Source organism: Thamnophis sirtalis, unplaced genomic scaffold (genome assembly GCF_051295495.1).
Source record: "Thamnophis sirtalis isolate CommonGarterSnake01/CBP01778 unplaced genomic scaffold, rThaSir2_p1.2 scaffold_2, whole genome shotgun sequence".
Taxonomy (NCBI): Eukaryota; Metazoa; Chordata; class Lepidosauria; order Squamata; family Natricidae; genus Thamnophis; species Thamnophis sirtalis.
The window spans coordinates 74,761,784-74,905,962 of record NW_028261382.1 but is presented as its reverse complement, the minus strand read 5'-3'; the positions used below and the strand labels follow the sequence as shown (position 1 = coordinate 74,905,962).

At 42.6% G+C, this 144,179-nt stretch overlaps 3 protein-coding genes across 3 annotated transcripts; all 3 read right to left on the bottom strand.

The window, feature by feature from the left end:
* Nucleotides 1-24,395: 24,395 nt before the first annotated feature.
* IDO2 (indoleamine 2,3-dioxygenase 2) lies at nucleotides 24,396-54,587 on the bottom strand. Its single transcript, XM_087706122.1, has 10 exons — nucleotides 54,426-54,587; nucleotides 52,133-52,228; nucleotides 43,723-43,842; nucleotides 41,275-41,393; nucleotides 39,932-39,946; nucleotides 38,382-38,481; nucleotides 36,786-36,903; nucleotides 32,622-32,673; nucleotides 26,903-27,051; nucleotides 24,396-24,828 (listed from the first exon to the last, which is right to left on the bottom strand). Exons 1-10 carry the CDS (start codon nucleotides 54,522-54,524, stop codon nucleotides 24,482-24,484), a joined length of 1,215 nt encoding a protein of 404 aa, XP_087562248.1. The 5' UTR covers nucleotides 54,525-54,587; the 3' UTR covers nucleotides 24,396-24,481.
* A 3,837-nt stretch (nucleotides 54,588-58,424) lies between these two features.
* On the bottom strand, nucleotides 58,425-104,835 carry LOC148048938 (disintegrin and metalloproteinase domain-containing protein 2-like). Its single transcript, XM_087703501.1, has 21 exons — nucleotides 104,772-104,835; nucleotides 101,603-101,670; nucleotides 100,241-100,302; nucleotides 99,980-100,058; nucleotides 98,581-98,657; nucleotides 97,242-97,419; nucleotides 95,591-95,647; nucleotides 94,207-94,278; nucleotides 92,899-93,065; nucleotides 91,943-92,024; nucleotides 89,777-89,913; nucleotides 83,849-84,029; nucleotides 75,016-75,111; nucleotides 73,678-73,876; nucleotides 72,469-72,574; nucleotides 67,122-67,305; nucleotides 66,115-66,195; nucleotides 64,860-64,971; nucleotides 63,196-63,379; nucleotides 61,712-61,750; nucleotides 58,425-58,565 (listed from the first exon to the last, which is right to left on the bottom strand). The coding sequence occupies exons 1-21, from the start codon at nucleotides 104,833-104,835 to the stop codon at nucleotides 58,559-58,561; spliced, it is 2,232 nt and encodes a 743-aa protein (XP_087559627.1). The 3' UTR covers nucleotides 58,425-58,558.
* A 2,212-nt stretch (nucleotides 104,836-107,047) lies between these two features.
* LOC148048937 (disintegrin and metalloproteinase domain-containing protein 32-like) lies at nucleotides 107,048-139,253 on the bottom strand. The gene is made up of 20 exons (XM_087703500.1): nucleotides 138,924-139,253; nucleotides 137,023-137,084; nucleotides 135,406-135,484; nucleotides 134,241-134,317; nucleotides 132,603-132,792; nucleotides 131,135-131,200; nucleotides 130,162-130,233; nucleotides 128,465-128,631; nucleotides 127,397-127,478; nucleotides 125,946-126,082; nucleotides 123,406-123,604; nucleotides 121,828-121,917; nucleotides 119,701-119,899; nucleotides 118,183-118,288; nucleotides 115,943-116,126; nucleotides 112,248-112,328; nucleotides 111,099-111,216; nucleotides 110,505-110,664; nucleotides 108,328-108,372; nucleotides 107,048-107,172 (listed from the first exon to the last, which is right to left on the bottom strand). The coding sequence occupies exons 1-20, from the start codon at nucleotides 139,251-139,253 to the stop codon at nucleotides 107,163-107,165; spliced, it is 2,454 nt and encodes an 817-aa protein (XP_087559626.1). The 3' UTR covers nucleotides 107,048-107,162.
* Nucleotides 139,254-144,179: the final 4,926 nt, after the last annotated feature.

Here is a 144,179-nt window from a genome sequence, read left to right as displayed (position 1 = left end):
GAAGATGAATGGTGGGAGGATTTTTCACAATGTCTTCTAGGGAAAAGCCGAATTTGACATCAGTTGGGGGTGGGGGTGTTTATATAATAAAAAGAAGGGAGATCTCTGAAGAAATCTTACATTCTTGTTCTTCTAAGATGTGTTACCCATAGCCCGGGGTGAAGTTCAACAGGTTCTGACAGGTTCTGGAGAACTAGTAGTGGAATTTTTGAGTAGTTCGGAGAACCGGCAAATGCTACCTCTGGAAATAGGTACCACTTGAGAAAGAAAAAAATGATTAGTAAATATTTTGATGGTTATATAATTGATATCATAATGGAAGATAGTATATGTTCCAATAAAGGTTTATACTTTCACATATATGTTTATGATGTTTATATTTTAATACTTTGGACACCTAGAAAACTCATTGTTCAAAATAGAAATGGAAATGGAATTTGTGATATAAAACAATAAAAATATTATAGAAAGAAAGAAAGAAAGAAAGAAAGAAAGAAAGAAAGAAAGAAAGAAAGAAAGAAAGAAAGAAAGAAACCCTGAGAACTATAGATGGGAATTAGAATTAGAATTGACGGTTGTATTGTGGGGGGTAGATGCATGTGCATGGATGCGGTAGCTCAATGGCTAAGGCGCTGATCTTGTCGATCAAAAAGGTCGGCAGTTCAGCAGTTTGAATCCCTAGTGCCACGTAACAGAGTGAGCTCCTGTTACTTGTCCCAGCTTCTGCCACCTAGCAGTTTGAAAGCATGTAAAAATGCAAGTAGAAAAATAGGAGCCACCTTTGATGGGAAGGTAACCGCGTTCCATGCACCTTCGGCATTTAGTCATTCCAGCCACATGACCACGGAGACGACTTCGGACAGCGCCAGCTCTTCGGCTTTGAAACAGAGATGAGTAGCGCCCCCTAGAGTTGGGAATGACTAGCACATATGTGCAAGGGGAACCTTTACCTTTATCTTAGATGCATGTACATACAATATCTAGGAGTTGGCACATAAATGGGTCTCTAAACCATTCTCCCCAAACTCTTATTGTACTCTCCTTGTAACTCTGGGAAGAGCCTACTCAGCAATGTAGCTGAATAAGTTTTGATTTGTTTGGTCTGGTCTGCCTAGGAGGAAATGAAATGCCAATCTTTTTTATACCTCATTGGATAAGGGAAGAGATGACCCAGTGAGAGACAAGAGGGTGGGGAAGACAATGTTGGCAGATGTCTAGACAGGCAGGAAGGAGGACTCAAGCAGGAAATTATTGAATTGTTGTGCAGCCAAAAGACACACAGGACTGACTCCCTCTGTCTCTAAGCTCCATAGACCATGATCTATCTATTTCCAAGGAAAAACAGGCATTCTGGAGAAATTCCTCTTTATACGCAAAATACAATGAAATAGTTTGAACTCTACACATGAAGATCTTCTTGTTTTCACCTGACAGGCAATGACAAACTATTGTCACACCATGGCAATGATAGCTCTACTCACTGTCACATTGCACACATATATGGAGCTTCTGTCAAGAAAGTAAGGTCATGTTTTCATGCAGGGGAAGGAAAGGAAAGGAGGGAAGGGAAAGGAAATGAGAAAGAGGAAAGGGGAAAGGGGAAAGGGGAAAGGGGAAAGGAAAAGAAAGGAAAGGAGGGGAAGGAAAGGAGGGGAAAGGGGAAGGAATGAAAGAGGAAAGGAAAGGGGATAGGAAGGGAAGGAAGGGAAAGGGGAGGGGAACGAAATAGCGAAGGAAAGGGGAAGGGAAGGGAATGAAAATGTTCTCCTGTTTTTAAAAGCCCACCTGAGAGGGAAATTTGATTAGTTGCTCAGGATTTTATTTTTACTGGCTCTGTTTGGGCTCATTATCTAGATTGACAGGTCAGATTTGACTGACAGACCAGATTTAAGCTTTCCTTCAACCACTTCATGACTAAACCCCATTCACTCTACATACAAATCTTCTTTCAACATTCTCCACTAAGTCTATGGCCAGAGAAACAGGGTAGGTGACTATCTCACATTTATCCTCCCAGCTAATTCTCAGGAGTAGGACTCCCCCTTAACTGGTAAAAGTAGCACTGTGACTGGAAAAATCTGTGGAAAACTTCTCATCTAAATTCTCCTCTTGGGATTGTATGGAGGAAAGGAAGGCAAAAAATAGCTGGAATTAAGGAAAAATTTCCTGACAGGAAGAACCATCAATCAGTGGAGTGACTTTTCCCCAGAAGTTGTGGGTGCTCCATTACTGGAAGTTTTTAAGAAGAGATTGAATAACCATTTGTCTGATATAGTATGGGGTCTCCTGCTTGAGCAGGGGGTTGGTCGAGAAGATCTCCAAGGTCCCTTCGAACTCTGTTATACTATTCTGTACTCTAACAGACAGTTCAGGAGATGCTTAAACAGCAAATACATGAATACATGAAATAGATACGAATAAAAAGGGAATATTAGGATGGGGACGGTAGGCACGCTGGTGTGCTTATGATGCCCCTTACAGACCCCTTAGGAATGGGGTGAAGTCAACAGTAGACAGTCTAAGGTTAAAGTTTTGGGTGTTTGGGGCAATGTTCCCTCTAATTTTTTTTCAGTGTGTGCGGAAAAGTATAGTGTTTGAGCAGCACATTTTCATGCCTGAGCACCTGAATTTTTTTCACAGATGTTTCACAGAGCAATTGATTTATAGGATCCGAATTGGAATGGAGAAAAATGGATTTGTGCGTGCGTGCATGTGTGTGTGTGTGTGTGTGTGTGTGTGTGTTTGATTGAGAGAGGGATCCGGTAAGGGAACTGCACCTATTTAGAAAAGGTAAATTATTGCAAACATGATCAGTCAAAGATAAGTATGGGGACAGATTGGGTGGTAGAAAGAAAGTGATAAAAGAATGGGAGAGAGGAAGAGAGGAAGAAAAAAGAGGAAAGAGACAGAAAGAGACAGAGAAGGAGAGAGAAAGTGACAGAAGAGTGGGAAAGAAGGAGAGAGAAAGAAAGAAAAAGATAAAGAGGGTGAGAGAGACAGAAAGAGACAAAGAGGAGAGAGAAGGGAGAAGGAGAGAGAAAGTGATAGAAGAATGGAAAAGAAGGAGAGAGAAAGAGAAGAGAGACAAAGAGAAAGAGGATGAGAGAGACAGAGAGAGAAGAGAGGAAGTGGAAAGAGTAAGAGAGAACATCACATTTCAATCCTGAGGTGCAAATATTCTCTTTTATTGGTAATTTTATTTGTCCATTTACTATCCAATACTCTCGTTTCTCTTTAAGTTCATGAAGAATTCCCTTCTTTTTATTGAATTTATCACAATATCTTGAGAACAACTTTTTCAGCATAGCTTTACAGCTATTTAAAATATATAGTAATTTAGGTCAGGTTTTCAGAACATTAGTCTATTTATAAGTCACTAAGTGCAAAGAAACAGAATTCAGAAAGTTGGCTTCCCTTTTTGTAATGGCCTATTGTCTGCTTAATTTTCTACTTGCATTTTTGATAACTGATATTCACTCTTGACCCAAGAAGCCCATTGTAGAAAGAAACCCACCCTGTGAACTTTGTTGGGTTTCTATGGAATGAAGTTTGATCTTTTTCTCAACCATACAGTAGCATATTCTTTCTAAGGAGGATATAATCAAGATAGTCCATAACTGCCTACCAATCTAACAGTATGGCGATTGACAATCTCTTTATATTTCAACTCTAACTCTTTCAGTCTTAAAGGTTTGGTGAGGAGAAATCCAAAAATTCTTTTAAAGAGGAAAAAAATGCTTGCACAATTGCATCCATGGAGACATGTATATACACACAAGACAGAGAGAAACAAACTTAACAAAGTGATAAGTTTGCCCATCAACTAACTAACTCTCTCTCTCTCTCAATGAGAGAGAGAGAGAGAGAGAGAGAGAGAGAGAGAGAGAGAGAGAGAGAGAGAGAGAGAGAGAGAGAGAGAGAATCCCTCCTTCCTTCAGCCCAACACTCTCGCTGGCATCCCAGCCAGATGAGAGGGACTGCAGAGGCTTTCCCCAAGTCTAGGGCAGCGAGTCATTTGATGGGAAACTTGCCTCTTGGAAGGAATGATCCGGCTTGGCTCCCACTTTCGATCTGCTGCCCAATGACCAAACGGAGAAGTGAAGAGGCAGGAGAGACAAGGCAGGAGAGACGAAGCGGGAGCCAAGCCGGGTCCTTCCTTCCAAGAGGCAACTTTCCCATTGAATGACTTGCTGCCCTAGACTCGAGGAGACCCTCTGCAGTCCCTCTCATCTGGCGGGATGCCAGCGAGAGTGTTGGGCTGAAGGAAGGAGGGATACATACACTCACCCTCTCCCTCTCCCCCCACTCTCTTGTAAATGGCAAATCCGAGCAGCCGCTGCTGGGAGCCCGTCCCATGCCTTCTCCCAACCTCCACACCCCTTCTCTCAGCTACTTTCTGCCTTGTGGACCTAGAACTGATTCCTGTCTCCAGGCTGGCTCTCCTCTCCTATTATCGTGGAAGGTGTCTCAGAAAAACCACTGCGTGGCAGTTGGAAACTGCTGTGCGGTGTTTTATTGTCACGTGCGCGGCTGCACACCCGCGCAGCTTAGAGGGAACATTGGTTTGGGGAAGAAACCACAGAGTCAGGTAGTGCATTCCAGGCATTGACCACTCTGTTGCTGAAGTCGTATTTTCTGCAATCAAATTTGTAGCGGTTTACCTTAAGTTTGTATCTATTGTGTGCTCATGTGTTGTTGTGGTTGAAGCTGAAGTAGTCATTGACAGGTAGGACATTGTAGCAGATACTTTTATGCCGTATGCTTAGGTTGGATCAAAGATGGCAAAGTTCTAATTTGCCTAAGCCCAAAATTTCAAGTCTGGTGGCATAAGGGATTCTGTTGCAAGCAGAGGAGTGGAGGACTCTTCTCGTGAAATATCTCTGGACTCGCTTGATTGTATTAATATCTGATATGCAGTGTGAGTTCCAGACAGATGAACTGTATTCAAGAATTGGTCTAGCAAAAGCTTTGGCCAAGTAAAGTATTCAATTAAAAAAAATATCATAGGGAAGTCTCCATGACTCCACCCAGTGCTGAGACTAGCTGGGGGAGAGATTCCCAGTTGGTTGAATGTCCCATGCCTTCAGTCCATGACAGAACTGAAGAACTGAGGAAGCTTCTTGGATGAGAAGTGAAATGTCTTCAAAGAAAAACCACGTACAGTTGCCTTCCCTTGTTGGTTGGTTGGTTGGTTGGTTGATTGGTTATTAGTTGTATTTCCTGCTGTTGTTTCATCATATCAGAATCTGGAACAAGGAGAAGGTCCTAATTTTTGTCGTTATTCAAATAAGGATTGGCTTGCAAATCATTTTTTTTAACTGCTGTTTTCCTTAATGCCCTTTAATAGATTCCATTCAACCATTCAATCGATGTTGAAATGCTTCCAGCATTCATATGAAGCTGTGATTTGAAGAAGCAATTGGCCCACAAAATTATAGGTTGCAGGCAATAAGAATAAACCCATGGCATCTATTTACCAGGACTCATTTATCTTACATTCGTCATTTTAAAGACAGCTATTTCAAAATTGGGGTAGAATGGGCTAGAATAGAATAAAACTTTATTGTCACTTTAAATGCACACTAATCAGCGTACATTAGAATGAAATTTCATTGCATTCAGCTCTCAAAAGATAACCATGATGCATATACCCACATACACACACAAATATGACACAGAGAAACATCACAATCTAATTTGAATGGATACATATACAACGGTGGTGGGATTCAAAACATTTTACTACTGGTTCGGTGGGCATGGCTTGGTGGGCATGGCAGGAGAAGGATACTGCAAAATCTCCATTCCCTCCCCACTCCAGAGGAAGGATTCTGTAAAATCTCCATTCCCTCCCCACTCCAGAGGAAGGATACTGCAAAATCTCCATTCCCTCCCCACTCCAGGGGAAGGATACTGTAAAATCTCCATTCCCTACCCACTTCAGGGGAAGGATACTGTAAAATCTCCATTCCCTACCCACTTCAGGAGAAAGATACAGCAAAATCTCCATTCCCTACCCACTCCAGGGGAAGGTTACTGCAAAATCCCCATTCCCTCCTCACTCCAGGGGAAGGTTACTGCAAAATCCCCCTTTCCTCCCGATCAGCTGGGATTCAGGAGACAGGGTTAGACTAGAAGACCTTCCAGACCTGTGAATCTATGGGTCAAAACTGAAACAAGCTTAAGCTTCCCATGACTATTGTTGCTTTTCAACTTGCCGAAGAACTAGAGGGAGGGAAGGTTGAGATGGAATGCAAAGGCTACAATCTTCAACCGTGAGAGTCAAGGACACTTCTGCAGGTGTCTGCCAAAATGTGGACTTGTATCAAAACAAAAAGCTGGATCCTAATTGGTCAATGTGACCCGTTCCATGCAGTGATCGGATTCTTTTTTTTACTACTGGTCCTGTGAGCATTGCTTGGTGGGCACGGCAGGGGAAGGATAGTGTAAAATCTCCATTCCCTCTGAATTCCAGGGGAAGGTTACTGCAAAATCCCCATTCCCTCCTGATCAGCTGGGACTCAGGAGGCAGAGAATAGATGGGGGCAGGGCCAGTCAGAGTGGTATTTGCTGATTCTCTGAATTACTCAAATTTTCACTACTGATTCTCCAGAATTGGTCAGAACCTGCTGAAAACCACCTCTGATATACAAGGTGAGGGGAAAAGAATCCTGTGAATTTACAAAATGGATGGCATAAGGAACAAAGCTGTTACATTATATAGTAGTCCTACTATAACTACTTCAAAACTTCCTCCCAGAGGGGAGCAACAGAAACAAGCCATAAAGTGGGTGTGTGGGGTCTCTAACAATGCTTCGTTCTAAGCACATAGCACTTCTAGGCAGTATCCTGAATGATAGGAAGCAAACTTCCTATAGTCTTCTCCACTCTCCTCACCACTCTCTGTGGGGACTTTCTATCTGAGGCGCTGCTGCTACCAAAGCAAAAAGGGATGCAGCTTGTTAAAACGCTCTCAACCGTGTCTCTGTAAAAAGTGTCCAGGACAGAAGGAGAAAAATATGCTCTCCTCATCCCACACAGGGAATTCAAATGCTGGTTTGCATGCTTCACTAAAGATGACATGCAAAGAAACCAAGTCCAATTGTTTAGCTACCTGCATCCCCAGGTGTACACAATGAAGTGGTAAGCGAAGGACTTGTAACACTGAAAGGAACGAATTAATTTAGTGCCCATTGCAATGTAAATTTATTTAATTTCATTTTTTTAAAAAAATCAATGCACGCTCTTAAAGCTCGCTATCATTCAGAACTTGCCATTCTATGAATATTGCAATACCTTCTGTCAACACGGGGAGGGGGGGGGGGGGTTGCAGGAGAAAACATGAAGCTGCCTTAAATTTGGAATAGAGTTGCAAAATTGGTATTGATGTGCCAATTTTCGAAGAAAAACATTGCCTACCTTTGAGGAAATGAGCCCTAAATCCTAACCAATCATAGGGCAAGCTTTAAAAAAGAAGCGACATTAAATGAATCGCAAAACAGACAAAGATGGAAAACCAGAGATACTGGGAAGACCTTAGGAAGAAGCCGAGTTTTCTATTGTCTTTAATAAAATGGGGGGATTTTATGCTTGAAAAGCAACCAAGTGTCAGGATCCAAAAAAAAACCCCAAACCCACGTTGTGATAGCAATAGCAATAGCAATAGCAGTAATAGCAGTAGACTTATATACCGCTTCATAGGCCTTTCAGGCCTCTCTAAGCGGTTTACAGAGAGTCAGCATATTGCCCCCAACAATCTGGGTCCTCATTTTACCCACCTCGGAAGGATGGAAGGCTGAGTCAACCCTGAGCCGGTGAGATTTGAACCGCTGAACTGCTGATCTAGCAGTAGCAGTAGCCTGCAGGCAGTAGCAGTAGCCTGCAGTGCTGCATTTAACCACTGCGCCACCTTGGCTCTTGATCAGGGGTGGGCTTCAAAAATTGCAGCAATGGCTTCACTGCCCGGTTGCTGTGTTGGCGTGGCCATGGTGGGAGTGGCCTAGTCGGCCTCCTGCACCTCGGGCTTCCGGTAAGATGAAAACTCCTCCCCAGGCTCTGGAGGCCCTCTGGAGGCCTTCCTGAGCTTCCGGTAGGGCCATTTTTTTTTGCCCTCCCTGAGCCTCTGTGCATGCCTTGCATTTATCTGCATCCAAAACGGGCCACATCGAGACTCCTGGAAGGGGAGGGGAGGGGAAGGGTGGGCAGGGCCACCCAGAAGTGGGATTTGGGGGTTCTCCAAACTGCACAGAATCTTAGCTAGGGGTTCTCCTTAACCAGGGGTGAAATGCTACTGGTTCACATGAACCAGTAGTAAAAAATGCTACCGTCCGCAGAACTGGCATTAAAAAATACTAAAAAAAAAAAAAAATTTAAAAATATTCCAATGATCACAGCCACACAGCCAAAACAAGGGGGTGGGGGTTTGTTTTTGCTCCTAGAAGGCTTCCCTGAGACCTGCTAGGTCAAAAACGCGGGTGAGGAGTGCTGAAAGAGAAAGAGGGAAAGACAGAGAGAGCATGAAAGAAGGGAGAAAGAAAGAAAGAAAGAAAGAAAGAAAGAAAGAAAGAAAGAAAGAAAGAAAGAAAGAAAGAAAGAAAGAAAGAAAGAAAGGGAGGGAAAAAGGGGAGGAAAGAAGGACTACAAACCTGGCACTAGACAAAGCTTCGGAGGATAATCCATGGCTGGAAGGCACCTGGAGGTCTTCTAGTCCAACCCTGCTCCAGCAGGACATTGTTAAAGTGAGTTTCTGTCTTTTGATTCCCCAGTTACATTACTACATAGTCACATGACACCCACCAAGCCACGCCCACCAAGCCACGCCCACAGAACCAGTAGTAAAAAAAATTAGATTTCACCACTGTCCCGAACCCCTGCAAACCCCCAGCAGCCCACCCTTAGCTTGTGATTCTTCCAAGAAAATTTCTTTAATGTTCCACACCTATAGACAGAATGTTGCCAGACCGAAGTAGAATTACTTGCATGAAGCCTATACACTGGGAACTATTGGGAAGGGGCTGTCTTCACCCTCTTTCTCTCACACAAAACGATGTGAACTGAGTGGCCTCTTATTCCTGTGAAACGCACTCCTCCCCCCACTACTGGGAATTTAATACAATACAATAATACAATAGCAGAGTTGGAAGGGACCTTGGAGGTCTTCTATTCCAACCCACTGCTCAGGCAGGAAACCCTATAACATTTCAGACAAATGGCTATCCAACATCTTCCTAAAGACTTCCCATGTTGGGGCATTCACAACTTCTGGAGGCAACTTCTGTTCCACTGATTAATTGTTCTAACTGTCAGGAAATTTCTCCTCAGTTCTACGTTGCTTCTCTCCTTCATTAGTTTCCACCCATTGCTTCTTGGCCTACACTCAGGTGCTTTGGAGAATAGTTTGACTCCCTCTTCTTTGTGGCAGGCCCCGAGATATTGGAACACTGCTATCATGTCTCCCCATGTCCTTCTTTCTATTAAACTAGACAATCCCAGTTTCTGAAACCGTTCTTCATATGTTTTAGCCTCCAGTCCCCTAATCATCTTTGTTGCTCTTCTCTAGAGTCTCCACATATTTTCTATATCGTGGCGACCAAAACTGAATGTAGGATTCCAAGTGTGGCCTTACCAAGGCCTTATAAAGTGGTATTAACACTTCATGTGATCTTGATTCTATCCCTCTGTTGATGCAGCCTAGAACTGTGTTGGCTTTTTTGGCAGCTGCTGCACACGGCTAGCTCCTATTTAAATGGTTGTCCACTAGGACTCCAAGATCCCTCTCACAGCTACCTAGACTACATTCTATCATACCAAGGCAATACTTATATAACCTATGCACCAAAACAGAAAGCCATTTTCCCTGTGTCAAAACCAATAAAGAGCTGCTAAATAAGCACTTCTGGGTGGATTCCTCCAAGTGGCAGGGCTCAATTCCGGTCCTGAAGCCCTTGCTGAGTCTCACAGAAACTGACTCCATCCACTGAATAGTGCTTTTCTATTTTCTCTCCGAGTTTGAACCAGTTTTGGTCACCAGACTATAAAAAAGATGTTGAGACTCTAGAAAAAGTGCAGAGGAGAGCAACGAGGATGACTAGGGGACTGTAGAGTAGAGTAGAGTAAAACATACAAAGAACGGTTGCAGGAACTGGGCATAGTCTAGAGAAGAGAAAGATCAGGTGAGACAGGAGAGCAGTCTTCCAATATTTGAGGGGTTGCCACAGAGAGGAGGAGGTCCAGCTATTTTCCAAAACAGCAGAAGACCAGACAAGGAATAATGGATGGAAACTGACCAAGGAGAGATTCAACCTAGAAATAAGGAGGAACTTTCTGGCAGTGAGAACAATTAACCCACGGAACAGAAGTTGCCTTCAGAAGTTGTGGGTGATCCATCAGTGGAGGCTTTTAAGAGGAGATTGGACAGCCATTTGTCTGAAATGGTGTCGGGTCTCCTGTTTGAGCAGGGGTTTGAACTAGAAAACTTCTTCTAGTCCAAAGGGGACTAGAGATTAAATATATATGAAGAACAGTTACAGGAACTGGGCATGGCTAGTCTAGTGAAGAGAAGGACCAAGGGAGACAATGTAGCAGCATTCCAATATTTGAGGGGCTGCCACAGAGAGGAGGGGATCAAGCTACTTTCCAAAGGACCCAAAGGCCAGACAAGGAACAATGGATGTAAACCAATCAAGGGGAGATTCAACCTGGAAATAAGGAGGAACTTTCTGACAGTGAGAACAATCAACCCATAGAACAGAAGTTGTGGGAGCTTCATCACTTGAGACTTTCAAGAGGAGGTTGGACTGCCATTTGTCAGAAATGGTGTTGGGCAGGGGTGTCCAAACTTGGGAACTCTAAGACTTGTGGACTTCAACTTCCATAATTCCCCAGCCAGCCAAGTTCCCAAGTTTGAACACCCCTGGTGTAGAGTCTCCTGCTTGGGCAGGGGGTTGGACTAGATGACCTACAAGGTCCCTTCCAACTCTGTTCATCTCCTCTGAAAAGACTATCATAAGCCCTTCTTCTGCTCTTTTCTCTTTTTAAAAAATTCCTAAAGCGCAATTAAGGTGAAAAGCTAGCCAAGAAGGAACGCACAAGAGTTGTTCAGCATGGCCTTAGTTGGAAACATGGACAGACGGTTACATCATCTGAAGTTGCTTCAGTGGCACCCAAATTAAGCTGCTCCTTAATACTAGTTTTCAACTCCCAGTACCAGACAGGTATGCCGGTTTAATGGTAGGCTCCATCCGAGGCTAAAAACCACAGCTGTGAACAGCTGCCACATCCGCCTTCTGCAAGTTTTATAATACCAGGTTCCTTTTGAAAAGCAAACAGACCACAGGTTACTCAGCCATCTTCCCACACAACCCTCCTCCTTCCAACGTGCTTTCAACTTCCATCACCACCCTGAATGAAAGATCTGGCGATGATGTCATAATTGTAACATTGCCCTGCAAATGAGGGATTTGGGGGAAGGGGCGGGCTGGTCCATTCCCAAAGGTGCTGTTGGTTTTTTGTTTTTTTTAAGGAATGGGTGCTACAAGGTGAGAACCGGAAGCGGAGAAAAGCTTTACTAAGATGAAAGACTGCAGACAGAAAAGGGGGAAATTACATCAAGGTGCAGACAGAGCCAAATTTCTGCTTTACCAGCCTTTCTGGTATCCTGTTTAAATGTATAATTTCTACTCTTGTCATTTCCCAGCCCAAGATGAATTCTGGGAGCTGTCTAGGAATATGGTGGTGCTGAATTACACCCTCTGCAGGATAAGACAATCTGTTGTGGCTGGCCATAAAAGCTGGCAGCAGATTCGGACAGTGAGGAGGTTGGAGAGGAACCTGGGCCAGTCCTGGAGTCTGGGGAAGGCTCTGATGAGGGCTCTGTGTCGGAGCCAGAGCCATATGCCAGTTATCAGCTGCCTTCAAAGTCAGACATCAGTGAGGCAGACGAACAGCTGGAGCCTGTTCCCTGCGTGCACATGTACAGAGTTGCCAGATGAAGGGAACAGCTAAAGAACAGTGGTCAACTTGGGAGTAAGGCCACAGGTGGACAATGAATGGTCCCTCCCAGAGGAAATAAAAGAGGAGCGAAAGGGGAGTGGAGTTTGCAGGAGACAATTTGTTCGCTTCATTGGTTCATGACTCTCCAAGACTCCTTGCCAAGTTTTCCAGATATGGGCCTGTCAGCTGTCCAAGCCAGAGAAGGTCTGTGACTGTAAATCCTCCCTTGAAAGACTTTGCTGGATGTGAATGAGCAGAATTCACAGTCAAGTAATAAAAGGGTTTTTTGTTGGGACCAGGAGTTTGCTTCAGGCTCTCGGGAAGCCTCAGTCGGAAGACAATCCTCCCATTTTCCAGTCCAGGCACTGAAATATCTTTGAGCCGGCCCAAACTAAACAATGCTCTTTTGTACATTGTGATGAAATGCAGGAAGGGAGGAACCTGAGATTCCGATCCCTCTTTTCTTAGGGCAAGTCTACCTTCTGCACACATGTCCCAAACTTCAGAAACAGCTGAGAAGCAATCTGGCTTGTCTTCACTTCTGCTAATTTCAAAGGTTGAAAACAAAGGTCAAATAAAATCACTGTTTCTCTCACTCGAGCTCCCGCAAAGGTAAATCACCTCTTCCCTCTGATATTTCCCTCTGCAAAAAAAGGGAGGGAGAGAAAGAGAAGGAATTTGTCAGGAAAGGCGCACTTGTGTGATCCCAGGGAAGAGACTGAACAGCCATTTGTCTGAGATGGTAGAAGGACTCCTGCCTTGAACAGGGGGCTGGACTAGAAGACCTCCAAGGTCCCTTCCAGCCACAGGATTCTATGATTTTATGAGCCGTGGTGGCGCAGTGGTTAGAATGCAGTACTGCAGGCTATTTCTGCTGACTGCTGAGAAAGCACATGCGCAGCGAACCAGTACTAACCGGGGCTAACCGGTTCAGGAACCCAACCCTGGACTGCAGGATTTGGGTTTGGATAGCCTTAAAAAAAGAAGAATTAGGGGCGACATGATAGCAGTATTCTAGTATTTGAGGGGCTGCCACAAAGAAGAGGGGGTCAAATTATTCTCCAAAGAGCCAGAGGGCAGGACAAGAAACAATGGATGGAAACTAAGCAAGGAGAAAAGCAACCTGGAATTAAGAAGAAACTTCCTAACAGTGAGGACAATTAACCAGTGGAACAGCCTGTCACCAGAAATTGTGGGCGCTCCAACACTGAAGGTTTTTAAGAAGAGTCTAGACAGTCACTTATATGAAATAATATAGGTTCGCCTGCTTGAGCAGGAGGCTGGACTAGAAGAGGTTGGGGAGGAAGATGGGCCAGTCCTGGAGTCTGGAGAAGGCTGTGACAAGGGCTCTGTGTTGGAGGCAGAGAGGGGGCCAGGGCCGTCCGACAATTATCAGCTGCCTTCAGAGTTGGAGATCAGTGGGGCAGAGGAACAGCTGGAGCCTGTCCCCAGTGTGTGCATGCACAGAGCTGTCAGGAGAAGGAAACAGCTAAGAAACAAGGGCCGACTTGGGAATAAAGCAGGTGTGAAATCCAGCAGGTTCTGACAGGTTCTGGAGAACCGGTAGCAGAAATTTTGAGGAGTTGGGAGAACCTGCAAATATCACCTCTGGCTGGCTCCAGAGTGAGGTGGAAATGGAGATTTTGCACTATCCTTCCCCTGCCACGCCCAGCAAGCCACACCCACATAAAAAAATTGAATTTCACCACTGGAGTAAAGGCACAGCTGGGTAGTGAATGGACCCATCCAAAGGGAAAGCAGAAGAGCGAAAGGGGAATGGAGTTTGCAGGAGACAATTACTTCGCTTAATTAGTGTGAAGATTTGTTTGTGACTCTCAGATTTCTTGCCAATTATTTTCTTGTACAGTGTGGCAAAGATATCGGCCTGGCAGCTCTCCAAGCCTGATAAGATCTGTGGTTGTAAATCCACCCTTGAAAGACTGTTTGCTGGGACTTTGCTGGATGTGAATGAGAGGAATTCACATTAGCTTCCTAAAAAGGAATTTTGTCGGGACAAGGAGTCTGCTTCGTGATTTTGTGAAGCCTAGTTCTGGACCGCCGCCTGTTTCCCTATGCATGAATGCCAATGGCGCAGATTGGGCTAGCCTGCCTGCAGCTGACACCAAAGTCAATTCATCCCACTCAGACACGCAGGGATTAACTTGGACAGGTTTGAACCGACGTAGAAATTGACAGTAATAAAAATAAAGTGAACAAGGAATCTCTCATTAAAAATGAGGGGCAGAAAAGGATTGTGATTTATGAGGTTTGGGGAAAGACTGTCACTTGTCACGGGCCAGTGCTACTCTGGTAATTTTGAGAAGTAAATACAGATCTACTTCGATGCCACTGTAAAAAATAACTATAATAATAATAATCTTTTGCTATCACTCTGCAGCCATTTTAGTAACTTTAATCTCTTTTAAGGTCAAGCAAGCAGCTTTTTCAAAAAACACTCAGGGTTTTTTCCCCCACTGAGTCAGTCGTTCAGCTGCCCAAAGAAGTTTATCCATTTGTCATCTGCTTTTGTTGTTTTTGTTGTTGTTAAAAATCTTGTAGTGGGGTTGTAGATACTCTGTCCCAACTAAATTCTTACGAAGTTAAGAAAACTGATAGCCTTCTGCTGCCACCTGATGGATTAATGTACAAAACACAACCGACAGATTGTTGCATTCTATAAAAGGAAACTCCGCATTCAGATAAATAAGCTGGTCTCGCGTATATGTTCCCAATAAATTATGCAGCATTTGATAACCAAGTGCTATCGTAGTATCTTACCAAGTGGTCGTCTTGCGTGAACCCATGTGGTGTAGTGATGGGTCAGGCCATCTATTAGAACCAAGGTTGCAAAGGTGCTTTTTTTTCAGAGACACACTTTCTGGTTTTTCTTTTTCTTTGAAGACGTTTCATTTCTTTGAACAGATTTCTGAAGAAGTTTCTTGGATGAGAAGCAAAAGATCTTCCAAAGAAAAAACAAAAAAGTCCAGTTGCCTCCTGAAAAAAGCACCTTTGGGACAACCATGACCTGGAGGACTGAGGATCTCTACCAGAGGTGGGTTCCTACCAGTTCGCACCTATTCGGTAGAACCGGTTCATCAAATCTACCGAACCGGTTAGAAGAGGTTCCACCAGTGGACCCGGAAAGCAGGCCACACCTACAGAAGAGGTTCCAAAAATTTTTGAAACCCATCACTGGTCCTTGGATATGATTATTCTACACTATCATGCTCATATTTATAAAACTCAATGCCTCTGTGAAAGGTAAGGATGACTACTGTGTTTGTGGTGCAATCAGAACATTGCGTGTGTTGAAGTTGTTTTAACGCAAACCAAAGATGCCTTTTAAAAAACAAGTTTGCATCCTATTCTTATGCATGCCAGTGCTGTGTGTGAGGTAATTTAAGGTGGTTCTGACAAGTGTCATCGGCATCTTCATATCCGGTCACATGGGCGGCAAGCCATTCTCATCAGGTCACATGGGTGGCAAGCCACTCCCACAAAGGAGGCCACACCCACAGAGTAGGTTCGAACGATTTTTGAAACCCACCACTGATCTCTACAGACCTTTAGCTACACAATTTGGGATGAACACCCTTTGAATGATGTGGGAGTAGAAATGGATTTCCAGAGGGGGAAAATTGCAGACTGCAGGAACCATTCGCACCACTCGGGTGACCCTGAGGACACAAATAAATCTCCAAGTGCTTCAATGACCCTCTAAAAGGATACAAATGACCAGCTGTCTGCAAGGAATATAAATCCTTCCATTCCCCACCATCCAATCAGAGCTGAAGAAGCTTCTTGGAGGAGAAGCGAAACTTCTTCAAAGAATAACCAGAAAGTCCAGTTGCCCCTTGAAAAACCACCTTTGGGACAACCATGACCTGGAGAACTGAGAATCTCCATAGACTTTATAACCAAGGAAGTTCAGATTCAACCTCAACCCTCAATTATGGGTGACTCTGGGCCAGACGCTTCCCTGTACAGCCCAAGTTACTTCACAGGAATAATAGGCGTGGTGGCCCAGTGGCTTAATGATGCTGGAGTTGGCCTCAGCTCCAGTGTTCACACTGTGTTGCACGGTGGGCTCCTGTCACTCACCTCAGCTTCTGTTCATCTATCAGTTCAAAAGCATATTCTATGCAAGTAGATAACCTCTTCATTGTCGGCTGAGGTTTGACTGGAAAAGAGTTGAACTCCCTATTAAATAGGAGAGACACAGAGAGACACATAGAGAAAGACAGAGAGAGACAGAGAGAGACAGAGAGAGACAGAGACAGAGAAAAAGAGAGACAGAGAGAGACAGAGAGAGACAAAGACACGGAGATAGAGACAGAGACACAGAGAGAGAGAGACAGAAAAAGAGAGAGACAGAAAGACTGAGACAGAGAAAGAGAAAGAGAGAGACAGAGAGAGAGAGAGACAAAGAGAGAGAGACAGAAAAAGAGAGACAGAGAGAAAGACAGAGAAAGAGAAAGAGAGAGACAGAGACAGAGAGAGAGACAGAGAGAGACAAAAACACACAGAGAGAGAGAGAGAGACACACACAGAGAAAGACAGAGACAGAGAGGCAGAGAGAGACAGAGAGAGAGACAGAGAGAGACAAAAACACAGAGATAGAGAGAGAGAGACAGACACACAGAGAAAGACAGAGACAGAGAGGCAGAGAGAGACAGAGAGAGAGACAGAGAGACAAAAACACAGAGATAGAGAGAGAGAGACAGACAGAGACACACAGAGAAAGACTGAGACAGAGACAGAGAGGCAGAGAGAGACAGAGAGAGAGACAGAGAGAGAGACAGAGAGAGACAAAAACACAGAGATAGAGAGAGAGAGACAGACAGACAGACACACACAGAGAAAGACAGAGACAGAGAGGCAGAGAGAGACACAGAGAGAGACAGAGAGAGACAAAAACACAGAGATAGAGAGAGAGAGACAGACAGAGACACACAGAGAAAGACTGAGACAGAGACAGAGAGGCAGAGAGAGACAGAGAGAGAGACAGAGAGAGACAAAAACACAGAGATAGAGAGAGACAGACAGACAGAGACACACAGAGAAAGACTGAGACAGAGACAGAGAGGCAGAGAGAGACAGAGAGAGACAGAGAGAGAGAAAGACACAGAGACAGAGAGAGAGAAAGAGAGAGAGGGAGATGTTAACTGTTGTATTCTCGTAAGGTGAAATAAGATATATTATTTCATCTTCTGAGAACAGAACAATTAACATCAATTAAGCCAAGCCAACCTTTTTATTTTATAGAACTATAGGAATTCATCAGGCAGGAAGTTTAATATTTGAAGATAGCAAAATGTCAGCAGGATAATTAGGAGTTGAATTTTCAACATGAAAACAGTCATAAGCTTTAAATTCTCATGTACTAGGAAAAAAGGATGAACTTAACAGATGGGGACGCAGTAAATGTTCAGGGAAAGGGACAGCAATAAATTTAAATATATGTTACATCAATTTAACATAAGACAAACATTACTGCAATACATTCCCGCACCAGGGATAGAATTAAAAAATCTTATTCAACAACAACAAAAAAATCTTTCTTTATGGTTTTGAAAAGCATTTTTTGAGCCCATTCTTTAACATAAATTACAGATGGGATCATAAAGGAAGGAGATGTGCAGATAATTGAAAATTATTTCATTTTCTTAAAATGTCATTAGAAGTCTCTTTTTGAGTGGAAAGAAAATTGAACAGAAAAATTGTGGTTCTCTGTGCTGAACTGGAAAAGTCCTCAAGGGGGAGTCAAATAAAGACAAGGTGGCCGCCATAATCATAAGGGAGGCATGTAAACAAAGAGATGATGGTTTAGTCACACAATTGTCAGTTTTGTGAGGTGGTCCAGACAGGAAGCACCCTAAGAACACTAGCTCTATTTTTATTCTTAGGTTACATGTCAGCTTACAAATGATAGTTTACAATCTTACATCAGCTGGCATCTTTAAATGGAAGGAGTGTCAGGTAATGAGGATTTAATAGCTGCCAGCTGATGTAAGCTTGTAAACTGTAATTTGTAAGCTGATGCACTAGTGTGCATCAGGGATGGCTAACCTTTTTGTCACCACCTGCCAAAAGGGCACATGCGTGCCCACATCCATAATGAAATGTGTGCCCCTGCCACTGTGCAGGTGTGCATGACTCTCCGTGCTCCCCCACCCACCGCACATGCGCATATCAACACACACACACGTCCCTTGTTTTGTGTCTAGCAAGCCTCCCTGCAGCCTCCTGCGACCAAAAAGCACCCCCCCATGTTCCCCCATCCCCTGCATATGCATAGATGACCCCCCACCTCCACCCCCCATGCATGCACACAGATCTCCCGCATGCACCCTGGACCACGCATAGACAGCAGAGACCCAAAAATCAGTCGGCTAGCAGGAGGCGTGCGCACATGCGCAGAGAGCTGAGCTGAGGTGAGAGCTCACATGCCCGCAGAGAGGTCTCTGCGCGCAACCTGTGGCATGCGTGCCATAGGTTCTCCATCATGGCCCTAGACCAGCGGTTGGCAAAATTAAACACTCAAAGAGCCATTTGGACCCATTCCCCACAGAAAGGAAAACACCAGGAGCCACAAAGGGCCTAACTGGAAGCCCCCTGTTCAATTCTGGAGCTGACCAGAAGTTCAGTTCCCCCACCAGCACGGCGTACTTTTTCCTCTACCTGTCATAACCAAAAGCCCTATCAATTGTGGAGACAACTGGAAAACCCTCCCCTTGCCATTGAGTCTTCTCTTGGCGCACTGTGCTTCTCTCCCCCCACCCACCGGAAGCTCCTCTCAAAATTGTGGCGCCGACAGGTGACGGAGCTGCAGCAGAGGGAGGAAAGAGCCACATGCGGCTCCAGAACCACAGTTTGCTGAGCCCTGCCCTAGACTAACGCTTATTGAATGGGTTGATAAGCTATTAGTTCTCCTTTATATTCACTGTGTGAGGGACAGATAAGAAATTAAGATAGGGCCAATAATAAGTGGGGAGTGGGTTATATTTGGAATCAGCTACTTTTCTTCAGTAGCATCTTGTGATTTTAGAGTAACCTACCAACAAATGCACAGATGAACTCATGATTGTTAGCAGTGCTTGGGTTCCTGCTTTTAGATTTGTGAGTGGAAATACACTTCACATAGCAGTCTAAAAATCAGATGAATTGTGAACATCTAGGGCAGAGGTCTTCAAACTTGGCAACTTTAAGACCTGTGGACTTCAACTCCCAGAATTCTCCAGCCAGCATAATTTACTCTCTTGTAATCTCTTCCTCTGCAATCTCTCCACTTAGATCAGAGGTCTTCAGAAGTAAAGACGATAGAGAAAGCTCAAACCGCATTCTTCAAGATGAAAAAGGTCTTCTGCAGTCACGACATAAGCCTAAGATTGAAAATGAGGCTTGTCAGACATTACATCTTTTCTATCCTGCTCTACGGAGTGAAGAGTTGGTCTCGGACAGAAAGTCACTGGAAGGGACTAGAAGCATTTGAAATGTGGACTGACAGGTGGCTGTTACGTATAAATTGGGTCGACAAAATCAGAAATAAGGAGGGGATAAGCCGCCTGGGAAAGCCAAGGGAAATTATTAAAGCCATAAGAAAGCAAAAGTTAGAATATTTTGGACATATGATGCGACACCCGGAAAAATACGGCATCCTTCACTTCATCCTCCAGGGTGACTGAAGGCAAATGAGGTCCAGGCAGAAGAAGAACATCATGGCTTCAAAATCTATGGGACCGGTTGGGACAAAACTCAGCAGCACTTTTTCTGTCGATAAAAATAGGATTGTCAACATAATTGCAAAGTCCAATGACGGATAGGGCACAAGAAGAAGAATACACTTCAGATAGCAGTCTGAAAATCAGCTGAATTGTGACGTTCTAGGCACTCAGGATTGCTGGATTATTTATATCCTTCCAGATTTATGAATAGCTGGAGGGGAAATTGAGAGTTTATTTATGTTGTTTAAACCCACAAGGGGGTTTCAGTTGCTGTGATCCGCAGTGAAGTACAAAAGTTGATAATTTATCACATGGCAACAATATAGAATGATTAAATTGTGGACTGGATAGAAGGCAACGGTATCTATTTCAACCAGCTGCAGGGGGAAAAAGACTAAATATATATCTATTTAATTCCTCCGAATCAGGAATTATTTAAGCAGCATGAATGTATCACCAAGTCAAATCCATCTGAGGAGATAACTGGGACAGACAAACGCAAAAGGATTCTAAATTCAGAAAATTGCAACACCTATTGGAGAATGCAGAAGATTCATTTATATTTTTCACACGCTAAGGACCTATTTGTAGAAAGAACATCAGGTATAATGAAGTCATAGCTGTGGAATAATGTAATTAGATATACAGCCTCTGTGTCTTTTAATTGAAACTTAGATTAACTAGCTGACTCATTGTTTTACCATTCTTTTAAAAACTGTTTAAAACTTACAACAATCTTGAGAGTTTTTCTTCTTAGAGGGGAAAGAAAAGGAAAAGTAGATTTTTGTGCACTGGTAGTGGAATTATTCTAAGCGAATTTGTTTACCATCAATAATGTTTAGCAACAGGCAATTCTCCCCAGACCTAGGATTTATTGAGCAATGTTTCTGAAAAATGAAGTTGTGAAGAAAAAGTAGATTTTGTATAATACTGTATTAGAACATAGAAGACACAATAACAGAATTGGAAGGGACCTTGTAGGTCATCCAGTCCAACCCCCCACTGAAGCAGGTGACCCTGCACCATTTCTGACACAGTCCAGTATCTTCTTGAAAACCTCCGGTGATGAAGCTCCCACAACTTCCAAAAGCAACTTCTGTCCCATGGGTTGATTGTTCTCAGTGTCAAGAAATTTCTCCTTATTTCCAGGTTGAATCACTCCTAGATCAGTTTCCATCCATTATTCCTTGTCTGGCCTTCAGGTGCTTTGGAAAACAGCTTGACCCCTTTCTCCTCTCTGTGGCAGCCCCTCAAATATTGGAAGACTGCTTTCATGTCTCCCCTGGTCCTTCTGTTCCCTAGACTAGCCATGCCCAGTTCCTGCAACTGTTCTTTGTATGTTTTAGCTTCCAGTCCCCTCATCATCCTTGTATTAGAGGGCCGGTTTCTTTACACTAAGAAATAAAAAAAGGAAATGGCTCCATTAAATCAGTGTTATATGAAACTAAAAGATTTAGCAATCTCAAGACAATTGCAAGGGATCTTTGGAGAAGATAATAAGATAAACTGCATAGAGTAGCAATAAATTCTACTATGAAGGTTTTGGAGCAATGCACAAGGTATTTAAGGGGATAACTGATTTTATTGTAGGGCAGGGCCACAGGGAGGTGGAAAAAAGCCAAGATGGCAGCCCGTTGAACTCCTGCTGAGTCCAACCCTGACTTTACGTTATATGTGCCCCAGTGATATTAATTCTCCTTGGGGCTGAATACTTAGATCAGTCTTTTAACAGAATAACAGAATTGGAAGGGACCTTGGAGGTCTTCTAGTCCAACCCACTGTTCAAGCAGGAGACCCTATACCAGTGATGGCAAACCTTTTCAGCACTGAATGGCCAAACCGGAACGTTCATGCATGTGTGTGCATGTGCATGCGCCCGAGGGCTGGAAACCCAAAGATCACCTGGCTGGCACATGCATGTTTGTTTTTGGGCCAGTATTGGCTGTTTTTTGGGGTGTTATTCAGGCCGTCTTTTGGGCCAAAAACAGTCTGAAAAACAGCCTGGAAAATGACCTGAAAAGGGCCCAGGAAACAGCCCCAAAACAGTCTTTTTGGGGGGCATTTTGGCCATTTTTTTGGTTGTTCTCAGATGCAGTTAGTGACAGCCCCCATGCTCATGGAGAGGGTTCAGGCACGCATACCATAAGTTTTGTTCTGACCTAGGCTTCCTGATACAGTAAAAAGCACATGCTTAATCCCAAAAACCCTCTTTTTATTTCAAAGGCTGTGAATTATGTTTGTTCACAGTCCGTAATGAGTCCAAAATAGTTGTAAAGAGTCCTACAGTAGGCTGCCAACGTCTTTCAAGATAAGGCTGATAAACACCTACCTCTATCTTCCTTGAAATGCTGCCCCAAAGACTTAATTGGCAATTAGCTTGGCAAGGCCACATGGAGCACAGAGTCAAAACAGACCTTCAGAATGTAAACCGACCAGCATGAAGAGAGTTGCTTCCTGCAAAGGCTCACATGCCTTTGCTCCTCCTTTATGTCTTATGGGAGGGGCCAATCACCTCCAAGCCCTACTCCCAAGTTCTCCCTTTTGTTTTAACTATTCTTGCCTTCTGGCAGTTCTGCGCATGCGCGCACTGGGAACAGGCTTCCCCTGTTCCTCTGCCTTGCTGATGTCCGACTCCAGAGGTTCCCGAAGCAGCACATAACTCCCAGATGGGCCGCACCCTGACTGGGGAATTCTGGGAGTTGAAGTCCACCCATCTTAGCTTGAACCTATCAAGGATGAAAAACATTGTTTTATGGGCTTACTGAATGAGGTCTTCCCTCCCACAAACTAAATTAAATAGTAAAAATGGATATGGTACAATAGAACATGCATGTGAAACCAACCAAAGAACCCACAAATATGTGGTGTGAAGTTTCATCCATGAAAAGTGGTCGGTTTGGGGATTGGTGCTGATTTTTACTTCCCATTTCATTTTCTTCTGAACTTTCTTTCATTTCAGTTTGGCCACCGTTCAGGTTTTCTACCAATCAACAATCTTGTGATTTGCCTATCAGAAGCAGGTTTGCATATTATCTGCCTGGGAAATTCTCGGCACAGAATTTAATCTCCAGGTCTCAGAACATTAATTTTTACATTTAGCCACTGCAGCATCCCATCCAGCTGCAGGGACCATCTAAAGATGCCTGCAGAATAACTGGTTGGAAAGAAAGCAAATTATTTTCTGAGATTGCACAGGATAAACAGCTGCCAATATGGGTAATTTTTGAAGCCCTCTGTTGAAAGGTCGGAAAAGAAAAGCAAAAAGAAAGGAGACAGCTTCAAAATGGCTGCGAAGAAACACAGGTAGGAATTCAATGTCAAATTCAATGAACTAAGTGTTGTGGCCCGCCACAATATGTCAATGAAGACGCCATCATCCAGACCAAAGGAGTCTTTCATTGCTCCTCCAAGTAACTTCATCACTCAGAGCAAAAATTAACTATCAATTGTCTCAGATTAACAAAGTTTGGCCCAGTTACCATGATTCAACCTTTAGAGCAGAGGTGATATTCAGCCAGTTTTGACCAGTTGTGGCGAACCAGAAGCGGAAATTTTGAGTAGTTCAGAAAACCAGCAAATACCACCTCTGGCTGGCCCCGACCCATCTATTCTCTGCCCTCCCAAGTCCCAGCTGATCAACTGGGTCTTCTTCTGTTGCCCTGCACAGGGGAACGAAGCTGGAAAGCAGGTTAGGGGGGTGGGTGGAAATGGAGATTATGCTTCCCCTGCCATGCCCATCAAGCCATGCCATGCCATGCCCACAGAACCAGTAGTAAAATTTTGAATCCCACCACTGCTTTAGACCCCTGTGGCTTGGATGATGGAGTCTTCATTACATATCAGACTGCATTGGGGGGAGAAACCCCTGACGTTGGTGTAGCAAGAGTTGGTACATTTCAACAACTCGTTGACTTTCTGCCTAACTAAGTTAGCTCTGACTGAAGGAGCTGCTTGGATGAGCACTGAAATGCCTCAGATTAACAAAGATTGGTCTGGTTGCCAGGATTCAACCTTTAGGGGTGTCAAACTCGATTTCATTGAGGGCTGTATCAGGGCTGTGTTTGACCTTGGGGGGAGGCATGGTGGGCGTGGCCAGGATGGACATGGCCAGCTCAACATCACTCATGTCAGGGGCGCCTGTGATGGCCCAAGCGCTCTGCCAGTGAAAATGGGCTCCTGAGCTCCGTTTTCTGCTGTGTTGGCCTCCTGCAACCCTCTTCCAGTGAAAATGGGGCTCGGGAGGGCCACTGCCAGCCCTCACAAGCTCCATTTTCACTGGCAGAGGCACTGCGGGACAACCTTCACTGTTTCCAGGGTAGCCCTGAGGGTCAGATCTAAGCAACCTGTGAGCCAGATCCAGGCCCCGGGCGTTGAGTTTGACACCCCTGCTTTAGACAGTCTGGGTGAAGAGTTGTTCACTACTATTATATGCATATCAAGAGATGTTGACTGATGTGGGCTCCATAATCATGACTTTAATCCAGGGGTGAAATCCAGCAGGTTCTAACAGGTTCTGGAGAACAAGTAGCGGAAATTTTGAGTAGTTTGGAGAACTGGCAAATGCCACCTCTGGCTGGCCCCAGAGTGGGGTTGGAATGGAGATTTTGCAGTATCCTTCCCCTGCCACACCCACCAAGCCACACCCACAGACGTAGTAGTAAAAAAAATGAATTTCACCACCACTTTAATCTCTATTTAATAAATTTTGTTGTATACATGATGTACAATGACAATAAAGACTATACTAGAGAAAAAAGGGCAGTCTTTTAGAGTTGTATCATAGCATCTTTTGTTGTGTCTCGGACACTTTTTAAGAATTTCAGAATCCGCGAACCCCCAGTCCCTACCCCTTCTAGGAACGATGGAGGGCTTGTGGTTTGAGAAACGTTGTTCTTGGCTTTTTTGGCTGCTATGAGGATGTACTTGGTGACCATGGTGATATGGTAGGTCCTTAGTTCAGAAAGAGCAGCCACGCACTTGTTATACAGGGTCTGAAAGTCTTGGTTTCCAGAAGATAAGACATGATCCTTCAGTCGAGGGACAGACCGGATTTCTTCAATGAAGGCTTGATGGTGAGGAGGCATGTATTTTCTCATCCTGTGCAAAAATGCCGCTGGTAAAAAGATACCAAAGCAATGGATAAGTGGGGTTCAAGGCAATTTAAAATTATTGAGTCCACCTACTCAACAAATAGCCCTTTAGATATTTTAAAATCCCTCACAATTTATAGCCCACAAGGTTGATGTAGGAGAAGAGTCTGGAAAGCTATGGGGCAGAGTCAGAGGTAGGTTGCTATCGGTTTGGCCCGGATCGGCCAAAACGTTAGTAGCGGCGGCAGGAGGCTCCGCCCACCCACCTGGACGCTTCTGCACAAAAGTGTCCTGCATGCACAGAAGTGTTTTGTGTGTGCATGCAAACACGTGCAGGAGCACACCCGAACTGGTACTAAAAAAATTAGCAACCCACCTGTGGGTGGAGTGAAGCAAGTCATCAGCCTAGAGTCATTATGTTCCCATAAACAATCTAAATCCAATCCCTCTCAAACTCTGTTGACTCTTATCCAGTGTCAATTTAGCACTACACATTAGTGTCAGACCTGCAGCCATATTTCTCTTTGATCTTTGGCCTGACATACTTTCTATTATTCTACTATGCTGTTTCTATTGTGGAAAAAGGGGAGGGGGGATTGTACGGAATTAGATAATATGTAGCCATAACAAAATTCTTTCTAAAAAACCAAGGTCATCCTTTGTCTCTGCACCTCTGCACCTGACTGGAACTGTTTGGGTGGAACTGTCAGCATGGCCATGAAAGATTGGACCATGTGATGGACTTGTGGGTGTCGGGGCAAGATCTTGAACTTTCATCTGGGTGGGGAAATCTGGGAAGCTTTCAGATTTGGGTTTTCCCAGATGTGCCAACATGGCTCTCTTAATAAATTGGAACTTTGAGCAATACTTTGCCTTAGACTCTGGTTTACTTTTGGATGCTTTTCGGAACCCCGACATTTAGTTGGTTAGATTTGAGTGGTGCAGTGACCTAGAGGTGGAGGTCTTGCCTCACAATCAGGGAGCTGTGAGTTCGACCCTAGGTAGCGGCAGATATTTTTCTCTGGGCATAGTGAGTAATTATCCACTGTGAACTCTGCATTGGCAACAGGAAGGGCATCCGGCCAGTAAACACACCGCTCCGTTCAGTTGCCATGACTCCACCTCGCTGTAAGGGATTACGGGGTCATTAAAAGCCCCCCAAAAAAATTAGTTGACTAGATTCTTGTGGATAGGTTTGAGCAATAAATTTTAACACAATTTAACATATCGTGTTGATTCTTCACACCTGAAAAGCAACTTGCTAAAAGTTACAGAAATAGGTATATGGCTAAGGAAAGCTGTTCTATAGTATCAGCAACTGAGTCACTATAGACAAGCCAATACGGTACATGATGGGATTACTATCCAAATTCTTTCCATGCCTTTTCACAATCTCTTTGTTTAATTTCCATTCCGCACATCCTCTTTGATCTTTGTCAACATTCATCCTGAGCATCAAAGCTAACTTGGCAAAGGAAGAACTCTTCTTTCCTGACCTCTAATTTTCAACTTTTGAGGAGCTACAAGAAGTTTAATTAGTTTCCTCCATGGGTGAGACATCTGTAGGAGGAGGAGGAGGGAATAGAACTGGCAGAGAGAGTGAGAGAGATAGAGGTGGATCCTGGGCCATCCGTCAGCCCTCAGATGGAGAGTCAACAGCCCCCAGGTCTGGAGGGGGCTGATGAGGAATAGAAGGAACAGCTGGGTCCTGTGCCTGATGCATGGATGCACAGAAGGCAGAGGAAAGGAGAGCAGTAGAAATCTATGGGCCGATCATTGAGACAGAAGAGCCACTGCTGCTAGCGAAGCCCCACCCTAGCTCTGGGGATAAAAGGCCAGGGGGCAGAGATGAATAGATGTGGCAGACAACTATTCATCTCCCTACAGGACAGATTTGTTAACCTGCTGTGACTGAGAGACTTTTTGCCGGGGCTACTGGCGTTCCTAATAAATGAAACATTTATTTAGCTATAGAGGGTTTGTCATGTTTGGGAACTAGGTCAAGAAGAGTTGATAGATTTGGAAAACCCATTGGGGCTTTATCCTAATTGCAATACACAATGCCGGATCTACATGCAAGCAAAGGACAGCTCTTACCACTCTCTTTCTGATGTTGGATACCAAGCAGCTCATCGAAGGCATGCAGGGTGGAGCTTTGAGCTGCACTTCCTCCAGAATACGCCAGAGGCTGTTCGCAAAGGCCTTCGTACAGCAACCCTTCTGGTAACGCAGGATTATCTTTCCAACTGGAAAAGGGAAAAGGCACCGATGGGTTGCACAAAAGAGGACCAGTGGATAGCCTTCTGTAGCAGCCAATAGCAACAGCCCTTAGACTTATATACCGCTTCATAGTGCTTCACAGCCCTTTCTAAGTGGTTTACAGAATCAGCATCTTGCCCACCAACAAACTGGGTCCTCCTTTTACCGACCTCAGGAGGATGGAAGGCTGAGTCAACTTGAACCTGGTGAGATTCGATCTGCCAAACTGCAGGCAGCCGGCAGTCAGTGGAAGTAGCTTTCAGTACTGCATTCTGACCACTGCGCCACCATGACTCAGTGCCAAATAAGCAAAAGCAGCAGCAGCTAATCAGTAATGCCGAAATAATAGCCTAAGATCTAAACAGAATCAGGACAGGCCATGCCAGAACTAAGGCAAAGTTCTATGTGGGGAATAGCTGAGAGGCCGCAAGGCGATTGTGGCGCATCAGAACAAACCATAATGCATATTGTTGAAGAATGATCTGTCAGGAAATTTCAAGGCACTTGAATTGGTTATTCTACCTATCTAACCTATCTATGTTGCATGACCACAGTTTATTGGCAACTGCAACTATCTTCAGTCCCGTACTGTTGTGAATCTTTCCAATCTGGGAGAAGGAGGAGGAGGAGGAGGAGGAGGAGGAGGAGGAGGAGGAGGAGGAGGAGGAGGAAGAGGAGGAGGAGGAGGAGGAGGAGGAGGAGGAGGAGGAGGAGGAGAAGAAGAAGAAGAAGAAGAAGAAGAAGAAGAAGAAGAAGAAGAAGAAGAAGAAGAAGAAGAAGAAGAAGAAGAAGAAGAAGAAGAAGAAGCAAAATTAGAAGGAGAAGGAGGTGGGGTTGGAGGAGGAGGATAAGAATAGGAAGAAGCAGGAGGAGGAGGAGGAGGTTGGGATCTTTGGTTCTCTCTGAGCATGGTTGTTTCTTGCAGACATTTCATGACCCAACTAAGTAACATCATCAGTGGTAGAAGACAGTACTGTTTGTGGAGAAGAAGAGGAGGAAGAGGGGGAGGGGGGAGGAGGAGGATAAGAAGAGGAAGAAGCAAAATTAGAAGGAGTTGGAGTTGAAAGGGGATAAGAGGAGGAAGAAGCAAAAGGAGGAGGAGGGGGAGGAGGAGGAGGAGGAGGAGGAGGAGGAGGAAGTAGCGAAAGGAGAAGGAGGGTGGCAGCTTCAGAGCCTCCAATTTTTCTGCCAAAAGATGCATTTCAAGAGCCACAGATCAACTGCAGAGAAGCTGGTGCTCACAGAGACTCAAGCTGTGTGCAGCTCATTAGCTGACCTGTGAAGGAGGAGGAGGAGGAGGAGGAGGAGGAGGAGGAGGAGGAGGAGGAGGAGGAGGAGGAGGAGGAAGAGGAAGAGGAAGAGGAAGAGGAAGAAGGAAGCGGAGGAGGGGGAGGAGGGGAGGAGGGTGGCAGCTTCTGAGCCTCCAATTCTTCTGCCAAGTGATGCATTTCAAGAGCCACAGATCAACTGTGGAGAAGCTGGTGCTCACACAGATTCAAGCTGTGTGCAGCTCATTAGCTGACCTGTGCCACCTGCCCTCCTTGCCAGATGTTACCGAAGCACCAGGGAGCCAGCCGATCTATTTTGAGGCTGCTGTTTTATTCAAATGCTCACACAGAGCCAAAACAGAAGTGGCCTTTCTAGCAGCTGCTCAGAAGACCTGAGTTGCCCGGAGGCATTTCTCCAAGCAACAGGGAGCCCTTTTCAAGAGGTGGAGAGGTTGCATTTGGTATGCCACAGCAACAGGTGACCATGGAGGAGATGTGCCACATACTGTGAATGCCAACAGCCTCTGTTCAGACCTTTTTCCACTAACAATGCGAAGCAGCCCATTGAGGGCCTGCGTTCTCCATCGCTTCAATGCCAATCAGCAATCACAATAAAGTTAATAGATCGGCTGGAGACATGCCTTTTATTTCGGATGCTCAGATCGAGTTTCTTTGCTATTTAAATCTAAGGCAAAGAGTGGCAGCTCAAGGCTGGTGGGCTTTTGTGGACACCCCAATCTCTGAGTGGTAGAATAGAAATGGAGAAGACAAGATCTGTAGAGATTCTCCGTCATCCAGGTCATAATTGTCCCAGAGGTGCTTTTTTCAGGAGGCAATTGGACGTTCTTGTTTTTTCTCTCGAAGACATCTCGCTTCTCATCCAAGAAGCTTCTTCAGCTCTGAGAGAATAGTGGGGAATGGAAGGATTTATATTCCTTGCAGACAGCTGGTCATTTGCATCCTTTTAGAGCAGTGTTTCTCAACCTTGGCAACTTGAAGTCCTGTGGACTTCAAGTCGCCAAGGTTGAGAAACACTGTTTTAGAGGGTCGTTGAGGCCACCTGGAGGTTTATCTGTATCCTTGGGGTCACCTGAGTGGTGCAAATGGTTCCCGTAGTCTGTATATAAATCCTTCCATTCTCCAATATCCTGTCAGAGCTGATGAAGCTTCTTGTATGAAAAGTGAAACGTCTTCAAAAGAAAAAGAACAAGAAAGTCCAGTTGCCTCCTGAAAAAGCCCCTTTGGGACAACTGTGACCTGGATGACTAAGAATCTCTACAGACTTTTAGCTATACAATTTGGGATGAAGACCCTTGGAATGGTGTGGGGGTATGAACAGATTTCCAAAGAAAAAAATTGCAGACTACAGGAACCAAGGTGGTGGGGGGGAGTTTTTGCCCTCCCCAGGCTCCAGAGGCTCCCAGAGCCTCCGCATGGCCCTGCTCTTACCTCGCATCCAAAACGGGCCATGTGGAGACTCCTGGGAGGGGAGGGGAGGGGAGGGGAGGGGTGGCAGGGTCAATTGGTTCTTGCAACAACCGGTTCGATGAACTGGATGCAAAATTAACATCTGGTTCTGCCGAACCATTGCGAACTGGCTGAATCCCACCCCTGCAAAAGCCTCATCTTGTGTCAGTCACAAAGGTGTCAGGCCTGGAAGCCATCTTTTACATTGGGCCTTCAGGCCTGCTACATTTTCAAGTGGGGGAAACTGGGAGGTGGAGTTATATGGAGTATGGGAGATATATAGTCATAATAACATTCCTTTCTCAGAGTTAAGGATACCTTGCCCTGTAATTGATGTCATAATTGCAGGTAGGATTGCATTTGCCCAAAATTGGAAAAATGAAGATATCCCTATGGATGAGGATGTGATTAGGAAAATATTAGGATGTGCAGAAATGAATAGGTTAACATTTGAAATTAAAGAGAAGGAACTATCTGATTATTACAATATAATTATTTTCTCCATGGTTAGAGAATAAATATGAAAAGTGGAAGAAAGCAAAGGAGTAAAATAAGAGAATGTTTTAACAAAGCTAAATAAGTTAAGAAGAGGATTGTTACAGTATTAGGTATGGTATATATTAATATTAAGTTAAGAATAGATAAAATAATAAATATGGATGTAATTTGTAATTGTTGTTGTATAAAATATTTGCACACAATATATGTGTACCCAGATGACACACTGCTTAATGGAAGATGATGTTTGAATTAAAATAAAATGAAAATTTTATTTAAAAGAAAGGACTTGGACTTTCTTTTGGGTGGGGAAAACCTGGAGCTTTTCAGATTCAGGTTTTCCCAGATGTGCCAATATGACATCTCTAATAAAATGGAACTTTGAGGAACTCAAGCCTCTGAGTTTTCTTTCATTGGGGGTCTTACTTGGAACCCTGGCAAAATGGTTTCTCGTAACCTACTTTTATACCGGCAATCTAGCAACAAGTTTGTATTCACGTAGGGATTGTGCAATGCCCAAAGGGAGAATTTTGCTTTGTAGTCAAGTTCCACTTCCTCCTAAGTATCATTTCTTCCCCTCTCTGCTTCAACACATCCGAATTTTAATGAAGGTTTAATGAGGGGCCTTGATTAAGTGAAGGCAACACAATTAGCTAATGTGGCCTTGGGAAACCAAACATTAAGGAAGAGATTAACAGCCCCCACCCCACCCCCGGCATGCTTTGTGCAAGAGAAGGGGTCATAAAGACTTGGATTGAGAGTGTGCTGGTCAGGGGTGGGATTCATCCATTTTCCTCCTTCGTTTACAGTCCAGGCACTTTCTCAAAGCAACGCTAAGGAGTCAGAAAGGTCAGGAGGGCACTCCTCCAATTCAGATTTCGATGCAAATTCTGCACAGTTCACATGTTTGAAGTGGAGCAACAAATGAAGGCATCCTTCGTGCTGAAATCTGTCCTCTCACACCAAAGGAATGTGATTTGGGGAGGATCAAAATAATGGGGTTTAAAAACATATACAATATATTAATGGAAAATGCAGGCCAAAGGATGGGGTGAGATGAATGGTTGCTCAAGAAGAAAAGATAAGGAAGGAGGGAACGGAAAGGGAGAAGGAAGGAAGGAAGGAAGGAAGGAAGGAAGGAAGGAAGGAAGGAAGGAAGGAAGGAAGGAAGGAAGGAAGGAAGGAAGGAAGGAAGGAAGGAAGGAAGGAGAAAGGGGAAAGAAGAAGGAAGTTTAGTCCTGAGATACCCCTCCCAAAGAGGGAAGGAGGGAGGGAGGGAGGAAGCAGGGAGAGAGAGAGAAAAGGGGGATGAAGGAAGGAAGGAGAGAGAGAGAAAGAGGAAAGAAGAAAGAAATTTAGTCCTGAGATATCCCTCCCAAAGAGGGAGGGAGGGAGGGAGGAAGAAGGAAGGAAGGAAGGAAGGAAGGAGAGAGAGAGAGAGAAAGGGGAAAGACAAAGGAAGTTTAGTCCTGAAATACCCCTTCCAAAGACGGAGGGAGGGAGGGAGGGAGGAGAGAGAAAGTGGGAAAGAGGAAGTTGTTTAGTCCTGAGATACCCCTCCCAAAGAGGGAAGGAGGGAGGGAGGGAGGGAGGAAGCAGGGAGAGAGAGAAAAAAGGGGGATGAAGGAAGGAAGGAAGGAAGGAAGGAAGGAGAGAAAGAGGAAAGAAGAAAGTTTAGTTCTGAGATACCCCCCCCCCAAAGAAGGAGGGAGGGAGGGAGGGAGGGAGGAGGAAGGAAGGAAGGAAGGAAGGAAGGAAGGAAGGAAGGAGAGAGAGAGAGAAAGGGGAAAGACAAAGGAAGTTTAGTCTTGAGATACCCCTTCCAAAGAGGGAGGGAGGGAGGGAGGGAGGGAGGGAGGGAGGGAGGGAGGAGAGAGAAAGTGGAAAAGAGGAAGTTGGTTTAGTCCTGAGATACCCTTCCAAAGAGGGAGGGAGGAGGGAGGGAGGAAAGAGAGAGAGAGAAAGGGGAAAGAAGAAGGAAGTTTAGTCCTGAAATATCCTTCCCAAAGAGGGAGGTACGAAGTGAGGATAATCCTGAGCTATCCCCCCTTCCCAAACAGATAGAGAGCTTTGTAGCCTTATGTATCACTTCGGAATAAATGCTCTGAAAATTGTGAAAAGGAATAGTACATCCCAAAGGAAAATGGTAGGAACCCTTGTTTGCCATGTCTAATCAGTACAGATGTTTGGGTTAGTTCTTAGAGAACAAGGAAAGCCCCCAAGTCAGTTGGCACTGTGGGTTTTCTCAATATCAACAGTTGCTCCTCTCTACGGGTCTCCTTGGAAAATGCTTTTTAAAACCAAAGGGATGTAGCTGTACTTACCCAGAAAAAAATATTCTTGTCACTCCATAAAAGACTGAAGGATCCACATAATCTAGGAATCAGAGCACATAAAGATCAGGTCAGTTTGCCGGATATACTTAATAAGTGCAAGGTTAAGTATGAATGTAACATTTTACACTTACACAAGAAGAATCAAGTGCATAAATACAGAATAGGTGGCACATGGCTCAACAGCAATGCTGTGAGATAGAGAGTGCAGAGAAGAGCAACAAAGATAATTTCAGGGCTCTGGAGGTTAAAACATATGATGAACAGTTGCAAGAATTGGGTATGTCTAGTTTAATAGAGAGAAAGACTAGGAGAAACATGATGGCAGTGTTCCAATATCTCAGGGGTTGCCACAAAAAAGAGGGGGGTCAAACTATTCTCCAAAGCACCTGAGGGCAGAACATGAAGCAATGGGTGGAAACTAATCAAGGAGAGAAGCAACTTTGAACTGAGGAGAAATTTCCTGACAGTGAGAACAATTAACCAGGGGAACGACTTGCCTCCAGAAGTTGTGGGTGCTTCATCCCTGGAGGTTTTTAAGAAGAGACCTGCTCGAGCAGAAGACCTCCCCAAGCCCCTTTCAGCTCTGCTATTCTGCAATTCTGCATGCCTGCTCTATGGACCATCAAATATGACCTTTGTTTGTTTTCTATTGAAGACAAAGAGGATGTTTGTCCTAACCATAATTGTATTGTATTTTACTGCATTGCATTGCATTGCATTGCACTGCATTGCACTGCACTGCACTACGTTATGTTATGTGATGTGGTGTGGTGTTATGTGATGTTATGTTATGTTAAGTTACGTTACATTATGTTATCTTATACTATGCTACGTTATGCTAATTATATTGTATTGTGTTGTATATTATTGTTATGTTATGTTGTGTTGTGTTATGTTATGTTATGTTATGTTATATTGTTACATTACGTTATGTTATATTGTTATATTATATTGTTATGTTGTTATGTTATGCTATGTTATGTTATGTTACGTTACGGTATGTTATGTTATATTGTTATATTGTGTTGTGTTATGTTATGCTATATTGTTATGTTATGTTATGTTATGTTATATTGTTATGTTATATTGTTATGTTATGTTATGTTATGTTACGTTACGTTATGTTATATTGTTATGTTATATTGTTATGTTGTGATGTTATGTTATGTTACGTTATGTTACGTTATGTTACGTTATGTTATATTGTTATGTTATATTGTTATGTTGTTATGTTATGTTATGTTACGTTACGTTACGGTTTGTTATGTTATATTGTTATATTGTGTTATGTTATGCTATATTGTTATGTTATGTTATGTTATATTGTTATGTTATATTGTTATGTTATGTTATGTTACATTACGTTATGTTATATTGTTATGTTATATTGTTATGTTGTTATGTTATGTTATGTTATGTTACGTTACGTTACGGTATGTTATGTTATATTGTTATATTGTGTTATGTTATGTTATGCTATATTGTTATGTTATGTTATGTTATATTGTTATGTTATATTGTTATGTTATGTTATGTTATGTTACATTACGTTACGTTATGTTATATTGTTATGTTATATTGTTATGTTGTTATGTTATGTTATGTTATGTTACGTTACATTACAGTTTGTTATGTTATATTGTTATATTGTGTTGTGTTTTGTTATGTTATGTTATGCTATATTGTTATGTTGTTATGTTACGTTACGTTACGTTACGGTATGTTATGTTATATTGTTATGTTGTGTTTTGTTATGCTATATTGTTATGTTATGTTATATTGTTATGTTATTGTTATGTTATGTTATGTCATATTGTTATGTTCTTTTGTTATGTTATGTTGTGTTGTATTATATTATGTTATGTTATGTTGTTATATTGTTGTGTTGTGTTGTGATGTGATGTGATGTGATGTGATGTGATATGATATGAGATATGATATCATATCATATCATATCATATCATATTATTATTATTATTCAATCCTAGCTAGAGGTTGATTTATTTTTCCTCTGGGCATATACAGTATATGTTGAACAACATATATATACAGTATCTGTTGAACAAAATTCCACATTGGTGACAGGAAGGGCATCTGGCCACTAAAACACTCTGCTAGCCCCATTCCAGAGGTATTCAGCAGGTTCTGACCAGTTCTGGAGAACCGGTGGCAGAAATTTTGAGTAGTTTAGAGAACTGGTAAATGCCACCTCAGGCTGGCCCCGCCCCCATCTATTCTCTGCCTCTCGAGTCCCAGCTGATTAGGAAGAAATTGGGATTTTGCAGTAACCTTCCCCTGCCACACCCACCAAGCCACCCCCACAGAACCAGTAGTAAAAAAAATGAATCCCACCACTGCTCTCTTTAGTTGCCCAAGCTCCACCTTGCAAGGGATTATGGGGTCATTCAAAGAAGATGAGGTTTGTATTATATTATTCAATGCAAAATTAGTTGGTCATTTTCCATAATACAGGGTACAACTACGACTTGTTTCTGGTTCTGCTGCCTGTGAGAAGTGACGCATTCTGCCTTTTAAAGTTTATTTATTTATTGACCTTGAGAATGTGAACCAAATGCAGCACTGAGATTGGAGGCAGGAGAGGGGCCAACATTTGAAACAATTCTATTCATTTGGCTGAGCCTCCATTCTAGCCCCCAGTGGAGGTTTCTTTCCCTAATCACAAGAGATCATTACAGAACTAAACGGTGGGTAATCATCAAAGGCTTCGTTAATATTGAGGCTGCAAAAAAGGCCGAGAAAATAACCAAGCAACAAATCAACGATATTGAGCCACACAATACTGTGATTCAAAAGCATCTGAGATCTGTCAAGCACAGAGGGAAATTCAAAGCCTCCTTGCAGCATTAAAGATTTACTCTCTCTCCTGTCACAACTACTGATGCTCTTTCTAATGTTCTCCCCGGAGCAACCCTAGAGGAAGATTCAGCAAAATGGTTTTCTTACTAAATTTATCCCTGTGCAGTTCAGGTGCAATTAGAATCCATGGGCTATTCTCTCTCTCTCTCTCTCTCTCTCTCTCTCTCGGGTATTTTATTCCGGTTTGAGATTAAGGCAATTTTGATTGCATCTTTTTTTTAAAAACAAAACAAAACACAGGAGTCTTACATAAGTGTATATAAGCCGTGGTGGCGCAGTGGTTAGAATTCAGTATTGCAGGCTAATTCTTCTGACTGCCAGGAAGTTCGATCCTCAATCAGAATAGAAACACTGTTCCCTTCCCACCAAAGGTGGTTCTTATTTTTCTACAGTGATGGCTAACCATTTCCGGAACGAGTGCCCAAAGTGTGCATGCCAAAACCAACAAAATATATGCATGTTCACATTCTTGCGCATATGTGCTAGTCGTTCCCAACTCTAGGGAGCAGTGCTTATCTCCATTTCAAAGCTGAGTATAGCAATAGCAATAGCAGTTAGACTTATATACCGCTTCATAGGGCTTTCAGCCCTCTCTAAGCGGTTTACAGAGTCACAGTCTGGGTCCTCATTTCACCCACCTCGGAAGGATGGAAGGCTGAGTCAACCTTGAGCCGGTGAGATTAGAACTGCTGAACTGCAGATAACAGTCAGCTGAAGTGGCCTGCAGTACTGCACCCTAACCACTGTGCCACCTCGGCTCTTAAGAGCCAGCACTGTCCGAAGACATCTCCGTGGTCATGTGGCTGGCATGACTCAATGCTGAAGGTGCACAGAACGCTGTTCCCTTCCCACCAAAGATGGTCCCTATTTTTCTACTTGCATTTTTTAACATGCTTTCGAACTGCTAGGTTGGCAGAAGCTGGGACAAGTAACAGGAGCTCACTCCCTTATGCGGTGCTAGGGATTCAAACCACTGAACTGCCAACCTGATTGACAAGCTCAGCATCTTAGGCATTGAGCCACCGTGTCCCTTTCATTATTTTATTATTTAATATATAATATTAAAACATTAATATTTTCTTACAGTGGACATTTCTAAATAGGAGTATGTTTTTATTGCCAACTCATGAAGAAGAGGTTGGCCAGCCAATCTGGAATGGTATAAACCCTCCTGCTTGAGCAGGGGGTTGGACTAGACTCTAGAGGACCTCCAAGGTCCCTTCCAACTCTGATGTTTTATGCCTATATCTAAGTATGTGGGGGTCACAGGCTTACCATGCATTTTCTTCAGAGTTTTGGTCATTTCTTGAAGTGTGTTTGTCACTTCTTGCAAGGCTTCAGCCAGGATTTGGTCATCTGGCTGAAGAAGTCCATTCACAGCCTTGGCAATTGCCTGCAGGAAAGGAGACGACTCTGTTTAAATTCACATGCTGCCTGATCCCCAGCAATGCTGAATTGCCTTGCAGGAATCGATTGGCTTCATTAGAGCTTTGCATTTTGCTGGTTATGTATTTATTTTTAAAGCGTTGATTTCAGAGGTAAGTTCCTACTGGTTCGTACTGGTTCATACCGGTTTGTACTGATTCGGATGAGTAGGTAGTAACTCAGTCAGACACGCACCCAAACCGGTTTTATCCTCGGCACCACCATCTTGATTTTCTGTATGCATGCGCAGAACAACCTTCATTGCAAAAATGTAATTTATTTCCCTTTTCTAACATTGCACACGTGCGCAGACCTTTTTAGGTGCAAATGCACATGTGCGCACCAAACCAGCAGTAATGTCGACAGGAACCCACCCTGGATCCAGCCCCTGGGACACATAGATACGGCCTATGGGGTCGCCCTGGAAACAGACACGGACTGGCTCAAAGCAATAGCAATAGTTAGACTTATATACCGCTTCATAGGGCTTTCAGCCCTCTCTAAGTGGTTTACAGAGTCAGCATATTGCCCCCCAAAATCCAGGTCCTCATTTTACCCACCTAGGAAGGATGGAAGGCTGAGTCAACCTTGAGCCGGTGAGATTTGAACAGCCGAACTGCTGAACTGCAGTCAGCTGAAGTAACCTGCAGTGCTGCATTTCACCACTGCGCCACCTCGGCTCCTCTTCCAATGAAAAGGGAGATTGGGAGGGCTGTGTGCGGCCTTCCGGAGCTCCTTTTTCAGTCGCAGAGGGTTGCAGGAGGCCAACGCAGCCGAAAACGAAGCTCAGGAGCCTGTTTTCACTGGCAGAGCTCTCGGGTCACCACAGGCGCCCCCAACATGAGTGACATTGAGCTGACCACACCTACCCCAGCCACGCACCCCCCAGCCCCCCACCCAAGGTCAAACACAACCACAGGTGGGTTCCTACTGGTTCGACTGGTTCGGCCAAGTAGGTAGTAACTCGGCTGGACACGTACCCAAACCGGTTCTATCCTTGGCGGTGCCATCTTGATTTTCTGTTCTGCACATACACAGAACAATTGTCATTGAAAAAAAACATTTTTTTTTCCTTTTTTAAGCATGGCTTGGTGGGTGTGCATGCACAGACCTTTTAAGGTGCAAATGCATAGCAAACATTTTGGGGCGCTGAACTGGTAGTAATGCTGGCAGGAACTCTCCCCTGAACACAGCCCTGATGTGGCCCTCAATGAAATTAAATTTGATACTCCTGGAGTAGAACTTAATGTAATGACTACATTGACGCTGGTTGGATTACCACTATTTGCTAAATTATAGGCTACCAGCTTGTTTTAACCTAGTCTAGCTTGTTTGGTGTAACTCAACAAGTTTTCAGATTAGCCAAAATGCTGGGGAATGCTCCTCTCGATCCCTTAAAAAACAGCCAAAGCAAACATTGATAATTAATTTAGGAGACGACTAGACCTTCAATCCTGGTGCAGCAACTTTCTCAGTCAGTAAACTGACAAGGATGAACCCAACTGTGCTTGTTCCTCCAGGGAAGGTAACTATGGGCTCCAGATTCCTGGGAAGAGAACAAAACCAAAAGTCTAGAAAAGGAGGTACAAGTGTTTATTACTTCTTTCAAAGGAAGGGTTGTTTCTCTGAAAAAGCCCAAGGTGTACAAAACAATCTTTAACAGTGATGGCAAACATTTTCGCCACCCAATGCCCAAACCGAAATACATGTGCATGCATGGAAAACAGCCCAGAAAATAACCTTTTTTCAAGCTATTTTCAGGCTGTTCTTTGGGCAAATTCTGTTTGGCCAAAAAATTCTGTTTCTCTACAGCAGCACAGAGTAAACAAAGAGTACAGTCACCATGTGCTTTACTGCTCAACTATTTTAACTGTGACAGGAAACAGGAACAAAACAGCATAGAGTATATACAGTACTATAGATCCTAACTTGTAAACAGTGCTATCTACTGGCTGATACTATTGTAGCTGTTGCATAAAAATATATCTCAACAATGAATTCCAATAAAAACAATATTGCATATTGCTGTATGATGTTTGGTAATTCCTGACTGACCTTATGCAAGTTTATTCACTGCATGTGCTCCCTCTCACAAGGCACTCGTGCCTGAACACCAAAAGGATTGGTAGCCTTTTTTTCCCCACTCTGTTTCTTTATAAGTAACTTAAAAAAGGAAGCGTTACAGTGATGGCTCAGTGGCCAAGACACTGAGCTTGTCGATCAGAAAGGTCGGCAGTTCGGCGGTTCGAATCCCTAGCGCTGCATAACAGAGTGAGCTCCCTTTACTTGTCCCAGCTTCTGCCAACCTAGCAGTTTGAAAGCACCTAAAAATGCAAGTAGAAAAATGGGAACCACCTTTGGTGGGAAGGTAGCAGCATTCTGTGCACCTTCGGCATTTATTCATGCCAGCCACATGACCCCGGAGACATCTTCGGACAGCACTGGCTCTTCGGCTTTGAAACGGAGATGAGCACTGCCCCCTAGAGTCAGGAACAACTAGCATATATGTGCAAGAAAACCTTTACCTTTAACAATGAAAAATGAAATAAACCAGAACCACTGAAGGGCATATCTCAATTTGGCATTAGATTAGAATTCCAATGGAGAATCCTAAGCCAAGGAGAAACAAAGCTCGGTGAAATAAAGAGTCAAATACACCTTGGGTGTCAGTAATGGCCCAGAAAGGAGGCAAGCAATTACTTGCTAAACAAACCCATTTCTGGTTAGTTTGCCATTTGCGCTTGAGAGGAAAGCTGCAACCTACCACCAAGCAACTGTTTGATGGAGAAAAATGATTCTCCTAAATCTCCGTTTGCTATTCCGTGGGAGCATAACTGGCAAAAAAAAATAGGAGCTGCGAACAATGTAAACATAAGCTGTCTTCCTAAAAGTAGCAGCTGTTTGACTTCAAACAGCCTGAAAATTGACTCCAAGGTGATCACTAAATCAATCTTGTCCTGCAAAACAAAACAACCTAAGGATTCTCAAAGACTTACTCAATTTCCAGACGCCTTGGAGAAATTGAGATGACATCCACCAACATACCCAAGGAAGCAAAATCAAGAGATGAAATCAGTAAAGTCCATCATGGTACAACTGTGCTTTTAACAACAATAGCAATAGCACATAGATGTATATACCGCTTCACAGTGCTTTACCGCGCTCTCTAAGGCAGTGTTTCCCAACCTTGGCAACTTGAAGATGTCCGGACTTCAACTCCCAGAATTCCCCAGCCAGCATTCGCTGGCTGGGGAATTCTGGGAGTTGAAGTCCGGACATCTTCAGATTGCCAAGGTTGGGAAACACTGCTCTAAGGGGTTTTACAGAGTCAGCCTCTTGCCCCCAACAATCTGGCTCCTCATTTTACCCACCTCGGAAGGACGAAAGGCTGAGTCAACCTTGCGCCTCGTGAAATATTAACAGAGCTAGTAAGCTATTGTTCTAATGTAATTCTTTAATATTAGAATTCTAATAAACTCTATGGTCATTTGCTTTTTTTTTAAAAAAAAGTTGCTGATAACAAAAACTGCTCCATGTGGAAACATCCCATTAGACAATTCAACATTTAAGGTTGATGTAGAAGATGGCCAGACTGAGCCAGAGGGATGGGTCAAGCCATGTCATCAGTCTCGAGTGCCTTCGTGCCCATCAGAGATTCCGCTGACTCGAAATACCATCCCAAGGAAATATCTGAAGGAGACACCTACAACAATAGAAAAAGAAAGGGAGAGAGTAGGAGAGAAGGAAAGGAAGACGGGGGAAAGAAGAAGAAAGAGGCAAGGAGAGGAGGATGGAAGGGAGAGGAGGAGAAGGAGAGGGGGTAGGGAGGGGAAGAGGAAGAGTAGGAGAAAGGTAAGGGAAGAAGGAAGGGGAAGGAGCGGAGAAAGGAAGAACGTAGGGAGCTAGGTAGAAGAGAAAGGGAAAATAAGGTGGTGTCACAACAGGAGGAAGGGATGGTAAATAAAGCAACCCAAACTTTATATTATAACCTATTAAATGAAATAATAAATGTATAAGAATGACAAATGTAAAGGAGAAGAAGAATTATGTTAATGTATACTTAAAATGGTATGTAAGAGAACAAAAATAAAAAAATTCTATTCCCCCCCCACCAAAAAAAAAAAAGAGATTCCGCTAACTCTTGTCTACAGGCCACCTTGAATTCCACTGACTCTTATCCACCGCCCATTTGCTTTGACCGTTAGTAGTTCAGATTCTTGTAGAGAGCGTTAACAGGCGATGAACCTTTATATTCATTCAAACCCCTTGGGTTCCCGATTCCAGCTATGATTGATCTCCAACGATTAAGCACAGATGTCATTGCCAATAGATTTATTACCCCTGGGGATTTTTCTTCTTCCAGTTCACCAGAACAAAATCCGTGTGGACCAGGATTGGAGGCAGACTTAGCATTTCAGAGACTTCTCCAAAAGGGATGGCCAGGTTTCGTGGCAAGATCTGAAAGACAAGACCAGCAGGTCAACCCCAGCTCTCCCATGACCGCGTCTTACTGGGTTTAAGTAGAGTTCCAGATGGTTAGAAGAAGAAGAAAGTGCCTATGGAGATTCTCCGTCATGCAGGTCATGGTTGTCCCACAGGTGCTTTTTTTCAAGAGACAACTGGACTTTCTTGGTTTTTCTTTCTTGGTTTCGCTTCTCATCCAAGAAGCTCTGACTGGATGTGGAATGATCTACACTCCTTGCAGACAGCAGGGCATTTGCATTCTTTTTGTGGGCCGTTAAGGTCACCTGAAGGTTTAGCTGTGTCCTCAGGGTCACCTGCATGGTGCAAATGGGTGTGGAGCCTTCTTGGAACTGTTGAACAGTCCTGTCGACAGTTCCAAGAAGGCTGCACACCAGATCCTGGTGCAACCGATACGGTGCAATGAGGCCCGGGGTCCACCACATGAATGTGCACAGCATGTACATAAACGCGCGCAGCACACACATGCGTCCTTACCTCTTGCGACACCTCCGCAAGCCTCAGCGACGCTCCAGCTGCTGGGCGGAGCATGGCACAGGTGCCGTGCACTCTGTACGCGGAAGCGCCAAAGAGCTCAAATACAGGAAAGGAGCTCAGGCGGGCGGGTGGGCCCTCTGGAGCACTGTACTGGAACAGTACCCGGTGCTCCAGGCAGGCACTGGTATGCCCGTACCGGGACGTGCCCCCTGCAACTCACCACTGCAACTCACCCATTTGCACCAGGTGTGGGTTGCTTCCGGCATTACTGCCAGTTTAGTGTGCTCAAAAATGTTGCACTCTTGCTTCACTCGCTCGCACATTTGCACAAAAATAGGTCTGCCCATGTGCAAAACATTAAAAAGAGAAAATAAATAAATTTGTGCAGTTACAATTGTTCTGCGCATGCGCAGAACCAAAAATCAAGATGGTGGCCCCATTGGAGAACTGTTTCGGGGGTGTGGCAGGCCTGCGTCGCTGCCGGTTCAAGAGACCCGGGCTGCCAAACCATACCGGTTCAGCTGAACCAGTCCAAACCCACCTCTGATTTGCCAACCTTTTTGTCGTCCTGTGCCAAAAGCGTGCATGCATAATGCAATGCGCGCATTACAATGCGCCCTTCCCCATGCACATGTATGTGCCACACACCCACACACACGGATGTGTGTTCGAACCCACCCCACCCTGCACGCCTCGTTTTGGGCCTAGCATGGCTCACTGCAGCCTCCTGGGACCAAAAACAAAGCACAGGGGGTGCACTGCTCCCCCGCCCCCTGTGCCTACATGTGCGCCCCCCCATATGCATCAGCTCCCCTTCTCCTGTGCATGCGTGGCAGTGACCCAAAGATCAGCTGGCCAGTGAGAGGGGGGCCAAGCATGCACTATAGAGCTGAGCTGGGGTGATGGTTCGCCTGCCCACAGAGAGGGTTCCATGTTCCACATGTGCCACGTGTGGCATACGTTCGCCATCACAGCGCTAAAAGGATGCAAATATCCAGCTGTCTGCAAGGAGTATCAATCCTTCCATTCCCCCGCATCCAGTCAGAGCTGAAGAAGCTTCTTGGATGAGAAGCGAAACGTCTTCAAATGAAAAGTTTAGTTGCCTCTTGAAAAAGCACCTTTGGGACAACCATGACTGGAAGACTGAGAATCTCTACAGACTTTTAGCCATACAATTTGGGATGAAGAACCTTTGAATGGTGTGGGAGTAGGAACGGATTTCCAGAGGGGGGGAAAACTGCAGACTACAGGAACCATTTGCACCACTCAGGTGACCCTGAGGACAAAGATAAACCTCCAAGTGGCCTCAACAACTCTCTAAAAGGATGCAAAATGTCCAGCTGTCTGCAAGGAATATAAACCCTTCCATTCCCCACCATCCAGTCAAAGCTGAAGAAGCTTCTTGGATGAGAAGCTAAACGTCTTCAAAAGAAAAACCTAGAAAGTCCAGTTGCCTCTTGAAATAAAAGCAACTTTGGGACAAAAAGTAAAAAAAATTGTAAGTCCCTATTGCCCAATGTTAGACTAAAAGCACTGAAGAAGACTACAAGCAGACCTTAACTTAGAACCATTCGTTTAGCGCCCATTTCAAAGTTATAACAACAAAAAAGTGACTTATAACTGCTCCTTGCACCTATGACCATTGCTGCATCCCCATAGTCACAGGATCAAATTTGGGCACTTGGCAAACCAGCATTATTTAATTGTGGCATTTGTAGGGTGGCACCATTGCATCTGGGTTTACCCTTTGCATCCTCCTGGTTTCCTGCAGATACCGCTGGGCCAAATCTTAAGAAAGACCAACATTCTCAAGTATGGGCTAATATACCTTGGGGACCTCTTTTTCGCCTTCCTGCCAGACGTAGCCCATCGTGATGAAACTGAGGACCAGGTGGGCCAAATAGAGTTCTCGGTGGCCTTGGAGGTACTGGCAGCTTAGTAGAGGCATCTGTTGAAAGAGAAAAATCGTTAAAGAAAATTAATATTGTTATTAATGGGTTTCATCCCACCACCATGTCCCTCCCTCCCTCATAGAACAGAACAATAAAGTTGGAAGAGACCTTGGAGGTCTTCTAGTCCAACTCCCTGCCCAAGCAGGTGACCTATACCATTTCAGACAAATGGTTGTCCAGTCTCTTCTTGAAAGCCTCCAGTGATTCCTTTCCTTCCTTCTTTCTTTCCTTCCTTTTCTTCCTTTCCTTTCCTTCCCTTCTTTCGTCTCCTTCCTTCCTTTCTTTCCTTTCCTTCCTTTCCTCTCTTTCCTTCCTTTCCTTCTTTCCCTTCCCTTCTTCCTTCTCCTTTCTTTCCTTCCTTCCCTTCCCTTCTTCTCCTTTTTTCTTCCTTCCCTTCCCTTTCCTTCCCTTCTTCCTTCTCCTTTCTTTACTTCCTTTTGTGCACTTCTTCTTTCTCCTTCCATCCCTTCCTTCCCCTTCTTCTTCTCCTTCCTTTCCTTCCTTTCCTTCTTCCTTCTCCTTCCATCCTTTCTTTCCTTCCCCTCCCTTCTTCTCCTTCCTTTTTCCCCCTTCCTTTCCCTTCCTTCCTTCCTTCCTTCCTTCCACTAAAGACTATTCTATTAAGAATAAATACATAAAAGCAGTTTTTCATACCATCTGAACCCTTTTTTACACAATTGAATACCTTCTCCTGTGGAAGACATCTGATCAATAAACTCATTCCATTTCTATTTAACTTTGATAAGTTTGCCTTTTTCATTCTGACATAACGCCTGCAAAACTCCCATTTTTCTCCAGCGAATCACAACGCAACAGCTGCTGAGGGCTAGGAAGCCACAAGCCTGTGCATTTAGCACCCGATTTCTGCAGCTTGAAGATGGCGGTGTGTAAATCAGCCATCATACATCAAACACTAGAAAGGAAATCACTGATCACACCTCATTATCTAGTGCAACCCTTAAGAATGGTTGAAAAGGAAAGAAACAAAGAGGAAGGGAAGCATACAGTAGAGATTGCTGCATGGGTAGTCCTTAACAACACTTCATTTAGTGACCATTCAAAGCTACAACAGCACTGGAAAAAGTGACTTATGACTATATGTCACACTGTGCTTCGAACTCCTGGCAGTGGGCAGAGTTAGCCTGCAATACAGCACTCTAACGCCACTGTAGCTCCTGCACATGGCCTATTAAAACATGAATAAGGTAACTTCAAGTGTGGGTTGGCTATATGTTGTTCCCAGTTCAGCTACATGGATATGAGAGCTATTACCCATTAGGAATGAGACTAAGGTAAAGGTAAAGGTTCCCCTTACACATACGTGCTAGTTGTTCCCGACTCTCAAAGCTGAAGAGCCAGCACTGTCCGAAGACGTCTCCGTGGTCATATGGCCAGCATGACTAAATGTCAAAGGTGCATGGAACGCTGTTCCCTTCCTACCAAAGGTGGTCCCTATTTTTCTACTTGCATTTTTTACATGCTTTTGAACTGCTAGGTTGGCAGAAGCTGAGACAAGTAACAGGAGCTCACTCCGTTACACAGTGCTAGGGAGTCAAATTGCCAAACTGCCAACCTTTCTGATCGACAGGTTCAGAGTCTTAGCCACTGAGCCACTTAGTCCCTAGTCCTAGTCCCTTAGAAATGAGACTATGAAACAGTAATGAGGCATTGGTACTGCTACTGCTTCACAAAAAGCAAGCTAACACAGAAAAACCGAGAAGAAATGGGCAAGAGATTTGCTGTGCCACATTGCCCTGTTTCAAAAAGAGTGTTTGCTGGAACTCTTTTACCTTTATCATCCCTTCTCATCAATATTATTGATTATTGAGTACTAAATTCTTAATACAATACAATAGCAGAGTTGGAAGGGACCTTGGAGGTCTTCTAGTCCAACACCCTGCCTCGACAAGAAAACCTATACCATTTCAGACAAATGGCTATCCAACATCTTCTTTTAACAGAACTTTTTTTATTTTTCTTTAAAAAAAAACACAAATATGTCATCATTTGTCAATCATTAAAACATTGAAGTACAATTATTTTTTTTTGTGTACCCCTCCCTCCCTCCACCCCCCCACCCCCCCTCCTCCTCCCCCCCCCCCGACTTCCCAGAACCCGTACACGGTATAGAATTTTAACTAACACAGTCTAAAATCTATTGAGAAAAAAGAAATAAAGAAATTAATGACATTCTAGATTGACCTTAGCTTCTTCTTACTGAACTAACTTTAAACAATTTAAATCATTTCTGATCTTAAGCATAGGCTAACTGGAATTTCTTAGTCCCGTATTTATTTTGTATATAATCAATCCATTTTTTCCAGTCTCATTTATATCTCTCATTTGAATGATCTTTGAGATATGCCGATATTTTAGCCATTTCAGCTAAGTTTGTTACTTTCAATGTCCATTCTTGAATTGTAGGCAAGTCTTCCTTCTTCCAATATTGCGCCACCAACAGTCTTGCTGCAGTTATCAGGTGCAGAGTCAAATTGGTCTCTACCACTGTAAAGTCAGTACATATACCTAGTAAAAATAACTGAGGACTAAACTTTATCCTTCTTTTAAAAACATTTTGCATGACCCACCATATTTTTATCCAAAATGCTTTAACCTTTTGGCAGGTCCACCATATATGATAATATGTAGCATCGAGAGAACCACATCTCCAACATTTAGGCTGTACATTCGGATACATAGAAGCCAACTTTTTAGGATCTAAATGCCATCTATAGAACATCTTGTAAAAATTTTCTCTCAGATTTTGAGCTTGTGTAAATTTCACATTTCTTACCCAGATTCTTTCCCATGTATCCAACATTATTGGTTCCTCAATATTTTGAGCCCATTTTATCATACAATCTTTAACTAATTCTGTTTCCGAATCCATCTGTATCAATACATTATATATCCTCTTTATATGCATTAAGCTTTGATCTCTTATTTGTTTAAACAAATTATCCTCAACTTGAATAAAACCAATTTTTTGATCTATTTTCCACCTAGCCTGTAATTGCCCATACTGGAACCATGTTTGAACTACCTTCTCCTCTTTTAATACCTCTAAAGATTTTAATTGTAATACCCCCCTTTCCGAGGTAAGAAGCTGTCTGTAGGTAATTCTGTCCTGTTTTTGTGCTGTATTCATATTTTCAATTGCGTGTCTAGGAATTGCCCACATGGGTATCTTGTCATTTAATTTATATTGATATTTCTTCCAGACCCGCAATAAAGCATTTCTTAAAATATGACTTTTAAAGTTCTTATCCAATTTTTTGTTGAATAACAGGTAAGCATGCCAACCAAATACCAGATCGTGTCCCTCAATGTTCAATATTCTATCATTGGTTAAGTGAATCCAGTCACTAATTACAGATAATACCACTGCATCATAATATATTTTTAAATTAGGTAGTTTCAATCCTCCTCTCTCACGTACATCTTGCATTATTTTCATCTTTACCCTCGGCTTCTTTCCTGCCCACACAAATTTGTTGATACCCTTCTGCCATTCTAAAAGGTTCGCATCTTTTTTAAGTATAGGTAACATTTGGAAGAGAAATAAAAATTTTGGTAAAATGTTCATTTTCACTGCCGCTATCCTACCCAGCAAAGATAAGTGCAATTTCTCCCATTTTTTCATCTCTGTCCGTATGCTATGCCAAAGTGGTTCATAATTATGCTTATATAATTTCCCATTTGAAGTTAAAATGTTAACTCCAAGATATTTAACTTTTTTAACTACCTCACATCCTAGCATCACTCCTAATTCTTCCTTTTGTTTAATATTCATATTTATAGCTAATATTTTGGTTTTTCCTAAGTTTATTTTAAAGCCCGACACTTGACCATATTGATTAATCATATTCATTAAAACCATACTAGATTCCTGCGGTTGTTCCAATATTATGACCAAATCATCCGCAAAAGCGCGGACTCTATATTCTTGCTGCCTAATCTTGATCCCTTTTAAACCATCCAAGCCCCGTATTTTATTCAACAATACTTCCAAAGTTATAATAAACAATAATGGGGACAAAGGACAGCCCTGTCTTGTACCTTTTCCAATTTGAAAAGAGTCTGTTAGACTTCCATTGACTATAATTTGTGCTGTTTGCTGTTGGTATATTGCTTTAATTGACTGTAGAAAGTTATCTCCTATCTGCATTTTTTGCAGTATCTTCAACAGAAATTGCCAGTTAACTCGATCAAAGGCCTTCTCAGCATCCAAAAATATAAACGCAGCAGGGATCTGGTTGTTCTTTCCCAAATATTCTAATGCATTAATAATTAATCTAACATTACTTTTCATCTGTCTCCCTTGTATAAAACCTGTTTGGTCCGTGTGTATCAATTGTTGAATGACCAACATTAACCTATTTGCTAATATTTTAGTAAAAATTTTATAATCTACATTCAGCAATGAAATAGGTCTATAATTTTTGGGTTGAGTAGTATCTTGTTCTTCTTTGGGTATCAAAGATATAAACGCTGTCTTCCAAGATGGAGGGACTTTACCTTCCGTTTGAATCATATTAAATAATTCTCTAAGAGGTTCTACCATTTCTAACTGTAAGTTTTTATAGTAAACCGCTGTCAAGCCATCTGTACCTGGTGCTTTCCCTAACTTTAATTGCTTAATTACCTGCAGGATTTCCCCCGAGGTTATTGGTTGATTCAATTTTTGCCTGTGTTCTTCTCTAACTGAAGGTATTTTCTCTTTGTCTAAATATTTGTCTATGTCTAAACCATTAATTTTATCCCCTTTATACAGTTCTGTAAAAAATTCCCAGAAAGCCTTTTGAATCTCTTCCTGTTGAAACACCTCCTTCCCTCTGTAAAACAGTTTAGATATATTTCGAGTTTTCCTTTTTTTCCTAATCTGATAAGCTAACCATCTGCCAGGTTTGTTTGCATTACAAAAAGTATTGTGTTTTGCATATAATAGATTAGTAGCCACCTGGTCAGAGATCAACATGTCAAATTGAGATTTTAATATGTTAATAGTTTCCTTAACCTTTGTATCGTCTGGGTTCATTGTTAACTCCAGCTCTTTTCTCTTAATTTCCTCTTCCAGTTCTGTTCGTTTTAACCCTTGCTTATTTCTATGTGTTTTATTTATATTCATCAAAACTCCTCTCATATACGCTTTGCTTGCGTCCCATACAAATTCCATAGATGTACCCTTATTCATATTCAAAACAAAATATTCAGATAATAATTTTTTACAATCATTAATATACTTTTCATATCTAAATAAGTTTTCATTCAATCTCCAAGACCTTTTTGCCTGCACTACCCTTCCCAACTCCATCCAAACTGGATTATGGTCAGAAAGGACCCTAACTGCAATCTTTGTTTTCTTGACCCTAGAAAGCAAATCGTTAGTGGTTAGGATAAAATCAATCCTTGAAAGGGATTGATGCCTGTCCGAGAAGAAAGTGAAGTCATATTCCTCTGCATTTCTTTCTCGCCAAATATCTCTCAATTCAAAATCATCCATAATGTCAAAGAAAGATTTGGGTAACTTTGCTCGCATCTTGGTATTTAGGCGGGAAATCTTCTTATCTCTCTTAGTGTCTATCACTCCATTCCAGTCACCCAATAGTATACAGGAACTATAGTCCCACTGTGCTAATTTAGCATGAAGATTTCTATAGAATCTATCTTGCTGTTGATTGGGAGCATAAATTCCCAAAAGTAATGTCTTTTTCCCTTCTAAGATTAAGTCTAAAGCAATATATCTTCCGAAGGGATCTGCTTCTATTAATTCAGCTTTCATATCTTTTCTTAAGTATACAACTATACCATTCTTCTTTTCCATAGCAGAAGCTGCAAAATGTTGACCAAGTTTTGAGTTGATCAAATATTTTTGATCAGTTGACTTGATATGAGTTTCTTGCAAACAAATTACATCGTTCTTAAACTGTTTGAGATAATGAAATATTTTCTTCCTCTTCTGTGGAGAGTTCAGTCCATTGACATTCCATGTTAAAATCTTAGTTGTCATTTTTGGTTGGTTGAAGCATTTTTAGAGCTTCCTGCACGGCCTGTTTAACCTTAGGTCTAGCTCCTCCCATTGCTTCCAGATTTGTTGTTGTAGATCCTTGATCGATGGCCGATGATTGTTGATGCTGTTGCCAACATCTTCTTAAAGACTTCGAGTGTTGGACCATTCACAACTTCTGGAGGCAAGTTGTTCCACTGATTAATTGTTCTAACTGTCAGGAAATTTCTCCTCAGTTCTAAGTTGCTTCTCTCCTTCATTAATTTCCACCCGTTGCTTCTTGTTCTACCCTCAGGTGCTTTGGAGGATAGTTTGACTCCCTCTTCTTTGTGGCAACCCCTGAGATATTGGAACACTGCTATCATATCTCCCCTAGTCCTTCTCTTCATTAAACTAGACATACTCAGTTCCTGCAACCATTCTTCATATATTTTAGCCTCCAGTCTCCTAATCATCTTTGTTGCTCTTCTCTGCACTCTTTCTAGAGTCTCCACATCTTTTTTACATGGTGGTGGCCAAAACTGGATGCAAATATTCCAAGTGTGGCCTTACCATAACCTTATAAAGCAGTGTCAACACTTCATGTGATCTTGATTCTATCCCTCTGTTGATGCAGCCTAGAACTGTGTTGGCTTTCTTTGGCAGCTGCTGCACACAGCTGGCTCCTATTGAAATGGCTGTCCACTAGGACTCCAAGATCCCTCTCACAGTTACTCCTATTGAGCAAGGTACCACCTATACTGGACCTGTGCATTTTGTTTTTCTTGCCTAATTGTAGAACTTTACTTTTTTTCACCATTGAATTTCATTTTGTTAGATAGTGCCCAATGTTCAAGTTCTTTATATTAATTGTTACCAGTCTACTTTAAAAGGAGAGGGAATGTCAGAATTTGCCAAAATGGCTAAACAGATTTGGTCAAAGAACACAACAAAAACATTTTGGGGAAAGACTGTAAGCCTTGTATGCTTTCTTTTTATTTTTTACACCCTCTTGTTTTTGTTACTTTTTCTTTTGTCTTTTGATGTGTCATTTATTACATGTAAATTACAGGATTACATATAAATAGAAAGCAGATTTTAAATATGACATCTAAGCAACGCTATTTTCTCTTCTGTGGAACAAGTGCCATCTACAGGAACTTTTGCAGCATTGCAGAGAAAAAAGCAGAGGGTTCACTATTCCAGGTGTATTTTTAAAGAATGCATGTTTTGTTTACCTTTCCAAACAGTTTGCAAAAATTTTGTTCTCTTCCTCTTGCTTTGTCCTGCCTCACACTCACAAATCAAATATCTCCTGCCAATTCATATCCTATTTTTAGCAAGACAAATACTGAGAGCACACTGTTCTGACCGAGGCTTCCCCAAAAAGCACGAGGCAGACAAAACCCCTTTTATTAAACAAATGTGAATTCCTCTCCATCACATTCAAGGAAGGCCTGGCAAACAGTCTTTCAAAGGAATATTTATAACCACAGACCTTATCTATCTTGGAAAGCTGCCATGTAAATATTTTCCAAACGCAGTACTGTGCAAGGAAAGACTGGGCACAGAGTCTCTGAGATTCACGGACAGATCTTCACACTCCTGAAATGAATGAATGAATGGTTTCCTGCAAAAGCCCACTCCCCTTTCGCTCCTCTTTTATTTCCTATGGGAGGAGCCAATCCCCTTCCACCTTTGTCTTTACTCCCAAGTCTACCCTGATTTCTCAGTTGTTCTTTTCTTCTGGCAGCTCTGTGCATGCGCATACTAGGAACAGGCTCCAGCTGTTCTTCTGCCTCACTGCTGTCTAGCTCCATAGGCACCTGATCACTGCTAGATGGCCTTGGCCCTGTCTCTGCCTCCAATGCAGAGCCCTCGTCCGAGCCTTCCCCAGCCTCCAAGACTGGCCCATGCTCCTCCTCAACCTCCTCACTGTATGACTTTGCTGCCAGCTCTGCTGGTAGTTGACGGGCCACAATATACACAAATGGTTCAGGGTGTTTCAAAAAGTAAAAGTGGAGATCCCAACTCAAAGACAAGTCTGATAGGGAAGTTAGCATCCACTCCTCTAGTATGCAGTAAAGAAAGGAAACATGCTTCCTAGAGCAGAGGTCTCCAACCTTGGCAACTTTAAGACTTGTAAACTTCAACTTCCAGAATTCCCCAACCAGCAAAGGAACTCTTGGAGTTGAAGTCCACAAAATTGCCATAGTTGGAGACCCCTGTCCTAGAGCATGATGAAGCACAATGTCAGATCTCCATGGTTAAATGTCATGCGTGAGAAGGAATTTCAGTACCTTGTTGACCTGGAAACGAAGTTGATGGCTCTCAATTAAGTAAACTAACCGATGAGCAATCTCCATCCATGGACTATAGAAAGGAGGAAGTTCTTTCTTAAAAAGAGAGGTCAAAAAAAGTAATGTGATTATATAAATTAATTGTATACATAGAGTTGTTCAGATTAGATTGGAAATGGAGAGCCCATGATCCTTAGTCATTGTGAGATTACAATTCCCAGCATCCAATGCCTACTGTGAACACTGGCTTAGGATGTTGAGGATAGTTCAGTGCAGTTTTTCTACTCTTTAATTTAAAAAAAAACTTCTAAAAGGAATTATCATCCTCAAAGTGGAGAAATTGAGAACTTGGAGTTCTCCAATAGTTGCTAATTCCCAGCTGCGCCAGCTAGAAAATCCAGTTTCACATTCGCTACCGGTGTCCCGAAGAACAGATATTCTAAGCTTGGCCAACATACAGTGGATTTGTGTGAGGATAGGGGAATGTCATTTGTTTGTTCCTTGTTTTTCTTTAAGCCAGATTTGTTTCAGATTAACAGAGTTGGAAGGGACCTTGTGGGTCATCTAGCCCAACCCCACCCTACCCAAGCAGGAGACCCTACACCATTTCTGACAGGTGGCAGTCCAGTCTCTTCTTGAAAGCTTCCAGGAATGGAGCTCCCACAACCTCCAAAGGCAACTTCTGTTCCATGGGTTGATTGCTCCCACTGTCAGAAAAATGTCTCCTTATTTCCAGGTTGAATCTCTCCTTGATCCATTTCCATCCATTATTCCTTGTCTGGCCTTCAGGTGCTTTGGAAAACAGCTTGATTCCCTCCTCTCTGTGGCAGCCCCTCAAATATTGAAACCCTGCTCTCATGTCTCCCCTGGTCCTTCTCTTCACTAGACTAGCCAACCCCACATGCTGTGACCACTAGTCCCCTAATCATCCTGGTTGCTCTTCTCTGCACTCTTTCTAGAGTCTCAACTCTCAACAAGAGATATAGTAGAAGGACACATCAAAGAGCTTGGGGAGGCATGGAAAGAAACTTTTTCAGCATGTGGGAAGGGAATATATTCATAATTGACATTAAGGTAACTGATTTTATTTATTCATTCATCTAATTTACATAGCATCCCATTCTACCTAACAACATTCTACCTACTCTGAGCAATGTACTACTATGTAAAGCAGACTTAATTCTCATTTACTTTGTATCAATTATATATATTTTTTCTTCTAGCTTCAATCATTCTCTCTCCTTAGATCTTTTGTCCCAGAAGGTTATGCATTTTTACAGGCATTTGATTGCGTGAAAAATGAAAAAAAGATCCATTAAAAAGAAGCTTTCTTCTCCCAACAAAACTTACCTTATGTCATTTCACAGATCACTAGCTCAATGGAATGGTATCTTCAAGTCTCTATTTATTTAGAGACAGACAACATTCATTATGTCGCCACTATATAAAAAGATGTTGAGAAAGAGTGCAGAGAAGAGCAACAAAGATTATTAGGGGACTGGAGGCCAAAACATACGATGAACGGCTGCAGGAACTGGGCATGGCTAATCTAGTGAAGAGAAGGACTAAGGGAGACATGATAGCAGTCTTCCAATATTTGAGGGGCTGCCACAAAGAGGAGGGGGGTCAAGCTGTTTTAAAGCCTTAGTAAGACCACACCTAGAATCCTTCATCCAGTTTTGGTCACCATACTGTTAAAAATATGTTGAGACTCTAGAAAGAGTGCAGAAAAGAGCAACAAAGATTATTAGGGGACTGGAGGCTATAACATATGAGGAACGGTTGCAGGACCTGTGCCTGGCTAGTCTAGTGAAGAGAAGGACCAGGGGATACATGATAGCAGTCTTCCAATATTTGAGGGGCTGCCACAGAGAGGAGGAGGGTCAAGCTATTTTCCAAAGAACCGAGAGAAGGACAAGAAGCAATGGGCGGAAACTAATCAAAGAGAGAAGCAACTTAGAACTAAGGAGAAACTTCCTGACAGTTAAAACAATTAATCAGTGGAACAGAAGTTGCCTCCAGAAGTTTTGGATGGAAGTTTTTAAGAAGATGTTGGATAACCATTTCTCTGAAGTGGTGTAGGGTCTCTTAAATATTCAAATCCCAAATCCCAAAACAATCCCAGATCATTCTGCCTCTCTCTGCAAGCCCAAATCCATCAAGATAAGTAGACAATCATGGGAAAGATCAGAGGGAGTCTTCTTCCTCAACTTCCTTTCTTCCTTGGACCCAGCATTTTAACGCTTTCTCCTTCTTCCCACACCTTTAGTTTTTGGTAAAAGGCTGTACCTACCAGTGGATTTGGAAGAAGGAAACCATAGTCTTCAGAAATATGAAATCTCTTCAGTGTGAATGCCGGCTTCTGTTTCACAGAAAGTGTAGAGTTCTCCATTCTTATGAGATTTAACAGCCACGATTGGGAATTTTTAGCTGACTGAATTTGGGATGAAGTGAAGCTCAGAATCCCACAGTAACTGCTGACCAAGGCAACCTTACTTGTAACTATTAATAGATTTTGATTAGGTGAAGTATTTCCTCTCCTCATAGTCCCAGACCTTTGGCCTGTTGAATGTCACTGACCAATGATCAGTGACGCTGGATAAACATCAGGGTGGTGCGCTGATAACACCCTCAAAAAGGCCAAATTCAGAAACAGAAAAGAATTTCAAAGGGATGGGACCATCTACAAAGTGAATCATTAAAGGCAAAAACTGCCAACTCGTTTGATAAGAATAAAAAACAAAAGAGATACAGAATAACAGAGTTGGAAGGTGAGGTACTAACACCACTCTATAAAGTCTTAGTAAGACCACACCTGGAATACTTCATCCAATTTTGGTCACCACACTATGAAAAAGATGTGGAGACTCTAGAAAAAGTGCAGAGAAGAGCAACCAAGATGATTATGGGACTGGAGGCTAAAACATATGAGGAACGGTTGCAGGAACTTGGTAGGTCTAGTTTAATAAAAAGAAGGACCAGGGGAGACATGATATCAGTGTTCCAATATTTGAGAGGCTGACACAGAGATGAGGTGGTCAAGCTTTTTTCCAAAGTCTTAAAGCCTTAATAAGACCACCCCTAGAATCCTGCATCCAGTTTCGGTCACCACACTGTAAAAAAGATGTTGAGACTCTAGAAAAAGTGCAGAGAAAAGCAACCATGATGATTGGCGGTGCCATCTTGTTTTGGGCGGCTGCCAGAACCCACCTCTGACTATCAGTGATGGTGGAAGAGGTTGTGGAGATTCTTTGGTTGTTTAATGTTTGCTTGTTTTGCAGTTCATTGATTATAGGGTGTCAGGAAATCTGGGATAGTTCAGCTGAACTTCTAATTCAGTTATTAAACAGGACACATCCTTGTCATCTGATGTTGGCTCTGGGTAATCACCATCTTATCTCTGTTTGCCCGTGGAGAATGCTGGATTAAACATTTGTTAGTGTGAATTGCAGAAACACTCTTTCCCCAACACTTGTGTTCTTGTTCTGTAAGACCCCCTAGATAACAAGAAGATTGTTGGCAAGCTAAGGTGAGCCAAACCTCAGAATTTGCTTACAGATGTCCAAAGTTCAACCCCTGCTTACTTCCAGGGAGAAAGGTTGGATACGAAGTGATGATGGGAAATCTTCCCTACTTGAGACTTTAGAATTCTAATGCTCCCTTCAAGAAATATTTGTGGCTTGTTGGACACTTAATCTACGCTGGTTGTTTGCATATTGCCGAAGGAGCTGTTGAAAGAACATTTTGCATATGCTGATGTAAATATTGAAATGTCAATTCAGAATATTTTCCCCCTGTGCCAGTGTGCCTGGCCTTGATTTTATTTAATAATAATAAAAAGTTTATTTTTTAATATAATCATTCCATCTTCAGTTGAACAGTGTGTTGTCTGGGTACAAATATTTTTGTTACACAATAATCAAAATTACAACATCCTTCATTAAATTAATATTGATTCTGCAGTCTTGAACATAATAATATTCCACATTTAATTCTACAATATTAACATAATAATATTCAACATACTAGTCATAATATTTATCTATCTCTTTTAACATATCTTCTTTATTTTGTTTCCTTATTTCTAACTCCCATATTTATTATTTAACCATTGGCAACCAGTTTGCTCTTTCTCCTTAATTGCCAGTGTTAATCTATTCATTTCTGTGCATTCTAATATTTTCCTAATCACATTCTCATCTGTAGGTATCTCTTCACTTTTCCAATTTTGTGCAAATATAATTCAAGAAGCAGTTAATATATGGATAACTAAGGAGAGGAGAACAGGGAATAAGAATAGAATAGAATAGAATAGAATAGAATAGGAATAGGAATAGGAATAGGAATAGGAATAGGAATAGGAATAGGAATAGGAATAGGAATAGGAATAGGAATAGGAATAGGAATAGGAATAGAGATAGGATAAGATAGGATAGGGATAGGGATAGAATAGGATAGGATAGGGAATATGAATAGAATAGAATAGAATAGGGAATAGGAATAGAATAGAATTCTTTATTGGCCAAGTGTTTGGACACACAAGGAAGTTGTCTTTGGTGCAGACGCTCTCAGGGTACATAAAAGAAAAAAAGAAAGAAATACATTAATCAAGAATCATAAGATACAACACTTAGTGATAGTGTTGATAGAAGAAGAGAAGAGAGAGCAATGTATGTTCAGATTTGCAAGATTTAACTTAGCTGTGCAATAAATTAAAATTAGCAAATCTTATTGTTTTTCCCCATCACATCTAGCTAGTAAGGGTATCAGGGGGGTGCATTGTCCCATAAGGTAATCCTTTATACATGGTAATCTTACATTTATGACCACCATTGAGCCTAATATTTCTGTGGTTAAGTAAGATGGCTGTAAAGCAGGTTCTTTCGTCCCGTTGTAAAATTTCTTGCCACAGTTGTTAAACGAATCATAACACTTGTTAGGTTAATAACACAGTTGTTAAGTGAATCTGGCTTCCCTGTTGATTTGTGATTTATCGAGAAAGTCACAAAAGGGGATCACATGAACCTGGGACGTTGCAACCGTCAGAAATAAGAGCCAGTTGCCAAATGTCCAAATTCTGAACGCGTGACCATGGGGATATTGCAATGGTTATAACTGGGGAAAATGGTCATAAGTCACTTTTTCCAGTGCCATTGTAATTTCAAACGGTCTGTAAACTCATAAAGCATCCCTGATCTGCTCTCAAGTTGCCATAGACAGGAGAGGAGAGAACGAACGGAGCAGCTCGGCAGCCACGAGCAGAGGCACATTCCATGCATACCTTTCTCAAGGCTGAATCTCAGGTTAGCAGAGCCAGCTGGAGAGGCGTGTTGCCTACAGCCCACAAAAGTCCTCTGTTGGAGAGTGTGATTTATGACACACCCTGGGAGGAGGGGGGAAACAGGGTCATAGTTGGGCCATAAATTATGTGGGGGCAGAGCTGACTTCGCTCAGGTACGTGCTGACATGTTGCTCCTAATAAATAACTGGTTTTCTTTAGAAACCTGGCTGGAGGCGCATGAGCTAATTAAGGCATCCCTCAGAACCTTGACACAGTCATTAAATGAATGGTTGTAAATTAAGGATACCCTGTAACCTTTCTCATTCCTTCCTCCCAGTTGTGACATTTCACTAGCAAATTCTCTAGTTGTTCTCTGATCTTAAAATACTATGGCACACTTCACGGAACTGGCTGTGGGTGTTGAGATTTAAAACTAAGCTGGGTCTCACGCACACTTGGTGGGCTAAATAAAATCCATTTAAAAATCTTTTTCAAACTCCATATGTCAACCAAAAGGTTGCTTTTGGAAAATGAGGGGAGCCGAATGTCAACTCATAAAGTTGCCATGGTGAGGAAGTGGGGGAGCGCATTCCATGCATAGTTTCTGCTAGAGTCAGATCTCAGATTACTGCAGCAGGTTTGGGAGGGGTGTACCTCATTGGAGAATGTGATTTATGACACAGACTAAGGGGAGGGAAGGAACAGGGGTAAAGTTCAGCTATAATTTAAAAAAGGCTCAGATCTGACTGCATAAGATCTTGCCCAATGGTACTCCTAATAAATGACTAGTTTTCTTTTGAAACTTGGCTTGAGACTCATAAATCAATTAGGGCATTGTTTGGAAACCTGACACTGTAAATCAAAAGTACTTTCTTGGGGGCCAGATTCACTCTACTCTTAACTTACCACATTTTCCTCAGGCTCACATAATTTCATCCACACAACCAACATGGTCATGGTACTGTAGCATAAAAGCTTTTTATTGTAGATACTGAACTGTTTGAAGAATTATATTACAGTATAAAGTAAGAGATGAAGAGGAGGACTCAGACAGATGGGGAGGGATAATGGCTTTTGTTTTCCTGAGGATCTTTTGTAACCTTTTGGAAATTGGTCCACCTTCTGGCAGCTTCTGGGGTCGCTGTCTATACACTACAAAAAGAAAGAGCAAAAACAGAGGAGAGAAGTTAATGGAAATAGATACCAGGTGGCAAATCCATGCAAATTGATTGCTATTCCTTCTTCCCACCATACCGCACCATTCCTGTGCTATTTCAAATATTTCAAATTAGCTAGTTGTGTCTTACATGGAAGGTGGTCAAAATCCAAAATATAAGCCTGATGGAAGAAATGTCCTTCTGGGTTCAGTTCCAAATGGGGAGAAAGACACTGCAAACAATGGCGGCTGTTTGGAAAGATGGCTTTTAATGGTGGATAGGAACACATGGTTTGAGAGAGAGAGAGACAAAGACAAAGACAAAGACAGACAGGGACAGACAGAGCAACAAAGAGCGACAGAGAGACAGAGAGACACAGAAAGAGGCAGAGAGAGAGACAAAGAGACAGAGAGAGACAGAAAAACAGAGAGAGACAGAGAGGGAAACAGAGAGAGACAGAGAGGGAAACAGAGAGACAGACAGAGAGACAGAGACAGACAGAGAGTGTCAGAGAGCATCAGAGAGAGAGAGAGACAGAGAGAGAGAGAAAGATTTATACCCTCTGTTGGGCTTTGAATTTGAGTTTTCATTCTGATTGGGATTGGTTGTCAGACTCCTATGGGGCCATGCAGGGGCAACTCTGTAGGCTGTCCTGAGTCCCAAGCTTGGATGACTCTTGTTGGGTGATGATGCTGTGGAAGGGCTTTGGATTCCTATTATGGCTCTGCCTGAAGGGAGTAGATCTTTGTTATGTAGAATGGACTGGCTCAGGCCTTAATGGCCCATTGACAAAGTTGGGGGGGGGCTGACTTTCTGCCTCCATTTCAGGGGGAATATTCTGCTCTTGTTTATGTTTCCTAAAATATTTCATTTTTCTAGGAGAGGAGTGGGTGCTAACATAATAAGTATAATCTTTATTGTCATTGTACTTAAATACAACAAAGTTGGTTGTAACTTCCTACAAGCCATACAAATCTTGTCTCCCAGTCTAGATCCCTGAGGGCCATCAGTGAAATTAGGGATGGAGTAATACCTAGATTTTTTTGATGCTGATCAGTCAAGACCTGATGAGATTTAAAGCAGATTTAGCTGATCCAGAAGAACATACTGCCTGCATAATCACTGGAGGGACACAATGCTCGCATTGTAAATATCACAGCTTAGAATTCCACCCCAGGGAGAGACCAGGGGAAAATCTATTTAGGACCCTTCTTCATGCAAAACCTTATTAACCGCCTTCTTTCATAATCGTCACCAGACAAAAGGATGTTGAAAGAAAGAATGGAGAAGGAATTTGGGGATTTTCAGAATGCTCAAGAGAAAATTGTACACTTTGATAAGTCCTGTTTCCAAGCTTCAGGGGATTTTGCTATGCCTGGACATCATGTTCTGACCCAGGACTCCCAAGAGCATGAAGCAAACTCCTTGTCCCGACAAGAAACCCTTTTATTAATTGTGAATTCTGCTCATTCACATCCAGCAAAGTCTTTCAAGGGAGGATTTATAGTCACAGACCTTATCTGGCTTGGAGAGCTGCCAGGCTGATATCTGCAAAACGTGGCAAGGGGCCTCGGAGAGTCACGAGCCAATTAAGCGAACTAATTGTCTCCTGCAAACTCCACTCCCCTTTTGCTCCTCTTTTATTTCCTCTGGGACACCGACCACCTGTGGCCTTACTCCCAAGTTGACCCCTGTTCTTTAGCTGTTCCCTCCATTTGGCAACTCTGCACATGTGCTCCAGCTGTTCTTCTGCCTCACTGATGTCTGACTCCGAAGGCAGCTGATAACTGGCATACAGCTCTGGCCCCCTCTCTGCCTCCGACGCAGAGCCCTCATCAGAACCTTCCCCAGTCTCCAGGACTGGCCCAGGTTCCTTCCCAACTTCCTCACTGTCCAAATCTGCTGCCCGCTCTGCTGGCCACTGGAGGGCCAAAACAGGATAGAAACCAATCAAGGAGAGAAGCAACCTAGAACAAGGGAATTCCCTAACAGTGAGAACAGTTAACCAGTGGAACAGCTTGCCTTCCCAAGTTGTGGGTGCTCCATCACTGGAGGTTTTTAAGAAGAGAATGGACAGCCACACGTCTGAAATGTTACAGGAGGGATGTTAAACTCACATCATCATGATGATGTCACATGATGTATCAGAGCTTTTTCCCCCATTTGTTTAACCGGCATGGGCGTGGCCAGCGCATGACGCATTCAGCCTGCAGGCTGGGAGTTTGACAGCCCTGCATTATAGGGTCTCCTGCTTGAGCAGGGGGCTGGATTAAATGACCTCCAAGGTCCCTTCTGTTCAGAGTTATTCTGGACATGGCTCACCTTGGGAGAGGTTTCCTGAGCTCACGCTTTTAATGCTGTACTCCATTCTTTTCACACCCCATGTTCAACCACATGAAGTGGGAAGGAAAGCTAGCACATTGCACCCTCCCCAACTTCTATGCTTGGCCATGTTTTCTTGATTTACCATGGTCCACCAATCCAATCTTTGGGATTAGAGAAGAGCAACGAAGAGGATTAGGGGACTGGAGGCTAAAACATATGAAGAACGATTGCAGGAAATGGATATGGCTAGTTTAATGAAAAGAAGGACCAGGGGAGACATGATAGCAGTGTTCCAATATGTCAGGGGTTGCCACAAAGAAGAGGGAGTCAAGGTATTCTCCAAAGCACCTGAGGACAGGACAAGAATCAATGGGTGGAAACTAATCAAGGAGAGAAGCAACTTAGAATTAAGGAGAAATTTCCTGACAGTTAGAACAATTAATCAATGGAACTACTTGCCTCCAGAAGTTTTGAATGGAAGTTTTCAAGAAGATGTTGGATAACCATTTGTCTGAAGTGGTGTAGGGTTTCCTGCATAGGCAGGGAGTTGGACTAGAAGACCTCCAAGGTCCCTTCCAACTCTGTTATTCTATATTAGTTTATGGCTGTATGAGGCAACCCAGTCCATAAGGTTAATTCCACAATAAACTCAAGTACTCTGTGCAAATGTCACCATTGACTGTTTAAGTCATTGAGGGTTTTTCTAGAGGCATCTGGAATGGCTGGCCAGGTGACTGCACTGAGCCATGGCCCTCCACACTTATTTAAACCAAAAGGGAACAGGGACAGGTAAAGAATGCAGCATCAGAAATCTACCTTGCACTCGCTGACTCGTGAGCTTCTGGAAATTTTGATCTGCAAAAGGAAGAAAGATATGCATTTTTAAAATAATCCTTTGGGGAACATGTGAAACTTTTAGAGTAGAGTAGAGTAGAGTAGAGTAGAGTAGAGTAGAGTAGAGTAGAGTAGAGTAGAGTAGAGTAGAGTAGAGTAGAGTAGAGTAGAGTAGAGTAGAGTAGAGTAGAGTAGAGTAGGACACAACAGAACAGAACAGAACAGAATAGAATAGAATAGAATAGAAGTTCTTGTCAACTTCAAATCGATTTTAGTGTTACTATTCATTGTTTTAATATTTTCTATTGTTGTTTTTATTGATTGTTAAATGCCTATAGTCACATCTAGGTAAGAATGGCCGCATATTAGACAGACAGACAGACAGACAGACAGACAGACAGATGATTGATAGATGAATAATAGCTGATAGATATAGATATAAATATAGGTATAGATAGATAGATAGATAGATAGAGAGAGAGAGAGAGAGAGAGAGAGAGAGAGAGAGAGAGAGAGAGAGAGAGAGAGAGAGATGGTTCCACCACAAAACGCGGTAGACAAAAGCGCGCTCGACGAAAGCGCGTACGTGACATCATCACAGCGCAACGAAAACATCGCACTGTGATCGATAAATGTAAAAATAAAGCGAAAACCTTACCCTAACCTCCCCAAACCTAACCCTAAACCTAACCCTAAACCTAACCCTTAACCTAAGCCTAAATCTAACCCTAAACCTAACCCTTAACCTAACGCTAAACCTAACGCTAACCTTTAACCTAACGCTAAACGTAAACCTAACGCTCTAAACCTAACCCTTAACCTAACCCTAACCCTAAACCTAACCCTTACCTTTATGTGAATCGGCTTGCTTTAATTTTAATTTTATTTCAATTTTTAATTTTTTTCGTCGCGCTGTGATGACGTCAAATGCGCGCTTTCGACGAGCGCGCTTTTGTGGACCGCGTTTAACGGGTCACGGATATAGATATAGATATAGAGATAGAGATAGAGATAGAGATAGAGATAGAGATAGAGATAGAGATACAGATAGAGATAGAGATACAGATACAGATACAGATACAGATACAGATACAGATACAGATACAGATATAGATATTAGATGATAGATAGATAGACAGACAGACAGACAGACAGACATAGACATAGGCATAGGCATAGGCATAGGCATAGGCATAGACATAGACATAGACATAGACATAGACATAGACATAGACATAGACATAGACATAGATGGATGGAGAGGGGGGAGGGAGGAGGGAGAACAAGTGCTCCCTACAACAGTCATTCAGGTTTGCAAAAACAAAATATTCTTCCCGTTTCATCTCCCCTCCCCCAAAGGAAGACAGTTGAGCAAGGTGGTTAGACTACAAGACCTCCAAGGTCCCTTCCAACTCTTCTGTTATTCTGAGAAGGTTGCACTGAAAATTCTAGCCTCGTTGCTTTACCCTTCTGTGTCATATTCTTCCTCCTCGTCTTTTTCCTCATCCACACTGGGGTTTAATAAAGCTTCTCTCAGTTTGATGGCCAAGATGAGGGCGCCAAACACAACGGGCAGAAAGACAAAGAAACCCACAAGAAGCCAGTTTCTTGTTGAAAATGGTTTGGGCTGATTATTGCTCCGGACTACAACTAGAAAAGAAAGAACAACAATGTAAAATTGTTCTAAGGAAAGTAATACAATACAATAGACAATACAATAGCAGAGTTGGAAAGGACCTTGGAGGTCTTCTAGTCCAACCCCCTGCCTAGGCAGGAAACCCTATACCGTTTCAGACAAATGGCTGTCCAACATCTTCTTAAAGACTTCCAGTGTTCCGGCATTCACAACTTCTGGAGGCAATTTCTGTTCCACTGATTAATTGTTCTAACTGTCAGGAAATTTCTCCTCAGTTCTAAGTTGCTTCTGTCCTTACAAATTACATCACCTATCCCTAAAATTCCTTATTCCTTCATATCAACAAATCTTACTTATCAAGTACCTAAAATGATCAACTGTTTAAACTGAATCCAGAAGGCAATTAGCAACCTTTCTGCGCAACTTTCAATCAAAGTATGATGCCACTTCGAATCAGGCAAAATCCAAGCTCAGTATAACACTCAAACCAAAAGTGGAACTTCAAGCATCATAATAAAATTATACCGTCAATAAATTCTATTTGCAGCATACACCACGCCCCTAAAAAACACCTTGTGAAATGGGAAAGAGGGGAAGGGAAGGGAAGGGGAGAGGGAGGGAGGAATAAGAGGGAGGAAGGGAGGAAGAAAGGTCAGGAAGAATAGGAGGGAGGGAGGAAAACAAGGAGAAGGAAGGAAGGATAGCTCTTTTACAAAGGAAGAAAAGAGAGAAGAGGGAGGAAGGAAGGAAAGAAAGAAAAAAGAAAAGAGAGAAGAGGGAGGGAGGGGAAAAGGAAGGAAGGAAGGAAAACCAGGAGATGGAAAGACAGCTCTTTTACAAGGGAAGAGAAGAGAGAAGAGAGAAGAGAGAAGAGAGAAGAGAGGAGAGAGGAGAGAGGAGAGAGGAGAGAGGAGAGAAGAGAGAAGAGAGAAGAGGGAGGGAGGGAGGGAGGGATGGAGGGAGGGAGGGAGGAAGGAAGGAAGGAAGGAAGGAAGGAAGGAAGGAAGGAAGGAAGGAAGGAAGGAAAACCAGGAGAGGGAAGGAAGGATAGCTCTTTTACAAGGGAAGAAAAGAGAAATGAGGGAGGAAGGAAGGAAGGAAGGAAGGAAGGAAGGAAGGGAGGGAGGGAGGGAGGGAGGGAGGGAGGGAGGGAGGGAGGGAAGGGAAGGGAAGGGAAGGAAGGGAAGGAAGGGAAAGGAAAAGTGGTATGTGCCAGTTCTCCAAACTACGCAAAATTTCCAGTACCAGTTCTCCTGAACCCATCAGAACCTGCTAGAATTCACCCCTGTTTTGGCAGTTCTCCGAACCGGTCACAACTTTAGCTACGGGTTCTCCCGAAGGTGGGCGAACCTGTCACAGCCCACCCCTGGTGCTATTGCTGCAGGGCAGAGCCAGCCACAACCTATCCTGTTTTGCTGCAGGCACCCCTGCCTGCGCCACAAGGGTTAAGCACAACTTCTCCTTGTCAAAATATGTAGAAGTAAGGAAACCCACCGCTTCGGAAACTGCTATCGATGCTTCCGCCTAAGCCTCCTTCATCTGATACATCACACTCCGGAGGAGCCCAGCCTGGGTTGCAGTGACAATTGCCTTTGTTGTTGCACTTCTGAATTGCATCCGAGAAAGAGGAAGGGAAGAAAAACACCATTATTTGCCTGGTCTCAGCTCCCTCTTCCACTCCAGCATTTCCCACCCACCCTTCCAATCTTGAGGGTGGGGTGGGGATGCAGGAATCCTTGATATTTTCATGCCTGAGATCCCACAAGGAGTGTCGAGTGCCGGCTGGGGTGCCCTCACAAAATGGCTGTCAATTTACCAGCACCACCTTCCCTTGTTTCTAACTAACAGATTAACAGAGTTGGAAGAGACCTTGTAGGTCATCTAGGTCCATTCCTGACAGATGGCAGTCCAGTCCCTTCTCTGGGGATGAAGCTCCCACAACTTCCAAAGGCAACTTCTTTTCCACGGGTTGATTGTTCTCACTGTCAGAAAATTTCTCCTTATTTCCAGGTTGAATCTCTTCTGGATCAGTTTCCATCCATTCTTCTTCGTTTGGCCTTCAGGTGCTTTGGAGAATAGCTTGACGCCCTCCTCTCTGTGGCAGCCCCTCAAATATTGGAATGCTATCATGTTTCCCCTGGTCCTTCTCTTCTCTAGACTAGCCATGCCCAGTTCCTGCAACTGTTCTTCGTATGTTTTAGCCTCCAGTTCCCTAATCCTCTTTGTTGCTCTTCTCTGCACCTTTTCCTAAAATCTCAGCATCTTTTTTATAGCGTGGTGACCAAACCTGGATGCAGGATTCTAGGTATGGCCTTACTAATGCTTTATAGAGTGGTATAAATACCTCCCTTGATCTTGACTGTATCCCTCTGTTAATGCAATTTAGGATTGCATTGGCTCTGAAGGCAAGTCGTTCTCCTGGTGTATTTTTCTCACTGTCGGAAAATTCCTCCTTATCTCTAGGTTGAATCTCTCCTTGTTCAGTTTCCATCCATTATTCCTTGTCTGGGCTTCAGGTGCCTTGGAGAATAAGTTGACCCCCTCCTCTCTGGGGCAGCCCCTCAAATATTGGAACACCGCTATCATGTCAGCCAGCTAAAATTGTTTTACCCTTCCCCCCAAGGAGTGATCATTTGCCGCTCCTCAAAAGGGACATGTCCTATAATTGCCCCAGGAGAAGGTGTGATGGCGAAATCAATGTAGGTGTGCAACAGTGAACTTGACAGTGCAAGTGTTATTATTGACTCACTCCTTTCCCGTGGCACTTTAATTGTGGATTACAGGTTGTTCTGATTACAGCTCGATCGACGCACTTCTGATTCATGCAAATCTTAAAAGAGGAAAAGGGATTTTTTAGAAAAAAATAATTTCCCCCCCGATGATAGACATGTGCTCATTCCAAGCATATTTAAACCTGAACTGGAACAATGTCGCCACAGGACAATTCAGAGCAGCTGTCCGTCTGCAAGAAAGCAACCAAACTCAGAGAGCACCAAGGACCCCACAAAAAATTTTTCGCTAAATAAAATTTACACAACCAGAAGTAGAATATCATTCAGTACTAGTGGCAAGGGAAGATCTGTATGAGTGTGAGGGAGGGACAGGAGGGAGGGAGAGAAAAAGAGAGGGAGAGAAAGAGAGGGGAGGGCAGGGGAAGGGAGAGGATGAGAGAGAGAAAGAGAGAGGGAGAGAGAGGGAGAAAGAGAAAGAGAGAAAGAGGGAGAGAGAAAGAGTGAGGGAGAGAAAGAGAGACAAAGAAAGACAAAGAGAAAGAAAGAGAAAGAGGAGAGGGAGGGAGAGAAAGAAAGAGAGAGGGTGGATAGAGGGGAAAAGAGAAAGAGAGAGGGAGGGAGAGAAAGAGAAGGAACGAGAGAGAGAGGGAGAAAGGGGGAGAGAGAAAGAGCCAGGGAGAGAGAGGAAAAAAGAGAAAGAGAGCGAGGGAGAGAGAAAGAAAGAGAGGGAGAGAAAGAGAGAGAGAAAGAGAGAGGGAGAGAAAGAAAGGAACTGAAAGAGTGAGAGGGAGAGAGGGAAAGAGAGAGGGAGAGAAAGAGAGAGAAAGAGAGAGGGAGAGAGAGAAAGAGAGGGAAAGAGAAAATGAGAAAGAGAGAATGAATCAAAGCAACCTTTTGACTTTCTGGATCCCCTTGGGGTAGAGAAGAACCATACTAGGGTAGAAGACAAAGAGTCCAACCATTGTGAGGAGCCCCTGAGCCACACATACCCTACGGCTTTTGTATCCCAAATTCAGACCTTTACCTTGTTTTCTCCGCAGACGGTACCATCGTGAATCAGGAAGGGATCTTTTATGCCCGGCCCCTTCAAATAGTCTAAAGTGACACATAAGCGATTCTGCACTTTGGCGTAAATGATGGCGGCGCTTTCCAAAAAGAAAGGGACTCTATTTGGATAGTCGCAAACCAGTTTTCCACACCTCAGATCTCTGCAGGTGGAATATAAAGAAACAGAGAGTGAAGCACAGTTTCACACCTGCTATCAGTGTCCCGAACATCAAATATTCTAACCTCGGTCAACATACAGTTGGGTTTGTTTGAGGATAGGTTAAAGTTGTTTGTTCGTTCCTTTTGTTGTTGTTGTTTAAGCCAGATTTGTGGCTTAAACAACTTGTGGAGTACTGTGAAGCCTTTACCATGGCAACTCCACTGCACTGTACAATAGAAGCCATTTTATGGCAGTACAGTAGAAGCCATTTTAGAATAGAATAACAGAGTTGGGAGGCACCTTTGGGTCATCTAGTCCAACCTCAACCCTATCCAAATAGGAGATCCTACACCATTTCTGACAGATGGCAGTTCAATCTCTTCTTGGAAACCACCAGTGATGGAAGCTCCCACAACATCTAAATGCAACTTCTGTTCCATGGGTTGATTGTTCTCTCTGTCAGAAAATTCCTCCTTATTTCCAGGTTCAATCTCTCCTTATTCAGTTTCCACCCATTATTCCCTGTCTGGTCTTCAGGTGCTATCAAAAATAGCTTGACCCCAGAAGAAGGAGCCACATCGTGATGTTACAACGTGCGGCTTAGATACTCTGAGACCGCCGTTGACACTTTTGCCGCTGGGGGGTCCATTGAAACCTAAACTGTCCTGTAGAGATGGTGATCAGGAAGACAAAGCCTTGCTGGTCTCAGGGATATCGCAAAATCCCTGTTAAACCCAAAGGAAGTGCTTCATGCCCAGGGTAAAAAGGCAGCCCCTAGGCTGATGAAATCAGGATGCTCTGGAAGGAAGGAAGTGAAAAGAGAAAGTGAGTCCATCTGGTGAGGTATTTTTTCTATTTTGCTAAAGACTGCCCAAAGAAATGTTTCTTTAAAGCCAAATTAGATCCTTAAACAAAAGAACTGAGCGGCAAAAATAATCCTAATGGGATCACTGTGGAAAGTTTTTCTTTTCCTTTGTCATTGTAACTATTTTTTGTGGATTGAAATGCTTGTAACGTTCTTCATCTCTCCTCTTAAAGTGAACTGATTGATTTTTTTCTCCTGCTTCTTGTTGCTTTATTTTTTTGACTTGTGGATTAAAACCTTCATTTTTATTTTAACATTTCTTCCTACTACTTATTATTAAATCACACTAAAAGCAATCTAAAGAACTTTGTTTCCTACAGAAGGTGAAAATTAACTGCCAGTCGGAGTTGTTTGAAACAACGTATCTCTTTCTTTATTTGACTTCACTAACTTTGCAGCTGAAGGGTTTGCAACTTGTTTACAAAAACTGATAAAAAACCAAGGGCATGAACTGTTTTCACAGGTGCCTCAGAGAATTATTTTGGCAGGGAAAGAAAGAAGAAAGAAGAAAGAAAGAAAGAAAGAAAGAAAGAAAGAAAGAAAGAAAGAAAGAAAGAAAGAAAGAAAGAAAGAAAGAAAGAAGGGGGGAACAGAATCCTTCCCCTTTGAAGAGCATAAAAGAACTTGTGTTTAAGTCAATTTAAAATAAAAGTAAGAGAGGCCTGGAAGACTAGACTGGTAGTCATTATTAGTTTTTTTCTCTCTCTCTCTCTTCTGTTTTGGAAATATGGGTCAATACTTAGATGAGGAAACCTTAAAATTCCAAAATATCTTGGCTGGAATTCAAAATCTATTGGAAGGATATGGGAGAATTGAGAAGAAACTGGAAAGACTAGTCTTCCTCACAGCAAAAGATGATGGTATTGGAGCTCCAAAAATTAAAAGGGAGAATAAAGATATAGAAGATAAAGATAAGACAATAGATGAATTTATTAATGGAGCAAATGTGGGTGAAAATGGAAAGGGAATGTGGAAAAGGGAATTCGATGAATTGGAGCTCTACCCCAGATTCCAGGACACAGAAGAGAAAAAAATACTAATGATGATAGACATAAGAAGAGAATTTTTTTCAGAAGGAAGATTGACAAACAAAGACAAGTTAACTTTAATAGCAACTAGTGGGCAAGGAGATTATCTGAGAGACCCTTCAAGCAAAAAAGTGCGGAGAGAAGCCTTTAAAAACCTTATAAAGGAGATACAAAGAAGACTGACTCTACAATTGGCAAGAGAGATAAGACTGTTTTGTTACTGGAAAGATACAGGTTGACAATGAAAGTTGGTAATAAAAAATTAGATTGTTTTTTTTATATGATTAATAAGTAGGAGTTTTGTAACTCCTAGATTGTTTTAGTTTGTTATTAAATGTTTACTCGCTAACAATTAATTAACCATAAATAATAATAATCAAATGATAATGGATACAGCGTAATGATATATACATGTATTGACAATTTAATAAAAGAAATTTGGATATAAATTATAAATTGTGACTTGGGAAAAAAACCTATAAATTTTATTAACAAATTTTCATTTAGATCTTGTTATAAAGGTGTAAGGGTTTTTTTGGGGGGGGAGGGCTGATGAGAGGAGATGGGGCATAAATAGTAAATGATTTTTAGCCAATTATAATAACAACAAGGAAATGTTAATGGACATTGTTTAACAATATATACATGCTATGGTATTGGTCAAAGTAACTTGGATATAAATTTTAGTCAGTGAGTTGGAAAAAAAGGGGGGAAGGCTTAGAAACTTTATTAATTGACTTTTACTTAAAAGATGCTATAAAGGTGTAATATTATTGGAGGACTTTTTGAAATAGCTCATGAATGACATTATATGATTGTGTCTTTAAGTATGAATGATTTGAGGTAAAAGCATGTTCAAATAACTGTAGTCAAATGAGAATTGTGGTACATTGATAGTAAGATATACAAAGATTTTTGACTTAAAAGTGTATAATCTAATATGAACTATAAGTAATGACTGTGGAAGAAATGCACGAAAGTTATATGTAACCAATCGACACGCTTTCTACAAGATGTAATGAAGGATGATTCTTTTTTTGTTTTTTTGTTCAATTAAAATTTTAAAAAAATCCAAAAACAATAGCTTGACCCCTTCCTCTCTGTGGCAGCCACTCAAATATTGGAAGACTGCTTTCATATCCCCCCTGGTCCTTCTCTTCATTAGACTAGCCATGCCCAGTTCCTGCAACTGTTCATTGTATATTTTAGCTTCCAATCTTCAAATCATCTTGGTTGTTCTTCTCTGCATTTTTTCTAGAGTCTCAACATCTTTTTTACAGTGCGATGACCAAAACTGGATAGAATACTGTAGGCGTGGTCTTTACTAGGGTTTTAAGACTTTGGAAAAAAACTTGACACACACACACCCCTCTTCTCTGTGGCAGCCCCTCAAATATTGGAAGACTGCTATCCTGTCTCCCCTGGTCCTTCTCTTCATTAGACTAGCCATGGCCAGTTCCTGCAACTGTTCAGCATATATATTTAGCCCCCAGTCCCCTAATCACCTTGGCTGGTTCACAAAAGGGGACTTGTGTCTTTTGCTTCTTGGGTGAGGAAGAGTTAAGGAAGTTAAGAATGAAGAGAGTTTTGCCTCTCAGAATTTTAGGTACATCCCTGCTGGAGGTTTTTAAGAAAAGTTTGGACCACCATCTGTCCAGAGTCGGAATAAGGAATCCTGCCCTGGGAAGGGGGTTGGACTGGAGGACCTCCAAGGCCCCTTCCAGCCCTATGATTGTATTTTTATTTTTATATGAAAGGGAGATGTGCTTTAGATCAAAACATGTGCTTCCAAATCTTAGGGGTTGTTTTTGAGGGCTTGTTGTGGCTCTTGGCTGGATTTTATTTTCATAAAATATTATATTTTATACACAAAATGCTATACACAAAACATTAGATCTCGGCAAGCAGAGAGCATCATAAATACTGTATCTACTAAATAGGTATTTACTCAACTAATTTGTGATGACTGCTTTTCCTTACAGGTTAATATGAATTTCCGACACAAAATTAAGGAATCCAGCCCATTGCGGGCAAATGGGCTGGATTCACACAACACTTTTTCACGTACTGTGTGAATCCAGTCCATTTGACATCTTCTTCTGGTCTGGTGCCTTAATTTTGTGTCGGAAATTCATATTAACCTTGTAAGGAAAAGCAATAAAGAACTGCCATGAACTGTAAAGATGGTAACAAAGGTGGCAAGGAAGGTCATAAAAAATAGGGCCAAACTCACTTAACAGCTGTCTCACTTAGCAACAATATGAATTTTGGGCTCAATTTCCCAAAATTGGGGTTGGACGCCAAGGACTACCTGCATTATTTGTTCTGACCCAGCTCCCCAAACACAACAAACCCTCTGAACTCAGAGATTCCTTTAATTAGGAGTGCGGGCAGCCCAGCAAAAAAGTTTCTCTCTCACCACAGGCTAACAAGTCTGTCCCAGGGAGATAAATAGTTGTCTGCCACATCTATTCATCTCCGCCCCCTGCCTTTTATCCACAGAGCTAGGGTGGGGCTTCGCTAGTAGTGGTGACTCTTCCAGCCCAAGGACCGGCCCATAGATTTCCTCTGCTCTCCTCTCCTCTGTCTTCTGTGCATCTGCATGTCAGGCACTGGACCCAGATGTTCCTCCTCTTCCTCATCAGCCACCTCCACACCTGGGGGGTTATTGATTCTCCATCTGAGGGCTGACAGATGGGCCAGATTCCCCCTCTGTCTCTCTGTCTTGGTCTCTGTCTCTATCTGTTTGTCTCTCTCTGTGTGTCTGTCTCTGTCTGTGTGTGTGTGTGTCTGTGTGTGTGTGTCTGTGTATGTGTCTGTCTCTCTCCTTCTATCTGTCTCTGTCTCTCTGTCTATCTATCTGTGTATCTTTCTCTCTCTCTCTCTCTCTCTCTCTGTCTCTCTCCTTCTGTCTGTCTGTCTGTCTCTGTCTCTGTCTGTGTTTCTCACTCTCTCTCCCCCTCCCAGCTCCATTCCCTCTTCCTCCTCGGAGCTCTCAGATTGTCTTGATGCTGACCCTAACTCCCACACCTCCTCCTCTAATTCAGCTACTGGAGGGGCTGGTGGCTGACAGGCCACAACAATATTATTTTGATACGGAACTAATTCTGACTCCTGACAGCTGTATTGTCTGCCCTGTCATGACAGTAACTCGATTTAATTAATGAACAACTATGCCATAGCATAATCTTTGGGGGATTTGGAGAGAGTGACCACGGTCATAAAGCAGAGCCTTGATTTGTGGTTAGTTTGTTAGTATGTTCTGACATACTGCCACTGACAGTCCTTGTATCCTCCTGCAGTAGAACCACAGTGGCCCATCCTGTCCTTTTGACTGTTAATTTCTTCGTAGCATTGGAGAGATCCACTTTTCGATTCTGAAAAACATGGCACAGGTCCAAAGCTTTACGAGAGAAGTCAATGTGTCAGGCCTGCAGTCATATTCCTTTCTGGATCTTTGGCCTGCCACACTTTCTATTATTCCACTATGCTGTTTCATTAGTGAGGAATTGGGAGTGGGGATTGTACGGAGTTAAATGATATGTAGCCAAAACAAAATTCTTTCTAGAAAGCCAAGGTCATCCTTTGTCTCTGCAAGTCTGCACCTGACCAGAACTGGATGGGTGGAACTGCCAGCATGGCAGTCGAAGATTGGACCATATGATGGACTTGTGGTGTGGGGGCAAGATCTTGAACTTTCAACTGGGTGGGAAAACCCAGGAAGCTTTCAAGATTTGGGTTTTCACAGATGTGCCAACATGGCTGTCTTAATAAATTGCAACTTTCAGCAATATTTTGCTTTGGACTCTGATTTAATTTTGGATGTTATTTGGAATCTGGAGTGGGGAGGGAATGGAAATTTTACAGTATTCTTCTCCTGGAGTGGGGAGCGAATGGGGATTTTACAATATCCTTCCCCTGGAGTGAGGAGGGAATGGAGATTTTGAAGTATCCTTCCCCTGGAGTGGGGAGGGAAGGGAGATTTTGCAGTATCCTTCTCCTGCCACACCGACCAAGCCACACCCACAGAACCAATAATTTAAAAAAAATGAATCTCCCCACTGCCTTGTAGGGGATAAGAAAGTGGGAATCGTGAAAGAAAATCAAAATAACCCTGCTTGATTTGATAACACAGGAGCAGAGAAAAACTGCGGGAGGTTTTCAAGATTGATAGTTAGCCTTTGAGGTCGATCGGATTAGGACACAGCGATGGCAGATAGTCCACGAATGTGTTTTATTGTTAGTAGGCAGGATATCTGCCCATGTTTCTCCCTTACCGAACAAAAGGAAGGTGGGGTTACTTGGACTTTCTTTCTGGGCCCTCCCCTTTATCTCAGGACTGAGTAATCCCCCCAGCCCTTCCCTGGCTTGTTCATTCCTTTCCTACCCGAGCTCAGTTCTACCCTCCTTTGGAAAAGCACAGTGGAAAAGAACGAAGATGGAAAGCAAAAGAGGTTAAATGGAGAGAAACGTGTATTACGTGTTCCAAATATTTTCCGGCACCATCGATCCGCACTTTGGCATCTTCCTTTCATGCAAATCCCAGTTCGATGTTCGCACCAGTGTCCATCCTCCACGTAATGGTTTTCTGAGCATTCGGCCGAGGTACCGTTGCAAAATTCTTTGAGATCACAATCCATGTCCTCCAATGGTCTGCATAAGGCTCCCTTGGCCTTCAACTGTGAGACAGAAAGAATATGGCTGTGGCCTTAATTGGACTCCGTGTCAATTAACTAAAACCAGGAATCAAGCTACGTGTAGAATGGGTAGATGTCCAAATTTGGAGAATTAAGGAGAAACTAAACACTGAATTAAGGAGAAACTTCCTAACAGTGAGGATAAATAACCAGTGGAACAGCTTCCCTCCAGAGCTTGTGGGTGCTCCATCACTGGAGGTTTTTAAGAAGAGACTAGACTACATTTATCTGAAATGGTATAGGGTCTCCTGCTTGAGAGGGGGCTGGACTAGAAGACCCCCAAGATCCCTTCCAACTCATTCATTCTAGACCTTGACTTACTGTAGGACTACCTGTATTGTATTAGGGAGAAGTGTGGTGCCAAAGTGTTGGGAAGCACCGCAGCTCCTCTCTTGAGATGTTTCATTACCCACATCAAACACAGAAATGAGAGTGGAGAGGGGGGGGGCGAGAGAGAGAGAGAGAAGAGGAGGAGGAGGAGAAAAAGGAGGGAACAGGAAGAAGAAGCAGAGGAAGAAGAAGGAGAAGAAAAAGAGGAAGAGGAGAAAGAGGAAGAAGAAGAGGAGGAGGGAAGATGATGATGATGATGATGATGATGATGAAGAAGAAGGAGGAGGAGGAGGAGGAGGAGGAGGAGGAGGAGGAGGAGGAGGAGGAGGAGGGGACGGGGAGGAGGAGGAGGAGGAGGAGGAGGAGGAGGAGGAAGAAGAAGAAGAAGAGGAGGAGGAGGAGGAGGAGGAGGAGGAGGAAGAGGAAGAGGAAGAGGAAGAGGAAGAGGAAGAGGAAGAGGAAGAGGAAGAGGAAGAGGAAGAGGAAGAGGAAGAGGAAGAAGAAGAAGAAGAAGAAGCAGCAATAATAATCCAACCTGTTCTCCAAAGCACCTGAAGGCAAGACCAGAAATAACAGATGGGAACATATCAGCAATTTAAGCTAGAACTAAGGAGAAATTTCCTGCCAGTGAGAACAAGTAATCTCTTCCAGCTCTTTTATGCTATCTTCAGTAGAGGGTCAAATAAAAGAAAATTTAAAAACCCAAGATGGCGGTAGTGCTTGTGCAACGAAGGCCCTGAGGTGAAAAAGAAACATGGCTTCCATTCCATCCCACCTTGGCTGGCACTTACTCTGCAGTTTCCCAGCGAGCAACAGTCTCCTTGGGCACAATGCATCCCTGCTTTCAAGGTGCAATCTGATTGACAGCAAGGATGGTTTTCACATTCCTGCAAACAAAAGCAATATACAGGGGAGTTGAGCATCACAGAACACAGAATCATCTGGCTGGAAGGGACCTTGGAGGTTTTCTAATCCAAATCCCTGCCCTAAGCAGAGATACCCTCCCGGAAAATAGATGTCCAGTCTTTTCTTTTACAACCTCCATGTTGTGGCCCACCAGTGGAGCTGGCAGCAGATTCGAACAGTGAGGAGGTTGGGGAGGAACCTGGGCCAGTCCTGGAGTCTGGGGAAGGCTCTGATGAGGGTTCTGCATCAGAGGCAGAGGGGCGGCCAGGGCCGTCCGACGGTTACCAGCTGCCTTCGGAGTCAGAGATCAGTGGGGCAGAAGAACAGCTGGAGCCTCCTCCCAATGTGTGCAAGCACAGAGCTGCCAGGAGAAGGGAACAGCTAAGGAACAAGGGCCGACTCGGGACTAAAAGCACATGTGGATGGTGAATGGCCTCCCATAGGGAATAAAGACCAAAAGAGTCTTATAAAACCAAGTTGCAGATTGTGGACCAGAAGGTGATAGTTTTGAAGGTAATCCCACCCAAAATGCTAAGAGCTAGAAAAGATTATGCATTCCTAGTGGATGAACTCAAAAACCGTCAGTTACAATACAGATGGGAAGCTCCAGCCGGATTAGTGGTCAAATACTTGGGACAAAAATATTGTCTCAACTCAATTTGGAAGGCCAGAGATTGTACTAAAGGCTGGACACCCCTCACCTCCAGGATCCAGAGAAAGGGAGCAAGAAGGACAGACCAGACAGCAAAATACTCAAGGATCATTAGAGGTGGCCCAAGTTTGGAACCTTCTGGCGGAGTCAGAAGGATACAAGGAGCAAAGACAAACCTGAGCGGTTACCAGACGTAAGGAATAAGAACTAAAGAAGCAACAAGCTCAGCAACAAACTCAGGCAATGGTTCAAGAAGCCATAGATACTAGCTCAGAAGCAGTGGGAGGAGCCAGGCCGAAAACCAAACTACAGGATTTCCAGGTGACTCTTAAAAAGCTTCAGGGAGCTAAAGATGATAATTAAATTCTTAACTTGGAATGTCAATGGCTTAAATTCACCACAGAAAAGGAAAAAGCTAAACCTGTCAGGCCTGCAGCGGTTCCTTTAAGAATCTTTGGCCTGCCACACTCTTATTAAGGGGGGGATTTAGCAAAGGGTAGAATGTGTTGTTTTCAAAATAAAAAATTCCTTCCTAGAAGCTCAAGGTCATCTTTTGTCTCCCAAACCTTTACACCTGACCGGAAGCAGTTAGGCGTAGATGCCAGCGTGGAAGAAGAAGATTGGACCATGTGATGGACTGTGGGTGTGGGGGCAAGATCATAAACTTTTAACTGGGTGGGATTCTGATGTAACTTCCAGAGTCGGAATCCCATAGCGCTATGCCAACATGCCTGCTTTATTAAATTGGAACTTTAAGCATAGTTTTGGCTTCGACTCTGATTTAATTTTACATGGTATTTGGAAAGCTAACAAAACCATTATTTGAAACAATTCAAGAATGATGTAATTTGCCTACAAGAAACACATATTAGAACAAATGACCAGAAATACTTGATGAATGCAAGACTTGGACAACATTTTGTAACCTCCGCCTCAGAGAAGAAAAATAGTATAGTTATATACCTAAGAAAGGATATGAAAGCTGACCTAATTGAAGCAGACTCTCAAGGAAGATATATTGCAATAGAATTATTACTAGAAGGGAAAAAGATACTTTTAATGGGAGTATATGCCCCTAATCAACAAGAAGAGAAATTTTACAAGATGTTCCATACTAAGTTAATACAATGGGACTACAGATCTTGCATATTAATGGGTGATTGGAATGGAGTTTTGGATACTAAGAAGGATAAGAAGGGTCTTCTGCAAAATATCCAAACACGAGCGAAACTACCTAAGTCTTTCTTCGATATGATGGATGATTTGGAGTTAAGAGATGTCTGGCGAGAAAGAAATGTTAAAGAACAGGACTTTACATTTTTTTCTGATAGATATCAATCTTTCTCTAGGATTGACTTTATACTAACTACAAATTATTTGCTTTCTAAGGTAAAGAAGACAAAGATATGGTCCAGAGCCTTAACAGATCGTAACCCGGTTTGGATGGAATTGGAATATGGGAAGGAATCTAGAAGGTGTTGGGGGTTAAACAAAAATTTATTTAGATATGAGAAAAATGTCAATGAATGTAAAAAATTGCTGAGGGAATATTTTGTTTTTAATATGAACAAGGGTACATCTATGGAAATGGTTTGGGATGCAAGCAAAGCGTACATGAGAGGAGTCCTAATAAATTTAAATAAATTACATAGACGTAGACAGGGGGAGAAAAGAAAAGAACTAGAGGAAGAGATTAAGAAGAAAGAGCAGGAGTTAATATTAAATCCAGGAGACAAGAAGTTAAAAGAGGCAATTACCCTATTACGAGTGCAATTTAATATGTTGACGTCAGATCAGGTAGCTACTACTTTGTTATATGCTAAACATAATACTTTTTGCAATGCAAACAAACTGGGTAGATGGTTAGCATATATGACCAGGAAGAAACAAAAATCTCGTAGCATACAAAATATATATTATAAAGGTAAAGAAGTTTATCAACAGGATATGATCCAAAAGACCTTCTTAGAATTTTATACAGGATTGTACACGGGTGATAAAATACAAGGCTTAGATATAGATAGATACTTGGACAAAGAAAAAATACCTATAGTTAAGGGTGAGCAAAGGGAGAGATTGAATCAACCAATAACTTCGGGGGAAATCCTCCAGGTAATTAAACAGTTAAAGGCTGGGAAAGCACCAGTCACAGATGGCTTGACAGCGGTTTACTAAAAAAAATTAAAATTAGAAATGGTAGAACCTCTTAAGGAATTATTTAACAGAATCCAAATGGAAGGAAGGTACCTCCATCTTGGAGAACAGCTTTTATATCCCTGATATCCAAAGAAGATCAAGATCTTAGTCAGCCAAAAAATTATAGGCCTATATCATTATTCAACACAGATTATAAAGTTTTTGCCAAAATACTAGCGAATAGGCTGATGTTGGTTACTCAGCAGCTGATTTATAATGATCAAACTGGTTTTATACAAGGGAGACAAATGAGAAGTAATGTAAGACAAATTGTTAATATATTGGAGTACTTGGGAAAGAATAACCAAGTCCCCGCAGCGCTTATATTTCTAGACGCAGAGAAAGCATTTGATTGAGTGAATTGGCAATTTTTAATGAAAACAATGCAAAAGATGCAAATAGGAGAATACTTTCTACAATCAATCAATGCAATATATCAGGAACAAACAGCACAAATCATAGTCAATGGAAGCTTAACAGAATCCTTTAAAATCGAGAAAGGTACAAGACAGGGTTGCCCCCTATCACCATTATTGTTTATTATAACTTTGGAGTTATTGCTGAATAAAATACGGGAGTTAGATGATTTACATGGAATTAAGATTAGGCATCATGAATATAGATTATGAGCATTTTTGGACGACTTGGTTATAACTTTAACCCAACCAGGGAAATCTACTAAGGTCTTAATGAATATGATTAATCAATATGGCCAAGTATCTGGGTTTAAAATAAATCTAGGGAAAACAAAGATGTTAGTTAAAAATATGAACACTAATCAAAGGGAAGAACTAGAAAGAATAACAGGATGTGAGATAGTTAAAAAGGTTAAATATTTATGAGTTTATATTACAATGCCAAATGGGAAACTATATAAGTATAATTATGAACCATTATGGCATAGAATACAGGTAGAGATGAAAAATTGGGAAAAACTACAATTGTCTTTGTTGGGAAGGATAGCAGCAGTGAAAATGGGGGGGTCAAATTTTACACCCCTCAGAGAGGGTTCGCAACTTGGGAGTCCTCCTGGATCCACAGCTGTCATTTGACCACCACCTAACGGCTGTGACCAGGGGGGCATTCGCCCAGGTTCGCCTGGTGCGCCAGTTGCGGCCCTACCTGAATCGGGAGGCTCTCACAACAGTCACTCGGGCCCTTGTGATCTCTAGGCTGGAATACTGCAATGTGCTCTACATGGGGCTGCCCTTGAAGAGCATCCGGCGACTTCAGCTAGTGCAGAACACAGCCGCGCGAGTGATTGCGGGTGCACCTCGTTTCACCCGCATAACACCTATCCTCCGCGAGCTGCGCTGGCTACCTGTTGATCTCCGGATGCGCTTCAAGGTGCTATTAATCACCCATAAAGCCCTACATGGCAGTGGATCTGGATACTTGAGAGACCGCCTTCTGCCAATTACATCCCTACGACCGATAAGATCTCATAGATTAGGCCTCCTCCGTATCCCATCGGCCAGCCAGTGTCGGCTGGCAACTACAAGGCCTTTTCAGCAGTAGCCCCGGCCCTTTGGAACGACCTCCCCGTGGAGATTCGTACCCTCTCCACCGTCCAGGCCTTCCGCATAGCCTTGAAGAACTGGCTCGCCCGTCAGGCCTGGGGATAAAGATAGTATCCCCTCCCGAATGATGAATGCATGTTGCCTACTATTTTATTATATGTCTCTATTTTGTTGTTTGTATTCCCCCCCTTCCTAGTTTTATGTGAGCCGCCCTGAGTCCCCTCAGGGAAAAGGGCGGCCTACAAATTCTAATAAAACTAAACTAAACTAAAAATGAATGTCTTGCCTAAGTTTTTATTTCTTTTTCAAATGATACCAAAACTTTAAAAAGATGCAAACTTGCTTGAATGGCAGAAGGGTATTAACAAATTTGTGTGGGCAGGGAAGAAACCGAGAATAAAACTTAAAATAATGCAAGACGTACGTGAGAGAGGAGACTTGAAAATGCCAAATTTAAAACTATACTATGAAGCAGTAGTTTTATCAATAATTAGTGATTGGATTAATTCAACAGAGGATAGATTACTGAATATCAAGGGGCATGACTTGATACACGGCTGGCATGCTTATTTGATATACGACAAGAAGGTGGATAAGACTTTCAAAAGTCATATATTAAGGAATGCTTTATTGCGTGTCTGGAAAAAATATCAACATAAATTAAATGATAAGATACCTATGTGGGCAATTCCCAGACATGCGATAGAGAACATAAGTATAGCACAAAAACAGGATGTAACTACATACAGACAGCTTCTTACTATAGAGTATTACAGCTAAAACCCTTGAATGTACTAAAAGAGGAAAAGGTAATCCAAACATGGTTTCAGTATGGACAGTTGCAGGCCAGATGGAAAAAAGATCAGAAAATTGGTATTACGCAAGACGAGGACAATCTACTAAAACAAACTAGGGATCAAAGTCAAATGCATATAAAAGGGTTATATAATGTTCTAATAGAAATGGATTCTGAAACAGAATTAGTTAAAGACTGCATGATAAAGTGGGCACAAAATTTTGAAGAACCAATAATGCTGGATACATGGGAAAAGATATGGGTAAGAAATGTAAAATTCACGCAAGCCCAAAATTTGAGAGAGAACTTTTACAAGATGTTTTATAGATGGCACTTAGATCCTAAAAAATTGGCTTGCATGTATCCAAATTTACAATCTAAATGCTGGAAATGTGATTGTGTTGATGCTACATATTACCATATATGATGGACTTGTAAAAAGCTTAAAGCATTCTGGATAAAAATATGGTGGCTTATGCAAAATATTTTTAAAAAGAGGATAAAGTTTACCCCTCAGTTATTCTTGTTAGGTAAACTACTGATTGTACTGTTATAGAGACTAATTTGATTTTGAACCTAACAACGGCAGAGAGACTGTTGGTGGCGCAATACTGGAAGAAGGAAGATTTGGCTACTATTCAAGAATGGACATTAAAAGTAAAATATCAGCATATCTTAAGGATCGTTCAGATGAGAAATATAAACTGGAGTGGGAAAGATGGATTGATTATATTCAAAATAAATATGGGAGTAAGAAATTCCAGATAGCTTATGACTGAAAAAGCAAGGAATGACATAATTTGTTTCAATCTAGATTAACAAAAGTGGAGTTAAAGTACAAATGAAAGATGATGCTAAAGTTTCTTTTAGTTTATTTTAGAATATGATTGTTAAAGATTTATAGCCTGTATTTGCTCTGGGAACTTGGGGGGGGGGGTTGGGGGGGAGATGGGTTCTGGTGGGGAGGGGGGGTGTAAATATTTGTAAAAGCTTTTTAAATTTTCAGTTAAAAAAGAAGACCAAAAGGGGAGTGGAGTTTGTAGGAGACAATTAGTTTGCTTAATTAGTGTGAAGATTTGTTCGTGACTCTCAGAGACTCCTTGCCAAGTTTTTCCTTGTACAGCATTGCGTTTGGAAGATATCGGCCTGGTAGCTCTCCAAGCCTGATGAGGTCTATGGTTGTAAATTCACCCTTGAAAGACTGTTTGGATGTGAATGAGAGGAATTCTCATTAGCTTAATAAAAAGGGGTTTTGTCAGGACAAGGCGTCTGCTTCGTGATTTGGTGAAGCTTAGGTCAGAACATTCCAATGATGGAGCACCCACGACTCCGGGAAGCAACTCTGTTCCATTTGATGAATTGTCCAGCACAGAGAAGACTGTTTGGATCATGGATGGAGAGAAACCAATCTCATAAGGGTCTATGACAATTCGCCATGCTCTATTCGCCATGGCCAACTTGTCACGGACAACTGATCATGGCTTACTCACCACAGTCACCTTACATGGCCAACTCGCTGCAGGACAGCTTCCCATGGCCATCTTCTCACAGGACAACTCGCTGTGGGACAAGACTTACACTGATTTTCTAACCTAGGCTTCCCAAGAGTTTTATCCTGCAGCGAGTTGGCCATGGCAAGTTGGCCTTGTAAGCTAACTGTGGTGAATCAAAGCAAACTCCTTGTCCCAACAAAAAACCCTTTATTAATTTGTCTGCCTCCCTGATGTCTGACTCCGAAGGCAGCCGATAACTGGCATACGGCCCTGGCCCCCTCTCTGCCTCTCATACAGAGCCCTCATCAGAGCCTTCCCAGGCTCCAGGACTAGCCCAGGTTCCTCCCCAAGCTCCTCACTGTCCGAATCTACTGCCAGTTCTGCTGGCAGGCCACAACAGCTAATACCAAAGACATGGTGGAATAGAATCATTAAAGAAAGGATGCAAAAGGAGGGAACAGAATGAAATGTGAATGGCAAAAATTAAAATAATTTTTATTTATTTTAAATAATTAAATCATCTTTTGAACGACCCAAGAGCATGAATAATTCCTTGTCGAGTGGAGTCTGGGCAACTGAATGGAGCTAGCAGAGCGTTTTAATGGCCGGATGCTTTCCTGTCACCAATGCAGTTTTTTGTTCAGCAGATATATTCTCTGTGTGCTCAGATAGAGAAATATCTGCCTCTACCTAGTATCGAATTAACAGTCTCCTGATTGTGAGGCAAGAGCTCCACCTCTAGGCCTGCTCCACTTAAATAGAATTGTTAAAATGTCCTGCGTTGTCTCACGGCTAGCTGGCCACAATGAGTTGGTCAAAGCGAGTTGGCTGTGGTGAGTTGTCCATTCCCCTCCCATAAACTGAAATGGGGTGTCATGAGATACCACAGGCAGACGTCACCCCACCCAGTGGGAAACAAAGCATTGAGGCTGTGTTCATGTATCCCCTGTCAAATCTCCATTGTCATAGGGACAGAATGAGTGGGAGTGAATTCCACGCATACTGTCAGCTGGAATCGGATCTCAGTTTGGGAGGGGTGTATCTATTGGGTAACGTGATTGAGGCGAGGGAAGGAACAGGGGTAAAGTTCAGAAGCAGATAAACAAAGCAAAGATTTGACTGCGAACAAATCCTCCCTAATGAAGCCATTAATAAATCACTGGTTTCTGTATTAAAACAGCGGCTCGATTATTATGAATCAGTTTTGGCTTCATTAGGAAACTTGACAGCCCCTTTAATCCAGCTTCTGAATTAACCCATTTTCTGGAGGTGAACAAGAAATCGTCACATAGTCTAAATCAGTGTTTCTCAACCTTGACAACTTTAAGTCCTGGGGACCTCAACTCCCAGAATCCCCCAGCCAGCATAGCTGGCTGGGGGATTTTGGGAGTTGAAGTCCCCAGGACTTAAAGTCCCCAAGGTTGAGAAACACTGGTCTAAATGAAAGTCAATATTTATCATAACCAATTGGTTGAATTGGAAGTCAGGAAACCAGGATCCTGGACAACGCTAGGTGGCACCTTCCGATTTTTACCGACACATGCACAGATGTGCATGGGCATTGCGCACACAATGATGGAGCTAGCCATTTTATTGTGTGTTTGCCTCTACTAGGCAGGTAGCGCTCAACGTACGACCACAATTGAGCCCCAAATTTCTGTTGCAAAGTGAAACATTTGTTCAGTGAGTTTTGCCCCCGTTTTAGGACTTTTCTTGTCACGGTTGCTAAGTGAATCTCGCTTCCCCGTTGACATTGTTTGTCAGAAGTTTGCAAAAGGGGATCACATGACCCATTGCAACCGTCGTAAATATGAGTCAGTTGCCAAACATCTGAATTTTGATCACATGATTTTGGGGATGCCACAATGGCGGCTGTAAGTGTGAAAAACAGTTGGAAGTCATTTTTTTCAGGGCTTGTTGTAACTTTTGGTCACTAAAGGAACGAGAGTTACCTGTATAGACCTGCAATTGTCTATCGTGCTCGTTATTTTTAGTCCTTATTTTAAAGAAATATTTCTTTCTTTTTTCCCTCTGATTTCCCCCCCCCTTTCCTTTGCAAACCTTCACTGTGCCACAGTCGCATTGCTCCCCGTCTTCGACCACGCGGTTGCCACAGAGCGGTGCTCGGTAGGAGATATCAAAACGTGGCTTATTCTGGAGACACTGCGACCAAGCAGAGTTCAGGAAATTCTGGAAATCTTTGACACTGCAGCTGCTGAAGGACTTGATGCCACTGGACTGTCTGGAAGGGGCGGAGAGAAAGCACAGCTCTGAATAGAACACAGAATCCTAGGGCTGGAAGAGACCTGAGAGGTCTTCTAGTCCAACCCACCCACCGAGCCTCACGCCATCCCAGTCAACTGGTTATCCAACCACCTTTTGAAAACCTCCCAGCGATGGAAGGCCCACAATCCCAAAGGCAAGCTATTCCACCGATTATCATACTTTTTGAAGTATAAGACGCACCTTCCCCCCCTCCAACAAAAAAAGAAAATTTGGGTGTGCCTTATACATCGAATGTAGCCCCACCCACCCTCACCAGAGGCCAAAAACACCAGGCATGGGGGCAGCGATGGTCTGTGGCAATCCCTACAGCTGATTGAGGGGTATTCCGGCAGTCCGATCCACCCGCCAATCAGCTGTCCTGAATCAGGCTGCAATAAGTGCTGAAGCTGATCTGGCTAGTCAGAGTTTGCAGCAGCAATCACCTTCAGAAAGCACACACAAGTAACTGATTCAGCAGGAGTCAAAATAATAAGAATATACAATACATTACCAAAAGCAGTTTTTCCAAGGTAGCAGTCAATACAAGCAAACACAAGCAGTTTCACTTTCATTTCTCAGCTCCTTCCTGTCTCCTTGCTCACAGCAAATACTCTTTCAGACTCCAAATAGCCCTCATTGGCTGACGTAGATGCTATGCCTATTCACTGGCTGACCTTGTTATCATGTGTCAGCTGAATACCATGGATGCTGGTAGGCAGAGGCAGAGGGTTTTTTTCCTTCTTATTTTCCTCCCCAAAAACTAAGGTGCGCCTTATACTCTGGAGTGTCTTATACTCCGAAAAATACAGTAATTGTTCTCACAATCAAGTGGTTTTGTGTGTTGAAAGAACTGCTCTCTTATACATAGGACATGGGAGAATAGAATTGGAAGGGGCCTCAGAGGTCTTCTAATCCAGTGTTTTTCAACCTTTTTTGTGCAAAGGCACACTTTTTTCATGAAAAAAATCACGAGGCACACCACCATTAGAAAATGTTTAAAAAAATTAACTCTGTGCCTATATTGACTATATATAAAGTAATTTTCCCACGGCACACCTTACACTATGTCACGGCACACTAGTGTGCCACGGCACAGTGGTTGAAAAACACTGTTCTAATCCAAGAACTCAAAACAGAAGATCTTGTACCATCTTGGTCCAATGGTTGACTGGTCTTTTTTTTTTTTTTTTTTTGAAAACCTTCTGTGGTGGAGCATCCACAATCCCATTTTGCTTTTCAAAAGGCAACTGGATATTCTTTGAGCACTGGACTATCTTGTTTTTTTCTTGAGAACATTTTGCTTCTCGTGCAAGAAATCTCTTCGAGTCTGAAGAAACTTCTGAAGAAAGTCCAGTTGCCTTTGGAAAGGTGCCTTTCGGACAACCTCATCGGTACTAGATCTCCTCTCCTTTATGACCAACTGCCCAATTTTTGCTGTTAGAACGTCTCACATTTAGGGGTAGAAAGCTGCCTTCAGCAATCCCCAATTTTAGCATTCTCTGCTCAAGGATAAATGGAAACAGTTCACATCTATGAGAGTCAACATCTACTACCATCAACTTAATTGGGGAGGTTGTTTTTTACATAGAGTGTAAAAAGCAATTCAGTCCAAAACTTCACACTTCATCCTTCACCCCTAGGTCAATGGTAAAGCAAAGAGTAGGGTAGGGTAGGGCAGAATAGAATGGAATAATGAAGAAAGAATGGAATGGAATGGAATGGAATGGAATGGAATGGAATGGAATAGAATAGAATAGAATAGAATAGAATAGAATAGAATAGAATAGAATAGAATAGAATAGAATAGAATAGAATAGAATAGAATAGAATAGAATAGAATAGATACCGTGTTTCCCCGAAAATATGACCTGTCCTGAAACTAATGCCTTGCCACATTTTTTGCATGCGCAAAAATATAAGCCCACCCCTGTATATAAGCCCCCTGTACAACCCCCCCCCCATCTGGCCAGGCAGAGCACTGTTCACTGACCTAGCGGTATTCCGAAGGCACCAAGCCGCAGGAGCCGGGGGGAAAGGCGCTCACATTGCTTGCTGCTTTCAGGGTACCGCTAGGTTGGGGAGTGGTGTTCTGCCTGGCCGGAGGGGGAAGTTGTCCAGGGGGCTCCCTGCAGGGCCAGGACGCCACCACCATGCTCCGAGCATAACTTCTTCTCCAGCTTCCAAACTCCAAAACTCAGCTGTTGAGTCTTCCAGCAGCAGCTGCTCTAGGAGTGCGCTCTATGGTTGCGGGCTGGCTGCTGGAAGACTCTCTGTCCAGAAGAATCTCTGTCCGGCAATCGGCTCACAACCATAGAGCGCACTCCTAGAGAGTGGCTGCTGCTGGAAGACTCAGCAGCTGAGTTTTGGAATATGGAAGCCGGATAATAAGTTTTGAGGGTTTTTTTGAGGTTTTATTAACATTTATAGGCCGCCCTTTTCCCTGAGGGGACTCAGGGCGGCTTACATAAAATCAAGGGAGGGATATACAAACAGTAACGCAGACAAAACATAGAATAAAATAATGAGCAACATTCATTCATCATTCGGGAGGGGGCAATTATCTTTGTCCCCAGGCCTGACGGGCTAGCCAGGTCTTAAGGGCTATGTGGAAGGCCTGGACGGTGGTGAGGGTACAAATCTCCACGGGGAGATCGTTCCAAAGGGTCGGAGCTACTACTGAGAAGGCTCTCCTCCTTGTAATTGCCAGCCGGCACTGGCTGGCAGATGGAACTCGGAGGAGGCCCAATCTATGAGATCTAATTGGTCACAGGGAGGTAATTGGCAGAAGGCGGTCTCTCAAGTACGCAGACCCACTACCATGGAGGGCTTTATGGGTGACTAGTAGCACCTTGAAGCGCACCCGGAGATCAACAGGTAGCCAGCGCAGCTCGCGGAGGATAGGTGTTATGTGGGTGAACCGAGGTGCACCCACGATCGCTCGCACGGCTGCGTTCTGGACTAGCTGAAGTCGCCAGATGCTCTTCAAGGGCAGCCCCATGTAGAGCACATTGCAGTATTCCAGCATAGAGGTCACAAGGGCCCGAGTGACTGTTGTGAGAGCCTCCCGATTCAGGTAGGGTCGCAACTGGCGCACCAGGCGAACCTGGGCAAATGCCCCCCTGGTCACAGCCTTCAGATTATGGTCAAAGAACAGCTGTGGGTCCAGGAGGACTCCCAAGTTGCGAACCCTCTCTGAGGGGTGTAGAATTTGACCCCCCAGCCTGAGCGATGGAGTACTGGTCGAATTGTTGGGAGGAAAGCACAACAGCCACTCGGTCTTTTTCGGGTTGAGTACAAGCTTGTTAGCCCTCATCCAGTCCATAACGGCCTCGAGACCTCGGTTCATCACGTCCACCGCTTCATTGAGTTGGCACGGGGCGGACAGATACAGCTGGGTATCGTCCGCATATTGATGGTATCTTATCCCGTGCCTGCGAATGATCTCACCCAGCGGTTTCATGTAGATGTTGAATAGTAGGGGGGATAAGACCGAACCCTGCGGCACCCCATATGTTAGGAGCCTAGGGGTCGATCTCTGCCCCCCCACTAACACCGACTGCGACCTGTCCGAGAGGTAGGAGGAGAACCACCGCAACACAGTGCCTCCCACTCCCACCTCCCGCAGTCGTCGCAGAAGGATACCATGGTCGATGGTATCGAAAGCCGACGAGAGGTCGAGGAAAACCAGGATGGAGGGATGGCCTCCATCTCTGGCTCTCCAAAGATCATCGGTCAATGCGACCAAAGCGGTTTCTGTGCTGTAACCGGGTCTGAAGCCTGACTGGAAGGGGTCGAGATAACTTGCTTCCTCCAAGGACCGCTGAAGCTGGAAGGCCACCACCTTCTCAACAACCTTCCCAAGAAAGGGGAGGTTGGAGACTGGATGGTAGTTGTTAAGGACAGCTGGATCCAAGGATGGCTTCTTCAGGAGGGGTCTCACCACCGCCGCTTTTAGCGCGGCGGGGAAGTTCCCCTCCCGAAGACAGGCGGTAACAACCGCCTGGATCCAGCCTCGTGTCACCTCACTGCTGTTAACAACCAGCCATGAGGGACACGGGTCCAGTACACAGGTGGAGGCACTTACAGCCCTCATGGCCTTGTCCACATCCCCAGGGGCAACATCCTGAAACTCAACCCAGAGGTGGTCTACTTCCTCCTCTTGTGCCTCGGCTGGAACTGCAGGGATGGAGTCCAAGTCCGACCGAAACCGAGCAATTTTGTCCGCTAAGAATTGGGCATAATCCTCAGCTCTGCCCTGCAAGGTTTCCCCCGCATCCCTCCTATGTAGGAGGGAGCGGGTTATCCTAAACAGGGCGGCTGGGCGGGACTCAGCGGACGCAACCAAGGTGGCTATGTGAGATCTTTTCGCTGCCCTAAGTGCCCTGGTGTATTCCTTGGTGCTGGTGGTTACCATTGCTCGGTTCGATTCGGACTTGTCGGACCTCCATAAGTGCTCTAGGCGTCTCCTCCGGCGCTTCATCTCCCGGAGTTCCTCGGTAAACCAAGGGGGTCTCCGGGATCCGCCGGCTCGGAGGGGCTGTAGTGGCGCAATCCGGTCAAGGGTCTCCGATGCTGCCGAGTGCCAGGCAGCAACCAGAGTCTCTACCGGACTGTGGGCGAAAGTATCAGGGCACTTAGTTATGCTCGGAGTGTGGCGGTGGCAGCACCCTGGCACTGCAGGGATAGCTGGGCCAGGGCATGGTGAGGCTGGGAGGCATGCTTGCTGGGGGCAGAACAGGTGCTCCCACAACCCCCTCTCCAGCCAGGCAGAGCTCCATGCACTGACCTAGGAGGTATCCCTAATATGCCAAGCTGCGAGAACTGGGTGGTGGGCAGAGCGCCACGTGCCTTGGTGCCTTAGGGATACCCCCTAGGTCAGTGAATGGCGCTCTGCCCGGCTGGAGAGGGGGTTTGCTGGGCGGTTGCTCATGAGCGTGGTCACCTCATGGCTGCTTCTCCCCTGAGGCTGTGCCCGGGTCTTCGGGAGCCAGTTCACAAGGGAGCAGCTGCCCGGCAACCCCAAAACAATAAGCCCTCCCCCTATAATAAGCCCAAGGCCATATTTCATGGGGCAAAAAAGTCTTATTTGGGGGAAAACACAATAGAATAGAATAGAATAGAATAGAATAGAATAGAATAGAATAGAATAGAATAGAATAGAATAGAATAGAATAGAATAGAATAGAATAGAATAGAATGGAACTCATAAGCTTCTGGAAATTTTGATCTGCAAAAGGAAGAAAGATATGCATTTTTAAAATAATCCTTTGAGGAACATGTGAAACTTCAGAGTAGAGTAGAGTGAAGTAGAGGAGAGGAGAGGAGAACAGAGCAGAGCAGAACAGAACAGAACAGGACATAATTATTTATTGGTCAAGTGTGATGGGACCCACAAAGAATTTGTTTCTGGTGCATAAACTCTCAGTTTGCATAAAAGTTATAAATCATAATCATAGTAATCATAAAAATAAATTCATCATAAATCATGATAGGACACTTAGCAATAAGTCATAGGATACTAAATAAGCAATCAACATAAATCATACTGGGAAACTAAATAAAACAATATAAATCGTAAAGATACAAGCAACAAAGTTATAGTCGTAAACAGAAAAGGAAATAGGTAATAGAAAGGATGAGAAGAAGAAGAATAGTAACACAGCTTTACTAAACAGTTTGACAGTGTTGTCCAATGATGGTTGTGAAAAGGATGTAAAGGCTTACGCTGCTTTCGTGTTCATCAGGCAGATTGTCCCGGAACAATGACATTTTCTGGTGTCGTCAAAGTACAGTCCGACACTAAACCCCAGCAACTGTGCCACTATGACTGAGAACGCTTCCAAGGTCATCCCATTTTGAAACTAAGAGGAAGCAGAAATCCATGAAAAGTGGTCACCACTAACAATGAAAGGCAGGACATTCTGGTTCTGACGACTCTCTTGGAAACCCATGTAACCCACAAATAATCTAATTCGAATTTTATCTGTCCATGAGTGAGACCTTGGCCCTGTGCTGCAGGGTTGTTCTTCATTTCCATGAGAGTGGGAGTGGCTTGCCGGCCATGTGACTGGGTGGGAGTGGCTTGCTGGCCATGTGACCAGGTGGGAGTGGTTTGCCAGCCATGTGACTGGGTGGGCATGACCAACTTTTAAAATGTGGTGAAACTCACTTAACAACGCTCTTGCTTAGCAACCAAAATGTTGGCTCAGAAACTCTGGCATTTGAAGCACGCAAGTTTTAAAGCTGTCATGTTACAAGACCCTTGCCCCTAACCCTTTAGAAAAAAACCCAGGGGTGTTCAATCTTGACATCTTTAAGACTTGTGGACTTCAACTCCCAGAATTCCTTTTCTCACTCTTCATCTTGATGATGTGCGGACGGACTGGGGGAGGGAGCTGGAACCGGTTCTAAACAGCACTGTAGATTTGTGGAACCTCTTCTATAGAAGAGGTTAGAACTGGCAGGAACCACCCCTGTCCGGGGGGGGAGCCATAAAGGGAGCAGCAGCTTTGCTGTGAATGAAGGAAGAAATGTTCAGATTGTCTGTCTCAGAATTCAATGTTAAATGCAGCAGAGACAATCCAAATGTTTTCCCCTCCATTCACAGAAAAGCTGCTACAGCTTGTCCCTTTAAGGTAGACCCAGGGAGGGAGGGGGCTGGGGGGACCATAAAGGGAGCAGCAGCTTTGCTGTGAATGGAGGGGGAAACGTTTGAATTGCCTCTGCCACAGAATTCAACGTTAAATGCAGCAGAGACAATCCAAACGTTTTCCCTCTGTTCACAGCAGAGCTGCTGCAGCCTGTCCCTTTAAGATAGACCCAGGGAGGGAGGGGGCCAAGGGGGGGGACCATAAAGGGAGCAGCAGCTCCACTGTGACTGGATTCATACACACATTTTTTCCTACTGGGTTCTATGGGCGTGGCTTGGTGGTGGTGGTGTCCTGTGACTGAGTGGGCATGGCCATGAGTGACATCATGTTTGCCACACCCACTCAGTCACAGGACACCACCACCAAGCCATGCCCACAGAGCTGGTAGTAAAAAAAAATGAATTTCACCAATGTCCCACACGGCTCATTTTTGGTCATCAAAGTGCTGCAGGAGGCCTGTTTTGGCTGTCAGAGGCACCACAGGCTGGTCCTTTGATATTTCTAGGCTGGTCCCACAGGCTGGATTTAAGCCCTCACCCTAAACTATCAAAAAAAATAACAATTTCCAGGCAGTGCTGTGCGATAGATTAAATTAAGGACTTAATTTAATCATTTCTGGGGACAGACAGTATCCTTAACTACAAAGCAACCAAATAGGCATGGTTTTCACCATGAATTCAGCTGCAAAAGTACCAATGCTAACATCCATCAAGCTTGGGGCATTGTGGGAACGCAGTTGCAAATTTATGAACTGATCTGATGAAGTGGGTGTCAGCTGCCACATTATGTTTGCTGGTGCTTCGCTACTATTAGGTGACAAACTGCTGTGAACTATGGGCAGGGGAGGGGCGGAAATGTAACTGGAGAGGCTTGGGGAAAACTGAAAGGGAAATGTAACAGGGAAGGCTTGGGGGGAAATAGAAGTAACTGCTGTATTTCCTTGAAATGCTGCTTCAAGGTCATTCGCATACCAGCTGCATACCAAACTGTGCCTGGACTGGCGTTATGAAAGCATCTTTCTTGAATCCAGGAGAGGGTGATGGGAGGTAGTAGGGGTTGGAGGGTGGGGGAGAGTTAAACTTAGGGATTTTGGCATGTGATTCTCAGTTCTGGCTTTGCATTGCTACAATAAGTTTGACTTCTAAATAAACTATACCTTTCTCAACAAATCTGACAGTGGGTTTGCAAACAGAACCAAGAAGTGGTGAATAATAACAATGAGCCGTATCAGCTATCTTACCATAGCAATTCCAGCAGAACTGGGTTTAGAGCACATCTTTTTGGCAAATGTTGACCCCACTGAATCAGCCTGGTTCCTATAACTGAAAGGAAGAATAGAAATTGCTTAGAACAGAGGGTTGTACTGGTCAAACGCTGGAAAGAAAAAGAGATGCTGACTGCTGAAGAATGGATTTTGAAATTGACTGAATTAGTGGAGTTGACGAAATTAACTGCTTTGATTAGAGATAATGGGCCAGACAGCTTTACAAGAGACTGGAAACCGGTTTTGGCCTTTCTACGTGCTAAATATAATAACAGATGGTTAAGAGAAGGATTTGAGGATTAGTGTAATGTTTAGCTCAATCTGTTTACTGCTTTTTCTTCTTTTTTTCATAGAAGATAGATAGATAGATAGATAGATAGATAGATAGATAGATAGATAGATAGATGATAGATAGATAGATAGATAGATAGATAGATAGATAGATAGATAGATAGATAGATGATAGATAGATTATAGATTAGAGATATAGATATGTAGGTGCGAATGGCAGCATGTATAAGAGAGAGAGAGAATACAGAGACAGACAGACAGACAGACAGACAGATAGAAAATAGATAGAGATTAAACAGATGATAGGAGAGAGGGGGGGAGAGAAGAAATCTCATTTTGTTTTTGTTTTTTTACACTTTACAGAGCTAATCCTGTAAGGAAGGAAATATTCTGGTATTGTTTCTAGCTTCATCTTTATTGCCCTGCTTACAGAACCTGCCTCTCCACTTAACCCTCATTACATCATAACAGCTAAGGCGAAACGCCCATCATCCTGAGTGATGTTAAGTTGGTCATGACACATGACCACCGAGCCACGCCTACCCAGCTGGTCGTTAGGGCAGAGAACCAGTTGGTAAATTATTTGAATCCCACCACTACCCAACACCTTCTTTCTTTCACAGGGAGAACTGTTTCCTTACACAAATAAGAAAGCCATGTCATGAGGCCGCAGAGTGAGGTGTTCATTTTTCCAGTTCAGAAACCGCTCCAGCAACACGTCAGCGCTGCCCGTGGTTGAAATTTTATCTTTGTTCATCCATAATTCTAACGAGGACAAGATAAGCTTCATGTTCAGCTTGTAAAACATCTGGAAATGGGAGCAAGCATCAATTCAGGAGTGGCTCATGCCCAGATTCAAAGCATATACAGTACCAAACCTAGAAAAACTGGGCAGTCAGTTTGGTCTAGTGGTTAGAAGCTGGGTGACTTTGGGCCAATCACCAGGAGATGGTGAGTTCTAGTCCCACTTTAGGCACGAAAGCCAATTGGGTGTCTTTGGGCAAATCAGTAGGAGACAGTGAGTTCTAGTCCCACCTTAAGCATGAAAGGCAATTGGGTGACTTTGGGCCAATCAGCAGGAGACAGTGAGTTCTAGTCCCACCTTAAGCATGAAAGCCAATTGGGTGACTTTGGGCCAATCAGCAGGTGACAGTGAGTTCTAGTCCCACCTTAAGCGTGAAAGCCAATTGGGCGATTTTAGGCCAATCACCAGGGGACAGTGAGTTCTAGTCCCATCTTAAGCATGAAAGCAGGCTCTATAACCTTGGGCTAATCACCAGGAGACAGTGAGTTTGAGTCTTGCCTTAGAGATTAAAACTAGCCAGGTAGCTGGGTGACAATTGTAACTGATTTTTTATTGTGGGGACAGGGGGGGGGAGGAAGGAGTATTGTGTGTGTTTGGCACCTTGAAGCGAGGGAGGGAGGGAGGGAGGGAGGGAAAGGGAAAAAAGGGAGGGAGGAGGAGGGAGAAGGGAAGAGGGAGGGAGGGAGGGAGGGAGGAAGGAAGGAAGGAAGGAAGGAAAGAGGGAGGGTGGTGGAAGGGGGAAGGGAGGGAGGGAGGAAGAAAGGAGAGAAGGAGGGATAAGGAAGGGAGGGGAGGGGGAGGGAGGGAGGCAGGAGGGAGGGAAGGGGAAGAAAGGGAGGGAAGGGGAGGGAGGGAAGGGCAGGAAAGAAAGAAGGAAGGAAGGAAGGAAGGAAGGAAGGAAGGAAGGAAGGAAGGAAGGAAGGAAGGAAGGAAGGAAGGAAGGAAGAGGAAATGTGACTAGGAGTCCCTCCTCCCTGTTTTACTGATGCTGCTTGAAGCCAGGATGCAATTAGGTTGCCAAAGTTATTATTTAAGAGGAAGAATAGAATATTATATAAGAGCCTTTTGGGAGCCTAAACAGGATCAAGGCATTCTAAGCAGGGCTGGTGTAGAGATTGTAAGCCCATAAAAAGGAACAACTCACAGTATTGATGAAGTTCATAAGTTGCATGATCTTCCCCGTCACAATGTCTCCATTGGAACCCATATAATCATACTGCAAAAGAAGGGGAAAAAGACTCATTTCTTTATTAATCAGTAAGTATCAGCTTTACAGTGTTTTTAAAAAAACTCACTGAAGGCAGTTCATGCTTCAGTGTGCAAAGTGTACATTTGAAAGAATAAGTCTGCAAAAAAAAAAAAAAAACCACCACCACCACCACACTGAAACACTTTTTGTTTCTGTTCCTTCTGACTGGTACAGTCAGAAGCAAAACAATTTTCATTCTGGTCAGCAGTAGCTGGAATGACTAACTGAAGAATATGACTGATGAGATTTTTACATTATGCACTGATGCATGGGAAGCCGCCTGGGAAATCATCAAACCATCAAAAAGCGAAAGTTAGAATATTTCGGACATGTGATCAGACACACGGAAAAATATGGTCACTTCATCCTCCAGGGAAAGATTGAAGGCAAAGATTGAAGGTCCAGGCGGTTGGGACAAATCTCGGCAGCACTTTTGTGCAGCTGTCGATAAAAATTGGATCGGCAACGTGATTGTCAACATATGATGATGGATATGGAAGAAGAAGGAGCAGGAGGAAGAGCAGAAGGGGAAGGAGAAGGAGAAGCAGAAGGAGCAGGAGGAAAAGAAGAAGAAGGAGCAGGAGTAGGAGAAGCAAGATGAGAAGAAGAAGGAGGAGGAAGAGAAGGGGAATGAGAAGGAGGAGCAGGAGCAGAAGCAGGAGGAGGAGGGGAGGGGAAGGGGAGGGGGAGGGGGAATCCGTTGTGGGTTTTTTCCCCTGCCTTTAAGGTTGCGTTAATCCACCAGAATATTTCCAGCACCAACTTTTACCCACAAATGTGCATTGAGACAGATGTGTTTCAAAAGGAATATTTCTTAAAGGTAAATAGGTTTAGAAGAATTAAAGGAAAGTTGGATAGAAAAATTATTGACTAATCAGGAAAATGAATTTCCCAGTTTTTAAAATTAATTGTAACAAGGGCTATATGAAGGAGAGGTGTGGTGTGGTGGCCTAAAGGTGGAGCTCTCGCCTCACAATCAGGAAATCTGTGAATTCGATCCTAGGTAGAGGCAGATATTTCTCTCTTCAGGCACAATGAGAATATATCTGGTGTACAAAACTCCACAGTGGTGACAAGAAGGGCATCTGGCCATTAAAACACTCTGCTTGCTCAATTCAGCACCCCGCAAAGGGATTATGGGGTTGTTAAAATAAGATGATGATAATGGAGACACAATGGATTTATAGACAGTATCGCTATCCCTATTCCGTTCAACTCCAGGTTTTGAAGCATTTTTAGACAATATTCCTAGTGAGCAGAGCCAACAAAATACGCTTACCAGAGATTTGGACACGACCACATGCATCTCCACAAATTTGAGGATGGAGAAGTTAATCTGTTTTCATTCAAGGGAAGAAAGAAAGTTTAAGATATTGTTATTAGTGGAGGACTTCATGACTAGCCATCCGCTTTTACACACTAGCGATTTCACCAGGTTTGACTCACTGCCTAGGAGAAGAAAGGGGTAATTAAACTCTGCCTAGAAAAGTAGTGAGATCAGGCAAGTGAGTCAAAAAGCACTCCAAAAAAACTTGTGAGGTCAAATAGGAAGGAAGGAAGGAAGGAAGGAAGGAAGGAAGGAAGGAAGGAAGGAAGGAAGGAAGGAAGGAAGGAAGGAAGGAAGGAAGGAAGGAAGGAAGGAAGGAAGGAAGGACGATAGCAATAACACTTAGACTTATATACCACTTCACAGTGCTTTACAGCCCTCTTTAAGCGGTTTACAAATGTCAGCATATTGCCTTCAATAATCTGGGTCTTCTATCATAGTGAGAAAAGGGGGGAAGCGCATTCCACATATACTTTCGGCTAAAGTCGGATCTCAGATTACTGCAGCAGGCTTGGGGGGGATGCACCTCATTGGGGAATGTGATTTATGACACAGACTGAGGGGAGGAAAGGAACAGGGGTAAAGTTCAACTATAACTCAAACAAAGCTTAGATCTGAGTACGAAAAAGACCTTGCCTTATGGAGCTCCTAATAAATGACTAGTTTTGTATTGAAACTTGGCTCGAGGCTAATGAATCAATTAGGGCATTTTTAGGAAACCTGACATCCTCATTTTACCAAGCTCGGAAGGATGGAAGTCTGAGTCAACGCTTGAGCCAGTCAAGATCGAACTGCTGGCAATGGGCAGAGTTAGCCTGCAATGCTGCATTCTAACCACTGTGTCACCACAATATATGGAATGTGTGGCTGATCTAGCCAGGGGTTAAATTGGGATACCCATATTACGCATTCAGAGAGGAGGCTGTCCAATGAAAGTAGCTTTTCCCCTTGCAATAGGGAGGTCTACCGATTACCCACCGCTTCTGCCTTTCTTCTATCTCGTGCGGATGCGAGGGATATGCGAAAAATAGAACCATCCAAGATGGAGTTTCTAGAAGGCTTCCATTTTTTTATAAGACCACTCTAGGAGTTCATCTCTGCTGGTATCCGAAGGATAGATTTAACTCTCTGTTAACTCTCTTTGTCCAGTTTCAGGAAATGGACAGCAGATGTTTAATAGAGAGGTTACTCTAAAACAGGGGTCCCCAAACCTGGCACCTCTAAGACTTGTGGCCTTCAACTCCCAGAATTCTCCAGCCAGCATAATTTACTCTCTTGTAATCCCTTCCTCTGCAATCTCTCCACTTAGATCAGAGGTCTTCAGACTTGGCAACTTTAAGACTTGTGGACTTCAACTCCCAGAATAGTCCACAAGTCTTAAAGTTGCCAAGTTGGAAGACGTCTGATCTAAGTGGAGAGATTACAGAGGAAGGGATTACAAGAGAGTAATTTATGCTGACGAATTCTGGGAGTTGAAGTCCACAAGTCTTAAAGTTGCCAAGTTTGGAGACCTCTGCTCTAAAACTTAAACTAACTCTACTCCCTTATACAAACTGGGTTATGCAAAACATGTTGGTCTTAGTCAAGACATGTTGGTGCTCACAGGTTGTGTTGGGTCTTTCTTTGAAATCGCCATGGTGGTCCATTTAATGGAATAATTCTGCTTCGAAAACTGAAGGCCCGTCTCATTGTAATTTATCCGAAAAACAAGATGGTGGAAACCAGAGGCTGACTCGATTGGCTCAATTCCATAGCTGGCATTCTGAATCTGTATCAGCCCGCTGACGGGCAGAAAAAGCATAAATAAATTTAAAACAAATAAAACATCATTACCAAGCTTATTATTTTGCTTTGTTTTTTAAGAAGGGGAAATACATTTGAAAAGATGAGCCTTTAGCCTTTAGTGTGAAACTTGATTTCATTGAAGGCCACATCACCGCGAGCTGGTCCTTCGCTGTTTCCAGGGCAGGCCCATGGACCGGATCTAAGCGCCCTGCTGGTTGGATCTGGCCCACAGGCCCTGCTTTAGCAGATGGTTGGAATTCTGTCTGAGGGTGTAATGCTAGCTGCCTAGAGCATATTATAAGATGGGCAGCTATATAAATGTTTTATAAAATAAAATAAAATAATAAAATGAAATGTGAAGTGAAGTGAACTGAAATAAAATAATAAAATAAAATAAATAATAAAATAAAATAAAATAAATAATAAAATAAAATAAAATAAATAATAAAATAAAATAAATAATAAAATAAAATAAAATAAAATGTAAAGTGAAGTGAAATAAAATAAAATAATAAATGAAAAATAAAATAAGATAAAATAAAATAATAATAATAATAAAATAATAAAATAATAAAATAATAAAATAATAAAATAATAAAATAATAAAATAATAAAATAATAAAATAATAAAATAATAAAATAATAAAATAATAAAATAATAAAATAATAAAATAATAAAATAATAAAATAATAAAATAATAAAATAATAATAAAATAATAAAATAATAAAATAATAAAATAATAAAATAATAATAAAATAATAATAAAATAATAAAATAATAAAATAATAAAATAAATAATAAAATAATAATAATAATAAAGCAAAGCAAAACAAAAATAAAATAAAATAAACTAGGCATTATTTTGTTGGGGCCTGAAGCTAAAAATAATAATAATGGTCCTTTGCTATAATGTGGCAGCCCAGAGTTATTGGAATCGTGGTTGATTCAACCCCATTTTCTGGCCTTTGTAAACTGTGGTAAAGTATAACTTATTTTACTGCATGGGATTCTGGGGTTTGAAGTCCATGCACCTTGGAGCTGCTGAGAAATAATGGTGTGCAACCTAATCACAGAGGTTGGATTCACCCAACACGATAAGGTAGGTCTGATTAGCTAGATTCGGTTCCATGTCTCAGGTAAATTACCTGACCTCACCTGAGCCCAGAGCAGGAACTGAGCATCACAATCGAATCTGTGTGGCCATCTACATAGCCTTGATAATAGCAATCCCGCTGAAAACGAATAAACAAGAGGGTTTCTGTTTAACGACGGACATCTCGTACCAGAGAGGAGTAAGACAAAAAAAAGAAAGAAATGGTATCTCTAACACACATTTACTGAAGGAGGACATTTTGGAAGCATATTAGTCACATCTTATGGCTCATTTTACAGTTTTGACCAGGGGTCCCCTTGGCAACTTTAAGAATTATGGACTTCAACTCCCAGAATACTGGGAGTTGAAGTCCACAGCCTTAAAGTTGCCAAATTTGAAGACCTCTGATCTAAGTGGAAAGATTGCAGAGGAAGGGATTACAAGAGAGTTAAGCTATGCTGGCTGGAGAATTCTGGGAGCTGAAGTCCACAAGTCTTAAAGTTGCCAAGTTTAAAGACCTCTGGAACTTTCGACAGCTGAAAAATTATTCACCACATTAAAAACTTTCAGTTGTTCATTTGATGGGTTTTTGAATGTACAGGTCCTCGGCTTACAACCCCAACTGATCCCAAGGTTTCTGTTGCTAAGCAAGACAGTTGTTAAGTGAACTTTGCCCCATTGTACAACCTTTCTTGCCACTGTTGTTAAGTGAATCGCTGGGGTTGTTAAGTCACACAGCTTCCCCATTATCTGTCAGAATGTGCCAAAAGGAGATCACATGACCCCGGGACAGTGCAACCATCATAAATATGAGTCAGCTGCCAAGTGTTGGAATTTTGATCACATGAGCGTGGGAAATGCTGCAACAGTTATAAGTGTGAAAAATGGATCCTAAGTCTCAGTGGCTTTGAATGGTCACTACATGAACCGTTGCAAGTCGAGGACTTCCTAAAAAGCATACGTTTAGCTTGGTTTATTGTTTTTTTGCTTGTTGGAGAGCTTTTTTCTTACTTTTGGTTTTGTGTTGTGTTCTAAAATTTCTTTCTTTTTTTAACATTGTCCCAATAAAAATAGACTAATGCAGGGGTCAGCAGTCTGCGGCTCTGGAGTCACATGTGGCTCTTTCATCCATCTGCTGTGGCTCCCTTTTGCCGGTTGGCTCCACAATTGATAGGACTTTCAATTAGGTCAGGTAGAGGATGCTGTGCTAGGAGGAGACTCTATGGTGGGGGAACCAGACTTCCGGTGAGCTCCAGAATTGAATGAGGGGCTTCCAATTAGGACCTTTGTGGCTCTTTGAATGTTAAGTTTGCTGACCCCTGGACTAATGCATCTCTGGTGATGATTGGCCAATTAACTAAAACTCAAATCATCAAGGGACAGCTTTTCTGAATCGGTGGATTAGTGGAATCAAACAATCATCCAATTAAAAACTTAATTCCCATCTCAGAGAAATCTTACCTGATTGGAAGGGACAAAGGATATTGGTATGCCATCTTTGTTGTATGTATAAACTCTGAAATAATTGGACACAAAGGCTCTACAAAAAAAAGCAGACAGAAACCAGATCCAGACAAGAGAGGTGAGAGAGAAAAGACACATTACATGATACACAACCCAACAGATATATGGAATTAGAACACAAAATAAAATAAACAAATCAAAGATGATAAGGCTGGACTGAGAATGAGAAGTGATTTCCCAGTGATTTCCCTTACTCACTGTTGCTTCAGATAGATTGAAAAGGATTCCCCTTCTATGTTCATATCAAATGCCATCCTCTCCTGAAACAGCCAAAAGGATTTGTGATATTATTGTCGTTGCTTTATTCGTAATAGGTTTTAGTGGTATTCTTGTTCCATTCCTTGACTATGTTAAATCTGAGGTGAGGCTGGTAATATGACATATTGGCATGACTACCTGTCAATGACTATTTCATCTTCAATCACAATAATACATAGGCAAACAATCGATACAAACTCAAGGTAAACCGCTCCAAACTCAATTGAAGAAAATACGACTTCAGCCACAGAGTGGTCAGTGCCTGGAATGCTCTACCTGACTCCGTTGTTACATCCTCAAACCCCCACAGCTTCAGTCTCAAACTGTCTCACCCCATTCCTAAAAGGTCCATAAAGGGGGCATGCATAAGAGCACCAGCATGCCTACCATCCCTGTCCTACTGTCCCCATTTATTCGTATCCATTTCCTGTGCTCATCATGTCCATGTTTATACTTATCCCTGTTATTTCATACATGTTTAGCAAACTAAATAAATAAATATTCGGGGGATTTTTAAAAGAAAATTACACTATGGATCCTTTTTCCACTCTGATCTATTCCAGTCATCGTTCACTTGAGGAAAACATCTTAAAAAGCAGAGAATAGCATCCTTACATTTTTTTTTAAATGGCATGGCCGTACATGAAAGCTTTACTTGTTTATAAAGAATTAAGAAACTGGGGGGGGCAGGGGTCCTTGGTGGTCTCTCTATTTGGTTGTTGAGCTGAGTGTGGTTGTTGAATTAAGAATGTTTTGGGGAAAATAGATCACTGAACAGGCTGCTCATATTTTCAGTATTATATCACCCAAATCTAGGGCGAAAGCTTGATATAATTACCAGTATTTATCTTGGCCAGGCGAGAGCCAACTAGGGATTGTCTATCTACAGAGAGCAAATAGCATCAGCACTTTGGAGAGCTCACTACAACTCCCAAACAAATATGAATAACACTGCCAATCAATAGCCTATAATCCATTGCAGCCCTGATTTATGAGTGTGTCGGTCACTATAGATAAGTGGATGGGTTGCCATGCCTACCACCCACCCACCCACCCCATTTGACTTTCTCCTTTTGGCCTTTAACCAACTGCCAGATTCAGGTATTACAACTGGAATGCAGAGGATCCTTTGGAAGCGGTTCAGAGAAGAGCAACTAAGATTATCATATTTTTCAGCCAGGTGTGTGTTTTCTTCCAGTATTTTTTCGCTTTGGGGCTAAAAAAAATATCAAGGTTGGACAGATTAAAAGGTGAGTTAGCAACATGGACAACAGACCAGTTAAAAATAATCCTTAGAAATACCTTATTTCCAGTGACGTGATCTGGATTCCTCTGAGGAATAATCACCTGCAGAAATGACCGCTGAGACCCTAGGCAGGAGAAAGACTCTCACACTCATGTATTCAGGTAGTTTTAGATTTACAACCACAACTGACCCCCAAATTTCCATTGCTAATCAAGCAAAATTGCCAATGGTAATCAATCCATGGCTGGCCAGCAGCAAATGGATGGGCAAAATTACAGCAGTGATAAATGTCCCATTAAAAGACCTCAAAATATAGAATAGAACAGAACAGAATATAGGATAGGATAGGATAGGATAGGATAGGATAGGATAGGATAGGATAGGATAGGATAGGATAGGATAGAATAGGATAGGATAGGATAGGATAGGATAGGAGTTGGAAGGGACCTTGGAGATCTTCTAGTCCATGCTCCTGCTTAGGCAGGAAACCCTATGTACCATTTCAGACAAATGGTTATCCAATCTCCTCTTAAAAACTTCCAATGTTGGAGCATTCACAACTTCTGGAGACATTGGGAATTGTTTATACAACTTGCGTTTTAGAGTTACATTCCCCTTTTTTTAAAAAAAATGTGTTAGTTGTACTGTGGACATTTTGCATTTGCCACCACTGGGTGACATGATTGTCAAGTGGATAAGGAAACCAGGAGGAGGAGGAGGAGGGGGGGGAGAAGGAAAAGGAGAAGGAGAAGGAGAAGGAGAAGGAGAAGAAGGAGGAGGAGGAGGAGGAGGAGGAGAAGAAGAAGAAGAAGAAGAAGAAGAAGAAGAAAGAAAGAAAGAAAGAAAGAAAGAAAGAAAGAAAGAAAGAAAGAAAGAAAGAAAGAAAGAAAGAAAGAAAGAAAGAAAGAAAGAAAGAAAGAAAGCACCTGAAGGCAAGACCAGAAATAACAGATGGGAACATATCAAGGAGCAATCTAAGCTAGAACTAAGGAAAAATTTCCCGTGAGAACAAGTAATCTCTTCCAGCTCAATAATAATTCCCTCACCACTGTCTAACTATTCACTGTCTGCATTACTATTACTATTAATTTCTCATCTTTCCTATCACCCACCTCCTCCCACTTGTGACTGCATGACTGTAACTTTGTTTCTTGTATCCTTATGATTTTACATTGATATTGATTGTTTCCTGATTGTTTATTTTGTGCCCTACGACTATCACTGTGTTGTATTTTATGATTCTTGATGAATATATTCCATTTTATTTTTCTTTATGTACACTGAGAGCTTATGTACCAAAGACAAATTCCTTGTGTGTCCAATCACGCTTGGCCAATAAGGAATTCTATTCTTCTATTCTAGAGGAGGAGGAGGAGGAGGAGGAGGAGGAGGAGGAGGAGGAGGAGGAGGAGGAGGAGGAGGAGGAGGAGGAGGAGGAGGAGGAGGAGGAGAAAGGTAGCGTTTTCATCCCATCTGTCCAAGCTAGCTGGAAGCCTCATCTCAAGGGTGGCATCATCACTGCACCCATAAGAGTAATAATTGGATATGAATATTGAATGGTACCCATGAAAGGAAGATTAGAAATCACTTTGGATTATATATAAAGGTTAATAAAAGAACTAAGTTAGATACAGTTAAAGTTTTGATTATTAGGGGGGAAATGTTGTGATACAGGATATAGTTAAATAAAGGAGGGATAAGGATAACAACATATACATAGATATGGGTATAACATAAGGAAACTGGATGCAAATTGTAAACAGTGATTTGGAAAGGAGGATTAGAAAATTTTGTTATTAAATATTATGGATGTTAAGCTAGAATAGGACATAAGGATTCAGTGTTAATGGAGGATTTTAGAAATAGTAAATGAAAGGCCAGTATGTGGTTATGTTTTAAATCTTGGTATATTTTATGATGAAGGATGTTTAAACAATTATAGTCAAATGAAAATGGAGATATGATGATGGTAACATGTATAAATATCTGAGTTAAAATACTTGAGTTAATATGAATTATGTTTGTTGTCTGTGGAAGAGATGCATGAAAGTCTTTTTGTAACCAACTAATACACTTTCTACAACATGTAAAGAAGGATATGTTGTCTCTGTTTTGAAAATAAAAAATAAAAAAAATTATTAAAAAAAGAAGAAGCTGCTGATGACCCCCACCCCCACCACAATAACCTCTGATTGTTACCAGGGTCCTAAAGCCTCCCTCCCCACTTGAGTCAGCTGAGCCCAGCCACTGCAGAGATCCAGCCCTGCCACTCAGGGCACCTCGACACTGTCAGAAATAGTGCAGGGTCTCCTGCTTGAGCTGGGGGGGGAGTTGGACTAGATGACCTATAAGGCCCCTTCCACCTGTTATTCTGCTATTCTCTTTCCATCCATCCATCCATCCATCTATCCTTCCTCCCCTCCCTCCCTCCTTCCTTCCTTCCTAAGGTCCCTTCTAAGGGAATAATTATTAATATTATTAATTGTGGATAATTAATTAAGTGAAATGTTTTTTATGTAAGAATCGAATTTGATGATGTAAATTGCTTCCAGTAAAACAGACCAGCAAATGAAATGAAAAATCCTCCTATTTGGTTTCACTCTGAAGACAATTTAAATTAAAGAGATGAAGATGAAATGTTAAAAGAGTGAGATGGGGAATTTGAGAAACATATTTAGCTACGGAGTTGATGTCATTGTCAGAGATAAGAAATGAAGGGCAGTTAGTGACATTGTTTATGGATTAAGCCCCTCCAAAAAATAAGTTTAAGATAAAAAAGTGTGGGAAGAAAATAATAATAGAGATGAAAACAGAACCCGAGATAGGATAGGAAATGGGTGGTGTATATGAAAAGGTGTACAAGAAAAAAATCCGGATTACACTTTGTTCATAAAATATGGATGTTGGGGGGGCAGGAGGTGGTGACAAAAAATGCTATATATAAAGATGTATAGAGATAGATAGATAGATGATAGATAGATAGATAGATAGATAGATAGATGATAGATAGATAGATAGATAGATAGACAGATAGACAGACAGACAGACAGACAGACAGACAGACATCAATTTGATATATATTGATATGTATCAATTGATATATATAAATTTTATTGCAATTTTTGGTATCCCCCCCCCTCCACTGCGTGTGTGTCGGCAAAATATGGTTCCGCCCGGCGCTCGGGGAGCGCAACCCCGGGGGTTGGGGGAGCGCAGGGGACTCACCCTGCGGGGCCACGAAGGAGGCGGCGGCGAGGAGGGCTAAGGGCAGCAGCGCCAGCAGAGCCATGGCGGGCGCCCCGGGCAGGCGGCGCCGGCGGCCACGGGCAACCGCTAACGGGTGCGGAGGAACCCGAACGCCCGGCTTCCTCGCGCCCAGAACTCCGCGGCAGCCGCCGGAGACGCTTCTGTCTGCGCCCCGGAGTTCCACGGCTGCGGTCGGGCCGCTCCGGAGCGGGAGAGGCAGGCGGGGAGCGAAAGGAGCGCTGGGCAGAGCGAGAGCAGCGGCGCCCTTCGACTTAGATGCCGCTTCGCGCTGCTTTCCGGCGCTCTCGAAGCGGTTTAGAAAGTCAGCCTCTTGCGCCCAACTATGTGGCTCCACGTTTTTCCTCCTCCTCTTTCTTCCTTCTCCTCCTCCTCCTTTTCCTCCTCCTCCTCCCTTCTTTTCCTCCTTTTCCTCTTCCTCCTTCTCCTCCTCCTTCCTCCTCCTCCTTTTCCTCCTCCTCCTCCTTCCTCCTCCTCCTCCTTCCTCCTCCTCCTTTTCCTCCTCCTCCTTCCTCCTCCTCCTCCTTTTCCTCCTCCTCCTTCTTCCTTCTTCTCCTCCTTTTCCTCCTCCTCCTTCCTTCTTCCTTCTTCTCCGCCCCTCCTCTCCTCCTTCTCCTCGTTCTCTTTCTCCTCCTCCCTCTTCCCCTTCTTCTCTTCCTCCCCCTCCTCCTTTGTTCTCCTTCTCTTCCCCCTTCCTCCTCCTCTCCTCCTCCTTCTTCTCCTCTTTATCCTCCTCCTCCCTCTTCCTTCTCCTTCCCTTCCTCCTCCTCTCCTTTTCCTCCCTTTTTCTTCTCCTTCTGCTCACCCTTTCTCGCCTCTCCTTCTCCTCATCCTCCCTTCTCCTCTCCTCCTCCTCCTCCACTTCCACGTTCTTTCTCTCCCTCCTTCTCCTCCTCTCCTTCCTTTTCTTCTCCTCCTTTTCCTCCCCTTTTTCCGCCCTCCCCCTCCTCCACTTCCACTTCTTTGGGGCTGGGGAAACATTTGCCTTTTGAAAAATGGCCTTTGAGTAGATTAACCTAATGCTGGTCCCGCATTTGGGGGGTTGTTGGAATATATTGACAACATATCATGGCCATTCCCACCAAAGGCCATACAGGTAGTCCTCGACTTACAACAGTTCGTTTAGTGACCGTTCAAAATTACAACAGCACTAGAAAAGAAAAGTGACTTCCGACTGTTTTCACACTTTTCACCAATCACTGCACGGATCCAAATTCAGACACTTGTCAACTGACTCATATTTATGACCATTGCAGTGTCCCCTTTTGCGACCTTCTGACCTTTGAGCCCCAAAATTTCTGTGGCTAAGTGAAACAGTTGTTAAGCGGGTTTTGCCCCATTTTCCAATCTTTCTTGCCTCAATTCTTAAGCGAATCGTTGCCGTCGTTAAGTTGGTAAGCTGGTTGTTAACTGAATCTGGCTTCCCCATTGATTTTACATGTCCGAAGGTCACAAAAGGGGATCAGGGGACCTTGGGAGACAGCAATGGTCGTAAGAATGAGTCAGTTGCCAAGCATCTGAATTTTAATCACATGACCATGGGATACTGCAGTGGTCATAAGTGTGAAAAATGTTCCTAAGTCACTTTTTTCAGTGCCGTTGTAACTTTCAAGGGTCACTAAATGAATTGTGCAAAAAGACACATGCACTATGCTTACAGACTTTTGGCACTGTGGGCTTTTATCATCATCCTCTTTTAATAATCCTTTGCAGGATGGAGTCTGGACAAATGAACGGAGCTGTGTTTTTCTGGCCGGATGCTTTTCCTGTCACCAATGCAGAGTTTTTTCCCCCAGCAGATATATTCCCAGTGTGCCCAGAAAGAAAAATATCTGCCTCTACTGAGAATCGAACTCACAAGCCTCTTGATTGTGAGGCGAGAGCTCTGCCTCCAGGCCACTGCACCAATCGTACTGTGGGCTTTTATAGCTGATCAGTTGACCCCAAAATAATTGAGGTGTGTGACACACATCCCTACCAAAGTCATCGTACTCTTTTAACGACCCCATAAACCCGTGCAGGGTGGAGTCAGGGCAACTTGAATGGAGCTGAGTATTTACTGGCCGGATCCTCTTTCTGTTGCCAATGCGGAGTTTTGTTCAGCAGATATATTCCCAGCGTGCCCAGAGAGAGAGATAAATATCTGCCTCCTGATCGTGAGGGGAGAGCACCACCTCTAGGCCACCACACCATTCCCAGATCTGTACTAAAGTGGAAACTAGAAAGTAAATCATTCGTGCTTTAAACCGTGATTTATTAGATGGCGTATACATAAATGTGCAGTGATCTTGCGTCCTCTTTTCTTCCGTGGAAAGCTCCTGTGTAATCTTCCTCTGCTCACATCACATCTGTTTAGCTGAAACTTAAAAGGAAAAGGTAAATCTTAGTTAAAGAATATTACAAGAATTACCCATCCAATAACTGTTTGCTTTGTTGTTTTGAAAAACAACACATCTCTTTTTAAGGTGATCGATAAAAACTCCTCCAAGATCAGGGGTGAAATGCTACCAGTTAGGGCGAACCAGTAGCGTATTTTTCGGAGTATAAGATGCACCTTTTTCCCTCAAAAAAGAGGGTGAAAATCTGAGTGTCTTATACATTGAATACAGTATTTTTGGCCTCCCGAAACCCTGCCCCCTTCCCAAAAATGGCCATGGAGGAGGCTTCCAGAGAGCGCCTGGGGGCTGGGGCGGGCAAATATGAGTGAATTCTTTTGCTTGTTTTTGCCCCCACAGCCCCCAGGAGCACTCTATAGCCCTCCTAAAGGCTACGCATGCCCTTTTTTTTTTGACAAAAAACGGGCCCGTTTTCCCAAAAACTGGGCCGTTTTTGGGAGGTCTGAAGAGTGCAAAAACTTTTTTTTTAATTTGCCTCTTTAGAATCTTGCATCTTATTACTCTGGTGCATCTGATACCCTGAAAAATACCGTAGTCAGCTGTCCAACCATCAGCTATGCCGCACGATTTATATTTGCTAGAAATCACACCGCACAGCTGATTGTCGCACAGCTGATCATCAGAACTTTTTTTACTTTTTTACTACCAGTTCAGGTGCAACGGTAGTAAAAAAAAAAAATGCTTTAAAAAAGTTCCAAGGCTCAGCTTTGCGACAATCAGCTGTGCCACGTGATTTATATTAGCTGGAAAGCAGGAGATCCTGCTTTCTAGTGAATCTAAATCACGCGACACAGCTGTTTCCTCCACCCCTTGCTGTTCTACTTACCTTTGCAGACTCAGAAAAGGCTTCTTAGCTCTTGTGGTGCGCATGCACACAAGGCAAAGTGGTAGCAGACCTCAGAGCATTTCACCCCTGCCCAAGATACCAATTCTACCAGAAGCAGTGGAGAAAGTCCAGGTCCTTCATTTCTAACTTTTTAGAATTAAAACTGAATAGGGGAAAAAAAGGCTTTGTCTAAAGCATCTGCTGCGCTTGCAAAATAAACACAACTTTTCCAGAGGCAAAATGAGGTTCTAGATTGCAGGAAAAGATTGCCCACCTCAGCTTTCTAGAGGATTACCTTGTTTTTTCCGATGTGTTGCTTTCTTCTGATCTGGAATAAGACCTGGAAAACAACAGTAATCAAGATGATTTAAGAGAGTGTTACACCGTTGGTATGGGTGAACCAACATGCTTTTTCTGATCTTGTTTTGAAAATATGTTTAGTGTATTTTTGTTTATTTTATTATTTATTTCATCAAGCATGTATTAGATAACGTGTATAAGAAGAAACATGGTTTTGGATACATGAAATGGATACAAATAAAAGGGAACATTAGGACAGGGAAAGTAGGCATGTTGGTACAAGTCAAGTCATCTCAGCAACTGTAATATGTCCCTGAAGTTTTCTTGACAACCTTTTTGGGATTGTTTTCTTCCTCCAGGTGGAGAGTGACTGACTTGAAGTCTTCCTGTTGGCTTTTTAGAACATTGTGTCAACCGTCCGACTAACAGACCCAGTAAAAGCAGGCATCTTCAGGAGCTTTGAAATCCCAAAAGCAAAACTTTATAGTGTTTACTTCATCTCGGCACAGAAGAAAGCAAAGCCAACTCTAAATTTCCCCGCACAATCCTTTTTATTTATTTTTATTTATTTATTTTATTTCATCAAGCATGAATAAGATAACAGATATAAGTAATAGACATGTTTATGAATACATGAAATGAATATGAATACAAGGGAATATTAGGACAGGGACAGTAGGCACGCTGGTGCGCTTATGCATGCCCCTTGCAGACCTCTTAGGAATGGGGTGAGGTCGATAGTAGAGAGTTAAAGGTTTGGGGGTTTGGGGAAGAAGCCACAGGTAGAGCATTCCAGGCATTGACCAGTCTGTTGCTGAAGTCGTATTTTCTGCAATCGGGTTTGGAGCGGTTTACCTTGAGTTTGTATCGATTGTGCGCTCGTGTATTATTGCGGTTGAGCTGAAGAAGTCATTGACAGGTAGGACATTGTAGCAGATACGAACCTGCCATAACATTAGCTATTGGTAGCAGCCAACCCCTACACCCAGATAGCTTTGTGCATAAGGTAGAACTAGAACTCACAGTCTCCTGGTTTCTAGCCTGACACATTAACCGTTACACCAGTTTGGGTGCGAATATTAAACGTTCTACATTAGAATGCAGGGGAGGGAGCAGAAGAAAGCTTGGGATGAAAAAAAACTGTAAATTCAGTTCTAAAAATCCATTCCTAGGGTTGACTATGTCCTGAGAAACATTATTCTGTCATTCTAAACGTAAGTCTGACTGCTAAGATGCCATTTTTGTTTATTCCGCTTCATCAGTCTTCCCGTTTTTAGCCCAAATCAGTAGAAATATTGGCCAAAAAAGAGGTGATAATTAAAAAACACATGTAGGCCAGATTTGTTCATCAGTTCCATTCAGCTAGTGAAGAGGACAGGACATCATTTCAATGCACCTGTCAGCTCTGGTGAGCCCACAGGCCCAGAGCTGCCATTCAGGCAGGGGAAGCTGTGGGATCTGCCAGGAATTGTGCTTACCAGCTGGGGATCTCCCTTCTCCACAAGCAATCCAGCTGAAAACTCTCCATAACTCTACATGACTGACTGCCGGGTGGTTTCCACCGAGAACAATAACTGACTGAGAACAATCCATGACTGATTGCCAGGTAGTTTTCACTCTGAGTCACAAGGTGATGAGTGTGTGTGCGAAGAGGGGTGAAGTTTAGGCTAATCACCAAATAAAGTATAAAAGGTGGGGGGAAGCACCGCATGTCAGCTCTGACAATTTATTCATTGCCTTAGTGCTTTATTGGTCAGTTCGTGCCAGAGGAGATAAACTGCATTTTCAAACCATATATGTGTTTGGTTGTTTCTTTAACCTTTTGGAACCTGAAAGCACCTTAAGCTAATTTTGCATTTTTGACCTATCATGCAACCTAAAAGGTAAATTGCTCAAACTGCGTAATTTTCTTAACATTGCCATATGGACTTAGCAGAAAAGAAATACTTGGAAAAGCAATATATTCATTGCATGATATTTGGGGGGGGCGGGACTGCAACAAATAAATCCAACCTTTTTATGTGCATTGTGGCTGCCATCTTGACTTTTTTTGACCCTCCCTACAGGTGCCTCTGCCACCCGTACGTTATTTGGTGGCAAACCTCAAATTACTTTTTCAAATTACTGGCCCTTTGGGAAGCTTGTGGCTTCACCCAGTTCCAAGCTACTTACTCGGAATCGTCGTCCAGTTCATCATCTTCGAAGCAAGATTTTTTGATACGTTTCCATTTGACAGCCAACAGGGAGCTTCCGATAATAATGGGCAGGAACAGGAAAATGCTAAGAAGGATCCATGTCCGCATAGTGTCTTCCCTGGCCTTTTTTGCAATATCTAGATAGAAAGAGGTCATCAGTGTCAAAATTGAGCAGCCCTCTCTCAACAGAGGGAGAGGGAGACGGCAGAACCCTCATCAGAGCCTTCCCCAGACTCCAGGACTGGCCCATGTTCCTCCCCAACCTCCTCACTGTCCGATTCTGCTGCCAGCTCCACTGGCCGCTAGCAGGCCACAACAAGTTCACTTAGTAACTGTTCACCGTTACAACGGCCCTGGAAAATGTGACTTATGAGTCTTTTTTCAAAATATATGACCATGGAAACATCCCCATGGTCAAGTGATTAGAATTCAGACACTTGGCAACTAACTTATATATATGACCGTTGCAGTGTCCTGGGGTCCTAATTTTTTAAAAAAAACATGGGGGCAGACCTCTGATCATTCAAAGGGCTGGATTGATTGGTTTGGCTGGAGAACATCCCTGACTGACCCAAATCCAGATAGCGAAGTCCGCTGTCAATGCTTCCTCCCATAGGGTTTCCTTTTTTCCGGCAGTCTGGAGGAGCCCAACCTGGATCGCAGTGGCAATTATGTTTGTTGTTACATACCTGAAAAACCAGTTAAAAAAGAGAAAATCTGGATGGATTTAAATCTTGCGGTCGGGTGTTTCCAAATGGGAGGATGCTTTTGGCAAGTGGGAAAAGTTGTCAGTGGAATGGAACGGAAAAGAATGGAATGAATGGAACAGAACGGAACAGAACAGAACAAAATGGGATGGAACAGTTCGGAATAGAACAGAATAGAATAGAATATGGAATAGAATGGAATATAAAATGTAATAGAACAAAATGATGGAATGGAATGGAACAGATCGGAATGGAATGGAATAAAACAGAATATGGAACGGAACAGAACAAAACAGAAGGAATGAAATGGAACGGAACGGATCAGAACAGAACAGAGCAGAATAGAATATGGAATAAAATAGAATATGGAATGGAACGGAATGGAATAGAATATGGAATGGAATGGATCAGAACAGAACGGAACAAATTGGATCAGAACAGAATAGAATAATGGAATGAAGAATAAAAAGAAAATGGAATGGAATGGATCCAGACAGATCAGAATAGAAGAGAAGGGAAGGGAAGGGAGGAGAACAGAAGAATGAAATGAAGAATGGAAAGAAAATGGAATGGAGTGGAGTGGAATGGAATAGAATTCCTCAACTTGCAACTATTCCTTTAGTGACCATTCAAAGATACAATGGCATTGAAAAATGTCTGGTTTTGACTTACAACTTGTTTTTCCACTTTCATGGTAGCATCCTCATGTCCAAGGTTGAAAAACATCGCACTAGGCCATGGGGGTCAGATTCAGAGCGTCTCATTGCCTTCACGTGACGTATCACGACGTTTTCCCCCTTCGCAGAGCTGGGGTGGCCATAGCCTGCGTGTGACGCATCCAGCCCACTAGCCGCCATTTGGACACCCTGCACTAGGCCAAACTGGTCTCCAACTCCAAACGGGCTTTTTTTACCATCAAGATGCTTTCTCTACTTTTGGCCCAAGAAAGAAATCTCCCCCCCCCCAAACTTTTTTTTTAATTCATGGGAGATCTTTATTTATTTTTTACTTACCCCATGCCCTGAGCATTTTTTTGCAGAGTCACAATCAGAATTCAGAATGCCATAGTTTTCGCATTTTTGTCTGAGGCAAATCTACAAGGAACAATATTTTTTTGTTTCAGGTTTTAAAACAAAAAATGCTTTTCAAAGAAATTCAGGGAAAGGAAGCGACAGAATATTATTTGATATGGCGGAAATGGTACAGGTGGTTGGAGGAAGGAAACAAAGATTAATGATAAGAACCTAAGAAAGACAAAAAGTAAAAGTTAAGGATAAATGTCATATACATACATAAAAACATACTTACCATATTTTTGAAGTATAAGACGCACCTTTTTTCCTCAGAAAAGAGGCTGAAAGTATGAGTGTGTCTTATACATCGAATACAGCATTTTTTGCCTCCCAAAGCCCTGCCCAGTTCACCAAAATGGCCATGCATAGCTTTTAGGAGTCTTTCAGAGAGCTCCTGGGGGCTGGGGAGGGCAGAAATGAGCATAAAATGGGCTGTCCCCCCCACCCAGCCCTCACCAGCACTGTATAAGCCTCAATAAAGCTATGCACGCATTTTTTTTGACAAAAAACGGGCCCATTTTCACAAAAAATGGGCCATTCTTTGTTCGTTTTTGCCCCCCCCCCCAGGAGCACACTGCAAGCTCCCACAAGGCTATTTATGCCTTTTTTTTTAAAAAAAACGGGCCCATTTTAGCAAAAAAAGGGCCATTTTGGGGAGGTCTTTGGGAGATTTGGAAGGTCTGCAGAGTGCAAAAACTCCCCCCCCTTTGGAAAGCTCTTTAACTAAGGTGACCAAATGTCCCACTTTTGGCGGGACAGTCACAATTTTTCAAAATTTGTCCCGTGGTGTGTTCAAAAAGTCTCGATTTTCCAAAAGAAAGAAAAGACACCAAATCAATTTTAAAAAGGACGCCGTTAAAAAAAAAAGTTTTTATTTCTCTGAAGTGTCGTTCCCGATGTGGCCTTTAGAGGGCAGTGGTTTCCTTCCCTCTGCTCAGCTCGCTCGAAGCGCCCGACAAGGGGCGAGGCTCCCTCCCCTCCTGCGCATGCACGCACCGACAGCCATCCGATGGCCTTGAGTGGGGGGGCTTTCCAGCGGTGACAGCGCAGCGAGGAGGAGGCTCAGTCCCCTGCAGCCATGCCGTGCAAGCCGCCGTCAGCAACCTGGTCCGGGTGAGCCGAGGGGAGGCAGGCGGGGATCCAGTTGGGAGAGGCTGGCAATGGGGGTGGCTTTTGAAAGGATTGGGGAGCGTTGGGGGAAGGCAATCGGGGGAAGGCTTTTTTTTTTACAGCTCAGATGCTCTGAGCCCCCCCCCCTTTGGTCAATGGTGTCCCGCTTTACCCATCTTAAAATCTGGTCACTTTATCTTTAACTGATTGATGAGAATTACATTGATCAAGTGCAGCACTTGACCAGCAGAAACAAAGTCTTAGGTGCGGCAGATTGTCAGCGATTTCCTTCTCCAGCACATGGATAAATACACCTGGAAAAATCTACCTACCCACCTACTGTCTCTCTCTCTCCCTACCTACCTACTGTATTTCTCCCCCTCCCTCTCTCTCTCTCTATCTATCTGTCAGATCCCTAAAAGTGATTCTGCCATTCAATTGGGAGGAGTGGAGCTTCGGAGTTAAATCATTAGCTACATCTGAAACAACTGAGTTTTACAACTTTACAACTGGTTTCCTGTCACCGGGAGACTGAAGGTCCCAACATCTCTGCAGGGATGTTTATGGTAGCCATGTGGGATATATAACTTTGATGTCTAACTAGAGATAGCCATGGGGAACGTGTGCTTTATTGACTCCCAGGGCAGAAGAGTTAAGGAAGCATCCTCACACTTGTGTATTGGTCAGAATCTGCATTCAGACAAAGGGGAGGGGTCATTATCAGCTTAATCCCATTTGCATGGCCTAAAGGTTTTCAGATGCTGTTTTGCTTCTAATGGTTCCTTTTGAAATAATCCATTTCAAGAGTCTTTACTTTCTCAAGTTAGGAGAGGAGCCATTACACTATCTCTCAATTTACCCCTCCCTACCTATCTACTGTATTTTTCTCTCTCTCTCTCTCATTCTATTTCTCTCTCTATCCCTCTACCTACCTACCTACCTACCTACCTACCTACATACATACATACATACATACATACACACTCACTCTCTCTCTCTCTCTCCCTACCTACTGTATTTATCTATCTATCTCTATTTCTCTCTCTCTCTCTCTCTCTGTCAGCCTCTGCTTTGCTATTTGCTTTTGGCTGTCACTGAAATGGGGAGGGGGGTGGTATTGGGGAGGGGAAGTTTTAGTATAGGAGAGATTGCAAAAAGGGCGTTTTGTTCTCATCGTCTACTGCGCATGCTGGAGACTAGTGCTTGGTGTTGGTCAAGGCCAACCGTCCTGCATACCAACCTGATGATGCTCCTTGAAGATGAAACTCATATGACACCTAAGGGATTTGCAGATTGGACAGTGGGATAAGGGTTACCGGGGGGGGGGAGGGAGTTGGTCACATATTGATATGTATGATTTCGTGCGCTTTTGCCTCAGATCTTGCTTTGCTTAGCTGCTATCTTTTCATAACCAGTAAAAGTACTTTTAATTCTGCAAAATGGAGTTAAGTGGTTTCTTTCTTGGTGGCTGAGGGAGGCCGGCTTGACATTCTCTCTATCCCTTTATCTACCCACCTAACTACCTAACTACACACTCTCTCTCCCTAAGTACCTACTGTATTTCTCTTTCTTTCTCTCCCTCTCTATCCCTCTATCTACCTACCTACTTTTTTTTTAATTTGCCTCTTTAAAACCTTGGTGCGTCTTATACTCCGAAAAATACGTTACTTACTTAAGAGGAACAAAATTTACCAGAGGTAAACAGCCAAAATACTAGATAGATAAGTAAAAGATAATGAAATAAGAGGGTTAAAAATTGTGAAATTTAAGTGAAACATATTAGGAGGGAAAATATTGTAAAGAAGAATATATCAGTTTAAATCTGCTATATGAAGGAGCATGAAGTTCCAGTGCATTGTATAGTCTTTGTATTTGTATGTCCAAAAATAAAAAATGTAATAAAAAACAAATGCTTTTGAAAAGGCTTTACTTATTGGATAGTTAGACTGATGTGCTGCATTTCCTCCAGGAGGTTATGGCATTGTATAAAGCCGCCTCTGCTCTCATTCTTCTCCATCACAACCCTGTGTGTCAGGGTCCCAAATAAGACTCCCAACGAAAGAAGACTCCGAGGCTTGAGTTTCCCCTAAGTTCCACTTTATGAGAGATGTCCTATTGGCACATCTGGGAAAACCCGAATCTGAAAGCTTCCATGTTTTCCCCACCCAAAACGAAGTCCAAGCACCTACCCAGCACCCACGTCCATCACATGGGCAAAGCAATTCAAAATATTGCCATGTTGATGATGACTGGTCACACAGCCAGATGTTTCATGTAGATGAAATCTGGCAATTTCATCCACCAACTGGGGTACCTGGGATAAGCTGGTTTTGTTGTCTGATGGTGTTACACCAGTATCCTGTCATAAAACATTACTCCTTATTGTTGATAAATATTATTGATCTATGTTCATCATCTGCCTTTCTCCAGATGTTTCTACTACCAACATGTTATATTGCCTACTACAGAATCAGTATTACTTAAAACATCACTGTCACCATCCTGATCCAGGTTGTTTTCCTTACCTTGCCAAGTCCGCATTTTGTACCCTCTTTCACCATCATAGGGTCAGGAGTGCCTTCTCGTTGTTTAAGGTCCAATGAAACACAGACAACATTCTTCACAGGCATATACAAGACAGGAACATTGATTTTAGTATAAGGAGTGTCATAGGGATAGGTGCAAATTAACTTTCCACATCTGAGATCCCTGTAAAAATTGAGATGAGGTGAAGATGAAGAGAAGGGGAATAGGGAAGGGGAGGGGAGAGAGGGAGGGGAGGGGAAGGAAGGGAGGGGAAGAGAGAAGGGAAGGGAAGAGAGAAGGGAAGGGGAAGGAAGGGAAGAGAAGGGAAGGGAAGGGAGAAGAGGAGAGGAGAGGGAAGGGAAGGGGAGGGAAGAGGGAAGGGAAGAGGGAAGGGGAAGGGGAAGGGAAGGGAGGAGAGAAGAGAAGAGAAGAGAAGAGAAGAGAAGAGAAGAGAAGAGAAGAGAAGAGAAGAGGAGATAAGAGGAGATAAGAGGGAAGGGAAGGGATGAGAAGAGAAGAGAAGAGATCGTGTGTATCAAAGTCCACATAACATAACATAATAAATAACATAAGATGATATGATATAAGGTAAAGGTTCCCCTCGCACATATGTGCTAGTCGTTCCCAACTCTAGGGAGCAGTGCTCATCTCCGTTTCAAAGCCAAAGAGCCAGAGATGTCCAAAGACGTCTCCGTGGTCATGTAGTCAGCATGACTAAATGCCAAAGGCACACGGAACGCTGTTACCTTCCCACCAAAGGTGGTTCCTGTTTTTCTCCATGCATTTTTACATGCTTTCAAACTGCTAGGTTGGAAGAAGCTGGGACAAATAATGGGAGCTCACTCCGTTACATGGCGCTAGGGATTCGAACTGCCGAACTGCCGACCTTTCTGATTGACAAGCTCAGCATCTTAGCCCCTGAACCACCCTTTATATGATATATGATATAATAATATTGATTTACCCAACACAATTCATTATAATTAATTATTTTATGATATAATTAATCAGTTAAACCCTTGCTTCCAGAAATTGTGGGTGCTCCATCACTAAAAGTTTTTAAAAAGAGACTGAACAGCCATTGTCTTAAATGGTATATAGGATCTCCTGGTGGAGCTGGTGGTTAGACTAGAAGACCTCCATCCAAGGCCCCTTCCAATTGTGTTAGTCTATGTTCTATAATCTGGTCCAAGTGTTGGGAGAAATGTCCTTCTGGGTTCAGATCCAAGTGGGGGGAAAAGACAATGGAAACATGGAGGCTGCTTGGAAAGATGGTTTAATGATTGACAGGATCAAATGGCTTGCGCTCCTGAACAGAAAATGGGGATCACATGCTTCCAGATGTTGGCTGAAGAAGAAAGGGGCTTGCTGAGAGTTCCTGAGTTTTTTATACTCTCTGTTCGGCCCTACCTCTCTGTTTCCTGTTACTTTGTAAGACATGTATTCTGGTTGGTGGTCAGACTCCCAGGGGCAGGGGGTGTTAGCTAACTTGTAGGTTATGTGCCTTTTGAGTCCCAAGCTTGATTGAGCATTGCTTCTTCCCAGGTGCCCTGTGGTGAGATGGGTAAAAGGCTAATACTATCATGCCTTAGCCCTGTCACCCTGGAGCTGAAGGGGGAGATCTTTGTTATGTAGAATAGACTGACTCAGGCCCTTTAATGGCCCATTGACAAAGGTGGGAGCTATTAAGAGTGAATCTGCTCCCTGCCTAAAATGTTGTTTCTCTATGTGTGATCCAGGGAAATATAATATTCTGCCTTTTCAATATTTTCCAGGATATTTCATTTTTCTAGGAGAGTGGTGGGTTTTAACTTCCTATGTCAGGTTTCCAAAGAATGCCCTCATTGATTCATAAGTCTCAAGCCAAATTTCAAAAGAAAATTAGTCATTTGTTAGGAGCATTTATTTTTGGCAAAAACTTTTCGCAATCAGATCTTAGCCTTATTTGAATTATAGCTGAACTTTAGCCCTGTTCCTTCCCTCTCCTCAGTCTGCGTCATAAATCACATTCACCAATGACGTGCACCCAGCCCAAGCCTGCTGCGGCAATCTGAGGTCCGACTCAAGCCGTAAGTATGCGTGGAATGCGCTCCCCCCCCCCCGCCTGTTTCCTCACCATGGCAACTTTAGGAGTTGACATTCTACACAAGAAAATTCAGGCCAGGGATCGAGCCTCATTCCCTCCAACAGCCCCAAAACAGAACATTTCAACGTATTCTTTATTGCCTGATCAACTTACTGAAGAGAGCAAGTTTTAAATTTCTTTTTTAAATCGACGCCACAGTGCCCAAATCGATCAGCCTGGCTGTTCACTTCATAGCAGGCTTGGGGAGCGTTTCTTGACCCTAGACGTTTTTAGTAGGGTTTGGTTAGAAGAGGAAAAATATATCATTTGAGACCGTTTTCCCTGGCAATATTTTAACATATACAAATATGACAGTTTGTCCAAAAGGTGCTTTTTTCAGGAGGCAACTGGAGTTGTTGTTTTTTTCCCTTTTGGAGGTGTTTCGCTTCTCATCCAAGAAGTTTATTCAGCTCTGACTGATGGTGAGAAATGGAAGGATGTACATTCAGCCCCAATCCAGGAGAGTTCCAGGCAGTCAATGGCTAGCTGATGAGAGTTAAATAGCTTGAAATAGATCTATATTTGCCTCCCTTTGTTTCTTTATCAGCAAAATGTAACACAAAATAGTTTGGCGTGAAAGCAACTACCTGGAAGGCTCCTGGATTGGGGCTGAAAGGCGAAAGGGAAGCAGTATGCTCCCTCCCGTATTTGGGTAGACCAGGTGAACAGACAGAATAAAAAAACACTTAACCTCCCCACCCACCCCACCCCACCCCCGGTTCAGCTGATAAAGTGAGGAGGACTTGTGGCTTAGAGGTTAATACAACTGCCTAATGTGCAAGCAGCCCAAGTACGAATGGTTGCAGGAACTGGGTGTGTCTAGTTTAATGAAAAGAAGGATTAGGGGAGACATGATAGCAGTCTTCCAATATCTCAGGGACTGCCCCAAAGAAGAGAACCTAGAACTAAGGAGAAATTTCCTGACAGTGAGAACAATTAATCAGTGGAACAACTTGCCTCCAGAAGTTGTGAATGCTCCAATACTGTGGAATTTTTTAAGAAGAGATTAAATAACCATTTGCCTGAAGTGGTGTAGGGTTTGCTGCCTAAGCAGGGGGTTGGATTAGAAGACCTCCAAAATCCCTTCCAACTCTATTATTCTATTCTATTAGAGAGAGAGAGAGAAGAGGGAGGGAGGGAGGCACGGTTAGGGTTAGGGTTAGGGTTAGGGTTAGGGTTAGGGTTAGGTTTAGGGTTAGGGTTAGGGTTAGTGTGTGTGTGTGTGTGTGTGTGTGTGTGTGTGTGTGTGTGTGTAGTCCTGACTGGCAGGTCTCCATTCAGTTTTGTTTCAGTCTATAAACTGAGATGGCCTTAGAGTCATCATTTCTTTTTCTCTTATCATTTGGGATACTCTGTAAGTTGAGAAGTAGTAGTTGATAATTCCCAAGAATTATGATAAAGAAACCTGAATCAAAGTGGATGATAAAAATGGCCACGAACCATTTTTCTGAATATGCACAAGCACATGCGCGCGTGCGCATGCACACACACACACACACACACACACACACACAGAGTGATCCCAGAAGAAAGGCAGGGGTTGGTTGACAGTGTTAAAACCACGGTCAGGAAAAGTCTTGCTTGCCTTAAAAGGGGAGAGAAAAAGAATCCAAATTAGTCACTTCAACATACGTGATCCAAAGAACTCCTGGCAATGCAAGTCGGCTGATTGACAAGATCCACTGTAACAGAAGCCGGTGTTAGAGGCACAACCGTCACCATTCTGGACGTAAACATTGGCCGGACAAACAGCCGAACTTCCATTGCAGTACTCGGGAAAGTCACAATGCTTGTCTAATGCATGTCTACATATTGTGTTTCTTGGCTTGAACTACGCAAGGAAATAAAAGAATAACATGGAGAAGGAACATTAGATTATGTTAGAAGAATAGAATAGAATAGAATTAGAATGCAGAATTAGAATGCAGAATAAGAATAGAATAGAACAAAATTAGAATGCAGAATAGAATAGAATAGAATAGGACAGAATAGGACAGAATAGAATAGGACAGAATTAGAATTAGAATGCAGAATAGAATAGAATAAAATGCAGAATAGAATGCAGAATAGAGTAGAGTAGAACAGAAGAGAACAGAACAGAATAGTACAGAATAGTACAGAACAATAACTTTATTGTCACTTTGAATGTACTCTAATCGGTATACATTAAAGTGAAATTTTGTTCCATGCAGCTTTCAATGGGTTACCACCTCCAATATACACTATATAAACATGAGAAAATAAATAGAAAATTATGCATATACCCACATATGTTATTGTATTTTTCAGACTATAAGAAGCACCAGAGTATAAGATGCACCTTAGTTTTTGGGGAGGAAAAAAATATTTTGCCTCTGCCTAGCAGCATCCATGGTATTTATCTGGCTAGTGTCCTGTCAGTGTGTGAAAGGGTTGAGGGCTGTTTGGAAACTGAAACAGTATTTGTTGTGTGAGCAACAAGGAAGGAGACAGCAAGGAGCCTGGGCGTGACTTGTTCTGTATAAAAGCTGCATGCTCTGCTGATATCTGAAACTAAAACTGAAAGTGAAACTTCTCTCTTTTGCTAAACTACCACATTGGAAAACCGGCTTTTGGTATTGTATATTCACTTAATGTGTTATATTATATATAAAGAGAAGTTATTGAATACTGCCGAATGAGTTTCTTGTGTGTGCTTTCTGAATGTGATTGCTGCTGCAAACTCTGACACGTCCTTGCAGCAAATAGCGAACAGTCAGATCAGCTGACTGTTCAGCACATTATTGCAGCCTGATTCAGCATGAGCAGCTGATTGGCGGATGGATCGGCCTCCCGGAATACCCTCAATCAGCTGTTCCAGGTTGCAGGGTTGCAGGGAGTGTGTCTTATACTCCAAAAAATACGGTATATGCCACAGAGAAACAACACACTCTAGTTGGCATAAGGAAGAAAGCTGTGGCAGAATCAGGCAGTCCTGCCAGAAATACTTCCAAACCTCATCCCAGAGGGGAACAACAGAAACGGACCATGGAGTCTGTGTGTGGAGTCTCTAACAATGTTTTGAGCTCTAAGCACATAGTGCTTATAAGCAGCATCCTGAATACCAGGAAGTGAGCTTCCTCTTATGATCTTCTCAGCTGTCCTCACCACTCTCTGTAGGGACTTTCTATCTAAGGCACTGCTGCCACCAAACCAGACAGTGACGCAGTTTGTTGTACATTATATTACAAAGAGTCCAGCTGATGACTAGGAGTTTCTGAAATTAACTGGAATCCAATGCAGTTTCAATAGCATTGTTAAGCATGTAAAAATCGCATGCATGTCAAGAGCAGGAAATCAGGGAAGTCCAGGCACTTCAAATGAATACAGACGTTTATTGTATGCTAATGGTCTCTACAAAAATCTGAACTACAAACGGTCAAAGCAAATTAGTGGGCTGGACTTAAATCTCTTGTGGGAGTGTAGTGATTCCAAACTGATGATGCATTTGACCCCTCCCTCGGGTTCTGTCTGGTCATCTCCTACAATACCTGACCATACATGAAGCTAAATTTCATATAGCTTAAATTTCCAGATGATTTTTAAGGGCAATCTCCGATATCACCAAGGTTTAAAAATCCTGCCCTTTTATTCCCACACTTTTAAGTCTCTGGATATTTGATCATTCTCCTCTTTCCTTCAAGATTGGGAAGTAGGTGCTTGATATTCACCCAATAGTTCTATCAGGCCTAAACCCCACTGCTTCCCGCCTCCCCCAATTCAGACCTTACAATGCCTTACCTTGCAGTTTTCACAGCATAATTCATTACTGCACACAGCTCCCCGCTGAAACGTACAACTGCTGGTACAACATTTACTCCTTTTGCAATGCTGAAAAACACAATCATGAAATTCCTTGGAGCAAATTGTGCAATATTCGTAGGGTTAAGGAACATGGGCTGCAAGAGAAACTAGATTAGATGTTAGTTCCAACATAAACAGAATCAATGTCTCATCATTCCTGTTTTTGGAGACCCTTAGTTAAAAAAAATGTTCCTTTCAATACAATACAATCTTTCTGCAGCCTGGATTAATTGAGACAAGTAAGTTAAGGTCTTCCAATGCTGGAGAACTAGCTATTTCAGCCATAATGTTTAAAAACAGCTTATCCTCATGCATTTCGATAAAATTTATTCCTGGTGCATTTCAATGTACGGGCCAAACACTTTTGAAAACTCTTTTCTGAAGTTCAGCAATAAATGTTCAGCAAACAATGAAAAGCTTCATGTGTCAACTTGTAAAGCATCCGTGGCCTGCTCTTGAGTTGCCATGGGCAGGAGAGGGGGGGGAACTGATGGAACAGCATGCACCCCTTTGTGAGTGACATAGAGCATCAAAGAAGCAGATAGTCAACTCAGGCGGCTCCGGTGAGTAAAGCAGGGGCAGCACGAAACTCAGCTGGGCAGCAAGGGTGGAGGGAATGAGCCAACACTCCAGAAGATAGGCTTAAGATACAAAAGGATCTTGACAAACTTGAACATTGGGCACTATCTAATAAAATGAAATTCAATGGTGAAAAGACTAAGGTTATACATTTAGGCATGAAAAACGAAATGCATAGGTACAGTATAGATGATGCTCAATAGTAGTAGTAACTGTGAGAGGGATCTTGGAGTTCTGATGGACAACCATTTAAATAGGACAGCTGCCAAAAAAGCCAACAAAGTTCTTGGCTACATAAACAGAGGGATAGAATCAAGAGCATGTGAAGTGTTAATACCACTTTACAATGCCTTGGTAAGGCCACACTTGGAATACTGCATTCAGTTTTGGAAGATGTGGAGAGTGCAGAGGGCAGAGAAGAGCCACAAAGAAGATTAGGGGACTGGAGACTAAAACATATGAAGAGAGGTTGCAGGAACTGGGTGTGTCTAGTTTAATGAAAAGAAGGACTAGAGGAGATATGATAGCAGTGTTCCAAGATCTCAAGGGCTGCTACAAAGAAGAGGGAGTCAAACTATTCTCCAAAGCACCTGAGAAGCAACTTAGAACTGAGGAGAAATTTCCTGACAGTTAGAACGGTTAATGAATGGAACAACTTGCCTCCAGAAGTTGTGAATGCCCCAACACTGGAAATCTTTAAGAAGATGTTGGATAGCCATTTGTCTGAAATGGTATAGGGTTGCCTGCCTAGGCAGGGGGTTGGACTAGAAGACCTCCAAGGTCCCTTCCAACTCCAGCTGGCTGGTGTGCATGTGTGCACTGGAAACCAGAAGAGCAGCTGGTGAAGGCCTACATGCGCACAGAGAGGGCTCTGCATGCCATGCGTGCCATAGGTTTGCCATCACGGATATAGGAAAAGGTTTCTCAGATACTCACCTCAACACTCCCGCAATCACATTTCTCTCCAGGTTCCAAAATACCGTTCCCACATGCTGATTTGCCCTTGGGCAGTTTCTTCCGAGAATACAATTTCAAATTGGGCCGATTAGAAAGGCAAGGGGCGCTTTTGAACTTAATGAAATTTTGGAAGTCGGCAATGCTACAGCTGCTGAATTTTTTAATTCCATTGGAATTACTGAAAGAAGAAAGAAAGAAAGAAAGAAAGAAAGAAAGAAAGAAAGAAAGAAAGAAAGAAAGAAAGAAAGAAAGAAAGAAAGAAAAGCATAAGAGCATGTGCGACATTAGCATCCAGCCACTTTTAATATATATATGAATCCCAACTATACGTCTGTAGAGATTCTCAGACATCCAGGCAGTGGTGAAATCTAAAGAAGTTTTACTACTGCTTTTGTGGGCATGGCTTGGCAGGCGTGGCTTGGCGAGGTCATGTGACTGGGTGGGCATAGCTATGTAGTCATGTAACTGGGAGATCAAAAGACAGAAGCACACTTTAACAATGTCCTGCTGGAGCAGGGTTGGACTAGATGACCTCCAGGTACCTTCCAGCCCTGGATTATCCTCTGAAGCTGCGTTTAGTGCCAGGTTTCTAGCCCTTCCTTTCTCTTCTTTTTCCCTCCGTGCCTTCCTTCTTTTTCTTTCCTTCTTTTTCTTTCTCCCTTTTTCTTTTCTTTCTTTCTTTCTCTCTTTCTTTCTTTCTCAGCACCCCATCTCCCATTTTTGGCCTAGCAAGCCTCAGGGAAGCCTGCTGGGAGCAAAAACGAACCTCACACACACACACACACATTCCCGGAGAACCTGTAGTTAAAAAAAATGCTTACAATTTTTTTTTAAGTTCCTAAGATCAGCTGTGTGACGTGCGATCGTCGGAACTTTTTTTTTAAACTTCCTAAAATATTTTTTACTACCGGTTCTGTGAACAGGTAGCATGTTTTACTACCGCTTAGGGCGAACCAACCCGAACCAGTAGCATTTCACCCCTGCATCCAGTAGCATTTCACTCCTGCATTTTTCAGGAGGTAACTGGACTTCCTTGTGAGTGGTAGTGTAGAGGCGGAGTTCTCGCCTCATAATCAAGAGGCTGTGAGTTGGATCAGAGGTGGGATTCTACCAGTTCGGACTGGTTGGGCGAACCAGTAGCTGTGACAATCAGCTGGGAGCGAACCGGTTCGCTTCAACAAGCAATTGGGCCCGCCCACCCACCCCTGCTCAGTACTGCCCTCTATCGGCACAGCTGAGTCGCGTAGCAAAGGGGATTGCTGTGCCTCAGCTGTTACACTCACCAGCAGTAACGCGGGAAGGATGGGTTCGAGAAACTGTGCATGCACACGCAGCGCACGTCATGCACGTGATCTCCAAACCGGTTGTTAAACCAGAAGGATCACACTACTGAATTAGATCCTAGTAGAGGCAAAATATTTCTCTCTCTGAGCACAATGAGAATGTATCTGCGGAATAAGACTCTGCTTTGGTGACAGGAAAAGCATCCGGCCAGTAAGCACTCAGCTACATTCAGTTGCCCTGACTCCACTCCAATGCAAGGGATTACGGGGTCATTAAAAGAGGAAAAAAACCTCAAACCCCTGTACTTTCTTGCTTTTCCTTTGAAGACGTTTCGCTTCTCATCCAAGAAGCTTCTTCAGTTCTGACAAGATGGTGGGGAATGGGAGGATTTATGCTCCTTGCAGACAGCTGATCATTTGCATCCTTTTTAGAGGGTCAACCCTCTTAACCAGTGGAACAGCTTGCCTCCAGAAATCATGGGCGCTCCAACACTGGAGGTTTTTAAGAAGAGTCTAGACCAGTGGTGGATCTGGCCCAGAGGGTGCTCAGATCTGGCCCGCAGGGCTGCCCTGGAAACAGGGGACTGGCCTTGAGTGGCTTTCCCAAGCTCCATTTTCACTGGCAGAGGGATGCAGGAGACCATCGCAGCTGAAAACAGAGGTCAGGAGCCTGTTTTCGCTGGAGAGCAGTCAGGCTGCTCAGGGACTCCCGAGAGGAGTAACTTCAAGCTGGCCATGCCCACCCTGGCCATGCCCCCCTGTCCCCGCCCCTGAGGTCAAATACAACCCTGATGCCGCCCTCAATGAGTTTGACACCCCTGGTCTAGACAGCCACTTATCTGAAATGGTATAGGTCTGTGATGGCGAGCCTATGGCACGTGTGCTACAGGTGGCTTGCAAAGCCATATCTGAGGACACGCGAGGCATTGCAGGATGTCCGCTGCAGCGCACATGGGCGTGTGCTGGCCAGCTGATTTACAGCCTTCCGGAGAGAGGCGAAGGCCATTTTAGCCCTCCCCAGGCTTCAGGAAAGCCTCTAGAGTCTGTGGATGGCAAAAAAAACGGCCCCAACGGGCCTACCGGAAGTTCTCCTGCTTGAGAAGACCTCTAAGGTCCCTTCCAGCTCATTCATTCATTCATTCTTGAGGAAAAAACCACACTGAGCAATACCCATCCTATGGCTTCTTAGCTCTGCTCCATCTCTGAAGGAGAGAAGTGAGTAATAGGAATACTTGCACTGCGTTTGTGTGCATGATACAGGTGTGTCCAGGGCATTTGCACTCTTTGCCGTCTTCATATTCCATCCCCAGGCTGAAACCCAGCAGTTGGGCCAGAATGATTGAAAAGGTCTCCAAAGTGATCGCCTTCTCATACTAGATGAAAGAAGAGAAACCAAACTAATTAACATATTTTTGGAGTATAAGACACACCAAGATTTTGAAGAGGCAATTTTTTTTAAAAAAAGTTATTGCACTCAGCAGACATCCCAAAAATGGCCCATTATTGTCAAAAAAAGGGCATGCATAGCCTTTAGGAGGCTTATAGAGTGCTTCTGGGGACAGGGGCAAAAACGAGCAAAAAATGGTCCACTTTTTGCTGATTTTTGCCCTCCCCAGCCCCCAGGAGCACTCTGGAAGCCTCCTAAAGGCTATGCATGGCCATTTTTGCAAAGGGGGGGGGTCAGGAGTCCAAAAATGCAATATTCAGTGTATAAGACGCACCTAGATTTTCACCCTCTTTTTTGAAGGAAAAAGGTGTGTCTTATACTCTGAAAGATATGGTATTTCACAAAGAGAACAGCAAATTATATGTGGGTCCGTGACAGCCCGCTTCAATTTAATGTTAGTTTTGTAGACCTAAAAGTCATATTCTATATTGAACTAGCTGATAACTCGGCATTGCCCTGGTATTTATTTATCCTTATTTATTCTGTATTAGGTTGGAGCAAATCATCTATCTACCAGGTTTGGTTAGAATTGCTAGTGGTGTTCCAGAGCTCTCTCTCTCTATATATATATATATATTAATTATATATATATAATTAAAAGTAGATCTCAGCCTGAGGCCCACGGACCTCGGCGGGGGGGCACAATGTCGTTACAGGGGGTTTGCAAAGGCTTGAAGAAATGTTATGATTTAAATCTTGAGTTGCCATGGGTGGTCCATGGCCCACAAAAAGATATTTAAAAGGGATCCGTAGTAAAGAAACGGTTCCCCTCCTGAACTCATTTCTCTCTATGCTCATTTTCATCCACTCATTCACTCTACGCTTTGGTGAGTCCCAAAAGTGCAACTGGACTTTTTTCTTTGAAAACATTTCGCTTCTCATCCTAGAAGCTTCTTCGGTTCTCTTGTGCAATGTTTGCAATCCCAAAGTGGGTTCCCGAGCTCCTGGATCCATGATCACAAGACCACGGAAATGTTGCGATGGCTGGTACTTCAAGAATTGGTCATACATCCGTTTCTTCAGCGTTGGGGTAAGTTTAAACTGTCGCTGGATGAATGGATGTAAGCCAAGGACTTCCTGAACAAGGATAAATTCAGGGGAACTCTTGTTTTAAAGTATTAAAAGTGTTAAAGTGCTAGCATCTGTATCTGATATCTTTTATTGTCTAGTGCTGATGCCTTAACACAAACCAGCCCCAGATCAAATTTTTAACCCTGCAGAAAAACCTGTGATACAGTACCAGAGCTACGGCTGCATCAAAATTTCGGAGGCACAATTTCCCTGTGAAAGCTGCTCCCACGTAATTTGACTTCTCTCTGTACCTACAGCACAAGGGGAGAGAAGGGGTTAGATAGGAGAGGGGGAGGAGAGAGAGGGGGGAGAGAGATGATAAGTAGATAGATGGATGGATGGATGGATGGATGGATGGATGGATGGATGGATGGATGGATGGATTTGATATAGATAGATGATAGATAGATAGATAGATAGATAGATAGATAGATAGATAGATAGATAGATGATAAATTTGATAGAGATAGATGGGTGGGTGGGTGGATGGATGGGTTGATAGATGATAGAGAGATAGATAGATGGATGGATGGATGGATGGATGGATGGATAGATGATAGATAGATAGATAGATAGATAGATAGATAGATAGATGATAAATTTGATAGAGATAGATGGGTGGATGGGTGGGTGGGTGGGTGGATGGATGGGTTGATAGATGATAGAGAGATAGATAGATGGATGGATGGATGGATAGATGATAGATAGATAGATAGATAGATAGATAGATAGATAGATAGATAGATAGATAGATATGGGTGGGTAGACAGACAGGCAGGCAGATAGGTAGGTAGATTAGTAGGTAGGTAGGTAGGTAGGTAGGTAGGTAGGTAGGTAGGTAGGTAGGTAGGTAGGTAGGTAGATAGATAGATAGATAGATAGATAGATAGATAGATAGATAGATAGATAGATAGATAGATAGATAGATAGATAGATATGGGTAGGTAGACAGACAGACAGACAAGTAGGTAGGTGGGTAGGTCAGTAGGTAGGTAGGTAGGTAGGTAGGTAGGTAGGTAGGTAGGTAGGTAGGTAGATATATCAATCAGTCAATCAATCAATATGAACTAGACCTTTGTGATACACCACCACATGACATTGGTTTGGCCAAATCATGTTTTGTACATGCAGCTATTACTTCTTGTAAACCTGGATTTAGAGACAAGCATGCTCTTTTTACAAAGCACATTTCCCAAGCCCTGTGTGTATTTGCAGGCACCTATTTTTTTCCACTTACACAAACAAAAAGGCCAGATCGTGAGGCCGCAGAACAAGGTAGGAATTTTTCCATTGCAAAAACCTGCGGAGAATTTCATCGGCTTCTCCTTCGGTGGAGATTTTATTACCGTCTGTCCAGAACTCCAGAGAGGAAAGTACAATGGTTACGTTAAGGTCAGCAAACATCTAGGGGGAAAAAAGAACAAATCTTCGTTTCGTTAAGGTGATTCTCCCCCATTTGCAACTTTGGTTAATGAAAAACAGATTCAGATCTTCTCATGGTTAAACTGCATTTGGTATCAATTCCCCCAAAATGCAAAGATCTCAATTGTATATTGAAGTGGGTCAAATTGTAGCAGGAGTTAAGTTAATCAGAATAAGAGAACAGCAAAATAACAGAATAACAGAGTTGAGAGGGAGAAAATTAGAATGGAATGGAATGGAATAGAATAGATAAGTATGAATAGGATAGAGAATGGAATGGAATGGAATGGAATGGAATGGGATAGGATAGGATAGGATAGGATAGGATAGGATAGGATAGGATAGGATAGGATAGGATAGGATAGGATAGGATAGGATAGGATAGGATAGAATAGAGAAATAGGATAAAAATAGAATAAAATAGGGAATAGATGAATATGAATAGGATAGAAAATAGAATACAATAAAATAGGAGAAAAATAGAATAGAATTGGAACCCCCCTGCTCAGGCAGAAAACTGTATACCACTTCAGACAAATGACCATCCAGTCTCTTCTTAAAAACTTCCAGAGTTGGAGCATTCACAACTTCTGGAGCCATGTTGTTCCACTGGTTAATTGTTCTAACTGTCAGGAAATATCTCCTTAATTCCAGGTTGCTTCTCTCCTTGATTAGCTTTCATCCGTTGCTTCTTGTCCTGCCTTCAGATGCTTAGGAGAATAGCTTGAACCCCCTCCCCCACTTCTTTGGGGCGGTACCTCAAATATTGGAAGACTGGTATCACGTCGCCCCTAATCCTTTTCACCAAACTAGACCTACCCAGTTCCTGCAACCATTCTTCATATGTTTTAGCCTCCAGTCCCCTAATCATCTGTTGCACTTTTTCTCTATTTTATTTTATTTATTTACATATTTATTGAATACATATATCTAGCATTTAATGCTTGTAATTGTTTTGGCAATATAGCAATAGCAACAGCACTTAGATTTATATACTGCTTCACAGTGTTTTGCAGCCCTCTCTAAGCGGTTTCCAGAGTCTCCCTTCCAACAATCTGGGTCCTCATTTTACCCATCTCGGAAGGATGGAAGGTTGAGTCAACCTTGAGCCTGGTGAGATTCAAACTGATGGAAGTGGGCAGAGTTAGTCTGCAATGCTGCATTCTAATCACTGAGAGGGAGGGAGGGAAATAGCAATAGCACTGAGACTTATATACTGCTTCATGGTGCTTGCAGCCTTCTCTAAGCAATTACAGAGTCAGCCTCTTTCCCCCAACAATCTGGGTCCTCATTTTACCCACCTCGGAAGGATGGAATCAATCTTGACCCTGGTGAGATTTGAACTGCCAAATTGCAGTCACCAGCAGTCAGCAGAAGTAACCTGCAGTCTGCACTCTAACCACTGCACCACCATGGCTCATATGAAGAGTTCTATATCAAAACTTTTAGGATTAAGAATAAAATGCAGCCAGACCCTAAGTTAATTGGAGAGATAACCAGAGCATAACTTACACTATTAACGAAGCCGATAATCTGCACAATGTTTGAGGTAACGAATTCAGGATATCCGCCCAAATAATTGAACTAGAAAACAAGAAGTAGATACAGAGTTCGCATTTTTTTTTAAAAAAAGACAATTATAATTTGCCCTTACTGCATGCAAAACCTGGCTCTTCTGCTTTGAAACGGAGATGAGCACCGCCCCCTAGAGTCTGGAATGACTAGCACATACTGTATGTGTGAGGGGAACCTTTATCTTTACCTTATGATACTAAAGTCATGAAGGTTGTGTTTGATCCGCAGGTAGCCTGCAGAGAGCTGGCAGCAGAGTCGGACAGTCAGGAGGTTGGGAAAGAAGATGGGCCAGTCCTGGAGTCTGGGGAAGGCTCAGCTCAGGGCTCTGCATCGGAGGCAGAGAGGAGGCCAGAGCCATCTGAGAGTTATGTGCTGCCTCCGAAGCCTCCGAAGTCGAACATCAGCGTGGTAGAGGGACTATGAAAGCCTGTTCCCAGTGTGTGCATACGCAGAGCTGCCAGAAGGCTAGAACAGCTAAGACAAAAGGGGTGACTTGGGAGTAAGGCTTGGAGATGATTGGCTCCTCCCATAAGACATAAAAGAGGAGCAAAGACAGGTGAGCCTTTGCAGGAAGCAACTTTGTTTGTTCGGTTTAAATTCTCAAGCTCTGTTTGACTCTCTGCTCCATTTGGCCTCGCATAACTAATTGGCAAATAGGTCTTTCAAGGAAGATAAAGGTGGGCCCTTATCAGCCTTACACTGCAAGACTGTGGCAGACTTCTGTCGGACTCTTCTTAGACTGGTTGTGAATCGTTACCGGATGTGAATGAACATAATTCACAGCCGTTTCAATTTTAAAAAGGGGGTTTTGGGACTAAGCATATGATTTTTACTGTCTCAGGAAACAGACCAGGTTGGGGATACATAGAGAATTCTGAGTCAGAATATTTTGGACAGTTAAGAGACTTACCAAAACCTTGTCCACAACAGCGTAGACTTCTATGTACCTGTGACTTTTAGTGGTATCCGAGAGCGGCTGAGGACAGACAAAATAAATTCCTTTTTTTTTAGCAATGCTTTTGTTATTTCACGAGCTGGTGTTGTAAAAAAGCAGCATGCGAAACGTATTCGCCTTAGCAGTACAGCTACTCCTCAACTTACAACCACAATTTTGAGCACAAAGTTTATATTGCCAAGGGAGACGTTTGTGAAGGGAGCTTTGCCCCATTTTATGACCTTTCTCACCAGTTGTTAAGTGAATCCTTGCAGTCGTTAATTTGGTAACACGGTTGTTAAGTGAGTCTGGTTTCCCCATTAACCTTGCTTGTTCAGAAGGTCACAAAATGGGATCACATGAACCTGGGACACTGAGACCGTCATAAATGTGAGGCAGTCACCAAGTGCCTAAATTTTGATCATGTGACCAGGGGGATGCTGTAACTGCCATAAGAGTGAAAAGCGGTCGTAAGTCATTTTTTTCAGTGCTGTTGTAACTTCAGTCACTAAATGAAGAGTTGCTAAGTTGAGTACTTCCTATACCTACAAATACACATACAAACACACACTATATCAGTAAATTTTTGGTAAAAACAGTACCGCACTTCAATTCGTCATGGGATTTTTAATCTTTTACTGGCCAATAACCCGGCATTGCCCATGTATTTATTTATAGGGGGAAAATGTGCAGACCAAACGTAATTTCTAATGTTGGTTTTTTTCCCTTACCAGAGCGAGCCCCCTTGTGGAGTACTATGAAGCTGTTACCATGGCAACTGTACTGCCCTGTACAGCAGAAGCCATTTTACGGCAGTACAGTAGAAGTCATTTTAAGGCACAACAGGCTGTATCTTAACAGAACACACACCCCGAGGGGTGTTAGGGGTGTCTTACCCCCACAGTATTTGTTTCCAGAGAGTAAGTCATCTGTGTACCAAGTTTGGTTGAAATTGCTCGAGGCGTTCCAGAGTTATGCTGGTATACACACAACACATTTCTATTTCACCTTTTTATTTTCACATATAACTCAAGGTGGTGAACATATCCAGCACACCAAGCACATCGCAAGATTGTGGAACTCATTATTCTGCTTATTGTGATAGTGCTAACTTGTTTGTAAGAGGGATGGGATAAATGAAAAGGAGACAATCGTCTTAAGCCCCTTCACCTTGAAGATTTAATGCTGAGATTGCACACCTCCAAATTCCAGTTGCAGGCAACAAGAAGGAAGGAAGAATTGCTCTTGGCAACGTTGCCACTTTTTAAAAAAAGCAATTTTAAAAAGGGCACTTCATTGGCACACGCAAAAGGTGTAGACACACACCTATGCTGACACTATCTTGAGAATTTCAGCAGGTAGATAAGATACAATCCTAGGACATAAATAGGATACACACTTTTAAACACTATTTTAAAAAATTGAAATGAAGCACAGCACTGACCACAGTATCCGAAAGCAGCTTATAAGACACGTGTCCGGTCTTCGTCCGGTTGTCTACATGGGTGACGTTTTCTGTCCAAATTGGGCCTTTGGCATTTTTGCTGCTTAGTTCATAAATTAGGTGCTCGAAAGTAGTGGAAGATTCCAGGTGTTCAATGCCGTAGCTGACATTCTCAAACTGCAGCACTCCCCTGAAAATTGTTATGGCACGAGATTTTCTTATCCATTTACAAGCCCCTCCTTCCTTCCTTCCTTCCTTCCTTCCTTCCTTCCTTCCTTCCTTCCTTCCTTTTTTGTAATTGAATAAACATTAAAAACATTGGACATAGAGCGACCTTTGTGGCTTTGTCATTTCCATACAAATTTTAACATAACAACAAATACAGTTTCTACTTATTGTACATAGCTACTTTGATCTTATTACCATATTCCTTATCCTCCTTTATGTATTTATCTATGTATTATCCAGTTTCAATTTTACAATCCTCAAAATATTCTGTTCCGACTCCTTTTCCTCATTTCCAACCATTGATACATTTTGTTCCAAATTTCATAATATTCTGTCTCATCTCTGTTCTTGATTTCTAGTGTCAGTCTATCCATTTCTGCACAGGTCAGCATTTTATTTATTACCTCTTCTTCGGGGGGAGCATCTTTGTTTTACCTCTTTTGCGCATATACCAATCTTGCTGTGATTATCACATGCAGCATTAAATATGTCACTCCTTTACTATCACCACCACATATGATAAAAAGACCCTAAATCTAAGTTACATTTCCAACATTTGTCTTCCTTCCTGACTACTTGAAATACAGGTAGTAGCTTGATTGATGATCGCAACTGAGCCCCAAATTTTGCCAAGCATTTGCTAAGTGAGTTATTAAATCAGGTCATTTTCTTTCTGAAAAAACCTTTGCATCAAAGATGGGATTGGGACCATGCCTAATCTGGCATTCCAGACTAACATTCCCACTTCCGAAACAATTATGAGCTGCACAGGAAGAAAGGAAGGGACCTGTTTATTTTAAAAACAGTTTTTGAATATTTTAAACCTATTTTTAAGCCTGGAACTATTTTCAGCACTCCTCCAGGGCAGGTATAAGAGAACACCAATAGCAGAACGGGTTTGTATATGTGGTAAAGGAGAAGTAGAAGATATCTCACATGTTCTATTACATTGTGAGCTATTCAGAGTTTGTAGGTCTGCACATATTCTCCCCTTATTAGAGGGATTGCCAGGGAGGGCAGACAATTTTTATGTAGGCTTTCTCCTCCAGGACAAAAATCCAGCTACCACGTATGCAGTGACAAAGTTCTGTGTGGCTGCAATGTCCACAAGAAAAAAATTGATTACAGAAGTATAGTTGTCATCTTGTACCAATTATTTGGACATATCTCTAACAATTTCTGAACCATTGTATTTACTCCCGCACTTATTGGTTTTTCACCCAGGTAAACCAGGGAGTGACCTGAACAATTTGAGAACATGTGTGTTATTTTCCACTTTTGACGTCAATACTTTTTAATTATATTTTAATGTCAGTACTTTTTAACATATTGTAAAAAATAATGTGTAGTGCTGGTCTTTGACAGTAATAAAGATTTATACTTATACTTATTCAAGAGTAAATCTCTTACCTGAGGCCAGAGCAGGTGCTGAGTATTGCCACAGAATTGGGGAAGCCTTGGATATACCCTTCATAAAAGCATTCATTCTAAAGACATGTATTTTTTAAAAGAATCAATTAACATAATCATTCATTAGCTAATTAGCTTTACTAAATAGGAATCTTTTGGCCCTAGTTATTTGGACAATTGGTATGCATTTTGGACTTTTGCAGCTGAACAAAAACTTATGATTATACTGACCACATGGCTTCACTGGACAGACAGACCTTTTCTCACCAATCTTAAAGTGGATTCTGGGGCTCCAAGTCACTATTTCTACTTTGAGGTATGGGAGAAGAGAAACAAAGATTAGAAATAGAGTAGAGTAAGTAGAGTAAGTAGAGTAGAGGGGAGGGGAGGGGAGGGGAGGGGAGTACAGTAGAATAGATATTGCAATATGGAATGGAGCAGAACAGAACAGAATAGAATAGAATAGAATAGATATTGAAATATAGAATAGAATAGGAATACATATTGCAATATGGAATGGAATGGAATAGAAGGGAACAGAAGAGATATTACAATATGGAATAGGATAGGATAGGATAGGATAGGATAGGATAGGATAGGATAGGATAGGAATAGGTATTGTAACATGGAATAGAATAGATATTGGAATATAGTATAGAATAGAATAGATATTGGAATATAGAATAGAATAGAATAGAATAGAATAGATATTGGAAAATGAATAGAATAGAATAGAATAGATATTGGAATATAGTATAGAATAGAATAGATATTGGAAAATGAATAGAATAGAATAGGATAGGATAGGACAGGATAGGATAGGGTAGGATAGGATAGAATAGATATTGGAATATAGAATAGATTAGAATAGATATTGGAATATAGAATAGAATAGAACAGAACAGAACAGAACAGAATAGATATTGGAAAATAAAATAGAGTAGAGTAGAGTAGAGTAGAGTAGAGTAGAGTAGAGTAGAGTAGAGTAGAGTAGAGTAGAGTAGAGTAGAGTAGAGTAGAGTAGAGTAGAGTAGAGTAGAGTAGAGTAGAGTAGAGTAGAATGAAGAGACCTGATCTAGAAAAAAAACCCAGTATTTAATGGCTTAATCATGTAATTTAAACCGCAGTTTGAATCACGTGAGGACACGCAATAAAACACCCTTACCTGAATATCTGGGGTAGTGGGTTGCACAAAACCTCCGGTGTTGTAGGTGTAAATCATAAAATCGTTTGGCAGAAAGGATCTGTGATGAAACCAATGAAGTGGAAGTCAAACTGGTATCAAAGAGATGGATAAGTACCAGTAATCCTCAGTTTACGACCATAATTAATTGGGAGCAGAATTTTTGTTGTTAAGCAACAAAATGGGACCTGGTGGCTCAGTGGCTAAGATGCTGTGTAATGGAGTGAGCTCCCATTACTTGTCCCAGCAACCTAGCAGTTCGAAAGCATGTAAAAATGCAAGCAGAAAAACCTTTTGTGGGAAGGAAACAGCATTCCATGTGCCTTCGGTGTTTAATCATGCTGGCCACATGACCACAGAGACATCTTCGGACAGCACTGGCTTTTCAGCTTTGAAACAGAGATGAGCACCACCTCCTAGAGTCGGGAATGATTAGCACATACGTGCAAGGAGAACCTTTGCCTTTACCTTTAAAGTGGGTCTTAAGTGAATTGTGCCGGATTTTACAAGCTTTTTTCACACAATTGTTAAGCGATTCCCTGCAGCTATAAAGTGAATCACCTGGTCATTTATCAAATTTGACTCCCCCCATGGACTTTGCTTGCTGGAAGCTGCTGGCGATGGTTGCAAGTGATGATCACATGACCCTGAGACATTATAACCATGAGAAATACATGCCTGGGGGCCAAAGCACTGAATTTTGATTCACTGGTGGATCATGTGACTGTGGGGAATGCTATGAGGGTCGTAAGTACAAGGACCTCAATTTACAACCGTTCATTTAGTGACAATCCAAAATTTCCAATGTTCATACTTATGACCGTTGTGGCATCCCCAAGGTCACGTTTATTTACACTCAGATGCTTGGTAACTGATTCACATTTATGACTATTTTCAGTATCTTGGAGTATCCTCAAACCTTGTGACTGCCCAACTTGACCACTAAGCCCCATTAAGATGTCCCCTCTATCGTTGTCTCCAGAATTTCCTCTCCTCTGGATTTCCCTATTGATTTAAAGTTTACCTAGCTACAAAAAATATAAACTAGAAATACGTAAGAGGGAGCAGGTGAGGTAAAGAGGGAGAAATGCCTCTGACAGACACCTCCCAATGTCAGAATTTAAAATTTATTTATGTCCGATTCCAAATGATTCTAGGAGGTTTATAGGACAAAAAAAAATTCCCTGAAATAATCATCTCCTCTTAATGACCCCCATAATCCCTTGCAGGATGGAGTCTGAGCAACTGAATGGAGCTGAGTCTTTACTGGCCAGATGTCTTTCCTGTCACCAATGAAGAGTTATATTCAGCAGATATATTCTCATCGTGCCCAGAGAGAGAAATATTGGCCTCTATCTAGGATCAAACTTGCAGCTTCCTGATTGTGAGACAAGAGCTCCATCTCTAGGCCACTGTACCACCGAAATATACTCTCAAATATAGTATGTAAAAAATCCAATTAGCAAAGTACCTTACATTCAACAAGAGCCTCCAGCTAATGGTTTCTCAACCTTGACCAAAAAAAATATTTTTTTTAATGAGCTAGTGAAGAATTTGACTTCACACAAGGCTAGGATTGGAAAACAGAAAATAACTCACTGTTGTTTCAGGTACACTGTGTAGTGCTTCTGATTTATGGTAAGAGTGTAAGCCTGAACACTCTGCTCATGGAGAACAAAACAAAAGCAAAGAGCAATTTGTTAGAAACAGTTAAATAAACCACTCAGCTGTCTTGTGTGTTTGTGCAAGATACCACAATCATATGTGATAAAAGCAAGGATTAGGGAATAGATCCACTTTGATTGCTTATTTCGTATCCTGTGACTATCACTAAGTGTTGTATCTTATGATTCTTGATGAATATATGTTTTATGTACACTGAGAGCATCTGCACCAAAGACAAATTTCTTGTCCAATCACATTGGCCAATAAAGAATTCTGTTCTGTTCTGTTCTGTTCTAATCTAGTCTAGTCTATCCTATTCATATTCATCTATTGTATTCTATTCTATTCTCTATCCTATTCTATTCTGTTTTGTTCTCTCTTATTCATATTCATCTATTCTATTCTATTTTCTATCCTATCATATTCTTCTATTCTATTCTATTCTATTCTATTCTCTATCCTTTTCATATTCATCTGTTCTATTCTATTCCATTCTCTATCCTATTCTGTCCTATTCTGTTCTATATCTTATCCATATTGATCTATTCTATTTTCTATCCTATTCATATTATTCTATTCTATTCTCTATCCTATTCATATTCATCTGTTCTATTCTATTTTATTTTCTATCCCATTCATATTCTATTCTATTCTCTATCCTATTCCGTTCTGTTCTGTTCTATTTCTTATTCATATTCATCTATTCTATTCTATTTTCTATCCTATTCATATTTATCTATTCTATTCTGTTTTATTCTACCTTACCCTACTCTACTCTATTCTCTATTCCCTATGCACCAATTCCTTGGGTGTCCAATCACACTTGGCCAATAAAGAATTACAGATGTATTGTGTTTTAAAGAAGCATTGGATGCTAGAAGTGAAGGCAGAAAAATTAAGGGAAAGATTTAAATCTGTATTTTTCAACCTTGGCAACTTTAAGATGGGTGGACTACAACTCCCAGAATTCCCCAGCCAGCATTAAACAAATCACAGTCTAATGCAAATTTTACACACAGTCCATTAAATCAAAATGGGAGAAGAGTCTGAAAGAAAGATCTGTAGTTTTGAAGAAATCGGGGAAATCTGGGGGAAAAAAGGCAAATGTGCATTCAGCTGAAAGCAGAGGTTTCTAACCTTGGCAATTTTAATACTTCTGGACTTCACCTCCCAAAAGTCCGCATGCTGGCTGGAGAATTCTAGGAGTTAAAGTTCACAAATATTGAAGCTGCCAAGGTTTGACATTCCTGCTTTAACCAAGAGGGATTCAAAATTGAAATGTGCAATAAACATTTATTTTTTAATCAATTGAATATTTAAAAATATCACTAAACAGGTTGGTGATTTTAACACCTAATGTACTTGTTTATAAACATTGATGTGTACTGCTAATCAGTTGCTTTTAGCATCTTAGGTGAGTAAAAAAAAAAACTACCACTGTTTGGTTACCATACAATTTAATTATCCTCTCATCAAATTTACAGACAGATTAAGCTAAACTGACAAAAATTAATTTGCAAGAGAGAGCCTGCGGCATTCTTCCACCTAAAGAGCGCCGATACCACAGTTAATACAGTACAAGTTAACTCCATAGGTTGATTTTGGCAACAAGAAATCAAATTACATTTATTTTGCCAAGCTTTTATCTTAGCAAATCACAGACTGAAAGAGCAAGCTTGTCAGCTTTCAGCACTACCCATCTGGATCCAAATGTGGGACTAATATTTTTTTTATGAGCGGAAGCAAAAAAAACAATTCCTCCTTAATAAAATGGAACTGCACAACACAGGGTGTTCAGAAAGGCAGGTGTGTCCACACCAGAGGTGGGTTCCTACCAGTTTGGACCGGTTCAACCGAATAGGTAGTAATTTGATGGTCTGGGTCAGAGGTGGGTTGCTGTAGGTCCGGTACGGTACGGGCGTATTGGTAGTGGCCCAGTGCAGCTGAGACCGTATCGGTACGGTGGCTCTTTTGGCCCTTGCGCCTGCCTGCGTTCTATATTTGTTTTTATGGGAAACGGCAAAGTACGCGCACATGCACAGCGTGGGTTGACTGCGTGAACCCCAACAATCAGCTGGTTGTTGCAGGGGCGATGGATTGCGCATGCGCACACAGTGCAAGTGAGGCCCATGCACGAACAGGACACCTGAGCACATGATCAGCATACCGGTAGTGACAGTAAGAACAACCCACAACTGGCCTGGGTCACTGAAACCGGTAGCAACCCAGGCCTGCCACGCCCCCTAACCAGTTCTCCTACTGCGGCACCATCTTGTTTATTAGTGCTACACAGAACAAATCTCATTGTATTTTATTCTTTTTTAACATTTTGCACATGCACAGACAAACTTAAATGCAAATGCACACACACGCAGAGCTGGCAGTAATGTGTGCTGAACCGGCAGTAATGCCGGCAGCTATCCACCCCTGGTCCACAGGGTATGGTTTGTGTGCAATTGCCTATTTAAAAGGAGTGGAGTTTATTTTCTCTGTCTCGGCTGCCATCTTGACTTTTTTTGACCCTACCTTGGACACTCCTGCAAAACAGGCCTTTGGAATTAAGGATAAATGTTCTTCGCCCATCGATAAAATATCCTCCACCAGATGGATGCCACAGAATGGTTTTCAAATCAGAATTCAAAGGCTTTTGGATTCAATCCAGTGCCGTGTTATGCCATGAATAAAGTTTTCTCATTCAAAAGTTAAAGAGACAATTTTAAAATAAAAATTTAATTTTAATTATTATTAAATTTTTAATTTTAATAATAAAGGCTGGTTTTGCATCCCATCATCGACGAAGTTCACAGCAGAAGTAACGGATGAACAGAGTTGGAAGGGACCTTGAGAGTCATCTAGTCCAACACCCTGCCCAAGAAGGGACCCTACATCTGCCTCTACCTGGGATCGAACTCAACAATCTCCTGATTGTGAGGCAAGGGCTCCACCTTTAGGTCACCACAGCAAACCATGCTGACACCAAAATGTCTTAAAATCTAGAAGAGTGAAGAGTGGGTGTAAATGCCACTCCTCCAGATTTCATTGAAATGAAATTCAAGGGTGGAAAGAGTAAGGTTCTACATTTAGGCAAGGAAAACGAAATGCACAGGTATAGTATATGTGGTACCTTGCTCAATAGTAGTAACTGTGAAAGGAATCTTGGAGTCCTAGTGGACAACCATTTAAATAGGAGCCAGCCGTGTGCAGCAGCTGCCAAAAAAGCCAACATAGTTCTAGGCTGCATAAACAGAGGGATAGAATCAAGATCACATGAAGTGTTAATACCACTTTATAATGCCTTGGTAAGGCCACACTTGGAATACTACATTCAGTTTTGGTTGCCACGATGTAGAAAAGATGTGGAGACTCTAGAAAGAGTGCAGAGAAAAACAACAAGGATGATTAGGGGACTGGAGACTAAAACATATGAAGAACGGTTGCAGGAAGTGGGTATGTCTGGTTTAATGAAAAAAAGGACCAGGGGAGACATGATAGCAGTCTTCCAATATCTCAGGGGCTGCCACAAAGAAGAGGGAGTCAAACTATTCTCCAGAGCACATGAGGGCAGAAAGAGAAGCAATGGGTGGAAACTAATCAAGGAGAAAAGCAACCTAGAACTAAGGAGAAATTTCCTGAAGTTAGAACAATCAGTGGAACAGCTTGCCTCCAGAAGTTGTGGATGCTCCAATACTGGACGTTTTTAAGAAGATAGTGGGCAACTATTTGTCTGAAGTGGTGTAGGGTTTCCTGCCTAAGAAGTGGGTTGGGCTAGAAGATCTCCAAGGTCCCTTCCAATTCTTGTTATTCTGTTCTGTTAGTACAAATGTGATGGACACAAGTACATACATTGGGAAATGATCGTTTATCCTCTGCCCTCCATCTATGACACCCTATCATGCTCAAAATTCCTGTTGTGGCCCATCTAAATCCACTTTAAATCAAATCAACTAATTTTTAAGATAAGTTTTCTAAATATTCAAAAATTTGGAACGTTATTACCCATATATATATATATGTTGACTGCAGAAAGATTATTTTACGCACAAAAACGGAAGGACACTTGATTCTTACAATGGAAAAATTGCAAAAATTGATGAAATTAGCAGATGTGGCCAAATTGACTGCTTTGATCAAAGAAAAGAAATGCAATTAATTTTGTTTCTACTTGTGGACTTTGTGTTTGAGGTGGGAAAAAATGAAACTTTGACTTTGGGTTTGTTTTTTATAGAAATGGCTAATTTGTATTATTATGTAAAAGTGAAAAATTGAGGTTTGAACACTATTATGTTATTCTACTGCATCAAAGTGAGTAGGAAGCCAACACTATTTCTTTTTTTCTTTCCCTGCACTTCCTTCCCTTTTTCCACCTTTATTTTCTCATTATTTCTTGTGATTTTTTTGTATTTATATATATATTATAAACTAATAAATAAATCAAAATACATTTTAAAAACCCCAATACCTCATCCGCAGCACCGCCTATAGAATCTTCAGATGAGTTGGCTGATATCTTCAGGGGATAAGTGATATGCAAAAATGTTTGACACTCTAGAAAAGAAAACAACAGGAGAAAGCCAATTAATGTTTCATTTGATAATCAGTTTCCCAGAATTTTCTTTTTAAAAAAATTATTCCCTCCTGTCCCCCCCAAAAAAATCGGTTCACACATTGCACTCTAGCAACATATGGTTTCTTTTGTCTGGATCTGCAGTTTCTAATGTGAATCCAACCATTGTGGATTGTAAAAGTTTAGCATTTAATGTTTTGCATTAACCCAGACATCTGTGGTTCGTTGATATTTTGGTGTGCTGTTTTTTGTAAATTCTAAGCTGGACATCATAGGTTAGTTTCATATCATGTGTCCATAAGAAAAGCAAGCAACATAAAGTGTCTGTGCCAATATATAAGCTACACAATTCACATCATGTGTATACACACACACACACCAGTGATGTGCGGTGAGGTTTATGGCTGGTGAGGCAGCAATTTTTTTAGACTTGTGGACTTCAACTCCCAGAATTCCACAGCCAGGCATGCTCAGTTCCAATTTAAAGCGACAGCATTTGTTTTTCTCCTTTGCTAAATAAGTTTCTTTCTTTCTTTTCCTTTTTCTTCTCCCTTCCCCTCCTTCCTCCCTCTCTCCTTCCCTCCCCCCTCTCTCAAACACACACATGCACACACACAAAGTTGCACCAGGAGGATGAAGTTTGAATTCCTCCCCCTCCCTCCGACCCACATGTACCTTTTCCAGCTGTTTCAGAGTCACCGTGACATGCCTCATCTACGTCAGGAATTTTTCAGCTTTTAACCCTTGCTTAACTCTGCTCAAGTGATCATAAAATGCCAGACTAGATGAGGCACATTGTTCTCCTGCCGCCTCCTGTAGAGGGCGCTTTTTAGAGGCTTTTTTAAACAGTTAAGCACTAAGCAGAGTCATCCATGGTGACTCTGGCAGCAACTAGCTCAGCCTGACCTCAGCTCTTGCCTTTTTCCTTTTACATTTTTCTTTTCTTTTCATGAGGACAGTGGTGAGGCTCTGCCTCCCCTGCCTCCCCTGCCTGCAGGTCCCTCACACACACACACACACACACATATATTCTTTTAATGACCCCGTAATCCCTTGTATCGGGGTGGAGTCGGGGCAACTGAATGGAGCTGAGTATTTATTGGCCAGATGCCCTTCCTACACATATACTTTTTGGGAACAGTGCATTTTTGAGGTTTGATGGCTAATAACACCACTTTCTTTTGGAGTACTACCAGAAAATTATATCAAAGGAAAGATAATTTAATCAAGAATGTAATGCAACAGTTTGTTCAATTATCTCTATTCTATGAAATGTTATAGCCAGCAATAAAACCCAGTTAACAGAAGCAATCATTCAATCTTAGTTTTACCTTGTAACAGCTGCAGAACTAAACGATTTCTTTCACTCCATGGGAAGACATTGTAAGGCCATAATTCATGCTAAAGGTTACCCAACTAAGTATTAACTGACATGGCAATAATTTTTGTATATAGTATCTTGTTTTTTCTACAGTGATAATTTTTGTATATTTCATTTTTGCTATGCTTTTCACTTTTTATCTATATAACTGCTATTCTAATAGTAAATCCTTCATAAAAGTATTGCATTACATTCTTGATTAAATTATCTTTCCATTGGTATATAATTTTATCCTACTACTTCCAAAAAAAGTGGTGTTATTAGCCATCAAACCTCCAAGTTACTGTACCCTTCTCCCAAAAGGTTTCCACAATTTTGACCACTACTGTAATACAAAATATAAAACGTTTCCTGTGGTCAACTTGTTTGACTGTACTATACAGTTCAACATGGGCTACATCCCCAAATATCTCCCCAAATTTTTAAATATTTTTTCCACTGCATTAGACACTCTGCTATTGTTGGAGCCATGGAAGAATCTGCTAAGAAATATTTCTAAAACACTGACCAGATCCTGGGTTGTCTAATTAGGTTTATATCCTGCCTATCATTCAGGAGCTTAAAGTGGTACACTCAACACTGCAACTTTATTTAAACTAGCCACGATTCCAATCTTTACATTAAAAGACTTCGGCTTTCTCATCACACAGGCAATGGACACAAACCATTTTAATACATGTCATGTATCGAATCTTAAAATTGCCTAATTTTTTTTAAAATGCCTCTGAAAATGTGACAGGTTGGTTTTCTGTCCAATTATATTATTACTGCAGGATGTTTAGCTGTTTCATTCAGACATAAAGGAGACCGCCTAGCTTGGCCTCCAAAATAAATTGGATTAAAATATGGGCTAAGCCAGGGGCCGGCAAACTTAAACACTCAAAAAGCCATTTGGACCTGTTTCTCACAGAAAAGAAAAAACCAGGAGCCACAAAGGTCCTAACCAGAAGCCCCCTGTTCAATTCTGGAGCTGACCGGAAGTTCAGTTCCCCCACCATAGAGTCTCTTCCTAGCACGGCGTACTTTTTCCTCTACCTGTCATAACCGAAAGCCCTATCAATTGTGGAGACAACTGGAAAAACTCCCCTTGCCATAGATAGTCTTCTCCTGGCACACTGTGCTTCTCTTCCCCCACCCCTCCAGAAA

What these genes read in the sequence shown, in the direction of transcription:
- IDO2 (XM_087706122.1), bottom strand. Translation starts at nt 54,524, where the DNA reads ATGGAGAACTCTACACTTTCTGTGAAACAGAAGCCGGCATTCACACTG. An exon ending in TTCGTTTCCAGGTCAACAAG is followed by an intron (nt 43,843 to 52,132) that starts GTACTGAAATTC and finishes CTCTTTCAACAG; the next exon opens with ATGCCTCTACTAAGCTGCCA. An exon ending in TTGCTGCACCAGGATTGAAG is followed by an intron (nt 36,904 to 38,381) that starts GTCTAGTCGTCT and finishes CCTTTCCTGCAG; the next exon opens with GCAATTGCCAAGGCTGTGAA.
- LOC148048937 (XM_087703500.1), bottom strand. Translation starts at nt 139,253, where the DNA reads ATGCTGATCATGTGCTCAGGTGTCCTGTTCGTGCATGGGCCTCACTTG. An exon ending in TTATCGGCTTCGTTAATAGT is followed by an intron (nt 128,632 to 130,161) that starts GTAAGTTATGCT and finishes TTTTCCCCCTAG; the next exon opens with ATGTTTGCTGACCTTAACGT. An exon ending in ATCATGCACACAAACGCAGT is followed by an intron (nt 123,605 to 125,945) that starts GCAAGTATTCCT and finishes TTCTTCTTTCAG; the next exon opens with TAATTCCAATGGAATTAAAA.
- LOC148048938 (XM_087703501.1), bottom strand. Translation starts at nt 104,835, where the DNA reads ATGGCTCTGCTGGCGCTGCTGCCCTTAGCCCTCCTCGCCGCCGCCTCC. An exon ending in AGTTCCTGCTCTGGGCTCAG is followed by an intron (nt 97,420 to 98,580) that starts GTGAGGTCAGGT and finishes TCTGCCCGTCAG; the next exon opens with CGGGCTGATACAGATTCAGA. An exon ending in CCGGAAAATATTTGGAACAC is followed by an intron (nt 72,575 to 73,677) that starts GTAATACACGTT and finishes CATGTTTTTCAG; the next exon opens with AATCGAAAAGTGGATCTCTC.